The sequence below is a fragment of the Lytechinus variegatus genome, chromosome 3, assembly GCF_018143015.1.
Source record: "Lytechinus variegatus isolate NC3 chromosome 3, Lvar_3.0, whole genome shotgun sequence".
NCBI lineage: Eukaryota > Metazoa > Echinodermata > Echinoidea > Temnopleuroida > Toxopneustidae > Lytechinus > Lytechinus variegatus.
The window spans coordinates 53,369,061-53,513,239 of record NC_054742.1 but is presented as its reverse complement, the minus strand read 5'-3'; the positions used below and the strand labels follow the sequence as shown (position 1 = coordinate 53,513,239).

General features: G+C 35.5%; 1 protein-coding gene across 1 annotated transcript; it reads left to right on the top strand.

The window, feature by feature from the left end:
• Positions 1–29,813: 29,813 nt before the first annotated feature.
• LOC121411356 (semaphorin-5A-like) lies at positions 29,814–135,698 on the top strand. The gene is made up of 24 exons (XM_041604034.1): positions 29,814–29,917; positions 31,374–31,419; positions 35,501–35,563; positions 46,582–46,680; positions 59,181–59,394; positions 60,041–60,129; positions 83,360–83,392; positions 87,990–88,098; positions 89,300–89,357; positions 89,695–89,824; positions 102,139–102,281; positions 113,798–113,868; positions 114,326–114,405; positions 117,119–117,166; positions 121,888–121,964; positions 122,959–123,033; positions 125,758–125,819; positions 126,136–126,348; positions 127,635–127,781; positions 128,267–128,461; positions 129,973–130,134; positions 130,896–131,084; positions 131,786–132,007; positions 132,722–135,698. Exons 5-24 carry the CDS (start codon positions 59,301–59,303, stop codon positions 133,054–133,056), a joined length of 2,532 nt encoding a protein of 843 aa, XP_041459968.1. The 5' UTR covers positions 29,814–29,917; positions 31,374–31,419; positions 35,501–35,563; positions 46,582–46,680; positions 59,181–59,300; the 3' UTR covers positions 133,057–135,698.
• Positions 135,699–144,179: the final 8,481 nt, after the last annotated feature.

Sequence of the window (144,179 nt, the reverse complement as noted above, 5' to 3'; positions counted from 1 at the left end):
CAAAAGGATGTCCTTTGCAGACTGGCCTTAGTCCAACTAGGAGTGTTAATGATTGAGTGATGGAAGAGATAATTGAACGACAAGAATATATATGACAAGATTCTGGTATTGATATTTTCATCTCTCAATGTTTTCCAAGATTGATTGAGGGAAATCTGAGTTGACATCAAGTTAATTTTTGTCAAACATCCATTAGTGTGTTTCTTTCATGTTTTCTGGAAGTGAGGGTGAACTTCCACTTTAAGAACATTCCCTACTTTGAATCTAAATTTTTAATATGCAAAAGACTAATTTGATAAGCACAGCCATAAATAAAGAGGGTATGTTATAGATATTTGTATGTAATGAGAGAGAGAGAGAGTGGGAGGGGATTGGCAGGATAGAATAGAAGAAATGAGATAGAAATACAAACTGGAAGTGGAAAGATCATTGTCGGAGTGATAGTGTGGAAAAGAGAGCAAGAGGTGAAAAGCGGAATGGAATAAACTTAGAGCAATGGTAAAAGATCAAATGTACATATTGAGGTTGAATATCACATTTCTCGATTTGTTCCCATTTTTTTTTTATTGAGAGGTTACTTGGGGTAGGGGCTTTCGAATGTAAATAGTTCGGAGGGATTGTAAACACGCTTTCAACACATCTTATGTTTATTCAGGAATTGCAGAAGTTTTGTCAGCTCTGGGCAGCTCTGTTCCTGGTAACGTGATGATCTTTTATATTGGGTTAGAAAAAATATGGGATGGGAAACGATATTGCATAAATGAATGGAACAGGAGTTTAATTCTCATGGATACACAATCATCATCATGTGATTCTTAATCAACTTCCCAGTGCTACACTTCCATGCTTAATTGTTGAAATGTATGGGAGTGTGGAAAGTCAGATGTTTTTTTATAAAGAAGAAAGTATTTGTCAGACTTGTTATGCTGCCTGTCGCTTTGACAATAAATATTTCTATTTCATTAGTTTTTTCTCTTTCATATATAAAGAGATATTGAAATCATAAGCAGAATTGCCATTCAACATGCATTACAAAGTGATCCAGAGACTTTACGTAAACATTTCCGCAGGAATAATTTGCCACATGATTAATTGTTTCCTGTCATTAGGTTGTCTTTTATTGAAAAGGAAAATGTTCTTCCCGCCTTGCAGAGAAGCAAGGTTCCTGCATTTTGTTTAAGTAGTATCATAACCAGTTCTAAAGGAAAAAAAAAAGAGGATGGAAGTTTTGGCAGCTGATGCGAAGCAATTTCCAAATTTCCATTCTTCCATTGATTTGATGTAGCCAGGAGCGGCACATTTCAATACATACAATGGTGGGCGTGTGTGTGGTATATCTGGGACATTTGATCGAAAGAAATCTACCCAAGGTGCTCCATTCCATTGTTTTATTGAACCATTCCAAGGACCATAGTGTCATTATTACCATGTAAGCTGTAGATATGACTCAATATTAATGAAATGAAGAGGAAGAAATGTGAGTGAGAGAAAGGGACACAGAGAAAGGGAGGGGGGAGGGGCAGAGAAGCAAAAACAACATAAAAAAACTTCAGTAGCAGAAAGTTTCATCTCATATCTAATAGTAAATTAAGTGTGTGTAGGCTTACAAAAAGTAAGTCAAACAAGTTTTGGCACCGGCCGGCGTGTCTCTTCCTTATTCCTACTTCCATATTGATCAGTATTGATTGGAGATTGATCTAGGGGCGGGCTGGACAATAAATGAACCACTGGATGCTCTCTGGTCCATTGGGGCATGACATCAGCATCAAATTTAATTTATACAGGGTTATAGAATTTGATCAATTATTGGAAATGTGAAGTACTACTTACTTCTTGCACGCTCCATGGCACTCCCAAAAGTGAAAGGAGTAATATGGAAGATGAGATTTCACGGGATGAAGATTCTCAATCGCGCTTTCGCTACTCTTGAGTTCACCCTTCAGAATATGTACTGTTGTCAAGCCATATTCAATAATTAGATATCAATGGGAATACGATCTGACTGGTGGCAAGAATTGTCCGATGATGCATGTGTAGATTTCTCGTAACAATTAATGCAATAGGTGAAATTAGCAGCTGTTCAAAACGAAATTCCAAATTTAGTTGCCCGTTAATGCCCTTTTAAGTACAGGTCATTTCACAGCATCAATGAATCAATACTACCTAACTCTAATAATGGCTTAAAGATGGCTTATTGCTTGAGCTCAATTGTGTAATTGATTAAGGAAAATTCAACAACCCTTTCATCAAGTGCCGTGTAATGAGGTAAATGACCAGGGTTCACGAAGTGTTTGTAATGTTCCATTTCCCAACATCGCCAATATGTCTTCATATCTTTTTAAGCATGTTTTACGAATGACTATCCGCGATAGCCTTTGCAGAACCATGAAAAGTTATAGCATCTCCAAACTTGTCTTTGTTGAATTATAACAAATTTCCAGTGATATGATTTCACCTTAATTTTTTTTTAAAAATAATTTACACCATATATTTACGCAAAAATGTAATTACTCTGGAGATACTCTAGCCATTCTGGTGCAAATTGATTTTCCTTTATTTCACTTTAGTAGAAGAAAAGCAGTTCCTGTCAATATCATGCGTATGGGACCCTAGCACATATGTATTGATTTGTTCGCTATATAATTCGCTCTATTTCCAATGCCTTGCCTGAAAATGTCAATATTTTCAGCTGCTCACATGTCTGACGACCTTCCATTGATTTTAATGGTAGATATGGTTTTGATAATACCATACATGAAAAGTATACGTTGAAACAAATAATTCATATGAGTTCAATAGCTTCTATTCTAAGTTTGTAAACTTAATACTTTATTATGATCCAGATTATATCTACCTTAAGTTCATTCTGTGTTACATGAAGAGGTAAAAAATATAAACTAACATTAATTATTCCTTTGTTTGTATGTTATTTGCTGCAGTGAAACACTGACACAGTGCAAAATCAATCAAAGATTTGCTTTTTTATGGGTATACTTTTCAACTTTACATCTTCTATTCTTCCTCTCAATCAATTTTGTTTACACTAAGATATCATTATCACCCATTGTCCCAATTCACCATTAATCCTTTAATCTGAGATTATCCCCTAATGGATACCCTGAGACCCCCTTTAATCTATATTATCATTCTAATCTTGTACCCTGTAATTCTTGGATTACCTGAAAGATGTAATGAGAAAGAGAGAGTGTCTTGTTTGAAATCCATTCTCAAAGTCAAATAATCAAGAGTATTTAGTGGGGGTGGTTAGGAACCACTGATATGGATAATAATGAACCAAAATTTGTAACTGACAATGGGTTAGCATTCTCATTTATTTGGTATATTTTATGTTATGCAATGAAGCAAACAAAAAGGGAAATTTCACCAATGTACCAGGTGTAGTATTATTTCTTCATTAGGAATTAAAAATGAGTTTTGAATCCACAAGTGTAAAAAAGCACAAGCCTTCATGAATTTGATACTTTAATCAATAGAAAGGGTTTGTAAAAACACTGTTGGATGATCATATAAATGTATCAAAAAATATTATAAAGGTAAAACACAGTAGGTTAGCAGTTTAGACTAGAATGACATTTAAAGGCAGTTAGAGCTTACATCAGCTGCAAGTTCATTGCCAATTAAATACCCCCTTTTTCATCCCCAACCAGTTGCAATGTTTACCAAAATTAAAGTGATTAGTATATACATATTAAGGGGGATGTGCATTGGAATTAAAGATAATCCCTTAATAAATGTGGTGCCAATATGCAGCTTTGTATAAGGTTTTCTGTGGGATACATGACAATAAAACAGGAAAGGGGTACATTCACAGATGAATGTCCCTCATTGTCAAAGTTTGAAAGAGATAGCTGTTTGTTGGTTTTCGACAATGAAATATAGAGACTACTTGTCTGGTTTTGGGATTAAAGTGATCTTGATATGAATAGGATGGTTTTCAAAGGAAGATCATCAAAGCACTTGAAACTCAAGATCAAGTTCAATTAGCAAATGATGGGAATGAATATCAGACAATCAGAACAAAAGTACTCGACTCTATCAGTGATGATTACTGAAGGGTTGCTCAAAAAGAAGATAAGAATGCAAAATCAGGATTGATTGTGAGATTTCAAGTGCTTTATTTGAATATCACGAAAGCCTGCTGTGAAAACTTCTAATACTGGTTTATTGGCTTGCAAACAAACTCTGCCCATGTGCAACATTCAAATACCCCAACCACAAAAAGATGAAGTTATTGATTGAGAAATTTGAAAAACAAGATGTGAGAGAGTTGATAAAAGATGAAAAATTATAAGTAATTTATTTTTGTCCCTAAAAGGCATTATACCCCCTCCCTACTCACTGATCATTTCATGCACTTTCAAAAATCATCAGACCATGAAAACCATTTTTTAAAAATATGAATGAAAATTGAGATGGAGAGATTGGAACTGTTTCACCCATATAAAGTCATAAAAAATCTCTTTCCTGAAATCAAATTTCTTGGAAAACAGGAATTACATTGGCTCTTCATACTGTGTGTATATTGGAAATTTGACTATTTGAAATAAAACACCAACAATATTTATTACAGTGACAAATGTGCCTCATTTTATATTACCTTCAAGTTAATTTTTTTCCTATCCCCTCTCCTAGAGAGTTGATTAAAATACATTGCTCTTAAATATTTTTTATACATCTCATAATGATATCCCTTATTTCTTTTAAGACAATAAAAGAAGATCTTGAAGGTATATCAAATTAATTTCTGACTGACTCTTCTAGGTGTGACCTCATATCCCATTTATCTCTTTGATGTCTTCCGATATTCTGAGCACCCTCATTAAATCCGGTGAGAGGAGATTGAATCTTCTGAGTGTGAGCAAGCTGTATGGGTCTTGTGAATGCACATGAATAAAGTCAGCTTCTGTGTTGATGTAGTGAATGAAAAATATATTCTCCTTGGATCACTGTTTTATTATAAAATGATTATGATAAAAATTATGTGTGAATGTTCTAAGATCAGGTGATGCTTCATGTGTCATTGTTTTTTATGTTCTTTTATATTGATACTGTTTATCTGAATGACCCCAAAATCAGTTTAAGTATTACTTCACCGTTAAGCATTTTCTTATGTTTTTTTATGTTCCTTAATTACTTACCCCAAACTTTGTGGGGGGGGGGAGAACTGTACACCTCTAGGAAATTGGGTGTAACATCCATTGACCAGAAAAATAATTGTTCTAGGGTCTTTCGTTGTATTTCTTTCTTTATTAAACTAAAAAATATGAATGAAAAAGAAATTGCTTAAGCCATGCTGATTTCCCTTGGATTTACAAATGTCACTCTCAATTTGAGACGAAAACAAAAGGCTGGAATTGAAGTGCAATGAATTGCGCAGGAAAATGAGGATAAGAGTTGTGTCCGGCAATTTGACCAAATGGCGCTAGAGAGGATTTGTAAAGAATCAATTTATTAAAAAATGTTATTTTACATTTCATGGTACCGATTTGAAATAAAAAGTCAAAAGAAGGTATTTGGATGTTAAAACCTTTTTTTATAGGAGGGCGGGCAAAATAAGGGTTATTAAATGTTTGAAAAAATCAAGAAAATAAATTTTTGAACTTTTCAAATTTGGGTCAACATTCACCTGGGTTGGATTGTGTGTGCACTTTTAATGAATGAATGAATGAATGAATAGTAGGGCTTTTTGTAAAAAATGCATTGTGCTAGCAAGTTCATGAAGGTCTTTTTAAACACTGCTATCGGAAAATGTCAGTATGATTTAATATATGAAAATATAAACTTATCTCACCTCAGGCAAACATTGATGAAAGAGCTTGATGCCTTTTTAAATCTGTTTCATGTACAACATTGTCAACATCCTAATACAATGTGATAGAATATTGATTGTTATAGATGGTTATAAGCATGTAAGGGATTAACTTGTGAATTGAAGGGAAGGATAAATTTTATGAAAAATGAACGACCAATTAAAACGAGCCCCATTTGTAGTGACTCCAACGATCAAGACATATTTGTATTCATTTGATGTTAAGAAGACTGGTGAAAGGAGAGCTTTTAGGATATTTCTTGAGTAAATGCACTTGCCTTTCCAAAGTTTGATGAAAGAAAACATACATCATTATGTTTTGATTGTGATAACGCAAAATAACATTTATTTTTCATTTCTCAACATTACAGCCCCCAAGCAAGGTAAATATTAAATCAAAAGGGACAGGATGGAAACAAGCACTTGTGATCTTGAATGAAGGGTGGAGAAAACATGACAAAGCTTGTACATGTTTTTCTACCTGCTATTAGGGTCTGACAAAGTGACTTTTGTTCATTACATGAAATTGAGTAAGTGGGACTGATCAATGGAGTTTTACTGGCGAACTGTAATTGTATAGTCATACCAATTCCCTGGTCATGGCTTGATAATGTTGAGGGTCCTCGGGCCTGTGTACTTTCTTGTCTGCTCTCTGCGATCTTAGAAATAAGAAAGAATATGAGACAGGAAAAGGGTTGGTGACCTAATGTTTTTCAGGCAAAGTCAAGTACTCCGCTTCCCATCTGCACTGTAGTGACTCACGCAGCATTTGCTATGTTTGCACATTCATGCGTCAACAGGTAAGTAGTGAGAGGGGTATCGATTGTTGCCAAAGCAGAAAGAGAAAGGAAAAGAGCAAATCATATGAAAATACAGCTAGTATGTGATCTTCGCAAGAAGAATTATTCTGATACTATTTCCAATGAGTTTATCTGATCAAGCCTGGAGCAATTTGTAGCTTAGTTGAGGAATAGGAGATATTGCAGAGTGAGATCATAAAACCAGTGCTTTTCAACTCAGTTACACAGTTTTGTATACTATATTTGAATACCCATTCAGACTGCATGAACTCAAATATGTCAAACCTCATGTGAAATGTTGAAAATGTCTGAAATGAATTATGATGACACAGCTACATTGTTCCCTGATTGGCGAATCTTATCTCTAGTTTAATATCAACATCGCTTTCTTGCAGTTGGTCTTTAATGAATTAACATCATGTCAAATAAATTCACCTATTATAAGCTTCAAACCTTTCCAATTTTTCCCTTCTTTCATTTGCTTAACAACTTCCATGAAATTGTTAATATTGTGCCCTCCCAAGAGTCCAAATAAAAGGGTAAGGCCCCCCCCCATTATTTTTCATTGAAAAATGTGCATATGCCTCCTTTACATTCCTTCAATAATGAGAATATATTTTAGTCTCCACCCATTATAAATACCAGTACCTTATGGATTAACAAACATTAATTGTGTAAGCAACATTGTGAGGCCCCCCCCTTCAAGCACTGCCTCCACGATTAGCTTGCAAATCGACGAGGAGCGCTGTCCCCGATGATGAGTAGCGTCCTTTCCCGAGTCTGTCATTGACAGATGCTCGACATGCCGCTACTTGAGACTGTTTACGTGTGGCACAGGGGTGTACGGGGGCTCTTCACAGGTAATAGGAGTGTATTGATCTGGCAACGCTTGAGAATCCTTCTTGGTATCGAAGTCTACAATCTGTGCAGTTTGAGCTCGGCGATGGCGAGAATGAGGTTTTAAAATTAAAACCGGCAATATGTTTATGGTGGAGAGAATAACAGTTATCATCTTCCAAACTCAAGGGCGTGATATCGTTTTGATGCAATACGGTGAATAGAGTCCTACCTGTCAGAAAATGTGTCAGGATTTGGTTTTGCCAGTGTATGGTCCTGTGTTGGGCTAGGGATGCATAATTGACTCATCCCTGAGCCGTTGTTTATCCTACCCTACCTATCCCCTCCGAAAATTAATTACATTAGGATGATGGTGGTTTCTTGGTGTTCTCCATCATGCCTATACCGATCGATTCCTAACGTGAGCTGTGTCGGCAGAATCCCAAAGTCTCGCATCATTCCACTCCTCACCTGCGCATACTGTGTCATGAAAGACATTTCAATCCCTTTCCACCCCCTCCAATCGAATGCCGACTACTGCTACTGTGCGTAGGTACTGTAAAATTCTGCATTCACTTTTTAATATATCTCTGATGCACGATTACAATTAATCTATATTACAATAGTTCTGAAGTTTTAAGCTTTGGTACTGATGAATGTACATGTAGTTGTTGTATAATTTCACTTTATTTGCAGATGACAACTGAGAGTTTTTTTCTTAATGAATTATTTGATTGCATTCTATGGAATTTGGGTATAAAACCCAGTTTGAAATAAAAAGATTTAGTGAATGTTGAATTATACTTTGTATACAGTTTTTATTATATATTGCTTTGGGTATACATAGACTGAAAACTACCTATGTTCTCATGCAATTCTTTCTCCAAACATATTTCCTGTATTCTATGATTTATTGTAATGCATTATCATTTCTCATTTTCAGTACATTTTTTTTCTGAATGATCATTATCACTATGACATTGCAAATTTATAGTAACACTGATAACAATCATTTAATGAACAAGGCAGTATTATTCATTAACATTATGTTCTAAAGAAACAGAGATAGAGAGGGAAAAAGTGAATCAAAATTTGCTTGTTCCCTTATATCTTCATTGGGTGTACATGCTTCTTTGTATGATTCATTAGTTATATGTAAAAAAAACATTGTTTTATGATTTGTTGCATACATGTGCACAATGCATTTCATACTGGATATTGAACAAAAAGTTCAGAGTAGAAAAATATTGAAATTTTAGTTTTATCTTTTTCCTGATATCACTTACAAGGGCCTTATACAAGAAGGAAGTCCCTCCCCCACCCTTTCATCCAACAACACAAGTCATTGCACCTTCATTATAGACCCTACCTCTCCTTATCCCTCAATGCGGTGATTATCCAATTTGATAATCAATAGGTATCAGAAACAAGTATTTCATTCACTCCATGAGTTTGCTCAAGAGTTTATTATGTTGACTTATGTGCAGATTAAGTCTGTAATGGATGTTTGGATAAGTAATGAATATGATCTGTCAGATCTTTTCTTGGATAAAGAGGAATTCATGTGGATGGGATGGACCCTGTAGAGGGATGATTAATTATTTTTGCATGCTGCGTATACATTTAATGGATGAAGGAGATGGAATCGGTAAAATTGGACAACACTTCTAGTTGATTTTGAGATTCATATCTCATTTTCTTTTGATTGAGAAATGATGTAAAACGTTCATGATATGAAGAATTGCCAAAAGATTTACTGTAGTTCAAAGAAATTTAATTTGTATTCACCATTATTGTTGCATCGTGTGTTTGAGATGAGTCATCTTTGCAAAGTATGTTTCATAGCATCATGATGTACATGGTTTCAAGAATGAACACAGAGTTGTCAAACGTGCTCTTTCGGCAGCATTTCTAATCTATCAGCTACCTTCAACAATGAATGATGTTTCACACATATCTGGTATTAGATTAACTATTCCAGTTTATGACCCTTCTTTGTGCATGCATGGCACATAAACCAAATAAGTCAAATGTTTTCTACAAATAATCGCTGCAAAAGGGTTCAAAATTCATTGTTGAAGAATTGCACTAATGCCTTTTTGGCTCTAGACCGGTTAAGAAGTGCAGTCACTTCTTTTCTTTGTATGTAGTCCTTTCTTTTACGTGCTATTTCAGCTTTTATCAACACCAATATCCTGTTTAAAAGACGATTATCTGTTAAGAAGTAAGAACCACTCTGACTTCTTTTATTACCTGTCCGTATGAATTACACACAGTGCCTAATACACTGCAAACACTGCATTGTTGGGTTGCCTCGAAATTGATTAAGGATTTTCCAAGGTGTAATGAAGAAAGGGGAGAGAAAATTACTTTTGAGGATTAAAAGGTTTAAGAGGCCAAATTATCACACTTTAGTTATGAATGAAATGTAGAGGATACATTTGTGTGTTTTTTTTTTAGTACAGAGATATCGCTTCTCCTTATTTGTATCCATCTGTCAATATCCTTTCAGTATATATTTTAAAATAGTCTTGTTCCCTCTCTATTTCCAGAATATTCCACAAACAATACTTTACTTCATCAGATGCACAATCATGCATTATTTGTGTTCAATATTACCTTATATTTTATAGACATGAAATATTACATTGACCAAGATTATTGGTAGACCTACTTGCTATATTCTACTTTTGTCAATGTAAGAAAATTTGCTTTCAGCTCCAGAGCTGTTTACAGCAACTCCTTAATAATTATTTCAATTATTTACAATAATCTGGCTATAATGAACAATTTTGTCTTGGGAATTAAAAATACTATTGTTGAGGGTATTACAAACAATCAATTTTGGAATTTATGAAATGTTATCTCTTCCACAATCTGTAAGACTTTGATTTAGATCTCCGGGTCAGATGTTATTTTCTATTCAATCAGATACAAACAAGTTTGTTAAACAAAACAAATGGTACATTTATTGCCTTTTTTATTAAGTATTCTAGTTCTATTTTCAAATTCATTTCTTTTAAGTTGTTTTATGTACATTATCCTTCCTGCAAATCCACTTGTCATAGCTTTGTGAACCATTGCAATTCTTCCTGTTTTTTGTGGGCCCCCTTTCTTTTCCCCGCCGTATAGTTTTTTTGATCGGGTTAAACAGCACCTAGGTGGATGAAATGGAGCTTGACTGATTGCATTTCAGGGGCCGGTATAGATAATATTGAGCCGTAGTATCTTACTTCGGTGATCATCAAAGAGAAACAAGGAGGGGCGGGCGAGAGAAATGTCAGATGCTTTTGTCCGATGCGGAGAAAGATCAATTCTTTATTCCAAGACTGAATATGATAGATGGGAAGGAAACTTGTCATAATCGTCACTAAAGACAGGTGACAGTCATTCAATTTCCACTTGACACCTGTTTCTTTGTGTTGACGTAATTGCCGAAAAGATGAGAATGGCGAGGAATTTTCATGGAAATCTCACGAAGATATAAACTAATCAGGTGGGATATTCAAGGAATAGATGTGTCTTCGTGTGTATCTAGGGCAAATCTCTTCTTCAATGCATTACCATGGTATTTAGGTTATGTTGTTCTCCGTCTTAAGTCGATAATTTTTTGCATCATTTAACCAATTAAATATTATCCACACAATATGCTTAACATTCCTTTTTGCAAATTAGAACTGGATAAAATCATATTGCATTGCACCATTACAGTGTCACAGGAAATGCATATTGTTCACAATGTAGATATTTTATTGGTAGAAATATTTAGGGCAATGGAATAATGAATGAAATCAGGAAATGAAATTCTTAATCAAAACAAAGTAGATTATCTAAAGGGATCAGAAGAATATCAGTATCTTTACAGGTGTTCAGCATGACAGGTTCAATAAATTCAAAACTGCCGAAGAGTGATTTTTATTACCTTACTTTTTAAAAAAAGTGGGCGTTGTCGTAAAATCATAGTGATGAATACTTACTTTGATGTGGAATGCCATTTTAAATCAGTATTTATCATGTTTATGATCCAGAAGAGTGGATTCGGACCCCACTTTGCCCTAGTACAGGACTGTCTTCATTTTGATATTCTTTTTCAATAGATGTGTGGATGCAGGTCATTTGAATCAATAAGGGGTAATTTTACCCCCGCGGCAGCTCTTAAACTACTGTAATTAGGGTTCACTTCTTCCTCTAATCTACACAACCAAAAAATACTAATAACTATTTTATTAAAAACTGAGTAATTTGCCCATAGGCTCAACATGCTGGTGATGATATATTTTTGCTGTAATCATTTAATATTCTAGACTAGAAAAGTCATATCACCCATTGAATATGATATTTTCCAGCATTGATCAGGTATTTTCTGAAGGTTAAGTTTCTTTCATTTTTTTTCTCTGGGAAGTGGTGAAGCATTGAAATACACTTTTTAGGTAAAGATTAAAGAAAAATTGACCCAGTCCTATTATGGAACTAATAATGCCCTGATGGAGATACAAGTGGTGTTGGAATTTGTAATGCATTAAAATTAATAACTTAGTATTTATAAAACTATATGGACGTACAGGCTTTGAATAGTAAGATGGTCCTTTTCTTATATTTGTGCCCACTTGTCAATTTGAAGTGATTGTAATGATGCTTAGAATATTCTAGTCTATACAACTGGTCAATTGGTTTGGCAAAAGGTTTAATATAAAAATATTGAAATCCATGGAGCAATGAATATAGATAAAAGGCAGATGTAATGCCTGGGGCCTTGTCAGACTTGAACAAAATTTTGCCATAATGATTTGAAATACCTTGTGGAAAATTGGCTTTCTGTCCTTCCCTCCTTGTGCTGATAAGAATTTTTTTTAAAAGAGAATGAGAGGGGTTTTTTCTCCCAAAGATCAATACTTTAATAATTCTGATAAAGCATGATTTAGGAATGAGATATTATCTTTCCTGAGTTTGATAGAAATATCATTTCCACCCTTCCGATTTTAGAAAAACCTGGGAAGGGGATGTAGTATTATGCCTTGAGGGACTCATCCCAATCCATATAGCTTCTAAAACGGTTTATTGCGGTTTCTTGAAAATATTGGGTCTATTGTGTGGCAACAAATTGGCCCGTGCTCTCTCCCCGTGCTTATCGGATGCACGGAGCGACCAAGATGAGATTTGAGATTGACACAAAAAGATGATGATTGACGAACAATGATACTCACGATATGGAAACATGGGAAATGAAGAATGGAGTAAGAAGTTTTTTACATAAGTGTATAGTAATGGAAAAGTGCAGTGTTGATGTGACCGAGCGAAAGAGAGCTGGGGGGGGGGGAGATGATGGTCATTACTGCAGGAAAACTGACATCAAATGTCATAACCAAGTGAATATTGTGGGAATGAGGAATTGTATAGATAGGAGAATATTGGCCTTGAAAGAGAATTGGACTGCGGAAAGGAATTATTCCATATTGGAGGCATTTTAGTCAATTTAGGAAAGAGCGAAGAGGGATTATAGCCCGGCGACATGATGATATGTAAACGATGCTGGAAAAGGGTTGATATATAGTAACTCAAAAGGATGGCTTGAAAGAAGATTTAATATCTTTTGTTACTTGTCCATGAAATCTGTTTGGATTTATTTGTAGCTACCATTATGCCTAAAGTGCTCGCAATATCTGTATAAAACCTCGTAGATGTGCCATATTAACTAGATTATTCTCGCATAAATCATGTGAAATCCTCCCTTTATTGAATCAATCAAGCAAAATGAAATGAACTTTTGAACCCACCGTCATTGTTTAATTGGTTTTTACTCGATCAGAAGGAATTACATTACACACACCTCTTACAATTTCATATTTGTATGTATGTAGAATTCATAGAATTCTGATATTCTAATGGAAATTTGGTTAATTCACTCATCTACAAATACTCCAGCCCCTTTCAATGGATTAGGAGTAACAATTTGCATCCTATGAAATAATATCATGAATCAGAATTGCAAGGGTCATGTTGAGATCCCTAGTTCCCAACAGGAAATCGACGATTCTTCCCACTCCTACAAATTTTATTTTATGACTGATCTTTTTAATTGGCAAGATGTTTGCCTTAGTTGGTAGGGATGGTAAGCCCCTTCAATTAGCCCACCGTGATGTAAATAATTAATGGAGTTTATCGGTTACCAATAGAAGCATGCCAATAGAAGCATGACAAGAGGAGCACGATGGGATGAAACGTGGCCTTGACTCCTCACCAACCTCAAGTTGAAAGGCCTTGGGAATAGGAAGGTGAGCTTGAAACTCAAAAGAATTAGACAACACATTACATAGATACCTTAACTTTATATTCTGTGGCTACATGTCCACCCTTTCGATATATAACTATGGAGGTCCCTTTCTACCGCCATGATATACTGTAATATCAATAAATTCACTTCATAACTTTGTCCAAGGTGATCACAAGAAAAGTTGCTGGATACAATGGATGATATTTTTTTTAAGGAATTTCAATAAACGCTTTGATTGAAATAAAAAGGCAGAACTTATAGGTTAATAAACTCTCTTGTCTCAGAAGTGCATCTTATTATTTGCATCTGCGTTGTCAAATTGGATGTTTTACCTCTAAAACTAAGTACAACATGTTCTTCATGATGTGTACACATCTCATAGAGAATAGCATGATGATTGTTGAAAAGAATTGCCTGTTTGCGTATGCTTCAGGCATGTCAGAGAGGAACCATACATCTGTAGAGTCTTCAGGGCCCCTTTTCAGAAAAGTTGCCATTATTGTAACTTTGCCATGCAATTGTAACTTGCATGGAATCCTTGATTTTGATTGGCTTTTGATCAGCATTACTATGGTAGTTACCATTGGAGGACAATTGTAACTTCTATGCAACCGGGCCCTGATCTGACTTAATTCTGGCAGGGAACATGATTTGGTCCCAAGAGAAAACAATGTGCCCCTGTTACCTCTTTGAATCCATCATGATGTTTGCTAAACAGCTCAAGGAGTTGTTACTTCTCTGTGAGAAGTGGACCCTGAGTGGGGGATGAGTGCAGGATTTGCTGGAGATGTTGGTGTTGTGGTTTGCATGGAAGTGGACAGAGGCCAAGGGAGATGAAAGGAAAGAGGGTATACACAGTAGAACAGAAGTAGTTTGCAGTCTTGTAACTCCTCTTTTGATGGGGAGACTTCCTGATTTGATTGACGCGTGCTCTCTCCCCGTTCCCTTACTTTCATTTTTTTAGACATATAAAATTCTTGGAATTTGGATTTTTTCAATGTCAAGTTTAATGCTGTCCATGAATTCTTCCCAACATGTCAAAAGGCTAAGTATATGGACACTGTTTACATTGTGTTTCACCTATGTTGGAATGATTCCTTTCTATTCTGTTAGCTTCAGTTAAAAAAAAATGAAAATCACAGGGTTTCGTCGTATAATAATTTTGGATTTTTTTCTCATTGTAGAAAATGCATTTATTGGTAACTTCAATGAATTGTTGGATTAATGAGTGATATTTAGCTCTATAATCCCAGCACTAGATCGGCTACTTCAAAATTGCTTTGTGTACACTAGAACAGCACTAATGGTAGGTAGATGTGGTGAAAGAATAAACATAAGAAGATAGTCACCATGAACATTATGCAATGATTATCTCTGGAGTATTGTGGTTATCTTGTAGCATGTATACTGTTTTCCATAGAGGGTATTACTCGTGTAATACCTTAAACAGTACTGATGGGTTACATTTGGGATTGATGAGGAATTTATGATAGCGAATGCAGCCAGGATGTCTGCATGTGTTTGAAGCAAGTTATATTGTTACACCATTCTATCTTTCAAGATTATGCTTGTACTATCTTCAGTTACAAATAGAAAGAGGCTCTGTAGTAAAGCAGCAAAAATGGATTAACATGACTTAATTTTTTTTTCTTATGATATTATAAATAAATCCTCAGAATTGATATTGGTATATTAGCGTTGGTTGCAAATTAGATATTTTTTTGAAAAGTAATATAATGTAGATCCATGAATGAATAGTTCTTCAATTTTTTATATTTCCACTAAATGTAGGCCTATGTATGTAAATACATTGAGAAAACATTGAAATGGAAAAGATCAAAAGCTTGATATCATGCAGATTCAAAATTTGTGACAATTATGAGACATGACATTTTGAGAGCAATTTGATATACAACTTTGTTCATCCATCTTATTAACGCATCAGGCTTGTCCCACTCTGATTGTAACTTTAAATCTAATATTGCGAAGACCTCCCTTTTCATGGCAAAATTCATAATTCTTTCTGCTCGATGTCCTGCTTTCCTTTCCCATCATTCTCTTCAGTTCATAAGAATGGGAATGGCTGTCGATGGGCCCCTGCCTTAGTTACTTTAGGAGCCAGGTAGAAGGGGGGGGGGGCAAACCAACATCCCAAACTATTACTCAGAGATGTCTTTCTAGTAAATGCATAGGCCTTATATCTAATATAAGTGCTAGAAGAGGCAAAGAGTTTGTGGGGCTATTGAAAGTTTGCCCTTTTGCTTTTCTATATTCCTCTTTTGTTTTAAGTTTCCCCACCAAAGAGCATCTAATTGGCAGTAAAGTATCTATGCTTTTAATCTTGACATTTGTGCACTACTTAACCACTTGGAAACATTCTAAAAGCAGAAAGTAGATTTGTCAGAACATCTTGTATGACGAGGTAGATTTCACTACTAGAATTGCCAAATAATAGAAATTACTAATGATATAGCCAAAAGGATTCTTGATATGTATAAATGATACTACTTAAATGAGATATGTGCTGTAGGTATGTTATAAAAACTGGTAGATTTTAATAATTCAATAAATTTTGAAATTTTTGTTCACGAAATCAGAGTGCTTGTTGGTACAATGTAGTTTATTTATAGTGCAAGTATAGTGCAAGTATAGTTTGAGGGATTCTCCATTTTAGTTGTGTCATGTTGACTGAATCATCGTTGCCAGTTGATACAATGTGGCCATGTATCAACAACTAAAAGAGAATACAGGGCAAGGGAGTAGAGGAGATCTGTTTTCAATTTGATGCTAGGAGACAGGTAGCTTCTAAATGAATAAAGGAGAAGGGGTTTATAGGGGGCAGGTTTACAGACATTACACTATGTGACTCATGAATATCCAGTGTCTTGGGCAATGCAAATACCCCGAGACACAAACCCTTTTAGTCTTTTTGATATCTCTTGAAACCTTATACTTTAAAGTGATTGTCTATTATGATTTCTTTTTCTTCCTTAATCTCTATTTTTCCTTGATCATCCTGTATTTTGTCTTTAAATGCAAAGGAATATTTTAATGCACTGTAGAAGATAAACATATCTTCTTCACCTACTCTGTTCTATATCTCATCTTTCTGGAAGCACTCTCCAACCTTTTTTTCTCATTTATTCAAACATACTCAGTACTTTATTCGGTACTCCCCTATTTCAGCTGATTTAATCACGGTCATCCCAAAACCTAGGTGGACTGAAAATCTCCAATCACGGTCTGTATGGAAATGCTGGCCTCTGTTTCCCCAAACCTACATTTTTTTTTCATTTCCTTTCTATAATATTACCCCATTTAAATAGACTCATACTCTATAACAAGATTACTACACAAACAGGTGGCCAAAATGGAACATTTTATGAAGTCCTATAGCAAGGCCTACACCAAGTCCTAGCTGACTTGGACTCAAGTGGACAAAATTGAATGATTCACCAAACTTATTTGATTCAAGCAGGAAATTGTTCATATTCAGTATTTCAATTAGGAAACTCGATCAATTGGTGTATCTGTCAATGTAGGATACACTAGGATATAGGGCAAAACACTATTCAGGCATACATTTTCAAATATATGCCATGATATTGTGTGTAGTCTCTACCCAGTATTTCCATGCTTTTAATTATTAATAAATTTGTTAAAAATTCTTTTTTATATTTTTAATGTTTAAGGTGTGGGAATCAATTTTATCTGTATTATATTTCAGCAATTTATATTCTAAACACCTCACATAAATGCTCAGATAGAAATATTACATTATTATTAAGTGTTGTCAATATCATTATTGAGATATTTTATTCTAATGAGGACATTTATTGTTAACTCATAAGTTTCATTGAAATAAAAAGTGATCATTATTAAGCACCCCCCTCCCCAATCATCTGCATGTCTCTCTCCCTGTGTATCTCATCCATGCACTCTTCATGCATATACCTTTCACATCAAAGCATATTTTCAATTAACCTTTGATAACAGAAAACCCAGTCTTGCAATATTTTACATCGTAATTGATTAAAATGATTATTAATGACTGTCCTTGAGGGAACTGACAGTGAAGACTGGTCAGCATTATAGCTTCATCTTTGAGGAGGTATTTGCCTTCTGGCTTGTGATATTGTGAAATCTAGGTGATATATGAAACATTTTAATTTATATACATTTTCCTTGTCTGACCTTCTTAAATGTACAAATGGCTCTTATTCCGTTTACATTCAAACAGTATCATCAAAGGGAACAAAGAATAATTTGAATTTAGTAAGAATGAAGTTAATGTGGCCCATTGAATTGTAATATTCATTTAATGTGTTTGAAAATAGAGTATTTGGCAGACACTGTTTTGTTGTGATAACAATGTATAGTTTATATAAATCTCATTCAACTGTCAAGGAAGTGGAGACAAGATTTTGTGAATATGTTACATGACAGAAAAATGTAATCAAATTAAGAAAATAGCATAATTATGTTGGGAAATATTTGTTGTCTCTATTCATTAAAACCTTATCAATTTACAGGGCTTTTAAATGTTTTTTTATCAAATAACAAACAAGTATCACATTTTTCTGAGCTGCTTGTGTATTGATTAAAAAAGTGAAATTGAAAATGGATGAATAATTTTCTTTGCATTTTTTAGAGTTGAATGTTGGCGTTAATAAATTTAGGTAAATGTAATTAATTTGAAGCCACTTCAGTGAACACAATCATGCAAGGATTTATTTTTCATCCATAAATGCCACATGATTATCATAGATAATCTTGCTTATGATTTTCTTATTTCAATCTCACATGATAATAATAATAATAGGCATGTCCATAGCGTCATCTATCTAGAAATATTTTATTCAGACGTGCACAAGAGAGATAAAAAGTTTAGGAGAATTTTGATCATAGATATACTTCCTGATGATTTGTACATTTATACTGCAAATACTGCTAGATATATGCTTGCAGTGCCCATACCGTTTGGCATTAACATATTTAGGTGTAGATCTATCTTTGAGCGACTATATTGCTGTTTTATCATGGCTTGGCCACCCAATCCGAATATCATACTAAACATTACTTTTTAATGACACCAAGGAGCATACTGATCGTGAACTGATAGTGTATTATTCAGATCACTGATGTACTGTGGCCGAGGATGAAGATATACAGATGTTCGCCACAAATATGAATATTCTCTTACCTAGGAGGAGGGAAGTATGGATTTGTGTAGGATTATTTTAGGAAAACCTTGATTCATACACTTGGTTGATGTATTATGTTGTGATTGATAAGCATACCATACTTTTTGTTAAAATGATCACATATATTCATGATCAAAGTTACCAAGGTCGCACAAAACCACAAAAAATATGAATTGTTCTACATCTACTTAAGATGATTGGTCTACTGAATGGAACTCCAATCCTGTCATCAATTTGTAACAATGTGATGCAGAGATTTTTTTTAAAACATGAAATTGTAATATTTGTAAGGTATACATGTCTAATAGGAATGGGGAGGAGGGAAATGTTCCCACTCACATTGCTATGCTCAAATCATTTATTGAAATAAGGGGAATGATTGCTACCTCTGCCAATTTCAGCAATACTTATATTATTTTTGCAAAATATATCTATGCAATAACAGGAAGTCTTGAAGTGATATTATGTGAAAGGATTTCTTGAAAATATTTACGTCAAAATAGAGCCTCCTCTGCAAACCATGGCAACCAAAACAGACATGGTTGGTTTGGAGTCAAGATTGTGTAAATAATTTCATAAATATACAGAAATCATATTAGTGGGAGTGGGAAAATATGCGCTTTATACATTGAAGAGAATGAGACAATTATGTTGAGGTTTATAAAACAATGAAGACACATAGCTAGTCCCTAGCCAATTGAAGATAAAATATTTTTGATTAAAATGAGTTGTCATCTTATACAGATTAAAACTCTGATAGTCTCAATTGAAGGCATATTGTGGGTGAAAAATTTAGGAACAGTTAGGAAAACAAGTTACAGCAAATAAGATAATCCTTTGCCTGTAAACAATCCAGTGATTGATATAATATTTATTATTTGCTGAAGAAAATGAGGTTGGCGGATTGACTCATAAGAACAATGGGAAACACATTTTTGCTGCAATAATTACACCAAAGATGCCCAGATTACAATCTAAGATACCCTTTGGTTTTCATAGTGGTAGACACAAGATCGTGATTATGATCTTGGTTGTTGGCTCGTGCATGGTAAATAAACTAATACTTTGATAGAAAGGATAACCGTCTGATGGTTATCCTCATTAAATTGTCCAGTGATTGACAGTTTCAGAGGCTGTCAAGATTTTATTTGAACCAGAGGTGCTTATGAGATCAACCTTCGAATTACTGATGTAATGATAGATTGTAAATATGTAAACAAATTATATTAGTGGGACAGTATTGGTGCATCTACCAGGAAGAATAATCAATCTCTTCCTCATTTATTCGATACATTTACTGAAGGTATGTGAAACATAAACTTGTTTATTGAATTAATGACAAAGTTTGTGTCATGCACACAGCTTTCAGACAATTAAAACAAAAGTACATTACTCCACAGCTGAGTGTTTAGTTTTGAAAACGAATCAGGGTTTCATGAATTTTGCTTCTAAGTCATTTGATTTTCTTTTTGTTTGTATTGACAAGGTGAAAACCAGCCAAGTATCCTTGAAAAGCGTGTTTGTTATTTCATGGTGTTGCTGGTTTGATTACTGCTAACAATACAGGGATTGCCACACCTGAGTTGAGCTGTGTTTTGGTTTCCGACAAACTATTGGGTTGGAAATCGAGCAAAATAGGAAGAATGGGAAGGGGAGAGAAAGCAAAGGAATGAGAAAGAACAAGGAGTGGTGGGAGCGATAGGGATGGATGGACTGGGAAAAAAAATGATTAATTGCATTAATCGGAGAAAAAAGATACAGGTTAAATACCTTTGTGCAATGCCTATGACCTAGATATGCTGGAATAGTGTGTGGAAATATGAGTCACCTCCTCATTCATATGTCAAAGCATGTCTAGGCAATTAACATCATGGTAAACAGAGTTCTTTTATTCAGTCAAATGAATGTTCAGCATTCTTGAGTGTTTTGAAAATAGCAATCTTGTAGCTAAATCAGAAAACCATGCTCGGATCTGTCAGAAAGTTCATCAATCTTTTTTTTATTTTACTCACTGTTATCAGGAAAGGTGATCTTGCCCATTACGCCCACATTGTGACATGAATGATGGGATAAATTCTCTTAAATATATTACAAGGTGTAAATATGGTATAAAGAGGGTGTTGTTCAAATATCTATACTTCTCCATTAAACTTGCTTGACACTACCCACTCTCAGCATATTCAATCCAACTTTGATGCAAAGCAATTGTAAAATCGATTGACATCAACTCACATACTTTTTCACTAGTTTGTATCACTTTTGAGGGGTAACAGCACTTAGGGGTACAAAGAAGGCTTTCTACTAAGATAACTAACATGCCTTTTACTGCAATGTCATTCATCTTTGGTTGCACGATCCTTTCACCATCGTAATCAAATCAGCTATCTGTGACCGACATTTCTCTAGCTATGCAGGAAGCATTACTATTTCACATTGGCAAAGAATTCATAGTTCTTTCTAAGAGATGTAATCAGATCATGATAGATTTTAATGTAAACTAGTCTAAAATATGATTATTGGAGCAAAATGTTTGTGCTGCACTTTTATCACCCAAACTGCTATGTCACGATGTCACCATTTGCATTTTTATGTCGAGTCAAGTAAAAAAAATAAATGATTAAGATACTAAAAAGTATACATTTACATCTATGTTATAAGACATCATCTTACCAGAAGACAAGAACATGTTTTGAAGATGTTGTGAAACTATTTTGAAATGAATTTTGAGATTGTGATGAAACTTCAACTTAAAGTTTTCCGAGGGTAATGTTCTTCAGAGGAATCTTGTTACCAGACAAGGTACATCATCAGTTACAGGAAGGATCCATCTGTATTTCAGGATAACGTTCCAACGAATGTTAAATTAGATTTAATGGTGTAATCAATGTAGTTTCCGGTATTCAATTCACTCATCGACTCTTCCTTCCCCTGGCTCCAGCGAAGGCAAAAATCCAAGCTTTAATGAAATTAATCTACCTGAGTTTCTGCAATGCGTGACGTCATTGGGCGATCAAAAGTCCTTTCTAAAACTGTTGCGATCAAGCGAGCAGCCTGGCCTGTTGCAGTTGGACAGTTTGGCCCGGAGAATCAAAACGTTTTTCCGCATTCGGGCAGATGTTCTTTGCGTCTGAGTGTCCACATATCTCTCATATTTCAGGCTGGAGGATTTGCGCTTGTGTGTTTTGCGGTTAGACTTCCTCCATCGTTCAATCACATCTGGTATTGGCATCAATCTTTTTGAAATGAATTATAAAACGTAGTTGTGGTGATGACCAGGAGTGATAGGAGAGGGAGGGGTGGGGATCAAAGAAGGGGGGGGTGCCAAGAATATATACATGATTGGCTCATAAGGACTCTGTATTAATTATCTTCAAAGCAACACAAAGGAAAATCAGTGATGGAAATATGAAGTGGTAGGCTTGTGAAGTAGGAAGCTCTACGTCAATTAATTGGGTATAAAGATTTTTTCTTATAAGCTTTGTTGGGGAGAGGTACCCTGATGATAATTTTACTACTATATGAACACAAATGTTGCAACTTTTAAAACTTTCAGTGAATAATTGAAAAATAGGATAAGGTATGAATATATTCCAGTACCGGTAAACCCATGCCTACTGCACCCAATTCTTACCTTTTCATTCTTGTAATCTTGTTGGTTGTTTTCGGGTCAGGCAGTTTGCGCAACAAATTAATTGGCAATGACAGCTCCACAGAGCGTGACGCATCAGAGAGAGAAGCAGAACTATAAGGAAAATACATCACAAGTAGGGCCTACTCTTCTCTAAATAACCAGATTGAGTATGATGAATGCATGGCAAAGTGATTGGCAGAAGATGTCTGTGGAAACTATGCACGGATTCTGGGTTTGGGTTCTATTTTCAAACAATTTCATTGCCGGTTTTAACCCGGTAATTCGTGCCGGTCGAGCGAAATGTAATTTGTTGTGGGAGATCCATATAGCCAGGGGTATATAGGCCGGTGGTGTGATGTCTTTTTGGCAATTTTATTTGATTATTGGTTGTGCAGTAAAGCTGTTGGTGATAAATTCATTGCATTCCTCTTCATGTGGTGTTTGTGTCTGGTATGAGTTTGTTCTCTTTGGATCCAATAAACATTGAATTTTTTTCTGTTTGTAACTTGCAAATAGAATGAGGAAAACTGTTTACTTGTGTAAATGCTTTGAATTTGTTCAGTTCCTTTTGTCTGTTAGACTACAGGATCAAAGCTTTAGTAACACTCTCATCTAGGTTTAAGGTAGCTTTAAAGTGTTAATTTGTGTATTCCTACACTTGATAGAGAAAGGAATGAGAAAAATAAGCAAACTGTCAATAATCCTTCAATAAACTAACATGGTTGAAAGGTTTGAAATTCAATTGAGTTTCAGAGAATGGCAGGCGCCAGTAATTCACCAATACTTGCCAAGATCTACAAATTTTACTTCATGCAGACAATGGACAATAAGAATAGCGATCTGTCTAAGAGTTCCAAAAATAGACCAAGAGAGAGTGGACACAGAAATTGACTAGTTTATTGAAAGTTTGAAAGAAATTTATGGATACTTAAATACTTATTTGTACCTAATTCTTCTTATGTTTCCAGATAGAAACAAAGCTTTTTTCAAGAAAGAAAGAAATGATTGCAGTATTAAATCTCTGCTACATAGTTTCTGAGATTGTGTGTTGATGCACATGACAAAAAAATCATATTATGAAAAAAATAACCATAGAACATATTTGCAATTCATGTGGAATGCAAAAAAAAAAAAAGAAAAAAGGAAGATATGAAATATTAATGAAAGAAATATTAGCAATGATTCATGATATGGATAGGTTGAATGAATCAACAGACAGAAGGCAATAATGGTTTGAATGAGGAAAACAAGAGAGAGAAAGAGCATAAGAAGGAGAGGGTAGAAAGGAATGAATAATTTAGGGGAAGTTTGAAACGATGCTTCACAAGTAACAGACATGAATCGGATGTGTTTTGAAAGAAGAGGAGATTTGTTACATCAACTGCCTGATGTAGATCTGGTTCACCTCATTAAACATGATGGGGACCCTTTCATCATATCTATTATTACTTCTTATACATGCATAAACCTGATGAAACCATTCACTCAGTCCTCCTTAACTTACTGAACTCAACTTGAACTTTTGCTCATCCTCAGTCTCTCTCTCTCTTTCACTCTCTTTCTTCTCCCCTCTCTCCAGTAGCGACTTTGTACTGTAGTTATTTTCTGGTCAGTCTTTGTATTTCATTGTCTCTTTCTATTTATCTAATATTTCTGGTAAACTTGTATTTTTAAAGCATACTTTTTTTAAAAAGTAATTTTCCTTCACCTGGTGCCCATTTCATAAAAGACTTGCAACTGTTGTAACTTTGCTTTATGGCAACTACCATGGTAACCTTGATTATGATTGGCTGTTGAGCCCTGTGACCATGGCAGTAGCAACTATGGCAAAGTTACAACAGTTGCAAGTCCTTTATGAAATGGGGGGGGGGGGCGATCTCCCTCTTCTTCCTCTCATGGCTTTCCTTTTTTTGTTTTAAACTTTCTTTTTGCCTCTTCTAGTTCTACACCACTTTCTATTTTGTCACTGTTTCACTTTTTTTCTTGTACTCTTGATCATTTTTTTTTTACTTCAAAAGCCATTTTCCTCTCTGAAACTCTTTACAATCTTCTTGTAACCATTCTTTTCTCACAATGCCACACCCTTGCTCCTCTTCTTCCACTCTCTATCTTCCACTGATTTGAAGATGTTCTCCCAATGTCTTTTTGGTGACTTTTACATCACCATGATATATCTTTGTGTTATTCTGCCCTGAGATTAACCTGTGGCTTGTGGTAAAGTGGTTTCTCGGCCACAGGTAAAACACCATTTGATGAATTGCCTTTTGTGGCATGGGGCTTGTCAACGAAACGAAAGCTCATCTGATAACCGAAACTTGAAATGCTTTTCTACACTCCCTCTCTCCTCTGGGATCACCATCTATTCTTTATTTTCATCCCCTTGATGAATCGGGATTAGAAATGAAGATAAATCATATTACAGATTATCAACAGCACCTTTTGGTAATATGATACTAATTTGTATCTTACTCTTCAATACCTTTTCCTTGGAAATGGAAAGTAAGAAGAACTTTAAGCCCCGTTTTTAGTCTTGGCATTATAACTTTGTGAAACCTGTGAAGGGTTTGAATCCAATTTAACCCCAGTACAACTACAATCCAAGATTACCATTATCACCTTTTGGTAATGAAAACTTTTTTGATATGTGATACCTTATAGTTTCTTAGGAAATGAAGGATGTAGGGGATAACAGAGTCTGTTGTCTCCAGTGCTAGATGCGTGGTTTTGTTCAACCTATGGAGGGCTTCAATCCAGTTAAAGAAAAACAAGTTCCTCTCTGAATAGGTTATTTGTTTGATCTCTGTTGTCTCTGGATATTCATTTTGTTACCTGTGGGCCGTTTTATAAAGCTGTTCGTAAGATACGAGGGAATATAAGAATGACTGGTGAACCTTTCTTATGCGCTAAACAATTGCAATGTATATACCATTTACAACAAGAAATGATCACCAATTATTCTTTAAGTTGCTCTTATCTTATGAACAGCTTTATGAAACACCCACCTGATACCAAAACGTAAAGAAATCAGCTAAGACAGTATCACATTCATCACAACTATTCTTGAAATTTTAAGCTGAATCCATGTTGAAATCAGTATTTCTCTCACTAAGAACTATACAAAATTATCAAAGTACCTATTCAGACGATTGCTGTTGTTGGCACAGGTTATCAGCCAACTGTAATGAAAGGTCATTCAAATTAAATGTAGTTGGATTTCATGACAATCTCAAAGGGCAGCAATTCCATGACTTAGTTGGAAGAGTAGGCCAAACCCTTCATTAGCGAGAAACTTCTTCACTAATTGGTACAGTAATTGGTTATCCTTTGGAAGTCTGCAAAAATTCATAGCCCCTTATTGTGTACACAGAAAGGTCAGTGTGGGATAGATTCGAGGCATGTTCTCCTGTCTGAAGTTATCTCAGAGACAAAGACTACTCATAAAGATATTTCAAGGAAACTTTTGCCTGCTGTGGTGCACACCATGGACCTACTACAATTGCGCACCAAGAATCTTTCTGGTGGTCCTATTCCAGCGGATAGAGGGGCAATTTGTCTGAACAAAATTTCTCAGTAAAATTGAGAGATATTCAAACATGATTCAAAACCAAATCTCTATCATATAAATTTCCAAAAACATTGCTCTTGTAACATACTTTTTTATGTGTGTTACAACCCTACATGCGTGTGCACCTGTTCTTCAGATAATGTACCGCAGCTGCACTCCAAATTGTCGGCATGGTGTTACATACTTCAAACAAAAGAAAGATTGTATGAAGATGTAAAGAAACACTAGAATAAAATCATTTAATTTAAAACTAGTCTCTACTCCTTCAATCTCTTCTTTGATTTTATATTAGTTTATTTATAGCTCATGATAGTCTCAAGTCTCAACCAGGAGGTCTACGTTGTAGATACAATATCTATTTTCTACTCTTTATTTGGTACTGATCATTTAATTTAAGGACCCTTTTTTGAAGAGGTTATTTTATAGCAAGACACCATTAGACAAGTTATTTGACTCGCAATCAAATTCATACAGAGTTGCATTTGTGGAATCGTAGTATGAAGAGTGCATGGGGAAGGTGCCATAAAGCTTTTTGATAGTAAATTCCACTGCTTATATCCATTTTGAGCTTCTGAAATCCTTGCATCTGATGGTCTGAGGGCAAGGATGCTTCATGAAATACTCATCTTTTTTGTTGTGAATCCCTCTCTAGGTTTGTCGTTAAGTTGGTTCAGAACTCAATCTCCCATGGTGATTGTTTTCACGCTGCCTGGAGAGAAGACTGCAGGGTTTGGGTTACTGTGAATGGCAACTTGCTTGCTCAGCTCATGTATCAAATCAGATACCCTGTAGCTTCAACAGAAAGATCCAAACTTTCCTAACACTGATTTTTCTTTAAAGGGAAGCAATCATCATCAACAATAAAGCATTTTTATTATTGTATCAGTATGTGCATCATTATTGATACAGTTGAGGTGTCTGTCTTCTGTTTTAAACTCTGTTTAGTTTTATAGGTATTCATAATTAAAAGATTCTAAAATATTGATTCACTTTAAGAAATTCAAGTACGACAGTACGTGAGTAAGAAGCTGTAATATTGCAATCATGTTATCCTATCAATATTTGTTGTCAAACTGTGCTCTGGTCTTTTAATCTAATCTAGTTATTAGTTTGAATAGTAAAAAGGTTTCTTGATTTCAATTCGGCTTGATGTAAGAGCAAAGGGGGGTTAGGGGTTAAATGTTAACCATCCCCCATGGGGTAGGAAAACCCCCCATTTTGATTTTGGAAGTTTAGAAATTTGTTTTGATAACCGTGATACTTCAAGCTGGGAAGGAAATTTGCAACAAATAAGTCGTGATTTTGGTGTAATTTACTTGCCTAATACACAAAGCATATCTCGGGGAGTTATGGAGAGAAAGGGGAAGAGATTGTGTAATCCTATCTCTTGAACTTGAGCTGTGTGGGCTGTGGGTAACATGAATTCCATTTCAATTTTCATAACAGTATGATACATGGCAAAGACAGGTCATGTTCTTTGTATGGATTCGTTTGAACTCCTGAATGTAGCCATGGTAGAAATGATGACAGTGGCAGATTATCTTTATCTCAGTAACATTGCATGATGGGAGGGCTGGTTGTTGATTGGAAGGGGCTTGTCTTGATTTTTAATAGCAATTATATTTTTGAGGGGTGACTAGTTGAGCAGGTGTAACTAAAGAAATAGGGTAGGGGAGTGGGTGGGAGGGCGGCACCTGATTGTTACAGTAAGAGGGTAAATTGATACTCGAAGTAATGAATAGAAGAGAGGAAAATACGATAAGTGACAACAGTTGAGGTGTTGCAGTGAATAAAAGAGACGGGCTCAAGATAAATAAGATGTGGTTTGAGTTATTTTATGGGCTTCTGTGTGAAAAGAGGTGGATGAACCTGTGAATAGATACTTTGAGAGCTATCTGGAAAGATGGCAATTTTCATGATCATGCTTTGTACAAACAGTTTGAAATGGATGCTATTCACACAGTTTTAAGTCAAACCTTTGTACATTGCATCAGAGGAACGACCGAGAGTTACCTCAACAGATTGTAGATATGGGGCAAACCACACTATTTGGATTGTACGGAGGAGATGTATCCATCTCAGAGCTCCGTGATTGATCTAAGCGCATTAAAGATTGATGAATTATCTCGACTTGGTTTTTTTTTTGGGGGGGTTATTGGTGACGATGCCCATAAAAGCTGGAAAATGCAGCTAAATAAAGGTTTTCATGTAGAATATAAAAGCTCGGTCAATAGCTCACTATGATTTCTATTGAGATGGTTGTGTCAAAGAGAAAATCCTCAAAACTATTGCATGATTGTCTCTTAGCTTCCGTTATTAAAACAGGTTTTTTCGTGTGTGCATTTTAGAACCAAGAGCTTCCCAATCGCTAGCAATCCTTTGATGTGGTTTCTAGTTCTATTTACCATACATGCCAAGCCCCATTAAGTCAGCTACAAGTGTGATAATGCCCACTATCACTGTTTGAGAGGTGGCAAAATCATAATCAGCCGTCAATGGTCTTTGTGCGTTCCCTGTGATATATTACACCTTGCGTTGTTCAAGGTTTCCTCATAATGAGCGGTGCAATTGTTGAACTTGATAGGTTAGGGAGTGAAACAGAGTGTCAAGCCATTGTTGCATGGAACCAAACATAGAAAAATTTACATGGCTCTCATTTCTCAGCTCATTTGTGCAGCAGAATATGGCCATGGTATTTATGGATCGTAATCTGTAACACGACAAATGAAAGCACGTTCATGCCAATTTGAATTGGTAATATTTACTCTAATGGGATCGCTTTTCTTTTTTGAAGTCACTCACCTTTGGATAAGGTGCTTAGTTTCACAATTATCTCGGTCTAATCCAACCTACTGATTTTTCTAATTCGATATTGCAATATTCATAAAAGGAAGAAAACCTCAAATTGCATGTACTTATCTCCGAAGGATTTCTATTTCATTCAGCCTTCTAAATGAAATATGACTTGAGACTGGATTAACTGACCACATTTTGATTTGCCTATTAAAATTTCTATTTACTCAGTAATGTGGAATATGTAAGATTTGGAAGCCAAACAAATGTTCCATCATATTTGATCACACTGAAATCGCAATCTTTCTTCAAGATGTGGCAGATTGTTTCCATTTTGATTGAAGTTATATATATGGTGACCTTTGTGAACTTGATTTTTTTTTTATTGCACTTTGTGATTAAGTTCAGCAATAGTAGCACTTACTTTAACAACACTATCATCATAATTATCATCATCATCAAAAACATCATGATGATGATTGCTTCTGTTTTCATAAGGCACATTCAGATCTTCCCTTTTTCCATAAGATTATATTTAATTTTCTATGAAATTGCAAATTAGGATGCCTTGTCCCAGGTCATTCCACCCAAATCTTGCAATTTTACTTTGCTTAAACATGCATCATCATTGTCATATTTCCAATCATCAAATAATCAGTGTTCACCTGTTTTTCTTCACAAAATACATCAGTCTTTCCACATCTTCATTAGACTATCTTTCAATTTTCCATTAAAATGCAAATTAGAATACAATATCCCAGGTCATTCCACTCCAATCCCAAATAGCGTCGCTCTCCTCAAAGTGGGTAGAAAAACATTAATATTGAACTTATTTCATTTTATGATTAATTCATTATTCTATTCTATTTTCTTGTGTCTGCAGATCTTGAGAGCAGTGGTCTTGCACAGTACAGCCAAGATGGGGTAAAGGACTTCTCACAGATTTACACAGACACTGAGAATGGTCAATTACTTGTTGGAGCAAGGTATGTGAAATGTCCAAACTTTTTATGAATTCTTATTCTTTTTTTGTTGTTGTTTAAAATGACAACACAACCATACATTGTTTCTATATGCAGAATGCAATTGCATTCTGCAGTACTAGACATGATTTGGGTAGTTGTATGAACATGTAAAAGCAATGATATTAAATGTTCAGAACATACCATTTTCTTAGGGTTTTTGTATGATGCTCTGTAAGCTAATTCTGTAGTCAAATGTTTTCTTGTCAGTAAAACTTATTCTTAATTGAAATATCATGAAATACATTCATGCTATTTACTTTCTTGATGTTGCATTTACGCATTACCAGTAGACAAAAAGAGTAGCCTCTGTTTAATAACCAAACAAGTCTGTGTTCAGTCATTGTGTTAATTAGCGATTTAACAATTCATTATTTCAAGAGAAAATATCACTATATTGAAATTAGGATGAGTATCTAGAATCTGGATATAATTTTTCTTTACCTTTTAAAAAGATGCCTTCATATCATTCCCCATGCACCCAAAAAATGAATAAAGTGAGAATGTGTTGCAGATCCTTCGTAGCAATATCATCACTTCATCTTTTTCTTTGTAAAGGCTAACTCCTTTTTTACCATCACAGGTTTTGTAAATCAACATATTTGAACACTACCTTAATGCCAAATCCTAACTTGAATGCCTCCTGAAAAATAAAAAAGGAGTCAACGTCCCAACAAACATTCAACTCTTGTCCGAAGAACCACATCCGAAAAGAGAGAGACCATCATGGGGGGGATGTTACCTTGGAATGATGCTGTTATAAATGACCACATTTTTGCAGCCATGATGGCATTTAATCAAAGCTTTGACATGTCCCTAATTGTTTGGATGAGCATCTTTCCTCGGGTAACATGATCGTCTTGATTGGAATAAAAATTCAAATTGCCGTGTCCCAATTGGATTTTTGAAAGATCTCCCCGAAGCCGGCCAAGGGATGATTGCGCCACATGAAAGTTTCAGCTTTCATGTGGGTGAAGACAGGCGTTCTTGATTGAAAGAGTAATTACACCAATTCATACAACAAAAAAGGAGTGAAATTTAGAAAATCTTATTCCAAAGTGGTCATTTATGAGGAAAATTGGATGAACACTTATTTTCCCATCTCCACTGTGATCTGTCTTTCTTTGTGCATTCAGGCTGTTATTCATTCGGAATCATGATAAAATGTGATTTTAAGAAGATAAGATTGCTTTCTTCTTTAAGTGATCATTAATGAAGAAAGGTTGTTGGACACTTTTTCTTCATCTCTCCTCCATGTCTTCCTTTGCCCTTTTATGCTATTATCAAATGATAATGATCCAACTTTTGTGACGATCAAAAGGGATCTGTAAAAATAGCTAAACATTTTGTATGTTTTATCAAGATATCGCACAATTGTTGTTCGTTAAATAATTCCTCTCTCTCTCTCCTTTCCTTTCAGAGATACATTGTTGAGACTAGACCTTGACACATTAACAGAAATTGAGGTGAGTGTTTGATTATTCTACAAGTTCTATGAGAGATAGAAATTGAGTCAATTCATGTATTGGGATGGTATAGAGTGATTCTCTTAAATTCTCCCTTCGAAGATTTCAAGGTTTTTGTCAATTATCCCATGACTGGTAATTGGGGTCAACTTCTGTGGATTTTGTTAGATGTACCCACCACCCACGAACCTTCCATAGAATGAACTGTGCACCATTTACGCTCACTTACTGGATTACCCTGGCCAAAAGTTTTATTTCTTTATAGGAGAAATAAAGAGATTATTGCAATTAATGAATTTGGAATTAAATACTTGAATTGAAAAGCAATGCCCTTTTAGGACTAACTTTTTGTCTGAGGAGATAATAGAACTAATGAAGTGATAGATTGATTTGACCTTCAACATTTAACATTTCTGGAAGAAAGAGGCATTCAGAAATTTTTGGCCCATTATGAAGAAAAGTATGTTGATAAGTGCAATTTGAAATATGGGAGAATGACTTTGGGTAAAATAAAATAGTTAGCTCTTTCCCTTTTTAGGAGATACTCATAATATATAGCCCCCATCCCACATTTGGATTATTTTGTTCTCCCAGAGCTCTTTTATTTTACTCAAGATTAGTGGAATACAATTCCAAGCTGCTAATGTGTTCTTCCTCATGTTATGTTTTTGTTTGTCATATAACTCAAAGGGATTCCTCTGCTGTTTGATGCACTTAATGTATAAATGAATTCTTTAAAAAAATCTGTTCCAAGTTGTATGCCTTTCCAACCTGCATTGAATGTGCGCATTTAATCCATTTTAAATATTCAAAATCTTATTAAGAAATCAGTCACTGTGGCCCAATGCCTCAGTCTGTGCCTATATCACATCCCTTTTGGCAATATTTAAAATCATGACATCGATAAGTCACATGACTGGCAGGTACACATTTTCGTCTTCTCCTAATAGCAAGACAGACCTATCTGCTTAACCACTTATTGATAGTATCGCCCATTTAATATCACACCACTTCCCAACAAATATTGACTTATTCTACTAACCTCCTTTGGTCCATTCTCTCTCTATTCACATCTCAATCAAAGATGGGAATATTGTCACTCAAAAAATTAATATCTTTGGCAAACATTTGATTCGCTCATTCTATTTCTTTGAACTCACTGACTGTGGCTTGTGTGAGTCCAGCCAATAAATTGGGGTCGCTATTGGCAGTGAGCAAACCATGCGTTCTGATACGACTTGGGGGGAAATGTGTTTGCATTGCTTGGAATTGTTCTTGGGTGTTGAAAACGAGATGCTTGAATGTTTGAAGAACGTCAATTGCAGGTAGTTGGTATCAGTTGTAAGAACGGATTGGCATGATGATGATAGGAGAGAGAGCTAGGGAGGGAGAAAGAGAGAGAGAGGAATACATGAAAAATAAGACTAGTTATATATTATTGAGTTGCAGTAAAATTGCCAAGAGAAATAATAAAATCGATACCAAATAAAATTGCAATTACTCTAGTATTTTTGGATTAAAAAAACTTATAAATCTTATCATGAAGAATGGTGTCTGCTTGCTAAAACTTGGTTGAAAAACAGGCATATGACCAATCAATAATCTTCAAACCAATTTTTTTTAATCATTATATGACAGTTCATAGGCGGATCCTGGGGGGGCCCGAGGGGCCCGGGTCCCCCCTATTGGCGGAGCAAAAAAAAGAAAAAAGGAAAAAAGAAAGGAAAAAAGAAAAGGAAGGGAAAAGAGAGGAGAAAATAAGAAAGGCAAACGTAAGAGGAGGAACATGATTGAATGAAATAACATGAGGGGAAGACTTTGAAAATAATTTTTTGAAAAATCTATTTGTTAGGATATAAAATTTTCGCTCGCGCTTCGCGCTCTTATTGTCTTTCAGGGTATTTGCATATCTTGCTCAATATGGAGCTTGAAATATCAAACTTTGAAGTCAATATACAAAACATATTTCAGCTGGGAAAATGAACTTTCATTATTTTGTTTGATTTACAAATTGATTTAAAAAAAGTGCTCTGTAAAAATGTCTGTGTTATGGTCTGAACATTATCATTTTCTGCTTGCGCTGCGCGCTCACAAAATTTGATTTTTCAGGTACCTATTATTTTCCTGTATTCCATAAAGTTCTCAAAAAGTTCCCTATTCAGGTCAGATTGTTAAAACGTATCAGCTAGCGCTGCACGCTAGCATTTTGATTAGTCGGTTATGTATATCCCAATATTAATTCTAAATCAAACTACTTTGATGACAGTTTATCAAAAAATTCGGCTCGCGATTTCTGCTCGCATTGATAGATATAATGCCTCTTATGCATAATTACAAAGTGCTTTAAATGTCCAGTTTTCAGGCCATAATATCAACAGATTTCGCGCTCTCATGCTTTGGAAGAGAAATAGGAAGATAGTCATCATTTTCATATGATGACATAATGCCCTCATAGAATGTCCCGGTCCTATGTAAAATCTCAAAGTAATAATAATAAAATACATCAGCGCTTTTTTAACTGTGATCCATCACAATTCACAATTTTCCCACAAAGTGTTTGCATTACAGAGCTTAAATTGACCCTGTGTTAGATCGGAATATCATATATTTTTAGCTCGCGCTTTGCGCTCGCTTTATTGATTTTCATGATAAGAAAGGTACTTAGAATACCCAAATTCTAGGTCGAAATCTAAAACACACGTTAATTCAGATACGCAGATTGTTCTCTATTTAAATCATTATCCAGTTTCAGATCACAATATCAAAAAGTGTCTGCTCGCGGATAAATAACTTATCCTTTTCATGATAAAACATGAATAGAGTGTCCAGAATTTTTCCGCTCGCGCTTCGCGCTCGCATCAATAAAATACTTAGAGTCCTTCCAAGATTACAAAAAGTGCTTAGCATTTCATTATTCAGGTAAAAAAGGTCAAAATTTTTCAGCTCGCGCTTCGCGCTCGCAATATTTGAATGTTGAAATATGTAAAGTCTTCATGGCTAAATGCAAGCAGTCCATAACAGGTACAATTTCGAGCAGTTCAAAACGTATACAAAAAATTTCTGCTCGCGCTCTGCGCTCGCATTATTAATGTAAGGAAGATCCCCACTTATCCTTTTCATGATTTACAATACTAACTGAATAGAGTGTCTTGTTCAAAATTTTTAATTATATACCTATTCTGTTAAGTTACAAAACGTGCTAAGAATTTCAATTTCTTAGGTAAAAATGTCAAAAAATTTCGGCTCGCGCTTCGCGCTCGCATTATTTGATTTTTGAAAATGTGTACGTCTTCATGGCTAATTGCAAGCAAGTATTTAACAGTACCTTTTCCATCACTTCATTTCTGCTCACTCTTTACATTCGTAGTAATTATTAACTTGCATACACATCTTTTTTTTTCAGGAAAACAAACAACATTCCCAGAATGTTCAAAATTTTAGGAAAAAGTACATAAGATTTCAAAAAAAAATTTAGCTCGCGCTTTGCGCTCGCATTATACAATAAGGGTTATGGTATATTATATATTCATTTTTCATAAGAATAAAGCTAAAAAGTGACCATCAGGACTACCCTTCAAAGAAACAAAATCATATTCTAGCGGCCGATCGGGGAAAATATGGCTGACAAAAAAATCCGGGCCCCTCCTATTCGCGAAGGCTGGATCCGCCCCTGCAGTTAAGCAGATATAAAGAGTTGAAAACAATCCAAAATGTGACCTATCCAAGTTACAATCAATAAGAATTTGAAATAGAAAAGATACCATAGGAGATAAGAAGACCATTGGTGATAGTGAGAAAACATGAAAATACATAAGATGTGCGATCAAGAATGAGATTGATGTATGAGATTGAGATTGAACACCGATGTTTGCCTATAGCAATGGAAGTTCCTTTAACCTACTCCATGCTTGCTGCAGAAATAAAAGATACAGTCCTTGACGACTAATATCACATTTATTATTGTTCCATCAAATTTGGGTAGCAAGTTCATGGCTAGTTTGGAGCAAGGAATGCTCGGTCTTAGGAGCAAATCTGATATTTTTCCTCATTTGGTATATTTTTTTGTTCCATATTTTTACAGAAAGCTGAGTGGAAGCCTAATGAGATAAATACAGCCATCTGTGAGAGCAAGGGCGAATCTCAGGTAAGCGGGGGAAACCTCTAGATCTTTGATGTATTATTCTTGTATAATATTTTTTGTTGATTTCCAATGGAAGCATAGAATGACATTCTCTTTATCTTCATGGCTTTCTAAAACCTTAAGAGCATTAACTTGAAATTATGAAGTCTTGGAATTGACCTGAAAGCATTAACTTGAAATTTGGAAGTCGTAGGATTGGCCTAATACATTATATTGCCATATAAATGACATTTATTGTTTGGAAAACTTTGATATGTTTCTCCTTTATAAAAGCTAATTAAAAGTTTATTTTTGTCAGAGCAGAGGATCTTTGAAATTGGACCTAATCTGAAGTCCTTTGATGGAGTTTGGTGCTTGTTGCTTTATCTCTGCGAATATCCCATATGTTATTAGGACATGGATAAATTTGTACAAGGTTGTAGAGCCCTATTTCATGGTTTTGACCACATCATACGATAGAGGAAGGAATGGTTATGATAAAGAAGAAAATTGGGTTTTTGTTTCAAACCTATCTGGATTCCTTGTAGGAGCCCTTGTCGGCTTGAGGGTACCTTCTAGCGTTTCATACATACACCTGGTTCATGCCCTTGAACTGTTCCACTTGTGAAATTTGCGCAAACAACGTGGATTCACTTCCTCGCCTATCGCATACCCATCCCCCTATGAAATCATGATTGTCAAATCCAATATGCTTTGAGATTGCTGCTAAATTTCAGCACTTCATTTTGGCCCTCACTCTCCGGGAAATTCTTTCAATGTGGTTTATGAAGTGATTGTGGGGACTGAAATGGTGCTATTTATCGCTTTCGATGTGATTTTACTTTCACTTAATGGTTCTTGCTTCCTTGAAGTGGAATGCACTTTCCTGGGCTGTAAATGAAGTTTGCGAGAAAAAAACAACTGATAGAGGCAATATTTCAGTTTTCATTCAAGCGAGTATAGTCAAGAATATTCATAAAAATCTCTTTGTTATGGTAGCAGCTTCAATGAATAAAAGCAGAGGAGCCTTTACAGCATTTATTACATATTGAGTTTCAGAGCAAAACAAGTGCTCAGAAACTAGTTCTTGAGCCTCGACCTTTAAATAAGTTGCAAAATCATGTCTATGAAACACATTATAGAATGTATTTCACCAATTGACAGATGGATCATGAATTTCTCTTTCAAAATAATGCACCCTTTTCCTGTCCTAGTAGTGTAAGGTTATACAACCATATTGCTGGAGATCTTTTCCTGCCGTTTTTCTGAGGAATTCCATTGTTTTCCTGATGAAAAAAGTGATTTACATGGGGATCAATATTTCTGCTACTTGCAGCACCCTCTCAAGTTTATCAAAACAAGATTGGAAGTTTAAACAGATCTTTTGAGTCATAAATGACACTGATCCTGCAAGGGTTACTGAATGTATTTCTATAATATTGAATCTTGTACAACTCCTTATTTAGGCTTACATAGAAGTTACGGTTGCCTCCTCACCTTTCAACTTGAAACTACAATGAACTGCCACATATTTTTTTGTGGTTTGTGCTTCAATTATCATTTCTTCCTTTTGGAAGAAAAGATACAAATATATCTTGTCAAATTTTATTCAAGAATGTTAGAAACTGGAGAAAAATAACTTTTTTTCCTAGAAAAATGTTTACAATTACAGTGATAAGTGAACTGCTTGTGCTCCAACATGTGAATCTCATGATGATGTTGTAGAATTAAGAAAGCCAATTAGATTCTGGTGTCAATCATATTCAAGCTGCTAATTAAGTAGTAAAATGCGAATAGCGACGAGTTCTCTTGTCAAACTTTATTTCATCTAAGATTACTCAATAGGCCTAACACTGATTAAGTTCTTGTAATCTCCAATGTTTCTTAAGACTGATTCGTAATTCACTATGTGTAAGATCAGAAACAGTTTATAATATTGTGCTCAATACATGAGTCTACATCTGTATGCTTTTGAAGTGTTGCATCTTGACGGGCTTGAGGAAGCCCCCTTGACACTGCCAGAAGGTGCAGCCACTAACGCTCTTCCTGCCGATGGCAGATAAGTGCCAAGCACGTATCCACTCTCTGCTCAAGTGCAACCGGGTTCTTTCAAAGGCATTCTCATACCTACTCCAGTTTCTTTGCTCTCATTTTGACAAAAGATTGAAATAACAAACAGATGGATCACCTGTGAGGAAGTGACATTAGAGAAAGGCCTAAGACGTTGCTACCTCCCTCCCTCCGCGAGAGTTACCTCACTATGATTCAGATAGTCCTATAACTGGCAATAAGAGAAACGAAACAAGCTAATCTAGAAATGGGATTCCCCCCTTATGCAACTGCCAAGACTTAAGGGAAGGGGAGTTAAGAAAGCGATAAAGCATTTTCCAGACTCGAGGAGTGATTTTGGGGAGTATTACGTCAAGGGCCACAGCACGGAACCAGACAACCATGTTAATTTGTTCAATATTTTATTGATAACCTCAATAAGCAATGAGTAATGCCACACCTACATGTTGTAATTGTTACTCTTTTTGTTTGTTCTCGGTCGATCCTGTTATTTTTATCAGATTGTCGTGATGCAGAATGCATGTATCATATGTCAAGACGTCGTTTGTTTTAGGCTGATGCTGAATTTATTTCTATTTATATTGTAATGATCTAGGATATGTTTGTCATCGTTGAGATTTGATCTACAAAAGAAAAAAAACATGACTTATGGTTATTATGAGGGTCAGGTTCCTTTTTCATAAAACTTGTCAAGGAATACTAGAAATTTGTGATAAATCAGCTCTTTTCGAAGTAAAATATTTTATAGCGGTGAACTGTTAGTAACTGTTACTAGCCAGGGTCCAGTGGGCTAGAAATTATTTTTTTAAATCATTAAAAGGGTATTCTTAGTAAATGAGAAAAAAACTTGATTTCCAAGTACTATGTTATTATTGTCTCCATACTCTAAGAACATAGACATTATGTGTCTGCTGCTCTATTGGTCCATGTGTATACGCTGTTCAAGTACATATATTTTGTACCTCAATGAGGCAAGTTCCTCTGAAAATTTCTTTCATTTTACAGCTTAATATCTACCCTATTAATGTCAAAATCCCCAGGGTAGAAATTTTCAATGCTTTTTTTCCTCTATAAACTACTTTGCAAGTGATCTCGGCTATGTGAGTCATCTAATTAGATTGCAATTTTGATCAAGATTTAGATGTCACATATTTGAAGCGTTATCCGGGTCCGGCCTGTCTGAAGTCATGCTAATTATATCCCACCTCTGTGCTTGGATCGCGCGAAAAATATTGATAGATCAGATAGTAAATGAATAGTCCTTGAATCATGACACATGGAAGGTGGCACATGCTAATTGAGTTTCATGGATTCATGGATTCAATTTCAAAGTTAGGATATGCATTATTTAACCCACGTGTATAAAGAGACGGGTAGGCTCCAAGAAGAAAATTACATCAATGTCCAGTATCCCTCTTGACCATTTCATTAAGTTTATGAAAAGGGAGCAGTTTCAATATGACGATTCAGAATTTGGCGTGTTGTTGCTAGGATTATTGAAATTATTTGTTTCATATATGAATAAATAGGGGGAATTTTTTTATGATTTAAGTCTTGTATGAATTTTGCAGCAAAACAACAACTCAGCTAGATGTTACTGTACATTTGCACAGCAATTCAAAACAAGCATAGGCCTAAGTGTTAACTGTAAGACAAATATGCATTATTATTTTGTTTTGATCTTCCTTTCTCCAAAATCAATGCAGCAATGTAGAGAGCTTAGCTGTTACAAATATTAGTGCTCTGGCTAAAATTATATCTATAACTTTGATGAAATTGAAGATTATGACATAAAGATGTCCACTAATTATACACAAATGTGATGCATCAATTTCATATTGAATAAATGAACGCGAGGAGTCATTATGATGATGGCGTGAGGCATACTTGTTATTACAGGAAATCGACATTGTCATGTACAGGCAGGATAGCTTCTTCTTTGCCCTTGTTCTGTCACGACCATCGTCATTAACGCTGACACATTATATGCAGATGAGCTCACCCTTGTGGGACATGGGACGTGGTGTCTTCGAATAGACGTTTCTTACAGGAAATTTCTTTTCTTATATCTATACGTTCACTCTGTTGTCGAAATTCCCTTTTTTTGGTCTATATTGCATCAATGAGCTTTGTGTTAACCCTTTGCCTGTCAGATTTACTATCATTCTTTGTCCAATTTAACCCAAATACATTTCCATCCTCCCTTCAACTTCTCTTCCTCTTCCCATGCATACCTCCTCATCGCATCCTCCCACCCCCATCTTTGTTCCCTTGGTATCTGACACAAAACTCCTCCAAAAGGTCCTCTGGCTCCCAATAATGGTCATGAAAGGTGTCACACGATACCCCTCTCTCCCATAACATTCTCAAACATTCACCAATAGCAGACCAATCAGGGATAATCTCTCAAATTCTTCTGCAGAGCAATTTGCCATAAATGTCAAGTTTAATACTGTCTACATAATGTTCTGGCTGAGTGACGCGAATGTTTCTGCATAGACGAGGTAGAGAGTCGGAATAGTAGTTTATCCCAGTGAGAATTATGTGAAGTCGTGTGAGGTGACAGTTTACATATTAACTGTTCTTTGGATGTGATTCAATTTTTGAACCTCTCTTTGCGAAGTGGATGTGATTTTGGATGGATTGTAGAAAGTGCATTCAATTGCCTCTAATACTAAAATGCAAGGTTACGCATAAACAAATCAACATGAGAAGAAAATGAAAGGAATAGGAAGCTCATTTTCAATCATTGTCGAATGAAATTAAATTATACCTTAAAAATTATTTTTGCGAATGTTATTTACTCCTAATAGCAAAAACGAGTGAGGCTTACCGTAGTTTTGTATAAAATAAGGTAATGAGATGCCTTCCTGTTTGATAATTGTGAAAATGGATAGAAACACACCTTCATTCTGAATTAATGGAATACAACAGAGACAATCTCAAATGTTGATAAATTCAGTAGGTAAGTTAAGTTAACACCTTACAACCAGCCTCTGATCTGCCCCTTTGAGCGGCAATCTGCATTTGGTTGGTGTAGGATGAGGAGAGAGGTGTCAACCGACTGTCGCCCATGAATTTTTCACGAAGCCAATGAGCTCTTCAATGGCGTTTCATCCAAACGACGTGAACAAACTACCAACATAAAATCTCTCAACACCTTTTTCGATCGCTCCACTTTAAGGGAATAACTGGATAGCATGTTGGTCACATGATTATATCTAAAGATGAGTTAAAAGCTTGAACAGTAAATGTTATAGAAACTCTGGATGTAATATGAGAAAGGCATGATTTTGTTTTAGATGTGAATGGACAGAAGAAAAGTGTTGTTCCAAACCGCATGGTTGGTGATGCAGGTTTGCCACCCTTTAACAGAAGTAGGTCTGAGTTACAACCACACAGAGATATCTGACACCTTGTACTCTGTAAAAACTCTTCTATTTCCTACTAAGCTGGTTGCAATCTTAGAATATGGGTGTGTTTATGCTTCCATTGCGAGGACAGAATCAGCGATTTCAAACGTCGATTCAAAACGCCGATCGTAAACGTGGTTCTGGGAGTGCTGTTTATGCTTAACTTTTCAGAGCAAATCATGATCTCCAGCTGGCTTCGCATCGTAAAGCGAGGTCAAATTGGGCGCGCCTTTTTCGAAAGTTTTTTTTCCGATTGTTGTTATTACGTGGAGATAAGCATGGAGCAATACGACTGTATTGCCCGCGGATTTTCATCTCACCGGAAGCATGTACCAAATGACGTCATTTAAACACGTTTACGATCGCGGTTGTGTTTATGCTTCCCCAGAAAGCCTGATTCTGGTCAAACGACGTTTACAAACGCACCTTTTTGTGAGTTTACGATCGGCGTTTTGAAACAGCGTTTAAATGAAAGTAAGCATGGACGCAACCGTGTTTTGGACTAACCACATTTGGAAACGCTGATTCTGGCCTGAAAAGTGGAAGCATAAACACGGCTAAGAAAGAATCTCAGAAATGGAAATGTGTGCCTCTACACAAGAATAGATCATTTGAGAGAATAAGGGTATTGATACTGTGTTTAACGTTAAAGTCAAAGTCCTTTTGTCTCTCATCAATCTGGATGAAATATGCATGGTTGTGTTGAAATATCATCCATCCATCCATGTTGGGGAAAAGTGTCATGAATGTTGAATGGAAACAGAAAGGAAAGATGGACGTTGCACCTTAGGACATAGACATGGGTTTGTGAGCATGAAGTGAGAGACATTTCCCTGCTACACTCTTTCATCATGATAAGTAGCTTTGGATAGGAAAAGATCCTTGCCATTGCAGCTTGATATTAGATTGGGATGGGTAAAAATCAAATTTTTATGCCCCTGCAGACAAAGTCCGTCCGTCCGCCCCCCACTTGGATTCCGCGCAATAACTCAAAAAATATTTAATGGATTTTAAAATTTGTTTGGTGTGTAGGTAGATGACACCAAAATACAGGTTAAGTTTGATTTTGGAGTCCGCAGGTCAAAGGTCACAGCTCATTAAATATGCGAGTTGGTTTCCACGCAATAATTGAAAAAAATATTTAGTGGATTCTAACAATGATGCAGATGATGCAATGATCTTCAAGTAATATCAGTGTGTTTAATACCAGGTGCTATATTCAGGGATTATCATTGGATACATACATGACCTCCAAGTTTCATGTGTTGAAAGGGCAATAGATTTAGACCAAACAACATTCTACATGATCATCTCTTTTGATTGTTTTCAGTTTGTGTAATGAATCACTCCTATGGTGAATCAAATTGCAGTTAATACATCACCAGAAGGTTATCTCTATGTTTTATACCAGATGAATTGAAGCAATGATTGCAATTGAGCGTCGCATCCATGGTCATTGTCACTGCACTTTTGCCTTCGCTGGTGCTGTTAAATGCCGGGTTATTCCAGCGGTGAAGAAGAGATAGCTAATTTCATAAGTGATTTGGAATGATGAAGGTGATGAGCTCACTCCGCACCACACGAGGAGCCCCGATCGGCTTCCATTTGGATAATTTAGGGATGCCCTTCGTTTTTTTCTTCATCAATCAGAACTTATCCGTGACATGGCTTATTTACATTAGCAAAATAAATGAAAGTAGGCCAATAAGCAGGATTCAGCATATACAAAAGATAATGATGATTATTATTTGGATTTTTTGTGTTTGAAACTGAATGGAAGCGAATCACAAATGATTTCAAGCATGTTATTCATTTTCATTTGACAGGTTATAGATAAAGAAGTAAAGGATTTTTTTCTCGGGGTGGGGTGGGGGAGGGGTTGATATTCTTATGATTTGAATTAAGACAAATTACCTTCATTGTACACTGTTATTATTCTGAACCACTGTACAATAAAATATTGAAGGACATTATGAACATAAAAAGTACTATCTGATTCTTCCAGCTTTGTGAGAAATGAGAAAGGGGAATGGGGATGGAGAAGCCACACTCAAAATAGACTTGACAGTCGAAATGTATTTAAGTGCAAATGGGCTCAGCACCGATTTTCATGAATTTCATTCATCATTAGGTCTTACAGCATTGCACATCAAACAATGACGTCAAATACCTGCCTTGTTTTCCTGAAAGGGCGGCCTTTTCTTTCCTGCTCCCCCTCTCTCAGTAGTCGATAGAGAAGATTATATTTATCTTGCTGCACCATTTATGGTTCTTCTGAATACGTATTTCTCTCATGTCCAGAATAATTCAATGTCTGCAAATAATTATTTCACTTGAGATCGAGAGAAGATTATTTTGCTCTGTGATTGTCAAATTTCCCATGAAGATCTTTCATACGCATGCTTTATGAACGTAGTTTCCCTTTTGCTTGTTGATTCTCTACTCATTGACAATGCATTATTAATGATTGTCTTATACTTATTCTGATCTTATCTTCTCTTATTCTAATATTCTTCCTTCCCTCATTTAATTTTGTTAGTTTGTATTATTCTATATCATGCCAGCATGTAGCTCACCATTTCATTCCAACTACATTAACACAAAATTCCAGTCCTAATTTTTAAGTCATATTTCCCACCAGATACCAACCTTCTCCTCTATCTCTACCTAATGTGTCCATCACCATGGCAACGCATCACGCTTTGCATATCTTGCTCCATTGGCACATTTCCTGCAGCGTCTGTAAAAAATTAGGAAGCAAATATCCATCAGATGTAATGGGATAGCCAAACAGACATCATGCTTAGCGGCGGCCAGGGGATGGATACATTTGAAATGCAAATATTGAGATGCAAAGATACATTCATTTGCAACATTTCTCTCAGGAAACATTGAATATGAAGTCATGGAGGGGATGTCGGTATCTCCATGAATGGCGTGGGGAGGAGGGCCGGAGGCAGGAGGGAAAGAAAGCTCCCCGTACCGTCCAATTTTCTGATCCATCTCTGCTCGATGCCAGCGTGAAATGAAGGTTTTGTGGAACGAAGCTGACAGGTTTTAATCAAAGATGTTGTGACACCACGGCAGAGGGATGCCTTGGTATATAGCAGGGGTGAAACTTGAATCGTTTCCTCAAATGAAAGAATAATAGCTGGAGGACAGCAGCCCATGTGGAGGATGAACATGCTGACAAAATGGTTGAAAATGTTGGCTGAATTACATACAATCTCTTTAAATGGATTTTGTCATATCTATTAGTCTCTGTTCCCGGTCTTCCCATTTTTCATTCTTTCTTTCTCCCTCCCTGCTTCCTCACTTCTCCTCTCTTTTCATCTCTTACTTTCTGTAGCTCTTTCCTGATATTTTTTTATTACCTTGTTATACTTCACCCATTCTTCTGTCTTGCCTCTGTCTCTGTCTCCTTCCTTTATACCCATTTCTCATATCCATCTTTCCTCACCCCTGTTTCATTTTCATCACCTCTCTTTACATATCACCTTCCATCTCCCCACCTCTCCCTAGCTCCTTTTTGCTCCTTGAAGGATGACAAATGGGCCACAGTCCAATATTTATGAATTCAAACCCAAAATAGACAAGAGAAATGATAAGGCACTGTCAGTCATGCATGAATCACATTGATATATTCAGAACACCTGAGAATATCCAGACAGATTTAGTGTTAGAGCTACACATGTATTTGCAAGCTATTAGCAAGAATATGAGCATAAGTTTGTGGAATATAAAAAAGTATGTTTTTTTCACAGATTTCCCTAGCAGTACTCGGTACACACGTGATGAAAAAAACTGCAACAATCTGCTACTTTAAAAATGTTACAATTTTATATTTTGTTGGGTTGAGAAGGATAGGGCATCATTTGAATAATGCATTAAAAGTATCCTCTCACTTTAATGTTCACAGAGAGTAACATGTTTTCTTTTTTAAACCATGATGAATATGCCTGCAGATTTAAGTTATTTACATTGATATTCATTCAAAATGAGTGCTCAAGTTTAATCTATTTCAAAAGGTTACGGATTAATACCTCTATATTATCACTTCTCCTTCATTGAAATGTACAGCCTACCCTATATCTCATACACAATCTTTCTATCCTGACTGATCATTGAGCTCAAACAAGTTTAAACAAAACCCATAGCAACCATTCATGCCAGAGGAAGCATTATGCTTCAAATTTATTTGATTTATTCGCCAGCCCCAGTACATTTCCCTCGAGTCCATGCCTGCGTTGGCCAATACCCACTCACCCACAACGCCACTATATGCTTGAGGAACCTAGCTGATTTCTTCTCTTTCCAACTACTGGCCTGCTCTGGGATTCCTGCAAATGAAAGAATCTTTCTTGCTCTAGTAATTCCTCTCGCAATGTCATTTTGTAAGAATGGCAGTGCTAAAGATAAAAGTTGAGTGAAACACTAGCTTTATTCATATCACTCACGACCACAGAGGTGAAGGTGGCGTTGTGATTGTTCCTAACAATGGTGGGAAACACGAACAATCATTAGAAAATCTCAATGAATGGGGAATTCAGTTGTTGACAGGTCCCTTATTCTTCAAAACCATGTTCCATTTTACACTTGTTCATTTATGATCAAATGTTTCAGACCATTAAAAGGTCGGATTTTGAGTAAATATTTTGCACTTAGAATTTGTGCGATTTCTCTCTCAACATTCCATGCATGAATATGATCAACATGTTCTGATATGGATCAGCGTTATCTGATGTATATTTGGAAAGTTGCAAGACTTTATAGAAATGCACTATCATGGCCGCAAAATATTGATTTATACAATTTCACATTTTTTTTCTGAAAAGATGTTTGTATCTTGGATCATGTTGTTGTTACTGTAAAATGAAGCAGAGTTCTTTACAATCTTACTAAGATTTCACCTTGATAGGTAACCATTTCCATTACTAGAAGATTATTCTGTAAACATCACTGAATATGCTCTGACACACTCCAACATATAGTGTTCTGTAATCAGTTGGTTGATTGCAAAACCAGCTAAAATGAATAATTCATGCATTTCAGCGGATTTAGATAGAATAATAAGATATATCACAACTGATGCTAAAAAATGACAGGTAAATAGATTTGTGAGGGATGAAAATTGTTAGCAGTAATGCCTGCTCTATCTCTTCTTCCTTTAATGTGTTGTCACATCATCCCAATCTAAAAAAAATAATGCTATGAATTACAAAAACTAATTCTCACATCAAAACATTTATTTGTATTTATTCACACTCTTCTTAACCAGACAAAGTTCCAATAGTAATAAGCCATCAACAAGATGTTTAATGCTTTCCAAAGGGTGCAATCTCTTCTTGCATCATATCTGAAGTTTGCATGGTTTTTCATCTCACTGGCAAAAATATGTGGTAGCTTTGGTGATTGGATGGGTGCAAAAGCACTTTCAATCAGCATGTTGGGGATTTCCCCCTCTGCTCATCTCCTTAATGATGCATCAGACTGTGACACGAAAGTATGGCAATTTCAAACCTTTTCTATTCTTCACATTTTGTTTTTCTCTTCTTACAGGAGGACTGCTGTAATTACATAAGAGTCCTGCTGGTACGGAAGAATCAGGTGTTCGCATGTGGAACCAACGCTTTCAACCCGCTCTGTACATTCAGGGAGGTAAGTGTGAACATGCTGGCTGGTTTTACTAAATCTTTTTGAGATGTATAGCCCATGAAAATAATATAAGAGTGTTAATACCTTCCCATTGCAGCAATTATCTCACTTCACATTTTGATTGAAAAATCACTCTAAAGCAAGGAATACCGGTAAGCAAGTGTGAATCACCACTTGCCTACTTTTTAAATTCCTTATCTGCAAAACATGTCATTATTGATTAAAAAATACCATGATAATATCATGATTGTAAGCACCTGGGAAGTTTTATGAATATTCCACACTGATGATAGGTCCAAGGAAAAGTTTGAAGTAAATTTGTTGCAACAAGGATGCTCTCAAACAAAATTTCTCTTACAAATTAATGCACAAATAAATACAGGAAGGTGATATGCTTTCTCCTCCACCGTAACATAAGTAGGATCATGGTTTCCATGGTAATCTTAACATCGTATATTTTTTGGTTTTCTGATGTTCGAACTCCACTTTACGAGTCTGCCATTTAAAAAAATATGTGAGATGGGGATAGAAATTTCTACTTATTTCACAGGCGTATCTCGCATGATGTATATTTGCCCTGGGAAGTTTCTTTCTAGAGAACATGAAGAGTGCAAATGTGTTCACCCGTGCCTCAGGGGTACCCCAGGGGTCAGTTCATGGCTTCTCCAATGCAATGTACAACTAGGGCCATGACATTGAATGTAGGCTTAGTGGGAGGATGAAAATGTTTTTTTCTTCTTCATCATCCTTTCAGAGGAGCGCCGGTGGTTGAACCCTAAATGGTTGGTTACCAAGGTGATGTTTTGTCAACATTCCTTGCAATCCGTTGCATTCCCGAATGTTTGCTTACACTTGGAATGGATAGAGAGGTTTTTAAGGGGGAGTATGTAAGAAGTTTCGAGTTGGAAGGAGAAGGTTTTTTGTTTTTAAGGATTTAGACAGCATTAGGCGTGTTTGGATACATTTGATGAAGCAGTCAAACTAAATCTCGAGAGGATGATTTACGACAACCATCTTTTCTTGATTTTTGAGGATACCCAACCTTTTGAAGTTTCATGTCTATTAATAGCTATCCGAAAAAAAATCTCAAAATGGCTGAACCTGCGTAGATGCAAATATATGTGGCCTAGATTATCCAGAAACATGGTTTATGGAGTGCATTTGTTTGTGGGAAGTATAGAAAGAAGGATTTCCTAGATGGATGCCTTAGGTAGGGCTTTAGGTAGCAGGAAAACGACAGTTTGTCCTGCTGAGGATTGTCAGGTAGGTTGGAAGGAAATGAAGGTGTGATGCTAAAGAGTAATCCAGGCTTTTACAGTGTATGCAGCTTGTCAACATAAGGGCCCTTGAAACACAGATCTTAGCTATTGATCTTGGATCGTAATTTTGAGCTTTATTTCATTAATCATTGTGCACAATCAATCATAAATATCATTCATGTGATCAGTCACCAAGTTGTTTGTTGCAAGGCCTATAACCGTTTTATCATAGAAGATATTCTGCAAGTTATCAATTTTTCTCAGCTATACATCTTAACTGATCCTTATAATTTCTTATCATTAATTCTTTTTCCTTCTGATTTAAATATCAAGAAACCTTTAGTCCATCAGTTTCCCTTGAGTTTATATGTAGTTTCCTATTTGGCAATGGCTGAACCTCTCCATAAAGATCAGCTGCAATTAAAGACTGTTTATCCTTGCCTTCCTCCAGCTGTCTTTAACCCCTCACAAAATTAATGTTAGGCATTTTCGGTTTTACTTGCTGTTTTGAGACCATTTTTAGTGTTTTGAACATGAAAAGCTACTTAAAATGTGCCTGTCTCACAATTATTTTTGCCTCACAAGCAATTCAGCAATCTGAAAACAAAAATATTATGTTTGAAGGTAAACTTTTTTTTCAAAGAGCAATATCATTTATAAGAAGTGCCTCAAGACATGAAGTTAATCTCCAAGAAAACTTGGAGAAACAATCATTCTTCAATCCTCCCACTTGGTCTTAGTAAAGAAAACTGATCGGAATATAATATAAGAGTGGGTGTTAATAACATCTTGAAACTTTCTCCCTCTTGAAAAAAAAGTTTGCGGTCTTGGAAAAAAAAATGAACCCACCCACTCACATACTCTCTTGGGGTACGTTGTAACTCTTGGGGTGCTCGTTTTTTGCACTGCACGCTTTTCCATGACGGGGGACCAAAGATGCTGACAATTTCTTCTTTTTGTACTGTTATTGGACGTGAGATAAAGAGTTTATGCAACATTAATATTCTCCCACTTCGGAATACTTTAGAGAGAGAGGGGGGGGGGTGTTGAAGCTGATAATGACTTGGTGAAAAATGTTTTTGAAACAGGAATGATCAATTTTCTATACTTCCCAATGTTTAGGAAGGTTGATTATTTTACAGTCAAAGTATTAAATTATTATTGACAAGATGTAATCATCTGATGAAGATGATTTTGTTTTCATGTACAATATATCAACTTCACTTTCTTTTATTATGATTAGTTGCTATTAAAAAAGATGAGCATATCACATGGCCTAGAAAAGACTTTATTATGACAACAGAAAGTGTTGTAGTAGTGATAGCCGAAACCGAACTCAAACCGCATTCTTTAAATTTCTTCATCACAATTTGATATAGAAGTCATTGTGGTTACAGAAATCAAAGACACCAATCTAATCTTCATAATTCTAAGGCAGACACAGAGAGCGTGACATGGTATTCAATTCAAATTCTCAATTCAATGTTACAGAAGACAAACGGTCTTCAAACGCCTCCCCCTCAAACACTAGATTGCTCTTGATGCTGAAATACGAGACCCTTCACACGGTGACGGAGGAGTGCAAAACAAGTTTTGAAGTGAAGTCTTGAATGGTAATGCAGGAAGTTGATTCACAGACACGGATCGTAGTTGGCTTTTAGAGAAATCATTAGATCTTGAAGCTAAATGATAGGACAGTAAATGCAATTAGACAAAATCAAGAATTAAGACACCATCACAAGTGTAACTCCTGTCACAATGAAACAGAATATGAGATGTTGTGAGGAGATCTGTCTGTAGATCAGAGCTACGAAAGAGTGTTTTGAGTGTTTGGACTGCTGGTAAATTGTGAGAAGTTGAAAGTAATTGAGGATTGAAATATCTCTATGTGTTACTAAAAGATGCAAACCAACTAAATGTGTCTTTATCTGACTGAATCTTAAGATACATTGACAAATATTCTTCTGTACTCCATTCTTTCTCAACTAAGTATTTAAAGGCATAAAAGACATGGGCGATGTTGACTCTGGGAGGCAAAACCAAGATTTGACACTGGATATATCTGGAGGAGTCAACAGAAAGCCTTTCTAATGTGGGATGACATTTTGTAGTAACTTTGTTGTTTATGAATCGCTAATCACTGGATCAGGATTGTATCGAAATGTAAAGGTTATTATGTTTTTATTCCTATAAAATGCATAAAAATAAGGAAAAAAAAGAAAAAGCTGCAGATGTAACCTTTACGAGGATCACAGTCGTGAAGGTGAAATGTTTCTATGCTATAGGTTTGAGATTATGTGGGAATTCCACTAACTGATTGGCTTTCATTAAAACTCCTCTTCACTTCGGTAGCCTCACCCATTCTGCCCGCAGCTCTGGTTTATAGAACATGTAAATGAGTTTTATTTCACACTTAAAAATCTTATTAATCTAAACTCTGGATGATAACTACAAGAAACCTTTCACATGGAATCCTGCAGTATGTAGAAATTGCTGTCAATTGAAAAATGTTAATGGGGATTAAACCGTCGGAGAAATTTCAGAGGCAAAAAACCTTCTCATGTCTCGGAAACATACAAGTGTCTACAATAGGTGATGGTGTGGCAAATAAGTTTTTGATTAGTGTTTTGTTGTAGTTGTTGACTGCTTTTGATTTTCTTTGATAATAGCATTGGAAGCAACTGGCTTTTAGGCATGATATCTCATTAGACTATTTTGTTAGGGGAGACATTCAATCAGTATGAAAAATCCTGTTGTTAATAAAATTGGCTTGGAGGTACAACGCAATTGTATGAGTCCAATTAATTTTGACTAAAACTTGGTAACCCCTAATAAAATTGTGTATTTGTGTTCTTGTATAAGAACCAGTCAGCATGTTCAATTGCTGGGTATAGGGCAATGATCTTGAGTCTCGAGTGTGGATTTGTTTCAATTTTCCACTGATAATTTTTGATCAAGGAACTTTCATCTGATGTGCTTCAATCGAGTTAAAGGAAGAATGGCAGGATAAGCTTGAGTTACATATGAAGTCAAATCCACTTTTGCTTGGTGAAATTGATAAATTACAATAGAGACACATGCACAAGAGAAGAGAGGGGATGAAAGCTGGAAGGAGTGAGATGTTATTAGGGGAGGGTTTAGCAGAGATGGCTTTGTGAATGGTCTCAATGCCACATTTAAGAGATATTGGTCTGGGTCGTGGTTTGACTCACATGTGCAAAGACCGAAGGAATTTTGTCTAATATTCTGAAGTATTAATTTCTTGTGACTGGGATCTAATGACTTGCCTCCACCAATGAGCTAAATCCATCAGCAAAAGAAAAACTTTATTTGCATATGGATATATTTTCATTCTAACTTAAGGAGTTGGTATATGTTATCTTATGAAGATGTAGAGATATCATTTGTCATATTATCCAAATTGTCTCTTATTTGCAGTACAAAAGCAAGAAAATTCTTGTACACATCTTTTCTTAGAGAGAGAAGCCATTTTAGTCCCCAGTAGCCAATTTAAGAGGGACTGCTCTCAGAATTTTTTAATGTCATCTCCAGAGGTCAATTTCCAAGATTTCTCCACACCGACATTTAATACAGAATTCTGTTGACCACTTACTCCATTGGATCAAATCCAATTTATCTTGACTTCTCTAACCTAAAGTTTAGTTACCTTACCAAACTCTATCCCTCCTAAAGTTATGGCCAATTTGATAAGCGACAGATATGGCGGCCAGGCAACTGGTCATCGCTAAAGGTCAAGCTAAAAGGTTGTCGGCTAAGAGGACCGGATGACGGCTCACGTCAGCGACATCCAATATTGGTATGAGGAGTAGAAGTAGCCGTTGAGTAGCTTGAGGAGAATGCTGAAATACAATCTCAAAGAGCTTGGGTATATTTTTGTCTTTGGGTAGTTGAGGATCATTACACCATGTACCACACGGAGGGAATAAGAGTTAATGCACTTTTCTTCATGGACGATGATGGTTTGTAGTGAACCATGACAAATCTTCAAAGTGGACTTGAAGCCCTTTTCAAGGGAGGCATGCATATATTTTGCGTGCTATTGATTCCTCATCATCCCAAAATAGGCACCATAACTAGTGACAGGACATTTGTTCCTGCAAGCATTGCTTCAAACTTAATTTTGTTTAAAATGTTGGGTTAGAGTGGCAATAGGGTTTTATGTTAGGTTTAAGATTAGGTTTAGCATAGGGTATAGTGTTAAACTCAGGGTTACAGTTGGTCATTCGATTAGTGTGTAAAATTTATAGCAGAGCAATTCTCGCTGGAGTAAATGTCATTGAACCCCAGAACGATCTTCTTGCCTCGAAAATGCAACAAAAGAAGTTCTCAAGCATACACGTTATTAGTACTCTATACAGAGTAATTAATACAAATAGTAGTTCCACTATGAAATATGTATTGAAGAAGGTGATCTGGTAGAGCATTTATTTAGTGACGATTATAGTTCAATAGTGATCACAATTCGATAATGATCACAATTCTGTACAAAACCAGATATTAAACTACTGTACGTTCCTTGCAAGTAAATTCCATACATGCTATAGGAAATGTGACACGATTAGTTGAGCAAACTGAATTTGGACGATGTGTGAAGGTTATTGATTGAGTAAGTGGATGATATTGGCCACTTCCTACCGTGCTGCATTAATGGGCAGCATGCTTGCGTTTGTGAGGCAGAGTTTGGCCGAGCGGTTAAAGACGTTGGCCATGTTCTTGGAAAGGTGTCAATGCATCTATTCATGAACACAGCTGGTTTGCCTTAATCATTTCGTTGAATTGAATTATTCCTTGCGTTCCTATTTAAATTCAAGTTGTCAAGCATATTGTTTGGCTTGGTGAACGTGACAGAAATATTTCTTCTCAAATGAGAAGAGAAAAGTCTAGTTTTTTGTTGGGTCAATTTCAGATCATGCAAATGAGGAATCAGTATTTGCGAAAAAGTTTTGGAAGGAGCTCAGGGTCTGGGGTGGACTGTAATGAGAAACCCTGTCTTGATTTATTTTTAGTATATGTTCATGGCTCTAACAGTGGCAAATTATTATTAACCATCATATCTTGGAACTTGGAAGTATAACTTTTTTTGCGATATTCATTATTGAATAGGTAATGAATTGTGACGTCTTTATCAATACATGCTAAAGAGATATACATTTCTTCTCTGTACAAAATTAGATGTTGAAAAGTGGATATCCATTGTATAATCAAAAGAGTCTAGGGATACAAGGGGGGGGGGGGTTGGTAGACAAATTATAGAAAGCCAGATGTGAAGCAAAATTCACTAGGTTAGATTGAACTCAATTCAATGAAAAAGCGAGAGGTGAAAGGACAGAATCAGAAAGAATCCTTGTTGGTTAGAGATCAAAAGTAGCCGGAACTAGAACAAGGTGTCATGCTGGGAAGTATCTGAATGGGGAGGGTTTAATAAGATTAGGGTGCATGTGTATGAACCGTCTGCTTTTAAAATGACTTGTTTTGTAGAATATATCTGCATTTTTACAGGTCATGTATGTATTGAATGTGTGATATACATATACACATTTTATAGAAGACATATCTGATTATATAAGGCATCACAACAAAATGCCTATGTATAGGCCTACATTTAATAGAAGACATATCGGATTACATAAGGCATCACAACAAAATGCCTGGAAAGTGCACAGGAACCAAAACCAAAACCAAATCCATTGAAATCCTCATTTAAATCTGCTAAACTTCAATTAACGATGTTGTGAATAATGACTTGTGTATGGCGTGTGTAGTTGGATTATCTTCCACATCCAAGTTGGCTGCTAGCAGGAATTTATATCGGATAATGAGTAAAAATTATCTTGTCTCACATAAAGCAACAGTCAATGAACAGGGTTATTAGTCGCAGGTCATTGATCATTTATCTTTGCCATTCCCCTTTCTAAATTTGCTTAAACCATGATAAAGCCCTTGTTTAAAAATAATTTTCTCCAGCATTGAAGCAGAGTAATGGGTGATTTAAATGAGAGGCAGGGGTCATTAAGGGCAACCCCCAGATGAGCTTGCCCATTGTAGAAAACCTCTTCAAAATTCAACTTGGTGTGGTCAGAACTAGAACTGGAGGACATTATTAGGTTGTGAAGAATCCCTAAGCCATCTTTAAAGAAATAAACTATCAATAATGGTTTAATCATTGATGGCTTTAGCCCTACCATCATTGAAAATGGCTATCAAAACATAGACCTGAGAAGGTCTATGGTTAAAGGGAGTAAAGTACCACTCAATATGGAACCTCCCCATTCACTGGCACCCCTAAACCTCATTAATAATCACAGGTTATCCAGTGCACCTTGGGATGCTGCGTTTGTTGGAAAGACACCGCTTTTCAGATAGAGTTTCTGCACACGTGTCTCACACCTGTGCTGCGGGTAATTTGAAAACTTTTCTCATACCCCAAGGCAGATGCCTAATGTAAAATTTTCTTGTTTTGCCTTGCTCTTTCATCTACTTCTTGGACCCAAGGTTGTGCAATGTTACAGCATGTCATCACCAATTTGAGTTGAAGTGTTGAGCTACTGTTGTCAATTTCTCCTTTTTTTTCTCTGTCCCATTTCTATTTATCTCTTTTTCAGTACCACCATCATGTCTTTTTCTCCTTTCATCCTTCCATAATTCACTCCTTGAATGTCATACCTTCACTTTCCTTTTCTTTATATTCTCTTTTTTTTTTTTACTTAAATCTCTTTCTGTTTATTTTCTCCTTCTTTCGTGTCTTCTCCCCCTATATCACCCCCTCTCTTTCCTTCATGGAAGAGGTAGCATAAAAGTGAGAGATGGTCTACAGGGAGGTAAACAGGGAATGTGAAAGAGTCCTCCTAAAATCCTTCAGAGTTATTTTTTATTTGACTAAAGAAGAATTTTTCAATTTTATAGATTAAACAGCTTACTCATGAAACATGATTAAAGTGAACACCAAATCGCAATTTGAAAAATTATTCCATCCAATGATGTAGCAGTTATCTTCTATCAAAAGAGGAGATAATACGAGAAAAATACATAACTAGACACACCTGTCCCAGTTGCTATGTTGCTATTCTAAATAGATAAGTGCTAACCTTTGACTTGGCATTCCATTCATCCTCCAGAGAGTCCAGGAATTGACTAGATATGAGTGTCATAAAATGACATATTTATTATCTCATGCTCGATATAGCATCAGTAATCATAAACTGGAAAGATCAAAGGCTATCCTTGATAGTGTTTTAAAAATATGGTTTATGATGTCATCATATCATATTTACAGGTCTATTACAGATGGATAAAAATGATGGTATTTGTCAGTGAGAATGTAGTAAATTTAGTAATGAAAGGTAATTTTAAAAGAAAATGGATCAAAAGTAGAGAAGGAAAATTGATGTGTTAAGATATTGATATGACAATGAAAGGCTGTTTTATTAGTGACCAATCCACTACTGAGCTGGGAGAGGTTTTTTGTCACCTTTCAAGTATATTGTTAGTTTTGCATAACCTAAATAGTTTCTGGTAATACAAGGCTTGTGAGAAGGTACTTGGATGGCCACGAATCGCGAAAGTGCATACTTCAAGTAGCAAGATCTAGTTTGAAGTTCTGGTTCACCACAAAAAAAGATGAGAAAGAGGGAGGAGTGTTGGAAGTGGAAGGAGATGGATTCACAATTCACCGGGAAGACAAGGAGGCCGTTCTCATTTCGCTTACTAAAACTAGCTTACTAGAAGCCGATTCAGGAAACCAGTTTGGAAGATCGCTTTGCTAGCATTCCCACTTGATCACACGAAAGAGGTTTTCAAAATCACTTCACGTAAAGCGATCTTGTTGCTATGGAAACGCTGTCAGTGGGGTGACACGTTTCACGCGAAATTCGAAACCGCAGCGAAGGCATTCTACACCTGTCTTGTAGAGTAGCGTGCTCAAAATGTGCTAAGATCGCTTCCTGAAGAACGGTTGTGTCCTAACTTGCGCTAAAACCAGTTTAACGAGGCAAAGCAATATTGAAAACTTCATTGCGACGTGGTTTTCTGAACCGGTTTGGAAGATCACTTCCAAGATTGCTTCGACCGTTCTTACTACACATTAAACTAGTTCCTACCAAACTAGTTTTAGGAAGGTATTGAGAACGGTGTCTAAGAGATGAAGGAGTGTAGAGGACAACAAAGAATGAGGGTGCTTTTAAATGAAACTTTTAAGGCTAGAATCACAAATCAAAATGTAAACACACATAAGGTTAATTTGTTTGAACATTCAATTGCCATATTTTAAAACCCACCTACCATGTATCAGTGAGTTTGACCTCAAAGTCAACTTTGCAGTAAATTTTGCCTGGATTTAGCGCCAACCAATTATTTTCTGGTTTGCACTGGGTGCTTCTCATGAACTAACTTTGGTCATACTCTTTCAGTGATTTGAAATTTTACATCTTGGTGTGGGCCAGCAATTAAATGGACACGCTTAAAGGGACTTGACACAGACCAGAGATTTGGACCATTGATTATTGCGTTGTATAAATGATTCAGAGTCAAAGTAATATATTTGATAAAGTTAACATCCATGATATCTTGAAGCATGGAAAAGCGCAGCTGGTGATAAGTCATTTTCATAGAAAGTGATAAGGATTATGTTAGTGACTCTGTGTGATGCATTTAGCAGTCCAGTATCTGTTTCCCTTTTATTTAACAGGATGAAATTATGAGCAGTAGTTGAACTTGGTAGAAACTTGAGAGCTATATGTTGTGTGAAGTCCCTGTGAGCTTCTTTCAATGTCTTTTGGTGGCTAATACAACAGGTGCAATGGGTGATTTAATTCTCTGTTATTGTATATTTACAATAAACTTGTATGCCACATTACTTGGAAAGAAATAATGTGACTTTTTGTGGTCCTTTACATCTATGTTTTTGTATAATTCTTATTTGATGGGTTGAAGACCATGATGAGGACTAAGAGGAAATGGGAGGGATAAGGTTTTCAGAAAGAGATGGGTCAGTGAACCATACATTATGAAGTGTGAAATGTGTTTACAGTTCGATGAGTAAAGACTTCATACATGTCTCTGTCAGTTTAATCATGCATGAGATATGTTGCCTATGTGTGTAGTTATTTTTTTTAGGAGATAACTTAAAGGTTATGATAGAGGATGAGAAAGAAAGAGAGAGAGATGAAATAGTGGAATATAGACAGAGGTAAGGTAGATGGGAGTGAGGGACTACCTACCATTCAGTTGAAAAATATTTATTAGAAAAGCAGGAAGAAGAGAATGAGATACAGGAGGAGGAAAGTGGGAAGGGAGGGAAGGAGATGAATTTTAAGAAAAATAAGGGGAAGGAACAGGAGAAGGAAAACAAGGAGGGGAGGATACTGGGCATTTATTGTCAAGAAAAGGCATCTGGCAGAAAATGAAGGGAGAAGAAGATAGAGAGAGAGTGAGATGGTATGGGTGTGATGCTGTAAAAATGAAATATTATCTTACAGACTGACCCCTACCTACTTCTGCAGTGTCAACATTGCAAATGCTACTTACCAATCTTCACAACCAAATCTACATCCCAGTCAAGTCCTTGACTTCTGTCTAGATCCTGCAACAGTTGTCAAGTCATTTATTTTTTGCTCAATGGTGTTTAACTTCCATTTGTAGTGGATTTGAATTAAAGCTCTCCCAGAATATCTTTTCAAGGGATGAAACAAATATGACATTGCATCCAAATATTGCTTAGCCATAACTTACAGCCATAGAAAAAAAAGTGAATTGGTAATTTCTTATTGTAAGATGTAGATTGACCTTGAGCCTGTCCTTGATAGAGCTTAAAGGGTGTTAACTAATGAAAAAGTGTCCTTATGTTTCTGAACAAGCAATGTCTCTGCTTCAAAGTGGATTCTGAGCTCATACAAAGTAGCTTCCAGCAGAACTCTTTGCTTGTGTTCTGCATCTGTATTGTTCATAGCTTTTTTGTGACCTACATTTTCCTTGAAGCCTCCAGTTATAGAATTATTGACCAAAAGAAGAAAAACTTAGTTCAACCCGTCACCGTCCACCACTCTTTCATTTGCCGCTTCCAAATTTCATCTCTGAAATTCAACTCTCACCTTTCATCGCTCTCTTTAGATAGCCAGGGGAATCGAGCAGAGATGAAAGAGAGTGGGAGGGAGGGAAGACAGGAATGACAGAAGATGGAAAGATAGAAGAGAGATGGGGGAGGGAGAGAGAGAGAGAGATAAAGGGGGGATAAAGGAGAAGACATAAAGATGCAAGGTGATTTAAACAATTGTGGGAGAGACATTGAAGGGAAGAGTGATTGAAGAAGAAAAAAATAACTTGAGATTAATAGGTCCCTGATAAGAATTTTAAAGAAGAGATGAGTTGGTAAATGGAATATCAAAAATGAAGAGAGAGAAAAAAAAGAAAATTGGAGAAAATAACAATTATTGTTCAACGAATCAAAGAATGCAGCCCGTTATATGAATGAATTGATGATTATACGCTCGTGTTGGGAGTCAAATTTCAAAGTCGAGAAGACCGTAAATCCGCTTCCTTTTGGTGGTTATTCCTGCTGTCACCCGTATAAAAAGGAGCAAGACCTCTGCCGCTAATCAGCAACAAGGCGCTATGGTGTCCCCTCTGAAACAACCAGGGGGTAAATAGCATTCCAGTCATCTGCCGTACTTGCTTCGGTCACTTCACGCCAATTATTTGCAAGGGTGCAGCCATATTTCCCTCATCAACAATGAAACTTTTCTTTTTTTACCCCTGAAATGCTGCTGGGTGTTAATGTAAACTAGAAAGTCATGGATTATAAAATTGACTCTGCTTCATAGAATGTTGATTTTGAATTTTTGTTCCATTCATGGCTGCTTTTACCGGATGGTGAAACATGGCTATGGAATGTTTTGTAAGGTTTTGATGATACTAACTCTGTAGCTTCAGGTACGGAAATGTATTACTAATACCTTTGAATACCTTGCTTCTTCATAGGTTGAGGTGGTAAAATGTAAGACCATACATCCTAGGTAATGGTTATGCAACTTTTTCATCTCATGTTTTGCAGAATTTCAATAAATGAATTTTAAAGATAGTGGAGCCAAAAAAATTTTTTTTTTTTGCGGGAAAGATGAGAAATAAAGATTAAGAGCCGTTTCTTTCATTCTTACTCTTTACATGTAATCATGAGGACCATAAACAATAGTAAGAATAAACTTATCTTCTCATATTGTTTACTTTGTATAGAAAAACAACCTGACAAAGATCGTGGATCAGGTGTCTGGTATTGCAAGATGTCCTTACAACCCTCATCACAACACCACTGCCCTATTCACTGAAGATGGGGATCTTTATACAGGAACGGTGATGGACTTCATGGCTCGAGATGCAGTAGTCTACAGAACCCTTGGACCTTCGCCTCCACTCAGAACTGCCCAACTCAACTCAAAGTGGCTCAACAGTGAGTTCAAGTTGTGAGAGTATTCTGATAGCTCAATGGAGCTCAAGACATTTACAATATTGCTATTCAGGTTGTTCAAATCAATTAGGCTCGGCTAATTACAGAGGGTGCTTCAGGTTCAGTGTAGGTGCTGATGCTAGTAATGGAATCCAAATTAAGATTGCCTTTTCTGGGTCCAAATCCTAATCTGAGTTTACAATAATAAGTCATATCACATTATTGACAGAACCAGCTTTTTTAAAAGTAAAAATCAACACCATCACCAAAGGTCAACACTGAACTTAATATCACTTTATGCGTGCATATCCTCCACTCCCTGGAAATGTAATACAGTCAGATACCATGTTGGGCATCCAAATAATGGGCAAATTACGCTGATTTTCTCATCTTATCAAGTTCCCTTTTAAACCCGGGTTGAGAGAGGAAAATGTAGATTAATGTCTTGTCAAAGAATGCTAAAGCCACTGCCCCTATGGTTCACACTGAGTTTACATATCAAGTGATCCACAGTACTGCTATAGAGTAATTAAGAATATTAAAATATTCACCTAAGAAAAACATTGCAGTCTTTGGATTGTTTGCATTCTTGCAACTTTTATAAAACTTTTTCATTTATTAGATTTTGTTTTGATCTCTTTTTCAACAGATCCCAACTTTGTATCATCATATGAGATTGGACCATACGTCTACTTCTTCTTCCGTGAGACGGCGGTTGAATTCAGCAACTGTGGTCAGGTAAGTCTCGACCGTGTTCTCATTAACCATTTCGCTTTTACCCTGACACTTCCACCACCTACAAACACTTCCCATCAAATGGGTCATCAAAAAGGGACAGATTTGCCAGAAGCTGACTTCCAGAGTGTCAAAAAAGCAACAGAGAACTACTATAGGGAACCGATACCTCTAAGGTCAAGTGCTCTGCACTCCTGTAGACCTTTCGCATGGATTTTAACAGCAAATTACTATATGATACCAGAGAAATGTACCTCCATTAAAACCTTACCCGGAAACACAGAAACAACTTCACCTTTCTCCTGTGATATCAAGGCAGCAGACGCTATCTGACCAAAGAAGCGTAAACACGTGTGACCTATTTTGGGATGCTTGCTCGGTATTGATTATTTTTCCGATGCCCGCAATGCGACGTGGAGATTTCTGACACATTGCTCTGTGGACCAGAAGAGATAGGTCTGGTGTATTGAAGCTTCATGCTTACGTCAGACCATACAGTCCCTACATCTACTTTGATGAAAAGAAATGGAATATCATAGGAATCACAGTACAGTTATCTTAGATTTGTGTTGGTTGAGATATGCCTTTCTGTCTGCTGATGATATCATGCTTGAGTTTAAGATGCCTGTCAGCTTTCCCTATCTCATTAATTCACCCCACTCTCTTTTTTATTAATTGCATAGATTCTCTCTCCCAAAAGGTCTTGACTTCTCGATCTAGAGTACATATTGTAAATACATTTTTTCTCAAAAGAAGTCCACATAATTGAAATAATACCTCAATAACTTTTAAATGAGCTTTGTAAGGATTTTTTTTTTCAGTTTCTTGATGCTTAGGTTTTTGTTTGCAAAATAAAGTTCTGACCAAAATATAATTTCTAATTCTTTTTAGTAATAACACTCTCACTCACAGATTTGCACTTTCACGACAAAGTGTGTCCCTTAATCATTTGTTTCAAGATGAATTGTCTAGACTCATCACGTGTTATAAGAGAGGATAGACCGGGGGCTATTAATTTAGACTTCTCGGTGTTGATTGAAAAGATTAAAACGGAGGATTGATATAAAGTAATAACATATCCATGGGTTTAATGCACTTGATATTGAATAGGAGGAATAAACACCAGAGGCGGTGAGACACAAAGAAAGCGCTCAACAGGAACTTCTATCTCCTCAGAAAGGTCTTGTGCAATTGCTTCTTCTCTCGTTGCCTTTGCTCAGTGTGGAGATTTCAATCTGAGAAGGGGATGAATTGATTGATATATTTAGTATCGTTTGGTTTGTAGGATAACAGAATCATTCAGGGAAGTGGGTAAAGCACTCTACTTTAGTTCCAATTGATTGAATATTCTTCGAGAACAAATAAAGCCCATTGATGTTCAATAGATCGGATGATTTTATTATCTATTTTGTGAAAGGATGTTTCCATGAACTGTTATTTGATAATTTGATTGAGGCAGGAGGAATTTAGGTTTTCAAATTCTCCTTAATAAGATCGTACTTCACAGTGTATTTTTAGGAAGCACACATGGAATAGATTACTCTAATCCATGGCGGCTCCCTCTATATTACTACTTAGTTAAGCCTATACGGGTACCCTGGAAATTCTGAATGTGACTGTAAAGCTCAAAAAGACTTGTCTTATGTCCCAGATATGATCGTTTAAATGTAATCATTCTACTTCATGGCAATCACTGATTCACTCAATGAATGTCTAATATTTTGAATGATGAGAGATGTAATTTTCAAAGAAAAACATATCACACAGATTTAAATAGATTAATTTAAGTTAATTTTCCCTTGTTATAGGCCCTACTGAAAAAGAGTCAAAACTTGCAGGGCAAACCAAGAAATGGGACAGGTAGACAGGAAAAAAATGTAAGGAAACTGCGGTACTGATAACAAAATGAAAAAGGGAGATTGAATTTTTAAACAAAAAGATATTGATTGATTTAAGTATTAAAGATAATCTTTCTAAAGGTTGGAAATTAATGAATCCTATGATGACGGTGAAGGTAGAAATGATATTGATTTGCTCTTAGTCATTACTTTCCTTTTGTAAACAAAATTATTTTGGGAGATCTATGTTACAACAATGACTATTCATTTATTAAGGATCTGAGATATCGGTCAGGATTGATTGCTTTTCAATCAGTTTCTTCTATCTAGTTGACTCCAGCATGTATGGGGAATTAGAACTCAATTTAAAAAGTTTTCTTCTGTGTCTGCTGTGCTGGTAATCCATATACCTTTCCGTTAATAGCATCTTCTGCCTTTGACAATAGAGAAATATTAAATTATTTAATTGGGCCTACATTTCTTCCAAATGTCATAAACAAAATGGCGGAACGACGGTGTGTCCTGTTTATCACATTAGGTCTGATACAGGTCAAACGAAGGTCGTGTTGACGTAGGCTTTGAGGTGGGTCTATAAGGGATGGCATGATGTCATATTGTAATGTAATACAAAGTTCAGATATGGTATGATCCATCAGTCAGTGAGCAATTGTCTCACTGGAGTGTTTAGACATCATATATAGTCTTAGAACTATAGAGCTCATCTATGAAGGTCAACTGTCAAACTGTCCCATCCTGCCATAAAAGAAATCTCTGAGAGTACCCGGAACAAGTGAAAATGCAGCATAATTTGTCACTTTAAAAAAAAACTTCATTAAAAAAAACTTTCTATAATTTAGAATAACCAACTTATTTATTTGAACTGGCTGTGACATTGTGCAATTAGCCTTAATATTTTAAAGAACCCTGATCCCTGTACAACTGCATGATGATTCCCTCTTACGACCTCTTAAATTTTCAAGTATGGTATCCCTAAAACAAGCAGTCATTCACTCCCCACACGCTGCAGCCATCCCACCCCGTATATCTCCAGATCACGATATGACGATAGACGGGGCTCAAATACCCCATCCTGTCATGAAATCCCCTTCCTCAAGGGGGACAGAAGAAGAAAACTGGGATTTGATCGCCGCTGAAATCTGGTTGATGGAAACAGTTTGAATCAACGGGTATTTGCGTGACTTTGCCGTCACTCGGCGGCTTTTTGTCTGGCTCACCTGACGATAGGAAGCACACACGGTAGCGTGGACCGCTTGCTGAAATCGTAGATGAATCAATAAGTGGCGTAATCTCTTCTAAATCTTTGACTAATAGGTTGGAATTCTTGAGAAGTGAACACCGAGAAAAACACCCTATTCCAACTTATTTTAGTCCATGGAGAAGGTGAAAAAGGGGCTATACAGAGAGCTAGAAAACTGCTCATTTCAACATGATGTAAACTGCTCTTTTTATAGCTGTGAAGTCTGTTATGGGATATAATCAGGATCAGTCAGCTTCAGTTATCAGAAGTGATGTCTTCATTTATTGAAAAGAAATATTTTATATTGGAAAAGGCATAGAAATAAATCTAGTTCCCTTATATCAATAATAAAGATTTTGGTTTGAATCTTCTGCACAATTTAGGTTTTGCTTATTACTATTGCCTGCTAATGACCTAATCATTAGAAGTTTTGGAAAGGGCTCAAAACATAGAAGAATGTGATACTGACAGCAATTAGTGTCTTAAGTAGTATTTTCCTCAACTCTGAGGGATATTCTTACTGTGGATGTAGAACAGTCTTTCTACAGAAATAGCCCATAAGGGTACAGTCTTACGCAAGGGATGGTCCAATTATGTGTCGATGCCGGTAACCACATCATCCCTCCTTCAAGTGCAAGAGGAAAGCTTTTGATTGTGTCCAGGTTGTATTGGTCTCTGGCAAAAGCCTTGTAGCATAGCTCCAGTTCTGTTGGGACTTTCAACAAACTCCCATTGGATCATTCTGTCCTGCAAGAGACATGGTTGGTCGTGCGATGAGACTTGATGTTTTGCCAACATTGAATGAGAATTGGAACTGAAATTGCTTAAGGGGGGTCATCGCCTGTGGGTAGATCCGGAATGTTTTTAGCTAAGTGAGCTGTCAATTGATTTATGACTTACTTCTCTTGGTCATTGACATGAATTTTAATTCAATAATATTAATCGAAATCATCAAAACCATATTTGGATGCTCTTTGGTTTCTATTAACGAAGAGCAAACATATAAGATTTATGACATTCCGAAAGCCTAAACATGTCTTGATTAATCCCTCACACGTACATCTGCTAATACAACTTCTGGGAATGCGTGAGTACGAAATTGTTATGTGTTAACAATTTGCTAACTGGCTTTTTGGTTTTCCTCAAGACTTGTGACTGGATTTGCCAATTAAAACCTTTCTATTATTAGCAAGAAATGCTCACGAAAAAGAGACATGAGAAGTCCCACATTTTTATTTGAATAACTTTTTTCCTTACTCGCCAAGGAACGTGACAATCTAGCGTGGCTTTGAGGGGTGAGTAATCTGAGGAAGGATGCAGTATAGGGAGGATAAACGCAAACGAAACCAACCAGAAAGTTTTAATGTTCATTCTATTAAATTGATATGGTAACTACAGACTAGACAAGATTTGGTCATTCTGTCCAGTTTGATGCAGCAGATCAGTGTATCAAAATGACTTGAACTTCTTTGAAAATAAAGCCTCCATGAAATTATTTTTAGCAAACTTAAGTCAAAACCAAGTGAGCTTCATTTAAGTTTGTTTGTTTACAGTAGCTAAAGCTTGTCATGGATACAAAGGTAAATATGTTCAGTAGAACACAGAAGAATTTGCAATGAAAAAAAAATCATAACTTATTCTAGCAGTTATCTTCTCAATTTAAGTATCTGACAAGAATTTATTGAAAATTGAACAAAATTGTAATGTTGAATGAATGATGTTTTCAATTATTTCACAGTTTTTAGCACCAACCTGAATAAATATTAATAAAATAGGTATGTATGATTTATTTTACTAATGAGTTTGCTAATGAAGAAAAGGACAGATAGTGAAGATTGAATGACTTGTAAAGCCTATGCACAGAGTGCACATCATGCGAGGTATAGCGATAGACGGCTATGATGATAGCACTGTTGCATGGTAACTGGAAAAAAAAAAGAAATTGCACGAGGATCAGAAAGTGAAATAATGAAAACAAGCAGATTCTGGGTGATAGAATGACATGGGGCAAGTAGGAATCAAAGTTCAAAAGACCAAGGTTAGGTCATCAATCAGTGATCAAAATGGTATGGCTTGAGAAAAGTCTTGAACATAGGCCTAACTCTCTCAGAAAAAAATGCATTTTATTTTTCTCCCAAATTTCCCTCAATTTTCCATCTGGAGCCAAATGATTCAATATGAATATACATGTATGATTGTGATATATGAAATGGTTTTGACATGATTAAATTATGAAATCATTGATGTTATTGAAAACTTCTGAGATACAATATATGGAATGAAATGGCTCGATGTAGTATTTCCGCCATTTTAAAAGACTTCTTCTGGTTGAGTAAAGCAGAGAGAATGGACTTTAAGGGAGTTGACAACTGATGCATGTAATTCCAACAGGTTTAATACAGGGACCACAATAGGTGTTTCAAAAAGCTAGTTGTACAGTTAGGTTCAACTTTATGGACAATTGGAAAAGAAGTGCCAATTAGTGAGGCCCAACAATTTCTTTTTTTAAGAACTGTGTATGATAGAATATATACCTGCATTTAAAATGTGTATTCACATTGGCAATATAAGTCAATGACTGCATATTTCAACTTAAGCTATTTAAGTAATTCATAAATGTTAAAGGTTGTTCATAATTTCACTGAGGCTTTACAAAGCTCCCCTCTCTAAAAGCTTGGTTTAGTATGTATACTTTTGAAATCAAGTCATTTAGAGATTATCTTCTCACCTGATCCTCTTCTGTTTCTTTTCCTTCTGTTTTTCTTCTTCCTTCTCTCTTTATATCCACTGTATCCTTATATCTCTTTTCCCCCAACTTCCTCTTTTCTTACCTTCACTGTCCTTTTCATAACACTCTCTTTCTCTCTCTGTTATTCCTCTTCATATTGAATTTTATTGACAGATGTCTTGAAGATGTTCAAACTCTTTTCAGTCATGTCTCCCTGTAATACGCTCTCCCCCTCTCTCTTATTTCCAAACAGAAATCGCCTGGTAGGGGGCACAATTAGGCCACTTGCCCAATTACATTTTCTACATTTCGTTTCTCTCATTTCTCATAATTTGTCCAATTTACCGCACATGTCAAGAGTTCCCTGCATTGGTTCCCTGTGGGAGCTTCATCCAGGTTCTCGCATTGAACAGCCATGCCATTCGGTGACATCTCTGGGATTAGCTCTTCTGAAGTTGATGTTTTACTTCGCATGTGGCCACTGAATTCGTTACCAAATTGTACTCAGAGATGTTGAAGAAGAAGTACATGCATAGGAGATGTGATGTGATCCGTTGTTTATTGGCCAAAAAAAAATATCCAGTTCTGATAATTCTCATATTTGTGATTGACATCAATTAAATTTCAGCCTGCTTCTTGAAGTATGATGTTAAATCACAACTTAAAAGGCCAGGAAGTACAATTTCTCATCATGTTAGATTAACAATGCCGCATGGTATATTAGGCATTGGTATAAAGTTAGATTCAACCTTTTAAGGTATAGCATCATTCACTTTTAATTGTTATGTATAGGCCTATGTAATGAGTCAACAATACAGGGAAGTAAAATATAACAAAGTCAAAGCAAGTGCTTGTCAAAAATCTGCTGGCTTTTATGTGTAAAAAGAGACAAAAGGACTATAAAAAATGTGGTAAATAAAAGAAATGTGGTAAATAAAAGATATGAACAACCTTCTTGCTCTGATATGATGTGATGATCAATGAACTCTACTCAAAACACTGTCAACCCAAACACATGGATATTTATGTTCAGGGGGCATCCATCCTGTTCCTAAAAAGATCCTCAAACCTGTATCTAAGTAAGATAGTATACCAAGTAAATACCCCTAGAGGAGGGTTTACAGGGGTAATGGATGTACCCTATTACATTGAACAGGGGGGCACTGTTACACCTCTCCCTTATTTATGAGCATGACTTGCTGTGGCCATACAGGATCTGAGTCAGTAAAGTGATGTTTAGGACAAGAAGTAGTTTTAACACTTTTTGAACTTCTGGTGGGAAGTTTGAATAAGGTTATTATGTTATATGTACACACATGTGCTTTAAGATCAAATGGAGGTCTTGACTTAAATTACTGGGCATTTACTCATTTTCTACACAACAAGATCAATTTTGAATTAATATTAATTTCTGTGAACAAATGTATAGTAGTTGTTGGATTATGTCATAATTCATTTTGTGTTCATAATATCTTTAAAAGTGTTAACATGGCTCAAAATTCCATACTAAATCACAATTTTATATGAATAATTTATTTTAAAAAGTCAAGTGAGTGGATATTTTTCACTGCAGTTTCTGAAGAGAAATATTAAGTCCACATCTACCATAGATTTGAGACTAAAAATACCTGTTTTGACATTTGCAATAAATATAATTGAGTTATGAAGGAAACGTTGCTTACATAGCTATAAACTGTGACTGACCTGGCAGAAAGTATATCATCAATGAGTAGACATTTTCAAACAAAAATGTGGAATGGTGTTTATATCCACATAATCATTTGAAACAGTCTCTCACTATACATTTGTTCCATCGTACCCTCTTAAATGCTTTATAATTCCTTTAAATCAGTTTCTGTTTAACCAAGCATGCCAGACTGCTGGGTGATAAAACTGATCTGGAACCATTTCTCTTGTCACGGCTGGTCATATATCAAGTCAAATGGTGCAGATAAAAGGGTGCATCTTCCCGCCAAATTGAGGGTGAAATTTATTGCTCTGTCCTTTTAACAATGATGTAAAGGTTGCCAGCTGGTACGTGCTATTAGCTATGGTAATCATTTTCATACACTTTGATTGCCTAATCAGTTATTGCCTAATTTCATTTATAATTTGCTACTTTAAAGTAAATATTTTATATCTTGAAGGGGTTTGAAATGATTAAAATTTCATACTAATAGTATCTTAAATAAGCCCTATTAATTTCTTTATAAAAAGATCAGTTTGAAGGTTAAATAATTCTAATTCTAAAAGAGTGATGTACATTACTAAAGAAGATAAATCATTAAAAAATGTTAATTTAATGAAAGAATTATTGCTGTTTTGAGTCATATTATTCTTTTGAAAATGACAATTGAATTTGGTAATAAAATAATCACCTATATGAATCATGCAGTGTGTATCTCAATTTTTTTCTCAATGAAATTAAAAGATTCTATACAGTGAAAGAAAAGCCTTTAACCAGTTCTGATTTTGAATGTTGAAGTTGAGAGGTGCCAGTAATGAAACCTACCGTATTCTCAGTTGCAAATTAACGACCATTCCCGGCATGTTTGCTTTGCTTGACTCTCACTGAGATGTGAATAACGACCATAGTCCAGATGTTAGGCATGAACATTTCTCTTCCTACATTTCGTGTTCATTCTTCATCCTGTGTCACCTCGCTCTCCATGAAATTCATAACGTGAGAATTCGACAAGAATAAAATTGTCTCAAGTGCATCCTACTTTTTTCTACTAAGGAAATTTCCATCTATTTATCCCCTTCCAGCTCTTAAAAGAAATCTTTTCATTTTGTTTTAGATATACCTGAAACAGATTTAAGTTGATATTTTAAAGTGATATTTATGTCAATAACAATAATACATGTACAGTCTTAATTAATTCTTTCTATATTTTCTCATTCCTGAGTTTTTTGCGTAACTTTCACATTTGATTATTTGATATTTTCTTTTAATGATGTCTCCTGTTGGCTCTCATGGTTTCTGATTTGATTTGAATATATAAAATTAATTTCTCGTTTGTCAGATTTTGAGGAGCCCACAACATACAAGCCTAGCTTTTTAGTGGGATCCTCCATTTACAAAAATTATAGATCTCAATTTCTTTACACATGATTATTTTATATGTAACTGTTTTATAGCATGTCTTTCTCAAGTTGATTTTATGACATTGATATATATTTTTATGATGTTGACTTGTTATTGTATTTATTTGATTTTTATTTTGTTGAAAATGAAATAAATGAAATGAAAATGAAGTGAAAATTGACCTGAGGATGAGACAGTCTAATTGAGATATTAGCCTAAGGTATTCAATTTCCTTTTTTTTATCAGTGACGTAATCAGGTAGTGATATGCAAACTGTGAATCGTCCTTAAACTTAATAGTTGAATTCAATAGTTGTGGCCAGTTGAACTGATGATCAGTTCAATTGGCTTGCATACCTGTATAGGGCTTGTGTAAGAGTTATGGAGTAATGGATCATACCAAGTCATGCTTGATGTAAAATAGATAAGTCATCATACCCTGGTAAACTCTAATGGATGGAGACCTGCTGGTCACTTCAGGTCAGTAAGAATAGCTGAATATATCTGTTCCATCAATCTATCTAGCACCTCTTAATATAACATACATCTCCTATGACATTTCAAGAACTGCACTATGAAAGGACGGAGTGATAAAACTCGAATAAGTGAGCTTTGACTGATGTATGTCAGGCATCAGAAGAGCTACTAGTATATCCCTTTTTAACCATGTTGGGTCCATTTTAAGTTTCCAAGTTAAGAGGATGCTAACTAAAGTGTGTACCTCTGCATGTATTTTGTGTTGTCCTTCTGGTTCTTAACTTTATCTTCTGTTGAGGACCAGAAAGGCATTGTCCACTTTCATGATAAATGTTTTGCACTACGTGCTCACAGCAGATGTGTGCAAATCATTAGGTCTTTAGATCTTGACTTCATCAGATTAGCAAAGATATGAAGGTAAAAGCTTTATTATTGGAAATACATTTGTCAGTTCTGATTTGGTGATTGTCTTTGTAATCTTATCACTATCATTACAAAGCAGATTTTTCCAATTGAGCCAAGCTATTCATATTGTCATAGTCACTTGTCATTGTCACATTTGTAAAGGTCCTTAACTTTTGAAAAGATAACGAGGTTTGAAAATGACCATTGAAACTGCCTAGAGGTTGGATTGTCCATATCCTTTGATCTTTAAGATCATTTTTTTTTCATGACTAACGCAAAAATTATGAGTATCCAGTCGGTGTTTCCTTTAATCACATCAGGCTACTTGCTGAAATATGGGGACCAAACATTCCCCTTTTCTGTGACTTAGCCAGCCAGTGTTCTGTCGGTCAAGATTTCATCTCTAAGTTCTGTTGAGTCGATCACTTGTCATGACTAAAACCTGACTCAACTATCAAAACCTATAACATCAGTGTGATGAATCCAGTGAACTTTTATTAAAATAGTATTGCTATAAAATCCAGGGTCCTGGTTTGATTCATAGAGAAAGATACTTGGTAAAATTAGCCTATTGCAACTGATGGAAATATCCAAAAGGTGGGGAAAGACAAAAAAAGTAGAACATTCTTGCAAATTATGAAATCGCTTCCAGAACCCACAGGTTTCTGACAAAAGGGTCTTTTTCTAAATAAAGGAGAATACAGTAGCCATAAAAAGGACTAAAGAAACTCTCAAATCATCATTACTATTATCATTGTCTTTTTCATCACAGTCAAAATCGTCAAAGATGCCACAGATTATCTGATGATGCATCTATGCAGTTGCCTTTTTTTTTGCCACAAGAAATTAGCCATGCACTTGTAGTAGATAGCAATTTCCCATTTTGGTATCTTATTCTTGTCTCAGTTTCATCACTCGTATCATCCCCCTATTTCTAGTTTATATAACACATGGGAGCTTTGCAGTCATCATGACTAAATTTATGCTTTAGGAATCGAAAGTGTAATTTGTGCCAGATACTGCATCTTGAATCCTTGATACGAAGCAGATGATGCGTCTCCGAGGTTTACGTTTGTCCGTTGTGTTTTAGTCCTGGTTGATTTACTATCTGCTACATCAATGACTAAGTTTCCTCTCTTAATGGGGTGTGATGTTTAGTTGTTAACAGGTTAGCTCCATCCACCCCCTCCTTCTTCATTGTCTTCATCTGGAATTCCAACACTTTGTGAAGAACTAGGCTCATGGGGAAATGCTTGCATTGTCATCATCTCTGTGCACCAACCCCTCTTTTCTTTTTTGCCATCTTTTTGAGTTCCACCATTTGGCACAGAACTGTTGCCTTTATTGCACAGGGGAAATGGTTGCACTATCATTGCCGGTTATCAGATGTTGGAAGCAGGAAGACAAAAGGCCAGAGTGGCGTTCAAAGAGATGTTTGTTTTAAGTTTACATGGCTAATTGGTAACATTGATCTCTATACTCCTGTAGCATCTCCTAGTTTTAGGATATCATGCATGAATCATGGTGTTTGTTGTCTCAGACATACAAAAAGTCATTGTTTATCTTCCTGTTGTGGCATATGCAGGTTATCATTAAAAATGATTCATGGTTATCTAGAGATCTTGGCAAAGACCTTGACAATACGAATTCAGAGAATCCAGGAATCCAGACATGTATACTGTCTAACATGACAGTTGTTGGCCTTGATACATATGTAACCTTTCATACCCTTGACAAAGTCAAACCTTTCTCAAACTCAAGTTTGCACAAGTCCAACTTGTTCTCCCAATTGGTAAATTGATATATCATCTTGCCTTGGTAGTAGCTTGTATGCAATAAGACAAACATGCAATATGTAAACTAGCTTATCGTAAATTTTACTGCGGTTGGAACCCGATGTGAATATGTTTTACACAAAATGGAATGGTTTTCAATGGGTGAAGACTTTCCTGGAGAAAGGACAAAAGGATATTGGAGATGTACTTTGACTTGAATTGTTAAGAGTGATGCAACGCTAGGATACAAAATGGATCGGTCATTTGGATATGGCTTGTCATGATAGATGATGTTGTCATGGAATATATCAAAGATCTCTCTGAAAGTGTAATCTCTACAGAGCTCTACCCCCACCCCATTTTCTGTCTCTTTGCATGTGATAAAATCAAGATATCATTTTAGTGATGCACTGGCAGGGTATTTAGCTGCTGCCCAGGTTTACGGATTTGCCACAAATTCTCTAAATTCTAGCCGTGATTACAGCAAGAATTCAATCTCACCCCCAGACAGTGAAAGATGGGTCTGTTTGCCCCGTCTTAAGATACATCTTCTGAGGTCATCCAAGGCTTTGTAGTGTCCCCAGCAATTTGTCTATCGGGATTTTTTATCGATCTGCTTGCCTGTTTACCAAGCTTTGTTGTTGCCATGGTTACTGATCACTTGGTACTCTGGGAGAGTTGAAAGGAATTACACGTTGGGATCCTGGAGAATTTCAGTTGTAATTGATACTGGCTGAGATCACTCAAATGACCCTCTAAATGCTGATAATTTTGTATTGCTACTTAATTGCTATTTAAGTGGGTATTTTAGGTCACTTTTTCAGACAGATTCCTACATGTATCATTTCAGTATCATAGTTTTGATTCCATATTTTACCCTTACTGTGGCGTGAATTGCAAATGAAAAGGTATATAATTTTTTTTGAGAAATGCCTTTTTGTTTTTCCATTTCACTACTAGGGATAATTTTGTTTACACATTGAAAGATGATTTTATCTGTGTCTTAGTTTTTTTCAAATTACATCATTTCCTAAACATTTTGAAAGCATTTTTTGTTGTCTTAGATAAGAGAAAGACTATAAAACGTTATTAAACTGAAAGTCCTCTATAAAAATGTTATAGCCAGAAAAATACCCAAGCCTTGCTTTGCCAACTCACATTCTTCATGATGCAGTGGGTCGTTGCTCTTATTGGTGATGTCTAGCCAAAAAATATCAAATCTTTTTGATAAGTTTTCTCTTTTTCTTGAATGTCTGATTGTCCCCGAGGGTTTCTAGTATTCAGTCAGAGAGATTACAGAGATTTTCTTTTTCAATCTGTTAGAGGACATACATGGTTTCATATTCCTTCCCAAAAGCTGGCAATAAAATGCCAATTATTTTATGTTGGCATGGTAAACAAAACTCTTCTTTGGATGGAAAGTTTTCTGGTTTTGTTTTGGTTCTGCTGTAATATTTATCGGTAATGTATTTGCGAGAGTTGTAAACTATGAAATTAAGTCATCAAGGGGGTCATGTGTGAATGGTAATATTCTAACATAGTCAATTATCTTTGATGTTGTGCGTGTTTATTAGCTGTGGTTGGCATGTTGTCAATATCATGATCATTCTGTGGGGGATTCTTCATTACGTGGGAAATGTTGGCGACAAGTCCTTGAATTGACAATGACTTTGCCTGTGATTAGATTAAAATATATTTCCTGTTTAGCTTGCTGTGTAATCCAAAATGTCGTGTTCGACCTCTCAATCTCCTTTTGCATCTTTTTTTTTCTTTACATTTATAGTTAAAAATATTAGCCCACTATCGCGTGTGGCATTGCCAAAACATGTAGTGCATCTCTGTTCCCATAGCTGCCAAGTTTTTCATACAGTATGAGTATTTTGCAAGGCCCATCAAGCATCTGATTTTCTCTTTGCATCTTCCACTCATGAATCTTAGGACTATGGAGAAATAGATAGTTGATGCGTGACATTTTTCTTTAAGGCCATTTCTGCTCTTCCAATCGAAACCTTAAAATGCAACAAGTAGTAACCAGATCAACAGAAAGGTGGAAGAGGGTGGCCAGTACTGTCTGTCCACTGTGAAACCTAGTTATCTTTTTACTTCCACACAGTCATTCAGTCCTGGAGCTATTTCGGCAGAACATTGTTTTGTTACTTGCAAATATGATAACCTTCCTGAACTGGAGATTATTAAACCTTTTCAACCAATCGATTTTTAAGAAAAACATCCTGCTTGAATCTCATTCTATTGTGCATCTTCTTTTTGTCGTGAATTATGAGCTTTATTTTATGGAATAAAATGATGAATGTCCAATCCCTTGGGTAATTCATGTTTACATGCATTCTTTCACTCAATGTCTGGAATATATAATTCTTTTCTTTTCTCCCTTTTATTTGTGAGGAAAGTATTTTATCTTCAATCCAAGCAATCTATTCTCTCTTTTATTACAAAAGAACCTGTCATAATTGTCTAAACCAGGTATTCTTTGAGCCATAAACCCCTTGAGAATTCATATTTCCTGAAGAAGTGTTGTTCTTTGTTATATATTCCTTAGATCATGGCTTAAATGAAGAAAGTAATGGGCCGAAGTGTTATGGATGGGTTTTCACTTAAATAGTTTTAATTCAATAGTCTGTTACTGATCACTGAATACTTTTTGAAAACACCCAGAGGGTTTACATTGCATAGACATGCATCTATTTAGTTTATTAAAAAAAGTCTGACAGAGGAGGAGGAAGGGGGGGTGCAAGAGCCCTTAGCTAGCTTTGAGGTTTCTTCATTCGGGAACTGATAGCTGTATTCATTATTGAGTTATCAGTTACAGAAGAAAACTTTTGTAACTAAAGAATTATTTGGAGTTGGATTTCATTGCAATTGATTTCCAGTTGTTCCTAACCTTACGTTTCCACAGATATATGAGTTGAGTTAGGTCTTTGGTTTTATTGTACAATAGTTCCCCAATGTTACTTGGAGAAGAAAGTTATAATTTAATCAAACTTAAATTAAGTTAGGTAAAGAAACACAATGTAGCATTATTTCTTAGGACTGATGTGGTGGTTTTGAATTTCCTGCTTCCATAGATTAAGACGAAATTATCTATTGTATAATTGAAAGCAATGTTATTATTCTGGTTATGGTTCAAAAAGCAAATGGAAAATCACTTTGTATTTTGCGATACCCGATTGTGAGATTAAATGATATATATCTTGAAGCAATATTGATCCATGGTTTTCAATGTCTAAATCAAGTATGTGTTATTGAGTTATTTTGTTGAAACTTCATTAAATACAAATTGAAATTACTCTTCATGTCCGGAGAAGATACAAATTTGATTACAAGATGGAAACCTGAGCTTCTTTCTTTTATCAAATTTGCAATTTTACAATTTACTTTCTACAGTTTTTTTCTGTTAAAGTATGTTTTGAAGAGGGAAATTATTTTCAAAGAGAAAAATCAATTGCACAATGTTTTTTCTTGAAGAATGGGCATTACTTTTGTTTTTGTCTCACCTGCGAAGCAAAGTGAGACTATAGGCGCCGCTTTTCCGACGGCGACGGCGACGGCGGCGGCGGCGGCGTCAACATCAAATCTTAACCTGAGGTTAAGTTTTTGAAATGATGTCATAACTTAGAAAGTATATGGACCTAGTTAATAAAACTTGGCCATAAGGTTAATCAAGTATTACTGAACATCCTATTAGAGTTTCATGTCACATGACCAAGGTCAAAGGTCATTTAGGGTCAATGAACTTAGACCATGTTGGAGGATTCAACATCGAAATCTTAACCTGAGGTTAAGTTTTTGAAATGTCATCATAACTTAGAAAATATATGGACCTAGTTCATGAAACTTGGACATAAGGTTAATCAAGTATCACTGAACATCCTGCCTGAGTTTCACGTCACATGACCAAGGTCAAAGGTCATTTAGGGTCAATGAACTTTGGCCGAATTGGGGATATCTGTTGAAATCCCATCATAACTTTGAAAGTTTATGGATCTGATTCATGAAACTTAGACATAATAGTAATCAAGCATCACTGAAAATTTTGTGCAAGTTTCAGGTCTCATGATTAAGGTCAAAGGTCATTTAGGGTCAATGAACTTTGGCCGAATCGGGGGGTATCTGTTGAATTACCATCATAACTTTGAAAGTTTATTGGTCTAGTTCGTTAAACTTGGACATTAGAGTAATCAAGTATCACTGAACATCCTGTGCGCGTTTCAGGTCACATGACCAAGGTCAAAGGTCAATGAACTTTGGCCGAATTGGGTGTATCTGTTGAATAACCATCATATCTCTGTAAGTTTATTGGTCTAGTTCATAAAAAGTGGACATAAGAGTAACCATGTATCACTGAACATCTTGTGCAAGTTAGAGTAGTATTCAAAGTCAGCACTGCTGCTATATTGAACTGCGTGATGCAGGTGAGACGGCCAGAGGCATTCCACTTGTTGGTGATGAGTAGTCCTTTCATTTTGTCTCTCACTCTCCATCAGAGCTGGGGTTTTGGGGATATTTTTCTTGCAGCTTGTTATTAATCGAATTTCAGAAATCCTAGACGCTTTTAACAAAACTCTGAAGAGGTTTCCAAACAGAATTCATTCCACTTAAGCATCTTTACCTAGCGTAATTATTCCCAGTCACATCTTTTCCTCTAATTATTGGCACTTATTCCATTGTGCAGGGCTTGTCTTCCATGAAATAATTCATAAATTACGGGTAATTTATACTTTTTGACGGCATGCATTGTATACAGAGAGAGAGAGAGCTGTGATCGATGAGAAGACTCAACCTGCACGCGTCATGGTACACCTCGCTTTTCCTCGAAACAATTTTGAGCGGTTTCATCGTAGGACATTGATTTCCGTGTCAGATATCATCGGCCATGCTGTTCCGAGATGCTAGCTATAATCACAATCAATGTAGCCACATTGTATGAGGCCTTTATATACTCCTTCCTGTTATCCCACAATTCTTTTTGCAACAGTTTCAAAAGCAGGGCTTCAAGAAATTTGTCTATCTATCACCTTTCCAACTGGGCTCACCGTTGCCTTTTATTAGAAGCTGTCCATTCTCACAACACGAGATTCTTTGTAATCTCAGTAATTTGCAACTGTTTCAACTCTGGCTACCCTGTGGTGAGGTAATAAGTTTGTTTCATGATTAATCAATTTATTCTGTAATTGATTAATTGAAAACATATAAAATTTGAAAACTTTTCGGACCACCCTTAGCCTTGAATCCATGGAGTTGTAGATTTCCTTGAACATGATTCAATTTTAAACAACATTTAATATTAAACATTTCAGTCTTTTTCAAAGTGTATTTTTTCTAAAGAGACATAGCGGTGTGAAAAATGATAAACTTGATTTTAAATGATATATTCTGAAATGTATCGTTTCACCTAAAAATCATCTGAAATTGATTTACTATTTCCAGTACTAGATAAAAGTCTTTTTATACTTCATTAGAATACTATTTGTCTAATGTTTATAGAGCAAATATCTTAAACCATGTCAAAATTAAAGGAGCGAGTTCCTTCTTAAAACTGAGATTCGATTGAAAAAGCATCAAGTCTTTCATTTATAATGCATTATCAAGTAATACTGTGGTATTTCTGTGATGATCTAATAATTTGTATGGAAAGCCTGGAATGAAGACTTGCAGACACACTTTAGTTCCTTCATAGTGTCGGAACAATAAAACTTGCAACAGTTTCAGGTATGGGACACCCCAGGGATAGGCTTGTTATGACTAAAATTGGATTATTATTAGAACCATCAGATATTTGCACGAGATATGATTTCATCTTCACAGTAGGCCATCATCCGATTGCAACTGACCGCATGCTTAAAGTGGAAAGTTTGACCTAATGGTTAGTTTGGTCCTATACGGCTAGCAGCAAATTTACATTTATCGAAGGGTTGGCTAACTTGATAAAGTTGTGCAATGTCTTGCAAATACGTCTGATAAAAATTTGAAATGCCTTTTTGCTTTTTTTTTATTGGGAACTTCTCATAGGAGCTCATTTGAGCTGATTTATTTTTCCTTCATGGAAATTAAAGGTGTTGTGTTATTGAAAAGTGGTTTTAAAAAGACCCATGTCATTTATCATGTTTGGGAATTGGTGCAAGAGCAATAGAGTAATTTAAATGTTTCCAAACAATTGCTTTAAAATCACTTGGGATAAATCTGAAGTAAAACTTTGTGAAAGATAGACATGTGACCTTTAAAACGTTCAAAATCTAACTTGTATGCCCAGTTTTGTACAAACGTTGGCCTGATAAAGGAGTGTTCTAAAGTGGTCTCAATAGTACCCTTGTGTGTTTTCCTTTGTGTCAGTCTACAGACTCTACCTTTAATCTGAAAGAAGTCACTTAAACTCTAGCCTTAAGCAATGACCAGTCTCACTGACATCTGCTTTAGAGACTTCATAGGGTGTCAAGAAGTTCGGTAGATTTCTTGTTGAGTACAGTCTAGGAGGGTCCATACCCCAGTCTGCTTTGTACTCTCAGAAATCACCAGTATCTCCAACACTTGATATCCGCCATCACTTAAATTGATGCAATCTCAAATTGGACAGTTTTTATTTCCTCGTTTGTACTTTCAGTAGATAACAGATTGCATTCCTTCATCACTTGGGTTAAGGACCGCCCCTGATCTTTCCAGAATATTATTGGACTCCCTCCTGGTGAAGTGAAGGGTGCTATGGCATTGACCAAAGAGAGGACCAATCAAGCACCTGTTACTCCTTTCTCAAGTACCATCAGTTCTGATATAGTCTGATTTTAATGTGTATATTTGATAGCTTATTCCAACCATATATCCCCCATTTGAGTCAATTGACTCAACACTATTCATTTTTTTTCATACCAGGGTCAGACAGTATAACTACACATTTCTTGAACTCACCGATTATTTTCTGTTCCTTAATCTTATTTCCTTCATATTCATAATTCATCACCCCTTTCAAAAACTAAAAAAATCTTTGGTGTATCTTAATTCTCATGCTGTTCAACTTAATAGACATCTATTCCCCTAACCATACTATAAACAGTTCATAAACGATTTCATTGCCCACTTTTTTAAATGAGATTAACATAAAATAAGAATCAGGATAAATTCTTCATTTTTGCTTGCATTCACATATTAGAATATTTCAGACCTTAAAAAAGTTGCCCACTTTGTGAAATGAGATTAATCAAAATAAGAATCAGAATAATATAATTTTTTGGCTTGCATTCACAAATTGAAATGTTTCAGACTTGTATAAAGTTGGCAGGTAGCTCCAATATCCATAATTGAACAATTTGCTCAATCAAGTATATGTTCCATATGATTATTGAATATAAAATGTGAGATAAGAAAATGTAATTGTTCCACATCTACATCAGATAACAGTTCTCAATATGCATATGGCTAATTGTATATGCTTCACTCAATATTCAAATTGGTTAAATAGAAGATAAACTGATAGATATGAAAGATTAACCACACACATTCAGAGAAAGATTCATCCTGGATTAAGCTGTGACAGCTCCAGTCATAGCAACTAATAAGGTCCAACTTTGATGAGAATAGGAGCCCAGATCAGGGGGTCAATGGAGTTCCGGTCAGAACTGGCAAAGCAATATTTTTCTGGCTGACTGATAAAATCAACCAATATCGGGCTAAATATGCCGACTACATCCACTCAGTGTGTTTATTCAGGATTCTCGGCCAAAATAAACTTGGAAATGGGTGCTCCTACTTGAGCTTCAGGCAAAGAAGAGGTTAAAGTTTAACAGACCAAAAGTACTTGTCAGAGTCGCTCAAATAAACAAACAATGTCATTGCTAGCTATATCTATATTAGCATCGTATGAAGATGCAAGAGGAGAATCAGAAAAAAAAAGGAATCTGACCAAAGTGATGGATAAAATAATTCTGTTATCTTGCCCGGAGATTAAAAGAGTGCCTTAATGTTGAGAACACATATTGAACTTGGGTTGAATAGTTTGATTTCTTTCATCGTGTCCAGGCAAGGAAGTGCCTCTAGCAAACCACTACCACCTTGACCACAAAAACCCTTCTTTAGGGGATTAGAACTGGGTCTTGTTTTTTAGCTTTCTCGATGAAATATCTCTTTCTCAAAAAGGGGGCTCTTATCTGATGGTCAATCCTTGTCCATTATAGCAACTGTGAAATTGGTATAAATTGTGTACCTTTTGCAATTAGGCAGCAGGTCCCCTAGAGATGCAGGCTTGTTTGCCTGGCACCATTGTCCAGCTGCTGAGAGGGGTCAAGCAAACCAGTGAACTGAACAGCAAGAAGAGAGAGGGGGCAGAGAATACAGGGGAAAGGAGAATATAGAGCAAAAGAGAGAAGAGAGAGGGACGTAGACATACAGATTTTGTAGGATATGTATACTAGAATGGTAAAGACTTGATTAGACTTGTTTGGGGTTGCAATTCCCTCATTCAACTATCCTTCAATTGACCCTTGACCTGTAGTGACCTTTGAACCCCCCCCCCAGTTATGAATTATTCGATGGTCAGTGGTGTAGATAGATGAATCAATTATGATGTGGCTCTTGATTAGGTTTTCCTCAGGGAGTCTGCTTCAAGATTGGGACCAGGTTTTTTCTACCCCTACCAGACACTGATCATGATTGCAGAGAACTGTTAAGAACAAGGGAAATAATCAGATGATAAACTCCAGTAATGGATACAACGATGAACAATGTAGGACCTTCCAAATTTTGGTTCTTAGATGGGTTCCTGTTTCTAGACTGTTTCAAAAAGTACGAAACTAATGTAAAATACTCATCCTGAACTATGAAGTTCAGGATCATCTTTCCTGAGGATGATGTCTGCTTTTCAAATTTGTCAGATAAGGACATTAAGGGCACTTCTTCAAAGTATATTCTGATATTCAAATTGCATTAATAGAAGCTAAACATGATCTTTCATTTCACTGACATTGTGAATATATGTTGGAGGTTTGTTGTTGCTCGGAAAGTCTTCATCACATCATTCGAAAGGATTATTATCAGCCATTTTCTTATAGTATACCTTATCCATGCCTGTCAAAGGGATTAGTACCATTTGAGAAATCACATAGCTTGCTAGAATAAATATTCCATTTAATGTTGTGTAATTACACCCCTTAAAAAACAACATTTTTGGTGTAAACTATCATCATAAGATTAAAAGTAAATAAAGAGAGGTAATTTAGAATAGGAAGTCATTGTAATGTTCCATTATGTGGCTGGCTTTCAAGCCTTCTGGAGCTGAAAATTGAATCCCCTTCATGAAAGTGTGACTCTTTGAACAGACAAGGTTTGTCATTAGGCCACAAAATTGGGCTATTTATTTTGTGTAATCACACAGATTCTCACCAAACAAGTCGAGAAACATTAGAAATACTTAATAATCCCCTTTGCATGAAATATATCAGACCAGACATTTCTTTCTTGATACACTTTCTCATTATGTTCACTTCCATCTTGTCTATCAATCTCTTTCATAGCATCCATCATTAAAAGTCATTCTTGTGAAGGAACTTGCAGTTCTTCAGTATGATTTCACAAAATGATACCATTCCTTTAGGGTGTTTGCATGTTATCCTAGTGTTGAAAGCCCCTCCCCCAAAGAAGTCTTGTAACTCGATGTTGGAAAAATACTATTTGTCACTAAGCACATAATTGTTAGATGTGCGATTTAATAAACAAGAATGATGCCTTGTGTCTAAATTGTGGAGCAAGCTATACTTCCTCAAGTTTGACCCAATGTTAATAAGACTTGTCACACACATGTCATGTTCTTGATGTGAAGATATGCAAGAATCATTTTCCGAAGGTGTCTTGAGTACTTTATTGTACTGATTATGTCCGACTATGGTCTTGCCATTTCCTGCTTTAGAGTGGTTGTGATAGGACTGGTGAAGGAATGACATTCGTTGATATTTCTAGTTTATTTGGGTTCAAATTTGAATTACATGTATTGGCCTATTATGTAAAATTCGACTGGTTTTTTACTCAACATGGTCTACCAGAGATACCAGCTGAGATGGTGTAAGAAGAGTGTAAAGTTTTAAAAGGGTTACATTGCGCTCCCCAAAAGTGTAAGAGACCTAATGATCACTAGTATCAGGAATATTGGAGGGTGGAATGTGATACTAAAGGAAGGAAGAGAAGGAAAGAAGGGAGGAAAGATGAGAGGAAGACGAGAGGTTTACCTGAGGATCAGTGGGAAGAGCAAATCCCTTGTCGCGCGTCATGTACGCATATTACCAATGTCATTAACCTGTTCATTGCCATCAAGATATGCACAGACCAGTTCTTATGCTTAATGTGATTGTTTAACATTGGTTTGACTTTTAAAAAAATCTGATATAGAAGGTCACACTTGTCACCTGTGTCTGTGATATGTTACAAAAATGAATCCCTGAAAAAATTGCGGTCGAAAATCATTATTTAGTGCTTCAAAAATTGAAATATAAAGTGACCGGAAACAGCATCTTAATTTCATCCAATACAGTTACGTGTACTATTTAGGCGTCTATAAGACGCCTATTTACATAATCGGGGTTTGCCTTGTAGTTTTAGCTTTTCATTCTCAATAATGGTTGTTTTCAGGGTTTATTAGTTCTAATACATGCACTTGTACACATGTTTCATCTTGGTTTGAGAATTTTTTAAATTGGCTGCTCACAAAGTTAAACAATACCTTTAATGCTTAATTCATGAAATCCTTGTGCCATACATTTTAAGGTGTTGACTATGTCGTTACGTTCCCATCAAGATTTGTGGAAAACTGATTTTATGCTTAATGCATATGAAAATAAAGCAAAATATGTTTTGGGTAGAACTCATGTTGTAAACCAATTTATTGTTTTCTTGTGTTCATTTTGCATAAAATCCCTACACCATCCAAATATGCATATCACTGATTGCAGATTATCAGACAAAGTAAAAATAATCATTAAAAAACATAATACTGCATATTTGTATAACAATGTACACAGATTGTAAGTATCTTACTGTGTTGTGTGTTTATTCTCCTGTAAGATCAAATGGTGACCTTATACTACAAAACATGTCTAATATGGAGAATACTCTAATTGATTATTAAGTGATGTATCATGACCTCAAATATATAATCCTATGATGTCATGCAGTATAAAGCCCAGAATAATTTACTATAATATTTATTGAATTCGGTTCCATGAATGCAGATTAAAAGAAGCAACTGCCAAGTCTGCACGTTAGGTGATGATGCATTGTTTCCTCGTCATTAACCACAAGAGTTGTACTAGAGGATTGTGGGAAGACGGGCTTTATGCACATTGAGGTTACATCGGTTTGGATGACGAGATGAAAAAAAAATGTGCCTCGGTGTTCAATTTCACTGCACTTTTGATAGTTTGATGACATTGACAATTAGGAATAACCCTTGAGTCTTATGTAATAGACCCATATCCATGGAACGTTCATGTTTTGAAAGTCATGTAAAATATGATGCTTCCCGATGTAATGTATTTTACACGTAATATACATGCGTAATGTATAATAATAGTAAAAATATGCATTTATCTTTTAATGCTATGCAAGTTGCATGTAAGGCACAAACAAAATAAAAAATACAATTAATGTTTCTCTTTTTTCTCTCTTTCTTTAGATCATCTACTCAAGAGTTGCTAGAGTATGCAAGGTAAGATGACAATTCTATTTTAAATCGCTTTCCAGAAAACAAACATAATTTCCAATCTTGTTTCCATGGCAACCTCTTTGAATAAATCTACGTCATTTAGGTTATAACTTGAGGATGATCGTATCTGGGGTCAGGATAATGCCGAAGCAAATTTCTTCCACTTTAAACAGTAAATGTAAGCACTCTTAAATTCAGTGTATCTCATTATTTTCAATTTGTTTTCTCACCATTCTCTGATGGGAAAAGGAAAGTGCAATTGCATGACTAATCATATACTTTTAGTAAACATTTCCTACCAATTATTATAAACATAGAATTTAATAGTCTGTAGCCTTTTGCATCTCTCTTCATGCTTGCTTGTGTTTCTCCACCTGTCTTTACCATTGAAATCCCCTTGACCAATTACAATGTACTTCAAATTGAAATATTCTCTCAACATTTTACAAAAGCCTGACAATTGACAAACTCCCCTAATCTGCCTTGACAATATGAATAGAAAGTTTCCTACTGGTTTAGTCATTATCAAGATTAAGGGCAAAACGATGAGGACTAGGGGTGAAAATTGCACCCCTTATTTTATGATTTTTTTTTGTTTGCATGGTGTATTTGACTTTGGCAGTAAACACCACCTCCCGCGGTGTTAGGAGAAGAGAGATGTAATCAAAATATGAATAGTTCATGTTTTTCATCACTTGATTGGGGTGGGCAAACTGTCATTCTTTCATCGCTCATTATTGTGGGTCCCACTTACAGCGATTTATGTTGGTATAAGTGGTGGGAACGCAAACAAGGGAGCAAATTTGAGGACCAATTTCTTTTCCAGATGCGGTGGGGTTAAGTCGCGGAACGTACGAAACAGGCTTGGGTAGTAGGTTACGCTGCAACGTAACTGCAACTGTCACTCTCCAAGTTCAAAGCAAATAGACCAAATTTGCCTCGATGTTTGAGGGTCAGTTCAGGGAAGGCATGCAGACTGATGAAGAATCCAGATCTTGGCACAGTGAATTTGAAGAACATGTTTCATTGATTTTATGGGGTAGACCTATTTGAAGATTTAATCAGAAAGTAAATGGATGTTGAAAGATTCAGACACATTTACAGCCAAACTGAGCTGCAAATGAGTAACAGTTTGCTTGGACTGATAAAAAATGATTACAATCGAATTCTATATTTCAAAAAAAAAAACTGAAGTAGTGATAATATGAAAAATTGTTACATAAATGAGAGGTTTATGTCAAGGGGGAATGGATATCAGGTTTATCCTGTGCCCCAAAAGTCAAATTTTAACAAAGAAAAATTTGATGAAGAATGTTCAACTTCCTTGAGATCGGAACGTTATACAGTACTCAAGCATAATTGACCCTTTTACCAAAGCTTTAGACAGGCTTTGAATAATCTTCCACATGGAAATAGAATTCTTGAGTCTTTCTGGTGTCTAAAATCCTCTCAACCTATTTTTTGGGTGATTATCATCATCCAATGACATTATTAACAAATTATCTCTGCTCTGCTACCCTATATCATCTCTGTTCTGTCCTGTTAGTTGAAAGCTCCATTGAGTATGTTTTGTCATTTATGGGAAGTTTAAAGAATACACCCTGTATTTTAGATCCCCATTAGCAGGTAGGATCCATTGTTACAAGCTTGTAAGAAGCTTCCCAAATGTCTCTTCAGATGCAGAGAGGTGTGAAATCCATGCTCGGAAGTGACGCCCTTTTGGTTCTCAAAAAGATTAACTCATGGAGAAAATCTCACATTTCTGTGGCATAATGACATCTTTAGCTTTTTAAGTGATGGAATAGCAAACTTAATCCTTACTCAGTTTTCCATTAAGGACATGGCAGACATGCCATTAAATGGCAAATTTGCTGCATTTTCATTGCTGCATTGAATTCTCTCAATGGTTCCCTTTTTTGGTCTTCTCAGACATGGCTTCGGGTTAAACATCCATGAAGCTTTAAATGAATACCCGGTAAATCGCTACGTCAAAGAAGTACATTTTACCTTTTCATTATGTTTCAAATGTTCATCTTGAATTTTTCTTGGGGAATAAGTATGCAGAAGCACTACAAGAATGTGTATTTTATCCCTTCTCGTTGTTTATTAGATTAAATCTTGGTGAAATTAAGCATCTTTTTCAAAGAGGAATAAAAGTAGTTGAGCAAAATTGTTAGCTTAAAAAAGTGTTACTGATTGCGGAAGAGATCTAAACAGAAGCACTTTATTAAGCTCCATTTCTTTTCTTCTTTTTTCAATTCCTAGGGAAAAAATATTCTATATTTTTGAGCATGCAATTTGTATAAGGTATAAATGTATTTGAAAGAGGAAAAGTGGGAAAAGAATGGGAAAAGAATGGATGCAGACAAATTTTACACAACGACGCACTTATTTTTAATGGAAAATGTTTACTACATGTGTTTCCATGGAACCACTATACCAATTTACTGAGTAGTCTCATCATATTTGTGAAGTAACTTCATCAATCCATAGATAATGCAAAGGAAGATGAAATACAAATTTTGTTTACAATCCAATAAACCTTTAAAAGCATGGAAACTGAAGTGCATTATCCTTAGGTTGCCATTTACCCCTTTTGTGAAAGTACATTGTGTCACTAACATCATGATAGAAGAAGAAAAAAGGAAGGAAAATCATGTTCATGTCGTTGAAGAAGAAAAATACTCTCTGTTAAAGTAAATGTGAGACATGGGGCTCTCATACTAAATCAACCATTCAGATCTTGATCAGAGTAGCTGATGCTATTCGTGTAGCCAATTTTCTTCTATTTACGCCACATTACCATCTTGTAAATTGTAAAAGCATGTTTGATTGAAAAATAATAATCCTTATTATCCATGGACATGCTATTTTGTAAGCGACCCCTATGTCATTGACATAAAGAGTCATTTTTTGAAGCATTTTGTTTATACCATTGACATTAAATGGTCACGTACATGTATGGAGTAAACATTTATTGATGCATGTGTTGGAATGATTTTTTTTCTATGGGGGGTGGGTCCTACAATGAATAGGTAGAAAATGCCACAGAATAAAAATGGGTTCTCAACAGATGTTTATAATGTGAGAAAATATCAACATTTGCTTTCAAAGTAAATTGCATTCCATTAGGGGAGACAAGGTTTTGAAAACCGCTAAATCTCGCCTCCAATGTCAAATACAAAGTTCCGCTCTGAAGAAATCCTTCCTTCTAATTATTACATAGGCCTATTAACATTCATTCCTTAGATTAATGGCTCCTGTGAGACCCTTTACTGGTTTCAGGAGAGTTGACCTAATACTCTGTTTGCAACAGTTGCTTCTGAATTCATCCTTATATCATCAAAGATGTAATGTTTAGGGGATAAGGATTATTAAAGGGTTTTTGGTTCAGAACAATTTTTAGGGTAAGCTAAGGGTTCTCGTTGTTCTGGGTTTATTTGTGTTTGGCTTCATTATAGGTTTTTCATTGGAGCAAATGTGGAAACAGATGATGAATTATGATCAGGTTTTCTTTTGTGTTGGGTGTAAGGCAAGATACTGAAGCAAAGATTATGCGAAAGGTGTATTTCTTCTGGGATGGAAAATGTTTGTTTAATTGATTTTGGGGGGATGTGTTATTCCTTTTGGCACATGCATCGTTGTTTAAATCCTAGGGATTTTTGGAGAAACAATATCCATCTCTCTATCTCTCTTCTTGCCCCTCTCCTGTAATTTATGTTTCTTTCCATTTCTTTTTTTCCACTTATCTCTCTTGCTTTCCATCTTTTCATCTACCTGTCTTTTTTGTCTAACTATCCCATCTCCTTTCCTTCATCCTTTCATTCCCACATCTCGTTTTTATCTCACAATCTTTCTGTCTTTTCTGGCCACTGTGTATTTCTCAATCTGCCAACAGCACTGATTGCACTTCAGTATTTCCATTTTGTTTGCTTATTCTCTGGCACATATTCCACATACATGTAACATAGCGTACACATCAATGTTGTAACGATAACAAAACCAATGACATTTGTTTATACAAAGGACAAATACCCCTGCATTAAATCTGCCTTATGAATGACAGATGTAAGGCTTCGTAATGCAATTAATATTAAAGATTTGTTTAGATTGGATCTGGAGTGAAATGTTGGCAAAGACTGGCAGTGGGGCCTTGATGATCGGTATGATTGAGAGCACCATTCCTTACTCTTATGATGGGATCATGTGAAAATAAACAGAACTAACAATGTACGCTTTCCAACTCTCCTTCAGGGAAAGCACCAAATCTGTGTTCATCTGACAGTCCTTGCATTTCTAGGAACTTCCCAAATCTGAATTGATCTGATTATCCATTGAAACATTGGGTCCAAAGTACACATAATGTTACATTTTGTTCCTTTGTTGGGTGAGAAATAGAGAGGAGAAATGGCCTTATACCTATAGATTTTATTCACATTTTATTCACCCTTCTAAGGGTGTCTTAACAGATCTTATTGAAATTTCTTCCCTTCAATCAAAATGAGAACAGATAGAAAACTGACCAAATATCAGTAAAAATGATCTATTCTAAAGTCAAATATTATTTGTAGTAAATATTCAATTTTTTTATGTCTTTCAGAGTGATAATGGAGGAAACTTCTTGTTGGAAGAAAACTGGACAACTTTCCGCAAGGCTCGTCTCAACTGCTCTATCCCTGGCCAGATTCCGTTCTCATTCAATGAAATAGGTAAGTGCATCCCCGATATCATGTTGGATTGATCCAATGATAAAAAAATGTCTCAATATCTCTTGATCTCTTCTATGTATGAATAAGACTGAATGATTTGTGGCTGATTATCAACAAGAAAGAAGTCGACCATCTTAATGACCACTGTCCAGTTCATGAAGATGGCCTAGCAAGTGGAATTCTCTATAAATGTCCATAGCCACCTGACCATCTCCATGACATTCAAGACCACCAGGAAATCCTAAATTATATTTATAGCTCGCTCCTCTCCCTCTCTTGAAATCTCGCCTCCTTCCTATACCACCAACATCTTTCCCCTACAAGCATCATTTTAAAAATGCATGTAAGATCAGCGTCTTACATCTTGTTATTTTGGGCTAAATTTAGCTGGTTTATGCGCTGACGTTGTTTATGCAGACATGAAATCAGTCTGGCAATCTCAGGTAGCCATGTTCACACAAGACTAGGATAGTTTTAATCAAAGATTTTGTAGTGAGTTATCAATAACTACATGATTCATATGTGACGAATCATGTAGTATTGTAGTTTGTATTAAAGAAAGACTGATCAAAATCATTTTAAAAGTGATTAAATGGATGTGAAGTGATCCCCATGCCCATGGCATCAGCATTCCCTGCTTAGATATCCTGCTTACGACCGAGTTTCTATTGCCCATTTGCTATATGATTTTGGTGTCCCACTTTCAAACCTATAGCTACAAAGTAGTAGTATTCTTGATTCTTGAAGTATACAGATATCATCTCATGGAACGATACAAGCACAACTACCTACCTGGGAAAATCAAACTTTTTTTTCATGTGAACCCAACTTTTTTTTTTCTTGGTTCTGTCCTTTTAAGTGCTCAATCTGATCCCCACAGAGCCATATCGACCAGATTACGCTTCAATAACCAAATTGGCTATTGATTTTTCTCCACTCCGTTGGTTATAGAACAGGATTTTGTTTCCAAGATGCAAGTACCTGTAGAAATTTGACAATATCTTTCAAATATAGGAAAAAAGTCAATAGCTTATACAATTGGTTTATATGAATCGAGTATTTTATGTAGATGTATTTCTGTGTATTTTCAAGGGTTTTTTTTATAATTAATCTTCCTGTGTATCATAACTTAACATAATTGTGATATATTTTTAAGTTTCTAAAGAGCATTCTTGTCCATATTCCCTATTATTCTCTACAGAAAGCACCTACTATGACAATGAGACTGGAACAATATACACAGTTTTCTCAACCCCAAGGTAAGAAAAATCCTCCTGGACCAATATCATAAATACCTTATATATCTATACCTATATAATCACATTGATAGCCTTGGCTTACACGGGTTTGAACCTACATCGCAAGTGAATTAGACAAAATAGAGGAGGAAAAACTGTTTGTAATATAAAAGCAAGAGAAATTTCCATGGGAATGATTTGAATTCCATCAGTAATACATTTGACTTCAAGAAAAGAATTCTAAAAGAAATTTACTTCCACCATATCCAACCAAACATGCAGTATAGAATTTTGCACCATTGCTGTAAGCAGACACACACCAGAGATGATGCCCTTTATTTCCTTTCTGTTACTATAGCAACAGCATCCATGGCTCAGCTGTCTGTGCATTCACCTTGGAGGCAATAAACGAAGCCTTCTCAGGTCCATTCACCTTTCAGCCCAATGCAGCATCAGCTTGGATCACCAAACCAAACTCAAGCCCAGAGGTAAGCTCAACAGAGGTTTTTTTTTTTTTCCCTGATATTTTTCTTCTTCTTTTCTCCTATTTTCTTCTGCTCTCCCTACTATGCAATACATCTTTGTTCCTAAATTCTCTGCTCTTTTACCCCAACCCTCTATTACCTTCTCTTAACCTTCCGATCCCCTTCTCACTCATCTTCGATATCTCCCCCTATCTATTCCTTACCATAATATCCCCTTCCCTTCTTCTTTCTTTCCCCTAGCTTTTTTCATCTTCCCATCCCTCCGTCCATGTCCCTTATCTTTACCCCCTACCTGTTCCATTCTTTCCCTTTTTCATTTCTTGTCTTAGCAAGAAGCATCATGTTCAAGCACCATTCTTGCCCCAGGTATAACCAACTGAAAGCCAGCATACATGAATGGCACATGAACTGTACAATAGATTGACATGCCAAATTCACGTTACAGAGGCTGACAACAAATAAACATATAAACCCATTGATTCCTGGAATCCTGTATCCCCAGTATTAACCAGAATTAAAAAGCTCAGGAGTAAATTGAATTAATGTGTATGGTAACTGGGGTCCGTTGCAGAAAGAGTTGCGTTTAAACGCAAGTCAAAAAAATCAATCGCAACTCAAAAATGTGCGCTGTTGATCGGTTGAAAAGCAAGTTGCGATTGATTGCAACTCTTTCTGCAACGGGCCCCAAGCCCGTTAGCCGAAAGTTCATACAAACTTTATTTCTGTTCTTTGAGAGAAGTAAAGTAATATAAAGCTGGGTGAATTCAAACCAATATGCACACCTTATTTTTATCATTAGAGTCATATCTACCCCCACCCCCCCCCAAAAAAAATATGTCACCCATTTATATGTAGTGATATCATGATGAATTTTGAGTGATTTTTGATTAAATAGCAAAAAATACAATATTATTGCTGACAATAACATAAACTGCTTAAGGCAATCCCGCACTATCAATTCCAACTTCCAAAGGGGAATATGAAGGGGGAGTGAGGGGGTGGGTAATCCAGCCTCTTTTATCTCTGTCATATTTTCTCCTTACTCAAGTAGTGAAGTCCATAATGATTTTAAAATTCTCATCATCAATAACACATCTGGATCTATGCATCTGTCGTTCCCCGGAGAAAAAGTGTTTCCATAAAGCACCCTAGATCCGGTCTTTTATTTTGCTTTACTCTTATCTCGGAATGAATTTGTTTTTGATGAGTGATAGTGGATTTCTGGATAATAATCGCAGGATTCGATGCATTCATAATGAGGATCATTAAGAAATGCATTCTTATTGAAAGGTGTGGGTATCTTGAGATGCTAATATTAAATGATGCTGAATTAATTGTGAGATAGTTCTAACTTGTTGGATGTTACTGAATATTTAAGGGTTACAATATGGGTATAAGATGAAATTAATGTGTTTACTGAAATAAGTATTCTTCTTTTGGTAAAATGACATTTTAAATCAAATACGAACAAGAATATGAATTCTTCAGTGGAAAGGCCAAAAAATATATTGCGGTCACAATGAAAGTTTGATGAAATTATTCATACAATCTGATGATATTTGCAAGCTGGTTGATATCACAAAAGAGCAAATTATGTTTATGAGCATATTAGTGGGCAAGTGGGAGTATTATGTAGACCACCCATCTTAATATAATTTGGAGAGAAAGGAACTGTTTATGAAAGAACTGCCCCAATTATGACGAAAGTGATATTTCAAATTGTAAGCCATCTGGAAAGTGCTCGAAAATCTTCCGTAGGTGGTCAATTACTGTGTTTTATAATTCTGCCTTTTGAATTGCTCTAAAGGAACAAAAAAAAGGAACCGGCTTTTATCTTATTACAGTTTGTATTGTTGGAAATGCAGAAAGAAACTTTGGTTGAAATCCCTGCTTGAAGGAGAAACTTGAACTCGGAAAAAGAAAGGATAAATTCTGAACGAGAAGAGGTTTGTCCGTCCGGTCATTGCCCTAATTCTCCATCGAGACTCACTCCTACCTAAGCTTTATATCTCGACATAGAAATTAGATTTGTTCTTACAATTTTTATTTTTTGTTATTGTGATATTTAGATGAGAAATGTCTCAGTGGATTTATTTAAGTGCTTGGAAGTATACGGGCAAATTTCTGATTGTGAATATTGTTTTGCTTGTCTAGACTTGTGCAATGGACATAAGATTTTAGAGAATAAATTATATACTGGTAAAACATTCCCTTTTATGATTAGTTCAAAAGTTTGCTGTTGCTTAGTTTATTGAACAATATACCCTTCAGTGATTCAAAGGTTGCAACAAAATTAAATTCCCTTTTTAAAGGTAATAGTATATATTTTTTTTCTTCAGAAAGTGAAGGAAGTGTATGCTAAATCGTTTTTTATATATATATATATATTAGTTTCCCTCATGTTGGGCATGAATACTTTCATAGAAATGGAACCAACCTACACTGTAAGTGGTGTTAAAACTCACACCAATTGGTGTTAATAGAGGACCACACCCTGAGGTGTTAAAATAACACCCTAGAGATTGAACATAACACCAAAGAGTGTAAATGTAACAACTATATGTGTTGTAATAATGCCTATAGGTGTAAAACTAACACCACCATTTTAACACCGGTGTAAAATAACTGGTGTGGTCCTCTATGTACATCGGTTAACACCACAGTTTTTGCTGTGTAGATTATAACACTTCATTATTAAAATCTAGGAATTTTCTAAATCATGGAGAGAAAAATCATTATGTCTATAATGTATAATTAATTACTGGAACAGGTATCCTATTTCTTTTATTTTCTTCAATGTTTGAGTATTTGAGAAACTTTTTACCCGCCCTAAACATCTTTATCCCTTATTTCTTCATTTTGTTTCCCCAAGCCCGGCTCGGATAGTATCCAACATTTCCTTTCATGGGGATAAACACTGATAATGCTCTCACTTAATCTCCTAGTTTATCATAATAATATGTTTTTGCAAAGTACATTTTAAGTTGTCAGATGCTGTATTTGGTAATGCTATATTCCAAATCAAATGAGAGTGACATATCCTTGAAAACCTAACATAAGATGATAGAAGAGCTTTGGAATGAAAAGGGATTAAAATGTAATGAGGATGTAGGGAGGAGCTGCATGGCAATGTGAAGAAAGGTGTCTATTCCTCAAGATGGAGGGGTGTTCAACGCTTTCAAAAAGCAACAAGGAAAAGTGGAAGATTTCAGACATGATCTGTCCTTTCTGTCATTAATATAAAAGAGAAAGGAGGAGATTATGAAACACCACAAGGACTTTAACTTTTATGGGATTATGTTCAAAGCAGACAATCCCTTCAAAATCAGTTTTTGGTAGATAAAATGAAGCTAATTTGAAAGCTTCAAGAAAAGAAATTAGTTAGGAAATACTTAAACGTGATAAATATGACAAGTTTTCCTCCATAATCTTCAATATATCCTTGAATAATTGTTTTCTATTGTTCTCTTTACATAATTGGTGGATTTAAACATAGATAAAGTAATAGACAGATTGCTTGTTTGGTCTACATTGTATGAAATGCTTTATTGCTCAGATTTGGGTGGAATGTTATTAGATCAGTAGATATCGTTCCTCTTCCTGAATGCTATTCAAACTGGGATGAATCTAAAGAGAACTTCTATTTGGAATGGAGGGAAAAAATAGAGGTTAGAAAAAGCTGTGAAATTAGTCGCCTTTCCAGAGAAGTGCTTTGTATTGTTGACTGTCAATCTTGTTTCCCTTGTTGAATAATTTCTTTGGTAATGTTATCATTTTGATATTTCTGTCAATCAAACATTTCATTCAAAGTCAGGTCCCCTGATTTTCCAAATCCCTTTAGATTTTTACCTTTAATTTTATTTATTTGCACTTTCTAAGTTTGGGTTAAAATGTTTTCTTAAAGATTGCTGTAAAACTGCTTCTATGCTTCCTTCAACAATGAATGTTGACATAGTTTAGTTCATCAAAAAAAAAAACATGTTCCATTTCACAAGTGGTGAGTGTTTTCATACAAAATATGTGAATAATATGAATATGGTGCGATATGTAAATGATTTGGAGGGAGGCACTTTGACCGTTCTTGTAGCTGTGTTATCATGACATGTTTTAACACTTAACTCCTTCATATCATACAGTTCTTTCAAACTATGGAAATACCCAAATGAAGAAGATTTGCTTACTAGAAAAGAGTATGATTTTACATTTGCAAAGGGCAGCTTGTTCGAGTTACGATGAACAACAAATGTTGACCTATATTACCCCCCCTCCCTCTCTTCCATGTTAACTGAGTCAAGTGCTTCGGAAAAAGCAAGTTGTCATGGAAATCCAGTGCCACTAAAGGTATCTCTTTTTGAGGTCAGACTGTCAAACTGAAGTTGTTTGGAAAGCGGAGAGATCTCTAGACTAATATTATTTGCAGTTTAAGGTCACAGTTCTTACTCAGTCTGAAGTTAGTTGAAGCATATACTAAGATGTCTGCAGGTTACAGGATTAGCTTGATCTAATTCTTCTAGATCCTTCCTTCTGATCTTACCCTCTCCACCCTTCCTTTCCTTAAAAAAAATGTCCTCCCTTTTTTAAATTCTGGCCTATATAGCCCTATACACCTGCCTGTCTACCTCTCTGCATTGTATGTGCCTTTACAGTTTACTGTAAAAGCTGTTATTTTCGCGTACAGAATTTTTCGCGAATCGCGGGGGTCCCGACATTTTCGCGGGTTGTTAAATTCGCGATCGGAAGATGTACGATACATTTCCACAGCATTTCTAGGAAGCAAAACTAGTGCAATTCATGTGCAAATCTACACTCCTCAAATTCACCATGCTGATATGTCTTTTGTACATAAATATGTCCCTGTAAAAACAGTTACAAATTGTGGAAAAAGTGGCTTAAATTTCACTTTTTTAACCTTTAGATCTAAAAATTCATCATGCCACAGGATCTATAGGGTTAAGCAATCTTTGGAATTTGTGTTTGGTTCGATTTCATTTTTCAAAAAGTTGGTAAAAGTGCAAAATTGTGGAATTTTGTGAACAGAATGTTCACCTTCAAAATTCTGGTCATGTGACTTATGAATATTAATGAGTATGCAAATAGCTACCAATACGTGTGTATAGAGTCAATCAGATGACAATAAAATCAAATTGTTTCATGGAAAATACATTTCAATATTACAGTGAGTGTATAAATATTGATAAAATAATGTTAGAAAATAGTTTAGGCCCTGATTTTGTTTGAGTAATTAAAAAAAGTGAAATTCTAGCTAACTTTTTGAATCACTAACTGTACTTTCTAAGCCTATTTTTTGTACATATAGAGGTGCATATCTACATTTTCTCTATGCAGGATGTTTTCAATAGCAAAGCTTTGCTGTTGGGGGCATTGGCACTGTCTAAGAAATGTGTCAATATTTTCGCGTGTTGTTAAATTCGCGGCCGATCGGCAATTCGCGAAATCCGCGAAAATAAAACCCCGCGAAAATAACAGCTCCTACAGTATATACTTTCAGTGCTCCTTTATACTTCTGTACACTTTCTTTCAACTATTCTGTTTGACTTTTCTCAGACATTTGAGCTTATCAACACAAACTTTGAAAGTTCTTGCTATAATACGACCTATGTCAGTTCACACTTCTTGATCTTTGCTTTGGTACATGTGTGCAAGAGGGCATTTCTTGAAGAACTGTACCAGTAATTTTTTTTCTGACAATTTCATTAATACCCATTGAGATAAAATTATTTCAATAGGACACATTTGATATCGGAATTCAGTTTCAAATTGATTTTAAAACTTATCCTGTGCATCAATTTACCCACATTTTATTTCCTTGCACAAGTGAACGATAACGAAATCGGGATTCGACTGATGATGTTCCATCCATCATCAATCCATTTTTTTCCTTCTTCCAAATCTCACTTTTTGTGCCTGCACTCCCTCCTTGAAATGTTTTGAAAGCTCTCTAACCCAAACAGATCACGAAAAAATATCAGGAGGTAATATATTATTGTTTATACACACAATCCCTTGTCGGCTTCTCCATAAAAGGAAGATTCCCTCCTGATCAGAAAGGAATCCCATTATCTAATAACACGTGTCTGTGCATCTGTGTGGAGATAAATCCTTGATCATGTTTATTGCCTATGCCTATAAATGTATTCTGGTTTGAAGGGTGGGCCGAAGGTTTGTTCAGTATGGTTGTTTGTGATGGACATTACTGCTTGGTCAGTGACTGCTCGACCCTCTCCAAAATGGCTAAAATATACAAAAGGTGTGGTCTAACCAACTGACAGTCTGCCTATCTGTCAGATTTTGTCTCAATCTTTATATCCATCTTTTTATCAGCTTTCTTTATTTATTTTTTCCCTTTCTTGTAGATCTGTAGGTCCTACTTACTTAAGTCCTATTTTAATTGATTTTTGTTGTTGTTGCTTTTAATTTTTGTTAAAGGGGGGGGGGCTTCTTTTTCTACAGGCGTATCCTGGATGGGACAGGATATCTGACATTTCTTGTTGCCCTTATATTTACAGTAGCAGGTTTTTTTTTTCATTTTTCTTTGAATCAACACCCCTTCCCCTCTCTACACATATGACCTGAAAAGGCACAAAACTGAACTCTCTCAAGCCTTTTTTTATTACATTCACCACAAAATGTCCATGTTTACCCTTGAATGTACATGAGTTTAACCTTGTAAATGATGCATGACCTTCCTGTGATAAGGGTTTTCCCTGACTCTTGATTTACAATCTTCCATCCCTAGAAGTAGCAAAAAACTGTGATTTTAATCGCTCCCCTGATCTTATCCTTTGCCCCTGCATTTTGCAAATCTTGTGGGGAAAGTGTGGTTTATTGTGTACACTGTTTATGGCTGAATACTTTTCTTCTGTTTTTGTAAATAGAGCTAAACAGTTTCATTTCCTGAAGTCAATGAAATTGTTCAGTTGGGAATGACCGAGTTTCATATCAATTTCTCAGATTTATTTGATTTTTCGTTGTTTATCCATCTAATGTAAAGAAACTTTCCAATATTTCAAAGGAATATATGGCAAACATATTTCAAAGACACACTCACATTTTAAAAAGTTTGCTGTTAGATGGATTTTATTTTTGCTTTTCTTTCAAAAACCAGATCACATTCTTGAATAAATGCATTTATCCAGAGAAGTTCACCTATCAACTCCTTCATTTAAAATCCAATGTTACAATTACACTTACAGTTTCATCAGATTCCATAAAATAAAATTTGAGGATCTTTAGACAAATAATTAGCAGCAATCAATTTGAACATTTTTTTTTAAATATTTCACTCAAGGTTTTCTATCAACCATAAATAAATCCTAAACAATTTGAAATTGACATCTTGGATACTAATCCTGGTTATACAAATGTCTTAACATGATTCGGTAGTGTAGGTACTATACATCATTCTTGGATGAACATTGATAAAAAAAATTCTTTGCTACCAATCACTCTTCTAGATCCTAATGTTTCATCTTGCAATTTCCTCAAATGAATCTATCTGGTCAGATATATTGGCCGAATCGAAATTGAAACCTGGCCTGGTTGGGTTTCACTTATCGTTGCCTTGTTCCACTTCCATCTCATCTTGGCACTGTAACATACAAGACACAAAATTGTACAATCAATTCAGCGTAGAGTTATTATGTCTTATGCAAGCAAAAAGTATGAAGAAAATGAAAATGTTGAAATCAGCTGTAAAAACATGACTGCATTGATTACAATATCCCCAAACCCCTTTCGTATAAGTGCACAACTGATGGCATACATGTCTCTGGATCCTACTTAAAGATTGATATCAATAACAAGTAACAATCTTTATATGAACTACTGATGCAGTACGATCTGATGGCTGAGTGCAAATTTGATTTAGAATCATAGCTTTTGTTATCAATGATAAGCTGCATGAATAAAGACCCAGTTGTATGAACAGTCTTTTCAAGAGTTCAGAAGGGTAATTTATAAGAGAGCTAAAAAAATCAATTGATGTACAGTGGTTACATTTTACAGTAGTTATAACATTGGAAAGCATTACAAGCTTTCATATATAAAGGAAAGGAAATAAGAAACCCATCAGTACCTCTTTGTTTCAAAAGACAAACTCCTGGTTCATTTGAGGAATTTCTTTGTAGCTTTATAGAATTCATGTATTTCCAAATGGCAGTATGCATTTATATTGAGAATTGTGAAAGGTATGCTATTGTCTAGGATTTCATCTTGTCATTGCCTTGATCCACTTCTACCAATGGTTCTTCTGAGAATCTACTCAATCATTACCTTGTTAATACATTCTATCAACTTATTCTAGATTCTCAAACAAAATATATGGGCCAAAGAAAAGATAGATTGAATAAGAGGAATGGTAGTAGTGCCTGAGTAAGGTTACATTTTGTCATAGGTCTGGCCCATTTATGTCTTGTCTCGTACATCTGACGCCATATAATGTCCCATTGAGTATCTCCTTCCTTTGCTATGGACAAAAATCAAAGATCCTCAAATTTCACAAATTTGTAGGGGCCGGGGTCTTGTTGAATAGTTTTATGTCAGCACCTACTCCCCTTGCTGAACTATTTATTATTCACTACAGCTATGTAGTACACATTTTCCATGTAAGATTGATTGAAGAAATAAAAGTGGATTATTTTGAAGTATCAGACCCTTCTTTTGAATGAGGGTCTACTGAAATAGGTATATCAAGAAAGATCTTGTGTCTAGAAGATAAGGACTTGCGGATAGGTTACAGAATATTAACTGTAACTTGAATGCTAAATCTTGAAGTTGAATTAAAGGTATTGTTTAACTTTGTGAGCAGTCGATTAAAAAAATTATCAAACCAAGATGAAACATGTGTACAAGTGCATGTATTAGAACTAATAAACCCTGAAAACAAACATTATTGAGGATAAAAAGCTAAAACTACAAGGCAAACCCCGATTTTGTAAATAGGCGTCTTATAGACGCCTAGATAAAACACATAAGTGTATGGGATGAAATTAAGATGGTGTTTCCGGTCACTTTATATTTCAATTTTTGAAGCACTAAATAATTATTTTCGAACACAATTTTTTCTGGTTTCATTTTTGTAACGTATCACAGACACAGGTTTTTAAAAGTGTGACCTTCTAGCTCAGATTTTTTAAAAGTCAAACCAATGTTAACCAATCACTTTAAATCTTTAGCTATTTTTATGGCTTGCTAAGCACACACCTGATTGGGAAGTATTTTGCGGACTTGTTCCTCTTTCCTCCATCATCTTGATATCCTAAAAGAAGAAGCAAGGATGTGAAAGGATCTGACATGACCTTGTATGGCCTGATGTTTTAGCCCTGAAACGGGCACCTCTCATCATGACCTAGATACTGACTGGGACATCTTAAACTGCAAGTAAAGTGATCGGATGGATGGACCGGAGGGGGGGGAGTACAGAAGGGGTGGGGGATGAATGGATTTGAAACTTGGATAAAGTGATGAAAAATAGGGGTCTTAAGAAGTCGAACATCGGCTAGAAACAAGACTCAGCCATTCTCCTCTGATGATCCCTAGTGACTGTAGCGAAACCGACGTCTAACAACGCAAATGTTGCTCTAGAGGAGCTTAGCGGGAAACGACTCCAAAAACGGTCGGGGAAAATAAGGGCAGCGAAATGATTATCTAATGGATTTTGTCGCGTTTGTGCAGAGAGAGCCCTACTGCATACAAACAGGGTGCTAATGCGCACCACACATGTCATCATTTGTGTGGAAGGATCTAGCGGATCAAACGAGGAGGCCATACCAACGCATCTCTCTCCGGCGCTCCCTTGGTAGCTGGGGTGTTGGGATTCGATCAGAGCACTGCCATCAATCAGCAGCCCAATTAGGTTGCAAATTTGGTTTTAAGGCTGATGTGATGTGAGTTTTAGAACATTTTGTTTGGTTGGGAGGGTGATGTCTCTAATGCTTGCTATAACATGAAGTCAAGCCTCATGACGTGACAATGCCTAGTTGATGAGCTCTGTGGACGTTTTAAAGTTCAGCAGGTTTTCTGTAAAATATCAGGGGGGTATGAAAGGGGAAGTAGCATGTTCTTAGCTCATGTCATTTAAGTGGCAATTGATTTGTCAGTTTTTTTGCATGTTATGATATTCAATTCATATGGATTATTAGAAAAAAAAATCATCAATAGATATTGAATTAGAGTAAGAAACAAATAGGCCCCATTCCTATGAGATGGGAAGATGTTGTATGGATGATATTCATGTGTTTCCTATTAATATCATCTTCCTTTCGTCTGGGCCTCTTTAGCAAAACATACCATGTTATCATGCTGCTAATGGTTATTGCAAAGTGGGACTAGCTATTCACTTAAGATGCCCTCTCGTTCACCCTAAGCGTATCTCAGCCCATCTGTCATACTATTATCTCTATGTCTTACCAAAGCTCTTGTGTGTGCCCACCATGTAGAACTAAACAATGGTATGTTATTTGATGACTTTGGCGAGGGGTTATTTCAGGGAGAAGTTTGGTCTAGGAGACCCTCATTCAGTTACGTCAGGGAGATGTGCCCTAACAAAACAACTCCTGTCCCCCTTGGAATGAAAGGTATGACTATTTAATTCAAAATTCTAAGAATACCCTGATGTGATGATGAAGATCACATGAAATGTTGTCTTCTTCCTTATGATTACACACGCAACACACACCCTCACACACTACACACGCACCCTCACACACCCACAATCAATTCACACTGTGGTCTGTTTACCCCTTGTGTAGTGATGGTGTCTCATTCCATGCTAAATTTCTTCACTTCATACTATCACTCCATGGAGTAGGCCACCCAATGTTAGAGGGGGCGGTATTTCTTACCCTCATATGGGACTTGTGCCAAAAATGTGACATGTAGCATTACAAGAAAATGCTAGGCTGCCTGCTCATAAATGTTTTAATAGTTCTGCTCACATGGTATCACTTACCTTTATTTCCTCAGGTGCCAAAATATTTTGTGTACCTATAAACTTTATTTCCACATATTTGATCATTCTCCAGTAAGTTTGTTACATTCAAGGACACAATTTGTCCTTATTTGATTTAGTTTATTGGCATTTCAGGGAGAAAGCAAAGTAATTTAGTGGTAGCATAAGTAGGACCAGCTAATATACTTGACTGTTGAGGCATATTGGCTGAGGCCTGGAAAACTTACATTCTATCCAGACAAAAGAAATAATGAGATTGGAAATAGTTATGCTGATGACAACTTTATGTTTTCTTTATAACAATTGCCTTTTTTCTCGATATATTTATCACTTTGGCATTGCTAGCCCTTTTTTTTTTGTTACATCAATTTATAAAATTTATTACTGATAATGCAATCTCTCATAGGAGTCTCCACTGTGGTATATGTATTATGCTATGTTGGGTCCCAACCAAAATAATTATTTTCTTTTAGAGGTTTTTTTACAAGAACTTAGGGATTAATATTTTTCTGTGCATGATACCGTAAATGGGGATTTTTCTCCATTACATTAGTATCTAGGTGTTGGAATTACTTTATAAAATAAATTTTGATTTTACATTTTAGAACTTTTAAAGGAATTTATCCAGCAACTTTTGGAGATAAGGTCATTCACAAATATTGTTTATAGCAAGAAGCAATGTATTTCTTTATATATTGTGGAATGTTTACTCACTAGTACATGCATTGCAAGAAGTAATAGAAATATTTGGCATAGTAAAATTGGTTTGTTAATTTGTAAATGGACATATTTGAAATATTCCATGTTGATCATTGCTGTCCTGGCTGTATTGTTTGAAAAGGAAAGAGTTGACCTTCTGTTCTTCTTGTTGCATATGTTCTTCCTGTAGTACTGTCACAAATTTATGATAATTGGGCTTGTCTCTACAAAAGTCTCAGATGTTTTCAAACTTCCTTCAACTTATGGCACCCAAAACTTTATTAGGGTTTTCAACAGTTGTTTATGAGATAATTGAGATATTTTTATGGTTCTAGTAGTCACAGTTATGTCAACTTCCATTGAGCAGCCATGCATCACATTGTATGACAGTGATCAAATGGTGCATTATTATTTTCTGCAAGTCAGCACAGGACGTTACAGTGAGCAATGATTTTAATTTTTTTTTCTAAATTGAGGTTAACTCTTCTGATAAGAGTAAATGATGACATAAGCTAAGCAATTATTGCTAAAATAAGAAACATTTTTATTGGTGAACATAGCTGCTGGCAACATATTGCAATACATTTTTTTCTATAGATCAGATCTAAAAATTGATGAATTTTATGTGAATGTTTTCCGTATCTTGCAGGGTTGCAGCGAAGTACAGAGCAGCCTGATCAGACCAGGACAGATCGATAGATACCTTGTAGATGCCCAGAGATATCAGCTTATGTACAAATCAGTGGAACCAGTCAGTGGAAGACCACTCTTTGTCCAGGGAAAGACGAAAAGGTAGGAAAACTAGACACATTCAATGGCTTGTAAGATCAGAAGACCCCCAGTTCTTTCGATGTAGGGTTTATGAAATCAGTCATATCTTAGTACTGAGAAACCATAAATGTTTGTAAGTAAGCCTGCAGAAGACAAGCTTTAAGTTCAGATCCCCATGGGACCCAGGGTTGATGCCTCACTATAGGGTAAAAGCTCATCATCTTGGCTTGGAACCCTGATACTGTACAACAAAACCATTACAAACAAGCCAGCTATCATGTCTCAACTGAATTTGCTCAAATTGGACTTGTATTGTTTATTTTAAGTGATGGTAAAACATTAGTTTACTGTGCAAACCCTTCATTCAAGTTAAAGGTCTGAATATGCAGCCTACTCCTGCCTTGTGTACTGAAGGCCCTCCCGTTCAGAATTGAAACAGCAAGTTTTTCCATGTGCTAGTCTTAGCATGGAGACACACTTGTTGATCAAAGTTTCAATCAGGGTCTGTGCCTGCAGACTAGTAAAATACATTATGATATTAAAGTATGCCATAGCTTTGAAGAAAAATAAATAGATGTAGTAGATAAAGAAGTAGTATGTGTCTGAAAAGAATAAGAAATAAAACCGAGAATGTTTTGAAATTCCTGTTGACAAAAAGCCAAGTTTCAATAATGTTGAACGTCAGGCCCGTCCCTATTAAAATGTTCTACTTAACAGTAGAATATGCAGTAAAATCATTACACAGTGCTAATACTAGATTTTTGTGAAATGTAGACAGGTTAGATACATGACAAGTTGAAAAGCTTTGCCATGACTTAGTTGGTCCCAGCTGACCTGTAAATTTCACATCAGATAAAGCTTGTTGTTGTGACAGTTGTCTACTAACCTGTTGGCTCTTCTACAAAACCTTGTGTCAAGTTTATTCCTTCAAAGGTATAATACCTGTTGTCATTTGCCCTCTCGCCTTGATGAGTCAAGATGAATTATTTGCAATCAGTGTTATCTCAACAGGCATACTGTTCTTTGTGTTCAATAGAAATTGTGTTGTCCTTTGATTCAGCAAAATTAGTTTGTTGTCATGCGGTTAAGCCCTCTTGTACGTTCTCACCTTTTGACATTCATAATAACATTGACCTTCAAGTTAATCTTCCTGTGGACATTTCATACTTCTTGACAGAGTAAGTTACTTTGATGAGAATATAATATCAGGCCAAATTGAAGATAAAGTAAGTGTAGGCTTATATCTGCCCCAAAATTAAATTGTAAAAATATTAACAGAATCTGGTACAAGGATACAGTATTTTTTATATTCAGAGATTATTATTTGCTTGCACTTTTAGTGGGGCTACGATTCCTGAGATGATGAAGATCCTATGTATTAATTAGCATTCATATTTGAACTTTGGCTGGAATTTCATGCCATCATTATTTTTGCATTATCATCCCCAGCACCCTTCAACTGTGTTACCCCTGTCACAATGGAGCAACTCTAACAGATGCTACCCCTGGATCTACCCCTCTCTTCCCCACCCAACCACTATCTTGTCTTGAAAAATACCCCTACTCTGGTTTGATTGGGTGTGATTCAGCACCCCAGGTGGAACCTCTTGGAGTGTTCTTCCACCTGTTGCCCCTTTCCCCTTGGCCCTCTTCCACCCCATGTGCCTCTTTGTTGATGTCGATATTATTGATTGGTATATCACTCAAAACATTGGATAAACTAGTATAATTTCATTGCTTACCAACACCCATTTCTTCTGATCTTTCCGGTCGGACTTTATTCCAGTGATCATTAAAAAAAACGGCTTCTTTTGTTAAAAAATCGGTACTCTAACATCTTTGAAAAGTTTCAAACCTATCAATTGACAACATGAACCAGAAATTTAAGGACTTCATAGTCAATTGGTTATCCCACTGTACTTTTTGAAGGTGCAATGAATAGGCCTACTTATCATTCTGTCCCTAGAGACTTGCAGAGATGCATTTCTTTGTAGTTATCTTGAATTCATCTGCCAAAACTCTTTATCCAATCCAAGGTAATCTTGTTTTGAATCTTCTGTGCTTGTCTCCAAGCTGCCGCTAGTAATCTTTATTGCAAGTGATTTAATTAATCTCTTTCGGTGTCCTTAAGATTCTCCAACATTCTTGGGACCTACTAGTAAGTCCCTGGTGTTGATGCCATGTCATTCCTTGGCTCTTATGTCTTCACAGATGGGTGTGAGTCATTACCCCTCGTGGGCTGATTCTTTGGCGGGACGCACCTGTCCTGTCCCCTTCCTATCACACCTCCATCTATTTATCTTTTCTGGATCTTCTTTGCCTTCACTTCTCACTTGTACTTCTTGGATCTCCATGGAGAACCAGTGCCAGATGAGCCTGGGAAAGTTCTGCTGCCAAATTTCTGAAGTCATAAAATGAAATTATGCGGAGACCTGAGTTCATAACAGGTTTTGTTAATGTAGTTTTCGTGATAAATATTCATTAGCTTAAACAATAAAAGTTTTTGATAGTTAACAAAATAATAGAAATACACAACCAATGAGAAAATGCTGAGGGGATTAAAGTGGAAAAATGTTATGCTGCTTTTAGAAAACCTTTGCCCCTGGGTTTTGTAGCATCTAAGTGCAATGGAATTAGAGACTTGTTTGATGTATCTGAAGGATCAAGAGTGATGTTTCAAAATTGATATCTTAATTGTCTCTCATGGATTTCAAAAGTTGGTATTCTTATTTGTGGGTAGAATTTTTTTCATCACACATGGTCTACACAATTTCTTTTCAAACTTTTAAATTTGTTCTTCGTTAGTTAAGAAGTTGGGCATGTCACGAGGTGAGAGAATGTTAAATGAAGTACCTGGGGAAAGCTTTGACTAAGACATTGTGTGTGACTAGTGCAAGTGATTCACAGCATAGCTACGTGGCTGGATCATGGGGTAATTAGAGAGGCTTTGTTAATCCAAGATCAGGTGATGATACCAAAATGAAATGCTTGCTCACTTACACATGATCAAGTGCATGGAATATTCAAACATGGATTCAGCTTCTTAGAATACATTGCCTGCAATGTAACAATATTTTGATACATTTCTCTCTCTCAAAGAGTTATCTTGTATTGGTGGTGTATTTGATAGTCTCTGATTTATCGATTGGACAAACTTATCATTATTTGTGGTTGTAGAATTCTTTAAACGTTAAAGAGATAATGTTTGATATCCCCTCATGAATCAATAAAGAAAAAAAATCCAACTTTTTTTCATTTTTGCAAAAAATTCATATCCGAGCCAGTAGTAATGTAGAAATTCATGAATAGAAGTGGCTGCATTATGAAAGTGTGCGATCACATTAGCATTTCAATAGACTTAAAGGATTTGGTAATTGCAGGAACAGAAGGACATGTGAGAAAACAAGTGACAAAGGCAAGGATTTTTTTTGTCAATACTTTTATTTTCATGAAATTCATGCAAGAATCCTTTCATCATTAGGAAGCTGTGCATTTGAAGAGAGATTTAAAAACAAATCTTAGATTTCCTTACATTCACACATGCACACCCTCACACACTTCTTCGTGTGTGGTTCAATTTCAAACCAATTGCTTGTAATGCTTTCATTTTTTAGAGGAATGGGGTGAATGTTAGGATGGAAGCTTTTTTTTTCTTTCATAATTTTACATTCATATAAAGCAATGTATGTGATGATTTCCAGTAACCACTACCAATCATTTCACACACATTCATCTGAAATAAGAATGATGAATTTAAAAAATCTTTAAATACAATAAAACATAATGGTGTTTTATGGTGCAGTTAAGTAAAAAGGAAGCATATTGCCTTAAAAACAGGACAAGGTAGCATGGGGAATTACAGAACCAGGTGCACAGATTTTTATAGTTCATATCATATTTTCTATAAAATAAAAACCATGTTTTAGCATATGTTTTGGTGCGAATGATAAGTGCAGAGTACAGATGATATCAATGCCCTAGCTGCTGGATCAAGAATTAAACCTGCCACACAATCTACCCCTTGGGTGTTCTATTGTACTTTTTGTTGAAGCGTTGGTATAATTGTAAAAAATGAAGGTCAGTGTAGTATTCTTATGGAAAATATTGCTAAATTTACATCAAAGTTATTGAAGAACATTTGTGGACATTCAACTTGAGCAAATGAGACCATTTTGAAAGTATAGTTTTGCTTCCTTTGATAATTTACCACTTGATTAAACTTCTTTAAAATTGATAGCTTAGAAGAATACAATGTGGTTTGAAGCTTTTGCCATCCATGAATTTGTAGCTTGTGAGATAAATTATTCTTCCTTTCCTGGAGCAATATCACTTTTCAAGTATTTTTCAAAAGTCTCTTCTCCAAACCTCTCATATTACTTTAGAAGCGAGATGGGGTAAGGGTATTCTTTTCTAGAACTTTTGATCAAGAAAGCATTATAAAAACCCCTGCCATTGCCTACCCACCTCTAATCACATCTAATCTACAGAAGCACTGTTAAAATCAAGGCTGTTCACCCAAAATTTTGGCACGAAACCCCAAGATAGTCCATCATCAGCTAGGGTGCTGGACCCTGGCAGAGAGGCTTTGGGCTACAAATCTTGGACTTCCTTTCCATCCAGACCCTACCGACAGATCCAAAAGTTGAAGCTTGCTCCAACAACTATTGTGTAGCCAGCTGTTGTCATGGTGATTGGGTGTTAAAGGGTGGGAGGGGGGGGGGGCTTGAGAAAGAAAGGAAAGGGGTGGTGATTTTCACAGAAAAAAGGGACAAAGCTCAGAATTTCTTGTATATTTGACTATTGTATACCCAGCTGTTGTCATGACAATACATTGTTTATGCAATAGGAGGGAGAGAGGCCAGAGAATGAAAGAAAGTGGGGAAGATTTTCATAGAAGGGATAACCTTAACTTGTATACCTGAGTGAGAGTTATTGTCAATGATCAAAGTTGTTTTGTCTCCCTTTAAACTCACTGTTTTGGTTCCTGGAACAAACAGCTGTCATTTTCAAGTTCAGCTGCTTGATTTGCCAAGGTCATAAGACCCTGCCCCCCCCATCATCCTCTCTCTCCCTATGTCTCTCTCTCTTTCACTCACTTATGTCGGTCTATCATTCATTCCCACTATCTTTCGTTCTCTTGCTCTCTTTAATTTTCAACTTCATATTTTGTTGGTTTTGGGGGTTTAATTCATCAGATATTCTCACTTTATCTTCCCACCGTTCTTATGACTTACAAAGCATTTTTGATAATGTTTATTTGATCTTTATCCAAGGTGAATCCTATTTTATGCAATGTATGCCATTTAGTGTGGTTCAAAATGACTATGATAGATCAGGGAGATCTCCGTGCTATCAGAGTAATACATCAGATCAAGTTCTCAATTTCAATCCAAAGTTTCTTTGGGTCAGAAAAGTTTTGGTATAGCTGAAGTTCAGCTTGAAGGTCACTGGCCATCAGAATCTGCAATATCTGTTTACATCTTTTAGCAAGAAAATGCGTTGCTACTTTTGCATCGAGACAGTTTACTTTTGTAAATAGCATTGTGATTGAAAATTGAATATTCTGGTTTACCTTAGAACCATTTTACTCGAGTGGTATTCAATATTTTTTGATGGATAGGCCAAACAGAGAAATCAGACAATTTTCACCAAATGAAGAACTTTTAATATGACAGTAAACAAAATTGGTGAAATTAAGCATTTGTTATTCGGCGGAAGGCATGTCAGAAAGGTGTAGAGATGATGAAAAATAAGGCTCTGATTGAGAAACCAGACAACTAACTGAGACAAGGAGACAATTAATTAATCCATCAGGTAGTTGTGTGGTTTGGACATTACTTAGAATGATAAAGCTACTTATAAAATGGTCTTCGATAGAATTGATTATGTGTGAAATTCACAGAAACATAAGAATGGAGTTGCCACGAGCTGTTTGATATCTGAAATAGATTGATATTTGTCTTTTGTTTACTCTAACATAGTACACAAATAGCGAATAGGCATGGGTGCAATGGTATGAGATTTCGCATAAGGTGAAAGAAAGATGTTGCCTAGAGTTGTTTAATATCTAAAATAGATTGATATTTGTCTTCCCTTTCCCCATTTTACTTCAATATACTTTCTTCCCTTTACAAAATTGGAATGCCTTTTGAAAACTGAATAAATTAGGTTGTAATAACCTTAAAAGGACAAAAATGAAATGAATAAAGGACTAAGGAATATTGAGAATTTGAGCAAGAAACTCATATGATTTCATTTCTTGTCAAAAATGGCTTTTATGAGAGTTGACAGAATTTAATTTGATAGTATTTTTCTTCAGGTGTTTGCTCAGGATTGATTTCACAATTGGGTGGGTTGGTCTCAGTTTTATCCCTCTTTTTGATAGTTTTCATAGGGTTAGTCTCATCTTGGGGGCATTTACAGTTCAGCTCCAATTATTTGCTCCATTGGAAAGTTGGAGTAAAACCAACATGCTCTTTGAAATGCACGATCAACCCATGAAGTAGAATGTAATGGTTATTTCCATTCCAAGTTCAATTTTGCTATTGATTGCCTATTTGAATTGTTGATACCACCTGGCATTTTTTTTCTTGAAATAGGGGTGAAATTTACAGTAATATTCAAAAGGAATTCATGGGCATCTTAGAATCATTCTACGCATTTAGGCCTATTTATTGTATAACTTAAGATGAGCCTTTGGTATGAAATGATATCTAGGTGAATTGGAGTGCAGTTCACAGAACTTTGCTATCTTTGAAACTAAATATCCTTTTTATTTCACTTGTTCCTCACAAGTTTTGAACTCTTGAGAGATTTCCCTTCATGTTCACCCTACCCTTTTCTCATTGTACCCCAATTAAACTTGTTGCCTGCCCCATCAGATGTTTTCAACTCCTAAGAAAACAGCTCCAAATTTAGCCTGAAATCGAATATGACAAGCCACACATGAATTTCTATCCAGTTTCAATAGGGGCTGTAGACTCCTTAAAGAAATGTTTGGATTTTCTCCCAATTAACCTAATAATAATACCATCTCCAAAACACTAGAAGCTATTAGGCATCATGTTACCTTTTAGAAAATCTTTTTATTTTTGAACGTTTTTTTTGGGAAGTTTGTTCTGATCAACCTTGACAAGGTGGAAATTTGTAAGTATTTTTCAAGAACAGCCATCTAGCCCATTCGATTAATGTAAGAAAATTTTCTTCATTTCCTTTTCTGAATTACTATATTTTATCAATTTTCTCTATGGTAGTTTTATGATCATCTCAACACCATCTTTATCACATTTGGACTGTTTTAATGATAATCGTTTTTGGTGACTCCCTTGTTCTCCTCTTGGTGTTTCTCTGTTTTTTTCTGTCTTTCTGTCTGTCTTCCTCTCCCTCTTACTCTCTTCTCTCCCCATTCTCTCTCTCACTCTCCCACTTTATTTTTCCTTTCAAGAATCCTGCAGGCTGTTTACTAGTTTTAATGAAATGTAAACCACCCTCAAACACACCCCCATCTTCTCTGCCCAAACATCCGCCTCATGGTTCCAAAGTCATAACTTTCATAAATTCATACATTGCTTTAGGATATTATATATTCAAATGTCATTTCAATACGGTAGAAGGATTGAAGGTTTGCAACAATATATCAAGTTGGCAGGTAGGTGTTTAAATCATGAAGTTGGAGGAAACAATGACTTCCCCTATTTTTTAGTTGTTTCATCATAAAACTTTTTCAAACAGTTCATAGTACTTGTCATATTTTTATTTAAATGATGAAATTCAGTTTACTAAAAGAGAGTTGGGCACAGTTTTTTTTTTTAGCTTTTTCTGAAATGATACATGGACATCTGATTACTAAAGTAATGAACCTGAGCTGTAAAAGCATTATTTATCAAGAATAGTTTGCAGATTACAATTTGAATAGTGTAATGCATGAATCCAATGGGGGGGGAGAGTATATGATCAAGATATTCTGTCTGTATGTCATGCTAAGATTCTCATGATAAAACATGGCTTCTTTTCAAATTCAGGTGAAGATTTCATTATCCAATGACATGCCCAACATGGTGGGGGCCATGTTCCAATTAGTTTCACCTCACACACGGATAAGTTTTCCGGAATTCAGTAACAAGCCCCCCTCTATTCAACACAGCAGAAAAGCCTGTCATACACTTTTCTCTTGACTTTATCCTTTCAAACAACCGTGAAATATTATACCAATATTCTTTTCTGGATCCTCAAACTTCCTGATCTTTCATCTAATGAGGAGCTCTGTCGGAGGTGTTTGTTCTTAAAACACTTCCACTACCAGTGATCTGCACTAGCAAAGTCATACTGTGAAGAGATATAGAAGAATATTTATGCTCGCTCTTTGCATGTTGTTTTTGGCAACAAAAGTTCTTATTCTTAAAATGACTCAAGCAGTGTAGCTCACTGTCGATTCTTGGGGAAGGAGAGAAAGGCAGAATATTATCCAACAAAGAAAACCCTGCCAGTCTCAAGGAAATTTCCCATTTCTAAGTATATTCAATCTGGTATGATTGACAAGTTCTTTCCACTTTCTCATTTTCGATAAACAGATGGTTGATTCTTAAGGAACAGCAAATGTTTAAATCGTAACATCCCGAGGCAAAATGGGAATTTTTTAGAGTTCTATTTTTTATTCATAGTGTAGAGAATACACATTATTTGCTTCCTGGATGAACATTTACCCCTTTTCATATAAATTCCTATTTACAATGATAGAATATTAATGCTACATCATTGAAAAATACTTTGAAATAGTAGACCACTCACATTCCGTGTGATTTCTTTACCAAATAATTTCATTTACAATAAAATTCTGTCAATATTACATCTATTTTGGGAAACTGGCTATAATTCACAGGAATTCCAAAATTGAAATACCCTTTTGTTGAAATGACTTACCCAGTTTACATCTCAGTATGACATTTGAACCCTGTCACCCTAGAAATGACACCTTTTGACCTAACCACTGAACCCCTACTACCAAGCCCCCACCACACCCCTTTATACCTATCAGAATCTTGTACCCCACGCATTAAACCATTAGTCATCACACATTGATGAATGATGCTTTTTTTAGTTAGAAACCTGTGAAATGTTATAACAGAAAGTTAATTTGTTAGTCTTGGAAGTGTGGGAGTGCTAAAACTCAAACCCTAACTTTAGTGAATCTGTTTTTTTTTCACCCTACGGTATAAGAGTGAGTCATTGTTCTGTGGTATTCTTAGTTATTAAAATAATATGATTGGTATTATGCATTGTGGAAAGACCACAAAATACAGCATATCTGGAAAGTCTTGAATTTTCATCCCCCTTATTCGCCTGGTCTTAGATGTTTGACCCGTGTTTGTGATTGATGTGTCTCCAAAGATCATTCAAATTTTCCCACTCATATCAGAGTTATATCACAGTTACAGTCTCTATTAATGATAGCAATTGCTAAAATGAGAAGTCTCTAGATGATCATTCCAAAGTATTGATATATGTGCCCTTCCCTTTACTGGGGTGAAAACATGAAGGGCACATATCCACCTGTTTCAGATTTAGTTTTTACCATATTTTTTGTTGCTAAACCCAACTTCTGTGGCCATATGCCATCCAACCCACACACTCAATTTCTATCTACTACTCTCATACTGCATTGTACATGAAATCCATCACCTGTTTTTCTTAAAGTTTCTGTCTCCTTTAACCACCCAAACCAAATATTCAACCCACACTGCCCCAGAGAATTTTGAGTGGGGGCAATACCACAGCACCCCCCCCAAAAAAAAAAAAGAAGAAGAAGAAAGAGAGAGAAAGTAGTTCATAACTTGCCTGTGCACCTGGAAGCAGTTAAGAATGATATAGCATTCATATTTCATTCCCCTGAAAAGTCTTCGGATTTTGACATATCACATTTCACCCCTGTTGCAAATTGTTTCACGCTTTGTTAAGCGTTCCACTTTCTTGAAGCAGTCTGTTGTAAAAACAGACATTAGTGACCAAGTTTAAGGTGGGCAATTTGTGTTATTGTTTTGTCTCTGAATTTCCCAACAATGTTTTTAGAATCAATTGAGGAATTGAAGAACGTGACACTGACCTGGAGTGAACTCTTGAAAATGCTACATGAAAAAAAAATATCTAGGAATACATGTTTTTGATTCATTTATTCTCTTTCTCCTTCTCTTTTGTCGATTGGGGCAGCAATTTTATATTCAATTTCATTTCAAACCTTTTTTTGTTGGATTTTCAACTTGCTGAAAGAGGTTTTGTGTTCCTCATGAAACATGGCTGCTAATATAGTGTAGCCTTTTCTATTACAATTCAAAATTGAAGCAACATGGAGGATTTAAGTCTACGCTAATCGAATGCCACCTGATGACTGTACAAATCTTGACCAGAACTACACATTTCAGACTTATGATTTTGTTTTTCCCAGCGGTTGCTCCTGAGTCTAAACTCTCAACTCAATCCACTTAGGTTCCATAATTAGTTTCAATAAGGAAAGGCTTGTCTGAAGTAGTGATGTGTGTGACATCTAAAAAGCTAGTTGTCAAAATGTTTCCCTGTATCTGTTGTAAGCTTATTGTTTTCTGATATCAAATGTTGTCTGAATTAACTAAATATTATTTTGATATTCAACTTTATGGAGTGTACAATTTTGAAGATGTGATGCTCTCCTTCATTTTAATTCTCTTTACTTTAACTCTTAGTGTCGTGAAGTCACAGATTCCCACCAAAGAAAGTAAAGTTTAAATCTTCTATCGTGTTAAGAGTTCTAGACTTCTCAGTTTTCATTGACACTTGTTTCTTGCAGTGGAATGTTATCATCACCTGAAAATCTCAGAGTTACTGGCTTGTTTCATTTCTCCATCCCCCTGAATAATGCTGCAAGTCTTGTCCTCTCGGTGAACCGACTCTTCCTGTTATGAATCTCACACAGATAACCTCTCTAAGATGTAATCCTGATCATACCATTTCTACCATGTTTCAGAAGACAAAAATTGTCTTTTTTTACTAGTAATACAATTTAAGAAAAGGATATCAGATCCTAAAATTACTTGTGCTTCCCGGCAATCATATGATAATCAGAACTGATCAAGTATACTTCAAATTAATCTTTCAACTATTATTTTTATTCAGAGGAACATAGGTTTGCTGTGACAATTGAGCACAAAATATTTCAGAAAACAATGTGAGAATTTTTTTATACTGTAGTCTGTGAACTTATCAAAATCCTCCATTGAAATTTTCCATAATGTTTCTGCACATGAAAATTTACTTTAAGGTATTTTTCATGTATTTGAATTTACTTCACATTTGTGAAGCACACCCCAAGTATTGTAATTTATACTTTCTGTTATCTAACCATTAGAAATGAGCAGCTCTTGTTAGAAAGGAGGAGGACTGTGCAACAAGAGAGGAAATTATTGTGGGAGTAATTCTTTTTATCCAATTCTAGCAATGTCCTTATTGCATTTATGTAACTTCCTTGATAGATGCAAGAGAAGTAAAGATGTTTTCTCATTTCTTTTCAGATTGGATAGGATTGTCGTGGATACTGTGCAGGGAAGGGATAAGGTCTACAATGTCATCTTCGTTGGAACTGGTAAGAACTCCCAAACCCTTGGAATAATGTTCATTTTAGTTGTTGTTCCGACCCACACAGTTGAGTTGTGTCCTAACCGATAAAATGTTTTTATTGGAAATGTCCCAAATATACACATCTGCCAAACACTCGATTGGGGTTTTCCAGAAGAAAGACAACAGTTGTACAAAGTTCTTGGAATCAAACTATGCCATGGTAAATATAAGAATGTTGATTCCTTGGAAACTGACATTTCTCATGTTTCAATCTAAAATGGTAAAGGTTGAAAACCTTTTTATTAGGGAAAATATTCTCAAGCCTGCAAATTTTGAAGTTTTGGCTGAAAAATATATTTAGTGCTATTTTTAATACACAAACAAAGTAAAGTGTTTTTTTTGTTTTGTTTTGTTTTGCTTTTTCCTCCTAACTTTGCAAACCTTTTTTCTCACACCAGTCTGTACTTTCTTTCTTTTTTCAGAGGATGGAAAGATCAAGAAGCTAGTTAACCTGGATGGCATGGACAATGCTTGCATTGTTGAAGAGCTCTGTGTTACGCCTGTAAGTGTCAACATGAAACCTCCCCGCAGTAGTAATAGTACAGTCCTCTCACTTCTTTCAAGAGTTTTATTAGGTTCTTCCATTATTTATTTATAGGGGTTCTTCCTAAGGGAAGAGCAATATGAAACTACCCATTCTGTAAGGATGTGTTGAGTTCTTGTTTACTCTAAATCTTTAAGAGCAGAAGAAGCATTTTGAAATGCATATGGTAATCACAAATAACAAAAGTAGTCTATGGGAATGACTGTTTCTGCTCATCTTTTACTTTCTTGATGAGGAAACCTGTCTACCAAGGCTAGAAATTAGTTGTAGGTGGCACTCATTTACTGCCTAAAGAAACATCATAGAGATGCATTTATTAGTGAGATATTCTTTTGAGCTAAGCATATTTCAAAGCGCCCTCTCTGGGCCAATACAGATGAGCATCGATGCACCTTTCGATAGCTTATTAAAGAATGGTTCTTTTCCATTGGCCGGTATTGGTGACATGAGAGGAGGAAAACTCCCACCTGCATTTAAGAAATGGTAAATATAGTATCTTAATGTTAAGAATCTTGATGGCATCTGCTTGTCTGTCAAACTCGTGAATCTTAATGGTTTTGATGTGAGCAATCCTGTGGGCAGTGCAACCAATCAGTATGTCACTCTTCAAAACGATGTTAGAAGATGTGATCTGGTGACAAACTGTCTTGATTGAGGTCATCAAAGGTCAACCTATGTTCATCTTTGCCCACTCACCAGTAGAATACCTTTATATTAGGCGCTTTAGCGAGGGCTGGAGGTTATTAACCCTTTCCCTATATAGAGACTCAAATATTTAGCTCATATATTTCTCTTAGTGAAAAGATTGTGCGCTTGCCCCTTTCAATTTCTTTGTATTGTTTTCAAAGTGTTATATCCACCCAAAAGTATGGGTCAAGACTTCAAGATGAGTGATTAGATGAGCAATATTTTGGGCAAAAATAGTAACTGATTTATGAATTAATTTTGAATTTCACTATTTTTGTAAAATTATATGATTAAGACAATTGAGATGAAATTCCATTCTATTATTTAATCCCATTTTCTATGGGAGGGGTATTGTTTGAATGAAAGAGATGAATCAGTTGGTTTTGTAATACCCTTTTTAGACAGGCTAAAATTTCCTTAACCCCGTACTATTGGTGGGGCTAAATGGCAATTTAGCCCCACCTATAGTACGGGGTTAAGCTTAGCCCACTTTCGTTTTACACAGCGTTTTTGCAAAGTGGGCTAACCCCACCTATAGTACGGGATTATTTGGCCCTGCAAAAAAGCAGGGTTATCCCACCAATTGCGGTGCTAAGAGCAATAGTACGGGGTTAAGATCGCATGTGTAAAACGAAAGTGGGCTAAGCTTAACCCCGTACTATTTGGCCCCACCTATAGTACGGGGTTAAGGAAATGTAGCGTGTGTACTTGTACTATGAATGATCGACATAAACCACTAGTCCGGGGTTAGCGAGTTTCGTGTGTGAAAAGCAAGCATTCCTTATCCGGGGTTAGCAATAACAATTTGGCATGTGTGAAAAGGAAAAAAAATAGTACGGGGTTAGCGATAGTCCGGGGTTAAGAAAATCCTGTGTAAAAAGGGCATTCCAGTCCAAAACTCGAACTCAAATGACACTTCTTTTGCAAGAAAAATAACCTTTAAATACCTGTGGGTGGAAATCAAATCATTTAAGAAGGAATTTATGTTCCATTTAATTTCTGCTTGAGATAAACACAAGTAGCAAGTGCTTGAAATGAATAGATAAATATTTTAAAGAAATATGTCCAAACATTGTCAGTCATAGAGGTCCAATACCCAGACAATACTATGAAAATGTCAGTACTTATTTCAAATCATGGCCATCAATCGGTTTATGATGACTTTGTTTTTCCCAGTGGCAGGGGCATTTAAGGCAAAGGTTGTATTTAGGAAAATTTGGTAGTCAAAGACCCAGAAATGATGACATGTGAGTCATTCTACCAGTAAACTTCCTCTACTTGCTCTCAGGAAAAATCTGGTTTAAAGTGCTTATTGGAATCAATTGTTAATTTTCCCCGCAGTAAGAAAAGAAAATGGTTTTATAGATTTTTAGTGACTTGATTCTGCCCTCTAAGACCTCATTATATGTTAATTTTCATTTTACAATTTGCATGTGTATCTGGTCATATTGCTTCTTACTCTTTTACCCTTAGCAAAGTCATCCCATGTTGCATCTGCCGTTTTGATGAAAATCTGCACCTTTAATTTTGTTTGAAAATTGAGAAAAACAACTGTATCATGATTCATGCTGTGGGATGTTGGCATGTCGTGGAATGGGAGGGTGATGTTGAAAACATGTGAATCAATTTATTTTTGTGCATGTTAAACACTATTCTGACTCACTTTCAAATCTCTCTTTTTCTTTGTCCTCTCTCTCTCTCCTCACTCTTTCTCTTGGCCCTTCTCCCACTCTCCCTTTCTCTATCTGCTACCTCTCTGCATCTCTATTTCTCCGTCGTTCTTCTTTTTCTTCTTCTTTGATCTTTTTTCAACCTTTCTCACTTTCTCTCTATTTCTTGATCTCTGCTCTAGATTAAATGCTTTTTATATCATTTATGATAAAATCATTCTATGTTGAATGGATTATAGTTATGAATTATGATATAGATTATGGATCAGAATTAGTGAATGATATTTCCTCTTTTTCACTTCCTCTTTCCTCAGATGCACAAGTGTGATCCACTCAGGACATTGAAAATCAGCAAAAAGAAGGTAAGAGTCACTCTCAAATTACTTCAAATGATTGAATATGATGTAAATTTGTGGAAAAGGAGACTGCATGTGAGGTATTCCAATCAAGTCTTATTTCCCTAGCTGCTTTCACCTAGGTATGCTAACCTGTATCCCAGGCAATCCTAATCAGGCCAGATTTGCGTGGAATATTTCTGATGTATGTTCTGAGCTCAGGTGTAAAACCTGGTGCTTTATCTCTTTCCCATCAATTTCATATATCCGCCATCCGCATCCCTCGGAAAAGATCCCATGATTCCATTTCCAAGGCAGTGAAAGCAGTCCATTGTCGCTCTCCAATTTGTCACCAGGCGTGAGATACATTAAGCTGCTACATGCTGTGTGGGTTTAAGCATGTGACATGAATGTTAAGACCATTACAGGCATTTTCACTCATATGGCTATATCTGCAGACTGTGATTAAGACGCTTCATGCCTGCCATGGTGTTCTTTTACTCTATTTTGATTGAATGAAAAGAAGTGTTTGTGTCCATCCAAAACAACAAATTGCGCTCAGTAAACTACAAATTGAAGTATATAGCCAATTGTGTGTGTTTTGATGAAGGGGGTGTACTCTGGAAATAGTGCAGTATAATACAGAAAAGAAGGGACAAGGTCCTTTTCATTTGTAGGATAAAACCAAGATAAATGCCATCTTTTACTGGACATGGCAGTTTGCATCTTCTTTTCTTCTCAAGTCCCAACTTTTTTCTTCTCCACAAATATAATGCGTATCCATCTTCATTCTGGGCATATCAAAGTGCACATTTGCTGTACTGTATTCTATTTCCTTTTATTTAGTCTACACCTTAAATCCTATCGTTTAGAGTTTTCTTGAATGTTGATGTAAAATATTAAGTTTACTTTTGATTATTCATTCCTTATGTTGTTCTGTTTCCTTTGTTATTATACTGTATTGCTGGATTCTTTTTTCATAAACAACCAATAACTTAATTCACAATAGTGAGAAGACAAAATGGTCAAGACAGGAGATAGAGGGGTAGCTCGACACAGTGTTATTTCTATCATTTATTCCTGTATAGCCGTATTATTATGTTTGTCAGAGAAATATCTTCTGAATTGCAATCCTTTTGTTACCTATTGAAAACAGATCGAACAACAAGAATTGAAATATTTCCCAAGAGAAAGATAAGAAAACTTCAATATTCATTTACTGGCATAACCGGTAGGTCAAGGTGTTTGGGCACAGACTTGACTGATTCCCCAAAGATGTGACGAGAGAAAAGCATATTGAAGAGATGCACATCTTTGCAACCGTGGAAATGTAACTCGCTACACAAAGCAGTGTGTCCATGATGAATTCTAGTAAAATATAATCCAATTTATCAGAGGTGAGAAATACGGTCTCCAATCATAGACCGAGGAATGGATAGACAGATGGTGCCATAGAAAACAAAGATGGATAGATAGTTGAAGTGAGAAAGGAGACAAAGAGGGAGGGAATATACTACCACTGCCTTGTGAGGTGGAATATAGAATAATTTTAGACACACATTTAACTGTCTGGGAGTTTATTATTCTGTATTTGTAAGGGATTTAGGAGAAATATGGAGGAGGAGATGAAGAGGGTGAATATGGAGATATAGAATAAGGCATCAAAGATGATTGAGAGCAAACAGTTATCGAGGTAGGATAAACTTAAAAGGATTCCAATACACTGTCTAGCAGCTACATCAATCTGTCTTCTAAAGATAACACCCCTTACCGCTACCAAAAAGTGCATCCTAATCCCCGAATGGATGGGTTCTGGAAGATGATGATGCGGGGAGATGCTCATTTTCTCATCCCGCATCCCAGGTGCGTCGGTCGAGGCGCGCTAATGGTGCGTGAAATAATGTCTGGTTTGGGACGGGAGAAGGGTGAGGGTTAGACTGACTCATTCTAAACCATTCGCTCTGATGGGGGGTAAAGAGCGGAAATTCCAAATGAAAAACATTTTGAGATTTGGATGAGGCAGTGGTCTCCAGGGAAAGATATGATTGCATGTTGGCAGACAGTTATGGCAATGTACTGTATTTCCTTGAAGCAAAGCCATTGTTTTTTCTTTCATTTTGTTTGTTTTAATAATTAAGATTTTTTATTGTCTGAATGTAAGAAAGAAATTAATATGGAGACTCAGTCCAAACTTTTTATTCATTCATTCATTCATTTTGGTTTATTGTACAACATACTTCCTTGTTAAAACAGTTGGGAGACTGATACAAACAAAGATTACAATGTAAACATAAATTTCATAGTCACATAAGTGAAATGAAATAGTCAAATAATATAAAGTAACAATTAATTGATGTTGGTATATTGCACTTACAAGGTAATTCTAGATAAGAGCACGTTACAAATTTATTTCCAAAGATATTTATAAAAGCTATAATATGGTAATGATAACTGAAATGCATGCACTAAATTCAATAAACAAATCTATAAGTTATGGAGAAGGTTGAGAATGGGATATAAAATTAAATCGTAAAGTGGAAGGTTCACATTGAGAAATAAAATGGAACTTTCACGGTTAGATAACTATGTTCTTGGATCGATATATCAATGAAGGCAAAATTCAATAAAAGTGATGTTATTTTGAAGATAGCTTTTGAGTAACTAGATTTAATCAGTTTTTCCAAAGCAATTTGCTTTTTATTTGACACCATTCAAGTTTTTTTTAGTGTTTGTGTTTGTGTTTCAGTTTTGTAATACATATTATTTGTGAACTATATATTTAGGTAATAAATGCAATAGATAAATACAGAAGACTAGAAAAGGTACCATTGAGATTGTTTCTTCGAAGCTTTTTTTAAACTAAAATTTCAAAGTTTTAGGAACTAATACATTTAATGATCTGTATAACTGCATGATAAAGAACATCGGCTCCTAGACAAGAGTATTTCTTTCCAGACTGATAAACGGAAACATTTCATTCTGATTAGGGTTTGATTGAATTCAAACCATGTCCTCCTCTATTTCCATCTCTCTCTATCTATCTCTCTTTCTTTCTTTCTCTCTCTCTGTCTTTCTCTCTCTCACCACCTTATATTTTGCTCTCATGCCATCTGTTCTTGTAGAGTAAGTCCATTCTAAATGAGAAGCAGAAGAGCTCCGCTAGACATCGAAGCACATTTCTAGGTCAAAATATTTCTTATATTTTGAATGAGAAAACATCCATCCTCATCCCTTTGCCAGTCAAATTCTACATCATCATCTTTTGGTGATGTCTTACTTATAAATTTAATTCTCTTCTCATGATTGCTACATCTTTCTTTTTGGACTTTCAGAATTGAGAAAACGACTTATTAGTATTTGTCTCTGTCAATGCTGTTAATTCTTTACCAGTCTATTTCTTGATTATATACGCCGTTCTCATTTAAATTACTGAAATGGCTTTGAATGATTAGTGTTATGTATTTAATCCTCATATAATTTTACATTATGTTTTCCCCAAATTTTTATGACAAAATTATTCTAGACGAACCTTTCTAACACTCCTTTTTAGATGAATCCCTTTATTACTTTTTTCTTGGTCAGTCTGTCTCATTCTTTCTTTCAAAACAAGTGTTGGTCTCTTTCTATCTTCTATATAATTTTTTTTCTTTCTACCATCTCTCCTGAACTCTCAATATGAGTTCATAACGAGAGCAAGGTGTGAGAGAGGGTTAAGTTTCACACCCCAGTAAGCCCCGGATTTGAATGGCCGACATTCTGGTTTAGTTCAATCCTGTTTAATTGAGAACCGTTCTTCTGTCTTGTGTTGGCTCTCAAGAATGTCAGCATGAAAAGAAAAACTAGCTAAAGCATCAAAAACAGCAGCAGTTCAGCTTTATTCTCTTCCAAATATACCTTTGGAAAATAGAATATAATATTTAGTATTTTTTTAGTAATTCTTTGGACCTTGAATATCACTTTTCTTCAGTTTGATAGAAATTGGAAATATATGACTTTCTATTCAAATAAAAGTGGTCAAGCTAAAATTTTACTAGACTACATTGTATTTTCATATTTATTCATCTATACAAAAACTTTTTATATGAATTTCATCTTTATCAAAACATTTCCGATATAGTTTTGCAATTCTAGATTGATTGCGTGGCGGTGTTACATGACATTTTGATGAAAAACTTAAGTTGATTGCATAATGTACATCCTGTTTTTTCCTTCACACCTCATCAATAGGTATCTAAGAAATTATCTTCTTGATCGTAATAAACTACTTCACGCCCCAACCCAAAAAATATCCAAGATAATTTCTAAACTTGGCCATTCCCCAGGCATATGAAAGACATTAATATTGATAGACACATCACTGCTGGGATTGTTTTTCTTTCTAATGAAGATGATCGTACTCTCAGGAAATTGGAAACATTATTTCCCTGGCTCCTTGAGTTGAGCTGTTCGTAATGAGCTTATGCCATGAAGTGAATATATCCCTGGAGAATAGGAGCAATTTTCTTTTAAAAACACACTTTCCCAAAAAGGAAAGAAATTCTGTGAGACTGGAAAAACACCCAACTGTATTCATAAAGGGAAATAATGTTTGTTCTTTAAGAAAATGGCAGAAAAATAGATTTGATTTAGTTATTCATTCATTCGATAATGCATGATATTTGTCTGGCTCTGAGTAGTTGTATTTTTCATATTATTAGATTGTCCATCATGTGTGATCTTCTATTATTCTCTTCTGTATTTTCATCCAGAATGCCCTCTATGTGGGACTACCAGAGGCTATCGTCAAAGTACCAGTTGAAAGATGTCATCAATTCACCACCCAAACGTAAGACTAAACAATTGAATTAGGGCCAGAAGGGCATTAGAATGTGTATCATTAAACAATTTAATATCCTCCCTACTCTCAACAACAAGTTTCAGGAGGAGCTACCATTGTGATGTAGTTATTCCATCTACAGGATGTTACTGTGAATAGAAAAGTAATATCATAAAGCATTTGTAGACATAGAAATATATAAGAAATTAAAAGGGAAAAAGAAGAAGTGAAAGTAGGCCTGATGATGGTTGTTTAACCTGGAAGTGACTGAAGTGGGTTATTTGGGTTCAGTTTCCTTCCATGGAGGACTTCTTAGTAAGGGTCATTACAAGTATATAACTGCAGAGGTCTTTCGGTTCTAAGACACACACATTAGCCCAGTTTTCAGGTCATTCTGTTCAGGTCCTGTCACAAATCGGATCCATCAGAATGGAATATTTTTGAACCCCAACACGATTTACATCCATTCATAAAGAAAGTCCGAGAGTGAGTGGGAGCCGGTGTATGGCATCAAGATGTTGGATTTGTTTTGTTCTCTGTGTGTTCTACAACTCATTGACTTATTTCTTCAAGGATTTTGATTCTTATGTGCCTGATAAGTTACAATCATATGAAACTGGGTCACGTTTTGTGGCTGAGACCACTTTGAAAGTAAGAAGATGTCGACTAACATAGCAATGCGTGGGTTGTTTAATTCATCTCTAAATAATGGCTAAATAGGTCACTTTAATGCATTATGATAGTCTACAGTATGGAGGTTGAATGACCATCTCAGAACCATGTGGTTCTCTTTTATTATTTTTTTCTTCAAAATTTGAACATTTCAATTACCCCAATTCACATTCAAAATTTAACCTCCCTTCTAGACTTGTAAAAGCATGCATGAGTATTTGATATATGATCTTCTTCTAATCCTAATTGTGATTATATTTTGTATTTAGAACAAATAGGTGTATTTTAAAATAATTGTTTAACATTCAATTCTATATATTTTTGTTAACAGTGAGTGTCTGAATGCTCGAGACCCATATTGTGGATGGCATCAGCTTAGATTAGAATGCACAACGTATCCTGAGGAGTAAGTAATCTTTATCCATTCTATGTAGCTTGCTTTAAATATTCCATGATGATCTATGAGATGAAAGATTTAAAGACAACCTATTAACCTCCGCAACACGATTTGCATTTTTAAATTCATTCTTACATTATTCATTAGCGAAAATCCCACCCTTTATACATACATGTAGGCCTACTAAGCTATTAACGTTAATAGGTACTCTTTTATGATGTCCATATCAATGGATAATGAAAAAGGGGATAACATTTCAAGAAATAAAAGGGATATACCAACTAATGAAGAGAGATGTGTCCATGCGTGAAAAATTTTATTTGCATAGTGAAACTTTTATATGATTTTTGACAATGAAGTTGTGTATATCTGTATAATTTTTCCCAACTGGGAATAATTTGATGATGTTCCATGTTCTTGTACTCTTGTCCTGTGGTGCTGTCTAACAATACTATCATCACAGGGATCAAATAGTATATACTATACCACACTAGGGAGATTAGACCATATATCATTTGATATCTCTATATGTCAGCAGCAATATTGTCATTCTTATGCTGTTTGAAAACAATCGGACAACAAACTCTTTCCAAATGGCTGATGTTTACTCTTAATAAATGGTCATCCAATGAAGCAAACAGTGGACCACCGAGGATGGCATTTTTCACATATATCTGCATGTAAACTATACTCCGAAACAATGTTGTAATATTCAGTTTCACTGCAAAGTATGGTAAATAAAAGATATTATATATGCCAAGTATATGCCAGTCTGTCATTGTGATGACATAGCGATGCTGATATGCATAGCAATTTTTTCCTTGATATAGTTGTTTATTATTCACAATATATTATATGAATAGGATGATGTCTGTAATGTAGTCCTCAAGACTTGCAAATAATGAAGACATTCAACGGAAGGATGAAAATCATAAAAACCTGTTGCAAACATCTGTACATGAGTGATAACATATCTCAGAGGTCATTCAGAGGCATGACCTAATGCCTGCTTAACTTTAAAAATGGTGTGCCAAGTTAAGTTATATTTTGTAAAAATTTTCATGGGCATTAAGCCTTTATAAAAGGTTTCTACAAAAGTTAAGCATAATAACTTTTAGCCTGTAGCAAATGGTGTAAAAATAATTTTCCAGCATTGTTATCTCATAACAGCTAGACCAAGTGGTCTTGTTTGGTTATGTGTAGTTCTTTCACTGTTTGACTTGGTAAACTTTAAACCTAAGGCTTTTCATTCAAATTAGGTTGTTTTTAGATTAGAATAATGCCTACTCTATGTTTGCTGTAAGTCTGCATACAGCATACTTTACAATTCATTTACACATCGCATTGGCTGAATGTTGTCAAGCTGATACATTGACTCCAAAGTCTGCTAGTTTGTAGAGAATGTGGTACGAGCATAGTCTCCAGGGATACTTGTAAGAGTAGAGAATGGACCGGATGTACTGTAATCCATGTCAGATTATATTGGTGTGAAGAATGCTGTTTGATGTGACATGAATGGGTTGTTCACAATCCCAGTAATACTCGGCTAATTTTCATCCAGACAAGAATTGAAATGGGGGAAACAAATCTAGCCTTTTTGGTATTTATTTAGATTCAGCAGACGTTGAATCACTGCGGTACGTCACTGGCAGAGATCATTCGCTAATTCCAATATTTCTTTTAGTAGGAGCAATTCAAGAGGCATTAATGTGACATTTGCTTGTGTATCGGCATGTAACAGGACTTCCTGTGTATATTCCTGATAAAACTATTTTGTCATATTTTTCCACATTTCAGTATTATTATTCTTAGGGTTTGAGGTCACTCAATTTTGAAAACAGATATTTCCTTTTAATGCATCTTTTATGAAGTAGATAGCTCTTCTAAAAAATAAAAAAAGAGATTAAGTCATTTCCCTTTTGCAGTTGTAGTATGTGACCTGATGTAAGATCTAGACAAGACGAAGTACAATTCTGAAGTACTTGAAGCGATTCAGCAAACAATCCATCCATTATTCTTCCCTCCATCTTCTAATGACTTCTTGACAGCATTACTTCACAAAATCTAAAGGGCACTGCGCTTGAAAGATAAAGCGGAAATGTTACATCAGAAAATGGAAAAGGAACATTCAATTTGAGTCCCATCTGTAATTTCAAAGTGTTTGAGAATGAAGTAGGTCTATGTTGCAAGTGAACTTTGTCTGACCTCACCCCAGAGATAAGATGTCGCCTCAAAGTCAAGTTTTGATTAAGGTCTGTGAAGCATTTTCCAGAGGGAGTTTGCCGGCTAAGCCTAAAGGGCATTGGTTACATACATGGGGATGATGGCTGTCTGATAGTCTTTCTTCTCCAGACTTAACCAGTGTGAGACATGAAAACATATAAGAGAGATGTTATTCTTCAATTTATTTTTCTAAAAAAGAAAATATAATAAAATAGGAAATAAGTAAAGTGTTATAATGTTTTTTTTACCATCATGACAGTTGAAATTTCTCTTTAACAAGGCATTATCATCTGTGATGAAGATATAATGATTTTATTTCATATTGTCTATATGTTTTTATTTATGTCTATTGCTAACTGTCTCTTATTTACATTGATGTACATTAGTGGCTTTATAGTTTGATTACAAATATGAATATCATTGCTTAACAGTGGATAAAAGTAAAAAACAAGATAAATTGATTAAAGAAAATTAATAAATAAATCTCTGTTTTTTATTTTTCCCCTGTAGTCCTTTAGAGGTCGAGGTTTGGATACAAGATATCACAGGATGTCCTATAATGGACAATACAGGTAGGATACTCTTCATATTTGCTCCTCAAGAAATCAAACCACCATAGCAAGCTTTATATAAGTATGGCAATTGTAGTGAATTGATATTGGCTATATTGTGCCTTATTAGACATGTATTATTGTTAGGGCAGTACCTCCTGATATTGAATATACAGTAACAAATTCATATCTGAATACTCTGTAATGTTATTGTGTTATCATGCAAACTGAATAGCGAACTTTGCTCCATTGAAACAATATGCCTAGTATGAGAATGTAATCACAAATCAGTGGAAAACATATTTTCATGATTACATTCTGTTGTTTAATTCCTCAGTCGATGGCAAATTTGGTGAGTGGTCCAACTGGACCCAGTGCTCGGACCCCCTAGGACTTGAAGCCTGTATGTGCCGCTACCGGGACTGTGACTCGCCAGCACCCAAGTGCGGGGGCACTACATGTATAGGAGAATATCAGCAGGTCATCAACTGTACAGGTAGACCTAGTGGCCACAGCGGTCCAGGCACGGCAATTGATAATTACAGGCCAGGTACTTGAGTGCATGTTGTGCATTTTGTCATTTCATCCTTCTTTCTTTCTTGTTTTCAAGGTTTTAGCATTCTTTAACAGCAAATATATTGTTGAATCCTCTTCTCACATATTTGGGTATTTACATAATCCTTAATGAGATCATGTTATGATATACATTCACAATCCCACCGCTGCCACCAAAAATACAGGAAGTTACCTTCATTTATTAGTGGTATTTCAAGATGCCTTTATTAAGACTTTAACATTTTATGATACTTCCATATCTACCTCTGATAGCACATTAAAATGATGAACATATTCGATAAGAATAATTTGCCTTTCATGAATACAATCTGTTTCGGCCATTATTCTGTACAAAATGATCTCTTTAGCTTTTTTTTTCATTGATATTTAATGATGTCCAACCTGTATTGGTTTTGTTTTACTTCACAAGAACACCACAGGACCAAATCATCAATAAGTGAGAATAGATGTATAATACATGTACATGTCTTTATTATCATGCATGAATCAGATTATCTGCATCGTCGCTTCTTCAGAGATAAAACTTTCTTGTTCATATGAGTTAAATGTATATCTCTCAATTCTGTCTTCAATTTTTTTTTCCAATTTAATTTATGATTTTTATGATTTGAAGTAAAAATTGCATTAAAGCATGACCTATAAGCAACAAGTCCATGAAACTAAGAATCATATGGAATCTACCACCTGTGAAAATACTTACGATATATGCATGACAAACAGCAAAGGTTGCATCATATGAAATACAAATACCTATTATCTTTTGAGAATGTGATTACTTGAGAAAGAAATTTGCTCTATTATTTTGCATCGATCAATTATTGTATCATATCATGGTGTCATGTCTATGCATAATCATAAACATTCTGGTGGATGTAACAACTTATGTTTATCATGTGCTTCAAACATTTGTTATTTTGTATTGTAATAAATTTGTCATTCTTGTGTTGAGATTGACAAAAGCTTTTACCATAAGCCATTGTATCTCAAAAAAAGATTCTGTATGGGACCCACTTGGGAAGATTTCATGAAGTTATTTGTTATAAATATCAATTGATATAGGCTATGGAAATTCTGGCATCTCATTGGAAAGAAAATTACGTGGTGAAAACCACTCAAAATGTGTTTCATGGAATTCTATCATTGTTTCTAAATTATGAATAAATACATGAATGTTCCAAAATATTTTTCAATGTTACTTCTATTAATAATGTTGAAAGCATTTTTAATTGTTGGAATTGATTCTTGATTTGTATTTGTTAGGATTCTGGGGTGAATGGAGTTTATGGACAGAGTGCTCTGCTCCATGTAATGGTGGGATCCAATCTCGTGTTAGAGACTGTGTTAACGGACAGGCTTGCATCGGTGATTCAACTCAAACGAGAGAATGTAATAAACAAGCATGCTCAGGTGAGTACTAGTCTTCAATCAATGAAATCTTCTGAATCAGTTGTATTTGGTACTTTCACATTCTATCACACAGCTCTAATGATCCAACACTTATGAGTTTAAGTAATTATAAGTAAAAGATAAATGAATATGGAATTTTAAAGGAATTTGTTTAACATGTTATCTGCTATGGTAAGATCTCTTCAAAATGACAGATAATATATCTACAGGTATTTGTTGGAAGTTAGAGAAAACAATATAATTAAGTGCCCTATTAGGGCACTATTTTAATAATCATTGTTATCAAGGGTAACTTAAAAGCTAGTTTGATAATGGTGGAATTTGATTGGTCAAATTCAAGTTTATCATTAAATTCCATCAATTGGTATTGATCATGTTTGATAAAACAGTCAAGATCTGCAAGATCATGTTTCTTTTTTTAAATAATCGAACATCTTGCAATTTTCAAGCAAATGATTACAATCACTCTACCTGTTGCGTTACAGAGGTTCGTAGACCAACTGACTGGACTCCTTGGTTGGTTCACAATGTATCTGAAGATGGTCTTCTTATGCAACGCTTCAAGTACATCTGCAGAGCTCAGGTGCCAGCGAGGGATATGGTGTCTGTCGGTAGGATGAAGGGACAGTTCAAGTTCTGTCCTTTCAGCAGTACAAACAAGAGGTGCTGGGGTGATAGTGGTAAGTGAATCTTACAGAGTCGCTCCTTCCAGTTTTGAATGAATTCATTAATTTCTCATGTGTTTCTTTTTCCATTAAAGATCTCATAATAATCTCATAATTTCAGTATTGCTTTTCTCAAGTCAATTATTGTTTTAGTTCATTTTGATTCCCAGCTGACTTCTTATTGAATGAACAAAAATGTGACTGTAATTTTTCATTAATCAAATGAACAATGATTTCAAAAGGAAGGGAGGGGTAATATTTTCTGAATAGGGCTATTTTTCATACTTTTCATTCCAAAGTTTGTATGTTTCACTGTCTGATGACCAATTCTAATACCTATTGCTGGTCTGAGTTTTTTTTTTTATTCTAGCTTTTCTCATTTAACATGCTCATGATTAGTTTTCCAATGTTTTACAAATGTCAATAAATCAACATTTAGAAGATCATAAATGTAATATGGATTTGATAAAGATTTGGAATCAAACCCTGGCTTCAGTTTTGTAAATGGTTATGACGTTGATATATTCAAGGATTTTCGATCCTGTAATTAATAATACAAAAAGTCAGCTGAACGATTGCTCCAAGAACCTTTACAGAGTTTTTAATGTCCTTTTTGCTTTTATCATTTAATATATGTTTTATTGGGATGTGTTGTTGGTGCATACATCATGTTCCCATAACTGCAAACTTCTCAACTTGCTTTCTTGAACTTTTTTCCCTCACAACAAACATATTACATTAAGATAGTTTGATCTAAGTCGAGATGGAATGAAATTAATATTCCTGTTATAAAAAGGAACAGTTCTCTTTAGGTTAAATAAATATATTCTGTCCGTAATTGTTGGCATTTTTGTTAGAATTCTGGAAATTTAATTCATACATGTTGGAAAAAAGGTAATTACTTAAATTAGTACTTTTGAATTATTCTCTTTCCAAATTTGATTTGATTTTTTTATTTTATTAAACTCTGCATGAAACTTATGATTTTCATTTTCAAATTTGGCTGCACTAATTGGATGAAATTCATTTAAAAATGGGTAATTGCAAAAATTGAAAATTCTAACTGCTCTGATTGCCTAACAACAAAAGGAAGGGAAAGTAAATATAAAGGATGCTTGAAATTATATAGTAAATAGCAAAAAACTAGAAAAGGTGTGAAATTAACAAATATTAAGAGGTTTTAACTGCTAAACTGTAGAAGATAAGGAAAGTAAATAAGCAATGCCCATCAAATACTAGCACACTTTTGAATACAATGAAACACTTGCACATGTAAGACACGTTTAAAAGCAGTAAATATTTCCAGATATTTTATCACAACAAAATATCAAATAGATTTATAACTTTGCATTGTATATTATTTTTTTATCAAGTAAAATCAACAAGATATTGCAATGCATTTTATTTAAAAAATGAAATAACAAAAAAATGCAATATGATATATCGATAACACTATAGGCATATCATTTTTGACTAATCCCTCTATCTGTCCATCTCTCTCTCTAATCCTCCCTTCCCTTCATCAGAGAGTTTTGGTGGGTGGACCATGTGGTCTCCATGGTTACCATGCAGCTCATCATGTGGCCAAGGTGTTCAGGTCAGGCACCGTGCTTGTTTCCCTGATAACGCTGATTGTAACGGGCAGTACTACGAAAAACGAGATTGCTTGACCTATGTTCCCTGCCCAGGTAATTGGACTAACTCTTATTGTTGTTTTTTATCAGTCCAGTCCGTGCATGTGTGTGTGTTGCTTTCGCTCCTCTTACCTCTAAGCTTCGCCATAAACGTAACCATTTTGTACGATGCTTATATGTGATGATTGAAAGATTAACCACATTCTTGCAATCAAATTTATTTTGTTATGCTCCCATTGGATAGGCATTTCTGTTAGATTTTTTGAGATTCTGTAGAGCATTTGTGTTAGAATTTTTTTGTAGATGTTGTAGGAGGTATTTATCTCATAGAAATAGATTGTGAAATGTAGTAAGTAGGATAAATATGTATGCACACACTTAAGTTTGTGTTACTATAGAATTATGTGGTAGCATAGATTTGCAATACCCAATAGAAGGAGAAAACTAAAGTAAATCAATGCAAAAAGAAATGTTTTGTATAAGAAGAGAGATGCAAAATTTCAATAAATCCTTACAACTTTAGGAAAATATATATGTGAATGAACACAAGTCGTACACTAATCAACAATTCATTAAAAAAAAATTTCTGAGATTTCTTTGATGTTGACATGTTAAATGATGTGGGGTCGTCGGAATTGTTTTGATCCTGCATTTTCATTTTTTCTGATATAATGCATGTTGTCTCAGAAGATGTTCATGGAGCCAGAATATATATATGTTTTTTAGTGCGCTTTGTTTGAGTGTACATATGTATGTCACACTGAAAGTTAGAAATAATCTCTGATTTCCAACATGTCACCCATTTTTGTTGACAGTAAATGGAGGTTGGGCCTGTTGGGGAGAATGGAGTGAATGTTCGGCAAGCTGCGGCAAGGGTATCAAGCAGCGTTACCGTGAGTGTACCAACCCTCTCCCACTCAACGATGGAATGGAATGTACGGGGAGTAACATGGAGGAAGTACCCTGTGATGGGGTAGACTGTCCCAAAACAGATGTGTTCGAATGTGAGTCAATCTTATCAAGTTCATGTTTTCTGTTGCATATTCTAAATTTATCGATTTCTGATATATGTAGTCAAATGTACCTTAGTAGGAATTGATAATTAAGTTCAAAATATGAATGTGAGTGGGCTCTATGATGCACTCGTAATTTGTCACCCATAGAGGGCTTATTTTATCCTTATTCACCTCTGTGGTGTCACCCCTATCATCTACGGTGTTCTTATTTATGGATGAATTCTTCCAGTTATCTTTCATAATCAAGATCCCAAATGGTTCTTGAATCTGCTGCTTGAAATGATGGATGGATACAGCTTCATTATATTTACAAATTAGTGGACATGAATCACTGATTTTGACCGAGAATTACAGGAAAGCCGATTAGTGGTTTATTTTTAACAGAATGTGACAATCTGCATGTTATTTTCTACTTGTGGTTGTAGTTTTTGGATTTTTGTAAAGTATCAAATGAGGAAACTTGCTATTTAGAAGAAATACCTTTTTGTTAATCTGTACCTTTCTATACTTGAAAGATTACTATTCATAAACAGAAAAATGGTCACTATTCAACAGTACTATCTCACAAGGAGCAGTAAAGAAAAGTGTTAAAAATGCTCCACTGTATAATAAAGAAAACAAATCATATCAATGAAAGTAAAATTATGCTTAATTCTCATTAAAATGTGTGTTTATCTCTCTCTTTTCAGTACCCAACTGGCCAGGTATATCAGTAAGAACCGGTCAGCGTGACCCGTCAGGGGTAGCAGGTGGTGCCATAGATACCAACCTTGGCTGGAAGGAGTGGAGTAAATGGTCTTCATGTAGCCACAAAGGCCGTCGTCACAGGAGCAGAAAGTGCGAAAGTGCTATGCCACTTTACAAGCAATGCATGGGATGTGTGAAAGAGATCGACTGGTGCTATGAAAACGGTATGTTTTATATATATATATATATATAGTCAAGGCCCCCTCCTCCAACAAAAGGGTCATCATAGATCATGTACCTATAAAAAGTATAAAGAATTATGATCATGAATTCAGTTTATTCAAATTCAATTTATTATTTTTAGATGAAAAAATCTAAGTGGTAGCACCTCAAGAAGATTATGCTTGTCGAGCAAGGTGCTCTTTTTTACAGACCCCCCCTCCCCCAGAATATATGAATGATTTGATTATTTTTTTATACCTTATCTGTGTGATTAGCAATGACCTTGTATATCTATGATCCTTTTTTTTCAAATTTTTTATCTTATTAGGGCATTTTCCCTCAATCTAATAAGCGGTATAACACATTTGTTTGTATAGGACTATACTCTAATAATACACTAATAGTTTGTTGTAGCAACAGATTACACAAGCTGTTTTCTCAAAGAAAATCTGACATTTTGTGAAATGTACCATGCATTTAACTATACAGTTCAATAAATATTGTATTGGACACTTGTTGTCAATCCTGTGGTTTAGGTATGATAGACAATGCAGTGGGCTACAGGAAAGCCAGAGATACCCTGTATTTGACACATCTGATAAACTTAACTTTTTAAAACGTACCTTCATTCAAACTAAAGCACATATATCCATTATGTTGTAGATATGAATAATGAGGGTATCTGAATATTATATTGTCTCTTCTCACTTATCCAGAGGATACACCAGCATCTCCGTTCCAAGCTCCGGCCGTTCAGAGGCTCCAGGCCACGCCCAACTGTCCCAACCAGGACGGAACCATGGAACCCCTCTACTTCTGTATCGTAGCCGTCGTAGCAGCGGTAGCAGGGTCGATCATGTCCCTCTCCGTCTACATCTCGTGGCAGAAGAACAACAAAAGGCGGGATCAGACCCAGCTTGACTATGACGATGAGGAGGACGACTTTGGTGACATGGCGCAGTACTCCGATTCTGAATACTCCTACGACGGCAGTGAGTCATCGCCGGCGCATATCACTTCAAATCCAACAGAACTGGAAAATGAGAGATGAACTTGACAAATAACCTCTCCAGACTCTTTTTTATATATGTTAATGATTTGAGTGTTCTCACAAGATACGGGAAAGTGGACTCTTTTTCTTGTGCTGCATCTCAAGAAGCCGTTATCCTCCTTATGGAAGCAACTTCGACCTCATGACGTGATGCGCGTGACGATATTCTTGCACTTATTTATATATACATATATATATATTCTATTTTTCCCTTGTGAAGTTCAGCTGTATTCATTTGGTGTATTGTCCTATTTATGAATGTCAGTAACTGACACGTTATTAAGCTTGAATTGTGGAATGGACGCAAAAACTCTTGTACCGCTTATTTTTGTCGTTGATTGCCGAGGAGTGTTGGATATGTTCCAGTGGATTTATGAGATAAGAGGACATGTGAAAAATCATCTATGCAAATTAACAAGGACATCGGCTTTGTGACATCAAGAGGAATCCAAACTGCTGGAAGAAACAATTATACATCTCTTTATTTTCAACATTATTTAAAGCACTGCATTTTATCAAAGAATATATTGGGCTTAAGTAATGGCATGGGTTTTATGTCTATCAGTATGAAAGAATTCTTTAAGAAGCTAACACGGTCAATAGTCAGCTTATGCCACCATGTTGGAATCAAGCAATAAGCACTGTGGTTATATGTGGTTTTATGTATTTGCATTTTTTGTTCTTGTTTTAACGTGTAAATGAAAAATGTATCAATAAACTAGGAACATTATCAATCAGAACAAATAAAAAGCTTGTTATGTTGTATTCATTTTAATATGCTTCACATTGCATTGTTGAGTTGATATATTCTCCATTGATTATCATGAAACATATGGCTTTATATGTTGTATATACACTTTATTTATATAAGCAATATCATTAATATGCTGATATTGCATGTAATGTTTGTCTGTTACCAAATATTGTGGGCACAATTTTGGTCTTCATCATTTGAGTTGTTTAGTGTATTACAGTAATTTTCTTGGTTACTAATTTTGGCTTTTTCGTTGCTGAATTTTCCTCCTTGATTTCTGTGATAATTGTTGGAATAGCACTGTCAAGTATTTTTTTTCCTGATGACTACTACTCTGGCCCTTCATATTAGTATTTGTATGAATATCTTTAATAACTTGATAAATGAATTGAAAATACGTACTCTACAAATGATAAATTACCTGTTACAAAAGTAAGTTATGCATAGTCTTAAAACTAATCATTTTCTTTTTATTTATTAAAGTCCTAAGACTATTATGTCATCTATCAGTTTCAATTTCTTGAAGATATGTTCTTCATGTCACTATATCAATATGTCTTAATAGTGCACATGAAATTTAAACTGTTAATTGTTTAAATTGTTTTAAGTATACTCTATTGAATAACACAGCAATAAAGTTATATAGTTTAGCTCTTCAATTGATTTCCTTCCATGAGTTAAGAATTATTTTGTATTTTAAAAAACTGTTTTAACAGTAATTATTTTGAGTTTCAAACTTCAATTATGCATTTGACAAATCCACCCACTCTTGAAATGATAAAACCAAGGGAAAATGTTATTATTATGTATTCAGTAATATAAAAATTGAAGGGAAATTGAAATAAATCATGATTGTATTAAAATTGTGTACAAACCCAGACAGCTATATATGGTATTTATATTATTGTAATATATATTGTAATGAATTGTATAGATTGCCTTGTATTAAATGCACATATCTTTGTACTAGGGTGATAATTATTAACGAGACTCTAAACAATGTGTTGTTGTTTGTCTCCAAAGATTGAATATTTTTTGTCATTTTGTATGTGTATATAATAACATGACACAGATATTGTGTTCACAAAAGTCAGTTTTTGATGAATTGTATTGAAACAATTTGAAAAGGTTGGTATTTGAGCTTATATTTCACTTTTTGTGTCATGAAAAGGTACTTAAAAATAGAACAAATTATGTTAAAACATTTTTTTTCCATGGATTTGGATTGGGAAATTATTTGAAATGTCATTTTTCAACCAATATTTCTTCTTATGCATCTCACAACTGCTTCATGATTTTTTAAGTAATACACAAAATAATTGGATTTAGTATATATTTCATTTGCAAGCAACAAACAGCAGCTAAAGATATATGGTAATGTTTCTCTCCAAAGGATTCACAGTGGTAGTATACTATCAATTTTCCAAACATTGTTATTCCCGCTTTTTCCCAAAACAGCTGGGTGGGGTAAATAAGATATTAAACATTGGATGTCAGTTCATTTTCACTTTTAAGTTGGGAGGCTAATTTAACTACTAAAGTACATGTATAATTATAATTATTGCTTTGGATTGTGAATGAAGAAAATCAAATGCAGGAAATCAATTCCCTAGAACTAAAAAAAATAATGAAATGGGAGCTTTTTGATATATATGTCTGTAGCATCTTTTGGAGATCTTTTATCAAAGTTGTCGCTATTACAAGAGAAATATAAAGAGGATGATGGAATTTCTAATTGATCCCAGGAATGGTGTTTAATTATGTTTCTGAAAAATGAATGTCCCCTGTATTAAAACTACTTTACTTATGCAAATGCGAAAAAAATGTCTTGTTCTTGTGTACCAGTATTTTACCTCTTTTTAGTCAATAAAAGTGATATGCTCTTCTACACGATCTTTGAGTTGTCTGATGAATTATTGTATAAGAATATAAATATCGACTGCTAGGGCAACAAATCCTTGTTTCTCAAATCTTGAAATTGTGATATGTTCACAAGAATAAGAAATTAATGTGGCTATCAGTTGTCCTCACATTTCAAGAAATTTGGGCAGGGCAAGAATAGACTACAAACGTTTAAAGATATCATTACAATCAAATTTGAGATACAGGGGTATATTGCTCCACTAAACTATAACTCCTAAGACCTTGTAAAACAATCCAATTAACCCCACATTTACCAAATACACACCTTTTTATTCAGGCGTGTAGCCAGGGGGCGATCGCCCCCCCCAAAAAAAAAAAAAGTCCCCAAAAAGAAAAAAAAAGATGGAAAAAGAGAGGAGAAAGGGAAAAGGGAAGGGAGGAAAGGGAAGAAAGGTAGCTTTCTGTTTTGTTTTGTTTTTTACTTATATTTTTTTTCTCAAAAGAGAAACTCCTTCGCTCTTGCTCTGAATTTATAAATGAATTTTGCTTCCGCGCTGCGCGCGGTTATATGACAATATTGAAGTTCTCCATTGTTTCCCCCATACCCTTTCCCTAACCCTGTTTTCCCACCTCAGCTATATGTGTCTCTTGCCAGTTAAAGTTCAAATGTATACATTAGGGCATGGAATTAGAGTAAGGTTAGGCCGAAGTATATAAAGTTATCTTTTTTTTTAATTGATCGCGCAACTTCTGGTCTGGTCGGCTTTCTGCCGTCACCTCCATAAAGTCAACTTCTCCCGCTTTTCAGCTCATTACTAAACAATCATAATTTTGGGGCGAATAGGTTTCTAATCTAAAAAGAGGAAGGTATAAAATTTGTGTCGTATTAATTAAATTCTATTAAATTTTATATCATTTCCCTGCACATTTATCTCCTGTCCTGTTTTGCGCCCTCAGTTTGAAATTTTGAATCAAAATGAAGCGCTTCAGGATTAGTCAAAGAAATTAGGCATCCTTTTCCTTGTAATGAAGTTCAATAATCTTAGAAAATCAATTGAATTAGAGCCGATGGGGTATTTGAGATATTTGCATTTGATGAAACGTCCGCCCTTTGAAATTTCAGAGTTTCATTGCTCTGCGCGGGGAGGAATATCTCCCTCCCGGCACATACATTTCTCATCTGTTTTGCGAGTTAAAGGTTAAGTCCACCTCAGAAAAATGTTGATTCGAATCAATTGAGAAAAATCAGACAAGCACAATGCTGAAAATTTCATCGAAATCGGATGAAAGTTATGACATTTCAAAGCTTCGCTTATTTTCAACAAAATAGTTATATGAACGAGCCAGTTACATCCAAATGAGAGAGTCGATGATGTCACTCACTATTTCTTTTGTTCTTTTTTGTTTGAATTATAAAATATTTCAATTTTTACGAATTTGATGATTTGGACTTCCTTGTCTGAAGCACAAAATGTTAAACCAATGGAATTCCAGGTGTTCAGGGAGGAATGAAACTTCATTTCACATGATAATGACGAGAAAATCAAAGTATTTCATATAATAAAATACAAAGGAAATAGTGAGTGAGTGATGTCATCAGTTCCCTCATTTGCAATCCGACCGAGATGTGCATATAACTGTTTTGTGAAATGAAGCGAAACTTTAAAATGTCATAACTTTCTTATTTTACATACGATTTTGATGACATTTTCAGTGTTATGCTTGTTGATATTTTCTCTTTTTATTCAAATCAAGTTTTTGTTGGGGTGGACTTGTCCTTTAAAGATATGCACTGTCGCTAAATTGTTTGTAATCAAATCTGATCATTTCAATTATATATCTTTGAGAATAGCCTTTTCTCGGGACCCTTTTCATGGCCCAAAAAATGATAAAACGCTTTAGCATCTGCGCTGTGCGCGGGGTTATTACTATTTTAATTTCCTCCATTGCCTTTTTTGTGCGTTAACAATCACTTTTGAAAACAAGGTTCATGAAAACAAGGTTCAAAATCACAACTAGTCAACTGAATTGGAACTGATATAGATATTAGAGACAAGAGAGATGGTTCCTTTTAATTTATGAAACACCAAAAGCTTCGCGCTTCGCAAGGGAGGGGGAAACTCCCCCTCCCTGTACCCACCCCCTAGGGAGCGCGCTTCGCGCGCTCTGTAAGTGTTGGCATAGCGCACGCTTCGCGTGCATTTACCGCCCCCTCCAAAATGAAATCCTGGCTACGCGGTTGTTTTTATTGTGTACATGAAATGCCAAATCAATCTTGTCATTGATGTCAATTGCAAGACAATATCAAACCATATGAAGTAGATTTTAGATTGTTTGCAAGATTGATTTATCCCTTAGAGTTATGGGCCATCAACGTGTATCAAAATTTGTTAACGCCAAAGAGGTGGCAGGATCTCAGTCCCGATCTCAGTAGCTTTTAACAATAGCTTGTAACTTAAAATTGATTTTAAAAATAGTCCAAGCTGGGAGTCCAAGTCTCATCCAATTCTTCACCAGACCCCAAAACCAACAATAAATTGCTAGGGAATTAGGTTCTCTGTAGTATAGCCAACGTAATGTATATTTTAGCTAATTTTGCTTACCAAAGTTGGTTAGCACTTTTGGTCATGAAAGGAAAGCTCTCAATTAAGTTCTCTACAGTCTTACAGCCCCATGTGGAAAAAAAATACACAAAATACTTTTTTTGTGACAGTCTACGAAAAAGTGGAGCAAAATACGACGCGATGCCAGGAAAATGATTTCCTGTATTTGAAAGAGGGTTTCTTCTTCTTTTTCTTCTCTCTTTTTTCTTCTTCTACTTCTTCTTCTCCTCCTCCTCCTTCTTCTTCTTCTTCTTCTCCTCCTCCTCCTTCTTCTTCTTCTCCTTCTTCATATTCTTCTTCTCCTCCTCCTCCTTCAGTGAACCCTGAACTTCAAACCTCCCCCTTATATTATGAATCTCTCACATAATTTTTTTTGCATTCAATCAAGTACTTATGTGGGTAATTGTTGATCAATATGGACAAATTGTATATAATTTTAATCACAAAATTCATTTTGGACCATTGCATGGCTTGTTTGTTTTAGGGTGTCAGGTCACGCATGGTCTAAACTAAGTTAATCTACAACCAGATATTATTTCCATTTAGCACATTCACCATTTTTTTTTGCCAGTTGGCAACGAGACACTAAATGGGATTAGTCCATGTGGTATGAGACTCTCAAAGAACAAGACCCGACACCTCGCGCAAATCGGACTCTAAACACGAAGTGTTGGGGCAAAAAGGACAACCTTTATAAAACGTTTTAATTTTGTTTTATCATCCCCGCAAATTCGACCCTAAACACGTAATTTTCCTAGCGAAATAGATACCTTTTTGCATTATTTTTGTGTTTTTGACACCTTTATCACGTTACGTACGTAACGTGCCCTATCGTGAAAAAGACATCCTTTTTACGTGTTTTTTGGTCGCGCATGGTATCCACTCGTCAATGTAAGTGCCCCCCCCCCCCCCCCCCCCGGGAACAAGATCAACTTCTCGTTGACCAAGTGAATCGTAAAATACATTTTGAGAATGTAGACAATATTAATTAAAATGGCCTTCAAAGATTTAATATTTCTATTGTGGGTTCGTAGAGCCATGGAGTATTTTTTTAAGTGGTATTCAAAGTGCAGGCCCGTAGCCACGACTTTTTTTGGGGGTGGGGGTCCTAAATAAGTGGATTTTTCGTCAGCGCTGCATTATTCCCCTCAGTACTTGTGTATCTGACGCAAGAGGGCAGTATTGAAAGCCTAGAACAGCCGGGTGCACAAGTACTGACGGGGGAAATATCGTAGCCCATACTTATATCGGGACCTATGATTCAGCTCCGTTACTTCCAGAGGCGGATTCCGCTTTTCCCAATAGTGGGAGGGGGAAATATTTAATCCACATGTTCCCCGATTATCCGCGAAAAAAAAAAATAACTAAAGGGTGAAATGTTAAGAACATCTTAACTTGTTGGTTACAAAAAAAGATATCTCTTAAAAAATAATGCAAAAGTAAAGAATGGAAGCGCGGGCTAAAAAAAAAGTTGAATATTTCAGTCTGAAAACAAGTTAACTCAATAAACAAATTAAAACGAGTGTGAAGCAGATTCCGAGTTTAAATTTTGGATAAAGTGACCCGAAAGGGAACACGGTAAGCGCTGTAGAGACATCATGAAAAATATAAGGTGACCATATGAGAACGCGAAGCGCAAGTTGAATGGAGCGATTTAGACCTAAAAAATGGGACATTATAAGCACGACACCTTTAATTTGTACTCATGAATAGGAAGAGTATCTCACTAAACAAAGCGAATGCAAAGCGCTAAAACTATTTGATACAGGCCTAATCTAAAAGGGGTAATTTCATAAACTGTTTATGGGAATTTGGGAAGAATATACTTGTCTTGCTAGTCAAATAATGCAAGCACATTGCGCGGGCTAAAAAAATCATATTCACCACTCTTCTGGAGTAGCTTATCCCTGGAAGTTAGGACAGTGCAATCCGTAAACAACTTAAAATCAAAGCTCAACACGCATCTATTCAATTGATAACAAGCATTTTAGGAGTCCTGTTAAGCGCAGTAGAATATATATTTTATGGAATATTTTGTGCACTATATACCTTTTTTTATGGGATGCGTATCTCGCTGAAATAAAATAATGAAATTGTGAGCAAAATTTTTTGTGGATGTTGACTTGAAAAATTTGATATTTTAAGTCCCATATCCTCCTTAACAGATTATTAAGCGCGAGCGATTTTTTTTACCCCCCCCCTTTTTTTCCTTCTCTTTCTTCACCCTTTTCTTTCTCCCCTCCTCTCCTGAACTAGCCTGTAATATAAAACTTGCTGGGAAGTGACTCTCCCATCTGGGGCCTTAATCATAAAAATGTATACAATGTAGACTATTACATTTGACTTTACAAATGATTCAAATTGTTTGATGTTACACCTAATTCTGAATTTTATTACCTCTGTACGAAAGCAGAAATAAGATCTTTTTAATTGGACAATCTTCTTGCTGATAAGTATTTCAAAGTATAGTTTATATCTTTTTAAAATTTGAAATTGAAATAAGAAATGCAGTCCTCCTCCACTCTCCCTGAAATAAGTAATAGCTGCCACTTTAAACTCTGTTTTAGTCCATAGGCGGATCCAGAAGAAGGCCGAAGCGGCCGCCCCTCCCCTATTGACGGCGTAAAAAAGAGGAAAAGGGGAGGAGAAAGAAAAAAGGGAGATCATGCTGGGAGAAATGAAGAATACGCAACAAATTAAGAGGAAGAAGTTAATACAATAGGGTGAGGGAAAGAATAAGAAAATGAAGAGCCTTCGATTTCACTCTTTGAAATAGATTTATCTCGCTTTCGCAGTTTTTCGCGCTCGCATTCCTATATGTTTTAAAGGACAAGTCCACCCCAACAAAAACTTGATTTGAATAAATTAAAAGAGAAAAATTCAACAAGCATAACACTGAAAATTTCATCAAAATCGGATGTAAAATAAGAAAGTTATGACATTTCAAAATTTCACTTATTTTTAACAAAACGGTTATATGAACGAGCCAGTTATATCCAAAATGAGAGAGTCGATGATGTCACTCACTCACTATTTCTTTTGTTTTTATTGTTTGATATATGAAATATTTTGATTTTCTCATCATCATCATGTGAAATGAAGTTTCATTCCTCCCTGAGCACATGGAATTCCATTGGTTTAACATTTTGTGCTTCAGGCAAGGAGGTCCTAATCATCAAATTCGTAAAAATTGAAATATTGTATAATTCAAACAATAAAAAACAAAAGAAATAGTGAGTGAGTTACATCATCGACTCTCTCATTTGGATGTAACTGGCTCGTTCATATAACTATTTTGTTAAAAATAAGCGAAACTTTGAAATGTCATAACTTTCTTATTTTACATCCGATTTTGATGAAATCTTCAGCGTTGTGCTTGTCTAATATTTCTCTATTGATTCAAATCAACATTTTTCTGAGTTGGACTTGACCTTTATTAATAAGACATGACATTGTATACCTCCAAATGTCAGTTTATCAACATTTTCGGCTCGCGCTTGCACTAATTGTTAAGAATATATATTAACCCACGGCATATGATTACGAAAAGATGTCCAATTTTAAGCCTCAATATAAAAATATTTCGCGTTCTATAATAATGAGATATATATCCTTTTAATGAATTCCTACAAATAGGCCTTGGATTGTCCCTTTTTTAAATCTGGATATCAAATATGTTTCGTACATAAATTTTGTATATACTTAAAAAAAAAAGTGACGATTTAAAACATGTTTGAAGAAATAATTCATGAAGAGAATGTAACATATTATGTATCTAACTATTCAAAATGCGAACAAGCAACATGAGCTGAAAATTTTTGATATTCAGACCCCAAATTGGGACATTTGGGCGGGGGCGAACTGAGCATCTTTCATTGGCTTTGTGTTACAAACGGACCAACGGCTACTCTTAAAACATACCTTCTGTATTAACTATTGCTGTTTTCACAGGTGATAAATTAGCTAACGTAATTTCATTTACATATGAGAAACTATAAAATGTTTCTTTTAAGGAGAAGTGTATACCTGCCCCGGATACCTGCTCTGCTAACTGATAACATTATTAATAGTGTGTTATCACTCAAATGTGGGATTATTCAGTCCAATATCCAGTTAGAGGCACATCCGGCCCGTGCCCCTCCCTTTTTTTTGAGAGAGACACACTAAATATTTTTTAAGCATACACATAGGACCTATGTCATGCATACGCAAGTGTTGACCTCTTTTTGCTTGTCAAATTATTTCTGGAACAAAATGACCTCTATTTTGTAGTGATTTTTTTATTTTTATTATTATTTTTTTTTTTTGGGGGGGGCTTGTTGAATTTTCATGTAAAAAATGCCCTCTCTTTTTGAAAAAAAATCTGGATCCGCCCTTTGTCAGGCAGGTAGCCAGTGGGGCTTTCTGAGTTCCGTGGAATCCCTTCACTTGCCAACGGCCCCAAAACAAGAGGAGAAAAACAAGGGGAAAAAAAAGATAAAAGAAAGGAAAAAGGAGGGGAAATGGGGAACGACAAGAGGATGATAATATTTAAGGAAGCGCTACCACTCGCATCATCATTGCCTTCTCCACAATGTTCCTTCATTTTCATTTTAAACAGTCCATCCCAACACAAAATTGATTTGAATAAATTGAGAAAAATCCAACAAGCATAACACTGAAAATTTCATCAAAATCCGAAGTAAAAATAAAAAAAAGTTATTACATTTTTAAATTTTGCTTAATTTCACAAACGGTTAATATGCACATCCAGGTCGGTATGCAAATGAGGGAACTGATGACATCACTCACTATTTCTTTTGTATTTTGTAATATGAAATATTCTAATTTCATCATCATTGTCCTGTGAAACAAAATTTAATTTCTCCCTGAACTTGTGGAATTGCCATTGTTTAACATTTTATGGTTTAGCTAGTAAAGTTAATCCTTTTTGTCAAATCTATAAAAATTGAAATATTGTATAATCAAACAATAACAACTAAAGAAATAGTGAGTTTTTTTAAACAAGTGCACACCAAGTTACCAATAATGCATACAGCATTTCCATTTATTTGAAAGCAGGATAAAAGAGCATTGTAGATTAACTGCCTTGCTCACGGGCATAGGTGCCGCGGCCGGGGATCGAACCCCGGACTTTCCATGTATAGTCAGGCGCCTTAGACCACTCGGCCATGGCACCTCCATAAGTGGGGGGGGGGGACATCATCGATTCTCTCATTTGGATTTTGTGAAAAACTAAGCGAAACTTTATAATGTCATAACTTTCTTATTTTACATCCGATTTTGATAAAATTTTCAGCGTTTGCTTGTCTGATTTTTTCTATTGATTCAAATCAATCTTTTTCTGGGGAGGACTTGACCTCTAACAAGTTTCCATTATTTGAAATCGTGCAAAAAATATCATGTTTTCTGACTTTTTTTAAGGAAGACATTCAGAATGTCCCGTTTTTGTATTGGTCAAAACCTCAAACAAGCTTGCGCTTCTTATAAAATATAAAAATATTGATAGGCCTACATATCTTGTTCTTTATCAAAGACGTGCTTAAACCGTCCATTTTTTCAGATCGGAATATACACAAGCAATAGTTAGTGTTACTTATGACTTATGTTCCCACATATTAAATCACTAAAAATGTTCGCTCGTACATTATTAAATGCACGTCGGTCCAACTATTATATAGTCATTAATTTAAATGAAAACAAAAATCATTACAACAGCCATATCGAAAAATATATTGTGATAGATGATATTAGTATATATTATGTACACGTTTTATACATACCATAGAGTTGAATACGTACTATCTCTATGATACATACCTAGTTATTGTGTGTCCGGAAAATCGGATTTGAACAGTCATTTGAAAAGGTCAACAGCAAAGTTTCATCATTTTTTTTAGTCT

What these genes read in the sequence shown, in the direction of transcription:
- LOC121411356 (XM_041604034.1), top strand. Translation starts at nt 59,301, where the DNA reads ATGGACTTCATGGCTCGAGATGCAGTAGTCTACAGAACCCTTGGACCT. An exon ending in GAGTTGCTAGAGTATGCAAG is followed by an intron (nt 83,393 to 87,989) that starts GTAAGATGACAA and finishes TATGTCTTTCAG; the next exon opens with AGTGATAATGGAGGAAACTT. An exon ending in TAATAAACAAGCATGCTCAG is followed by an intron (nt 127,782 to 128,266) that starts GTGAGTACTAGT and finishes GTTGCGTTACAG; the next exon opens with AGGTTCGTAGACCAACTGAC.